Below are 144,179 nucleotides of genomic sequence, written 5' to 3' on the forward strand. Positions count from 1 at the left end.
GCTTTCTATGATAAAGATGGCTTGTTCCTGTTGTCCTGGCATTGAACTGCCTTCAGTGAAAGCTATGAACTGAGTGTATGTTAAAACTCTTACTCAGACTTCTCTAGATAAAAACAAATAAATAAACCCAGGTTAATTTCTAGCCTCTAGCTGCTGTTAGGCCTGACAGGATTAAAGAGGGAACATCGTAATGTTTCAATGATTGTAACGAAACAAAATTTTTATGGAAATGCCTGGACATAATTACTCAAGAGCAAGGGTTTTGGGAATGACATAAATCATCATTCTTTAGGGCTTGTTCTGGCCTTTCAAAATTGAGGATTAGGAATCCTTTCCTTGAAACCAAGCACCGTGTGGTACTTACTTTCTTTTTACTCTGAAGCTTCGGTGTATGGTCCAGCTGAATCTGAGAACTGATGCTGTCCAGCAGATTCCATTGGGTTTTTTTAGTGTTGCAGAAGGGTATAAGCTCTCTTAATGTATTTTATTTTGATGGGTGTTATCAGTTCTGAAATTTAAGGCCTCTGGTGGACCCTGATTTCAGTAGAAATCTTCTCAGAGTGTTCAGAAGACAGTGGCCTGTGAAGAACCTGTTCAGATCTTGCCAGCTGGTTTGCAGTTTGTGATTCCAAGCCTCTTGTGAATCTCTGGATAGCTGGGGTGGCCGGGGAGGTTATACACAGCTTCAGCTGGAATTCCCCTCCCAGGTTTATGGAGGGCACTATTGCAGCTCCTTTACAGTTAAACGAACAGCTGCCAAATGAACTGTGCTGCAGGTTAGATGCTGGAATTTTTTGTTTTCTGTTATTTTCTTAGGTGCAGTTAGGTGCAACTTTGGGAAATTGCTATTTGTGTACTTTCAAAGTGAAGGTGGTGTGAAAAGCTGCGTTAAAATGGCTAAACAGACCCTTACTACAAAGGGTTGCAGTTACCTGCTGCAGGTTGCTGACAAGTGTACTTACGCTCTCCAACTGGCTTTCAGTTTGAAAATGTGTGTCCCTTGGTGTGAGTGCAGGATGTATCCTTGTACTTCGCCTTGTACACAAGGAAGATACAAAGAGGAACTTCATCTCTCTCCTGTCCTAATCATGTGAGCATCTTAATATAGAAGCAGAGCATGGGAACTAATAATTTGTTATTACAGGAAAAAGGCTATCAACTAAAACCTGATGGTTTAGTTCGGTTTTTTTGTGTGTGGTTTTTGGTTTTGTTTTATTTTAACTAGGGTTGTAATGCATGGAAGCATATACATTTGAATGTGATGAATATAATTGCTGATAAATATAATGCTTATTATATTTATAATTGCTCTATTCTTTTATTTATCTGTAGAGCTGCTAGAAACACTTGGATGACTGGAATTCAAGATATTTGGTTTGTGATATTACCCTGAGGTAGAGAAAATAAGCATAAGAAGCTCCTCTAGATCAGGCAAGTAAATATTTATACTTCCATAGCTTATATGAAATGAAGTTCTTGGTAAACAATGAATTGTGGGAACCTTCCTAAAGGAATTAATTTTCTCTGTTACAAAATATAGTTTACAAGGAACATAAGAATTGTACTTTTTTTTTTCTTTTTCTTTCTTTATTAGTTAAAGGATCTGTTGTACTGAACTCTGAAAAACTGGGAGGCCTCTTCTGTGTAGAATTGAAACAGACATTTGACAGTTGTCGTGAATAAAATTAAGGCAAAAATGTCCGTCATAGATCCTTATCAACACATTGTGGTAAGTAGCTTTGAATCTTTTATGTATGCTGGTTTATATACTGTCTTGTATAATGTATCCTATTAGAAGTTACTTTAAATAAGTGCACAGCATTGACTTACCATTAAATCCTTAAAGAAATGGCAACCGTGGCTAGAGCAGTCTTCTTCAGAAATTATTTGAATGAAATCTGAAAAATTCAGGTTAGCTTTTCGAAAGCATGTCATGGCTTCGAGTGTAGTTACTCATGTGTAAGTCAAAATGGAATAAGGGCTCCTAACAACCACGTGGGTACAGTGTGATGGGCTGTGGTTCTAGAGGACTGTTCAAAGTGCCTGTAGTTGACAGTTTCATACAAACTTTTCGACATACTGGTTGTCGAACTGAACTGTAGTCTACAGAAGTAACATCACATCTAACTTTCTCCCTTACAGTACAGTTTTTTTGCCGTACAGTTCCAGTTGGTGAATAACTTTTCCCTTTTCATCACTATAGATAGAGGGATAAGTGGGCGATTTTCAATATTTAGATCTTAAACTAGTGTGTATTAGTGATGTTGATTCAGGAAGAATCTTCAAAATACAGCCTGCAGACTCTAGGTATAAGTGAAAAGATTTGTGCCACTCAACAACACACTGCTGCCAAAGGCTCCTGCTTCCTCCTTCCCACTTTATTCCAGAGTTCCCGCTGCATCCTTCGTACCAGCTATTGAATGCTGGTGATTGGAGTGAGCCAGCTGACCTTGCTGAACTGGCAGGAAAACAATTCAATGCAAAAGATTAGTTTTTTGCTGTCAGAGCTGGGGCAAGGGAAGGGCACAACCATGTGAGCACAACCTGTGTAAGTAGAGAAGTAGGGGCAAGGAAAGGAGGAGAAAGGAAATGGGACAGAAGTGCCCTTTGGGAAGCCAGTGGAGTGGCTCAGCAGCTTGTTGAACGCTGGCTTTCAGCCCTTAATGTTCCCACACATCTTTGCTTGAGTGACTTTCCAAAGTAAACATTGAAATTGCCATTCCTACTCAAACTGAAATCTTGAAACAAGCTGGGTGTGTTCATATCAGGCACTTTTCATAACAGTCCCAGAATCGCATGCAGGAAAAGTGATACGTACTCAAAGATAGTTACCATACACTTGTCATAATGTTGAACTTTTACATTGCTAAAAATATAGTATATGCTTCCTTGAAGTTATCTCTAATCAATTATGTGGTTTCTACCCCACACAGTCACATCCTCTATGTGAATTTGCAGCCAGCAGATGTCAAACTTGGGTTTTACTCACTCTGTAGTCCTGTGAGCAGTGCTGTAAAGACAAGTTTCAGGTTGATGTCTCTATTTAAGGGCATTAAAAAAAAAATACAGACTCCTTTCTGCGTCAGTGCCCTCTCCTGGATGGAATGTTTGACCTGATCTGTACCTTTATGGGAGAGGTCTCCGAAGCACTTGGTTATATTTCATTGAGTCATTCACATAAAAGTTATTTTTTGATACCAATATATATCATAATGAACAAAATGGAGCCTTAGAAGTGTATGTAGTTACAGTACTCTGGCAGTGCTTAACTGCTGCTGTGGGAATGTTGCTAACGCAGGAAGGAGCGCTGTTAATGCAAGAGCTAATCCTGTAATTGCTTCAAAAGCGAATAGAAATCTTTGAGCTTTCTTAATTCAAAAATTGAAATTGCATGGGAAGTTTAATAAAATTTGGAACAGTTATGAGCAGGAGGCTCATATCGGTGAAAAAATCTTGAATTGTTAATGACATTTGACATTAAAAGACTCAAAAGAATTCTGCATTTGCCCAGAGTCCTTCTGTTAACTATTATGTTTTCTGATCTATTTATTTTTTTCTTTTTTCTCACTTTACGAAAGTCTCAGAGGAATGAAATAAGGCATTAACAAAGTTACTGCAGGTACAAACAGAACTGACTGTACCCAAATATCTTTTAGAATCATAGAATAAAGAATTAAGATGTGTAATACATCTTCAGTTACATTGATATGGGGGATAAATATTACAACAATGGGGAAAATCACTTCAAGATAAAATTTGTGGGTGTGTATGCACAAACATTTGTCTTAATTGTAATACCTTGTGACAGAAGAGCATAGACTTTATGAAAATCTGTTACTTAAGAAAACAGGCAAACATTTTCATTTGTCCAGCCCAATCAGCTTCAAGTGTCCTTAATGTTAAGGAAGTAAAAGTAATAAATACCTACAACACGATCTGTCTATACCAGAGCTTCCTGATTGGTATTTTTGTGTGCAAGTATGTCTCCTGATTGAATTACATTTTGTGACTCAGCATTCTGGGATATGAAAAATATTTTATTCAAAGCATGCAAATTGTTTGCTTTCTCCATAAGCGTGGAAAGTTCGTAGGTAAAACTTGGTAGTGTTACAGGAGAGCTTAGCATGCTGTTCTGTTTCCCAGTCCTGTAGTGGGAAGGTAATGGTGTTTAGGTACACACCAAACCAGTGATATGTAAAATAGAGGAAATCAGATAATTAGTGACATTTTACTGGGAGTTGAAAAAGAGTGAAAGGTGGAAGAGGAACAAAGGAGGCAGAAGGAGTTAGAAGAGCTGGAGAGCTGTGGTGTTAGAACAGGAGATACTGAATCATTGCTGTGCAGGATAATTGGAAAACCTTGTGGACTGAACTAGCAGAGAGTGAACACTGTCTACAGGATTTTCTGTAGTTCAGAGTGGGTATATTGAAAATTATTTTTTTCTCCTTTTAAATTTATGGAGAAAAGTGAAATGAAACATATGTAAAGCGAGGTCACTTTGGATGATATGATTTAGATTTTTGAGTTTAATTGTGAGCTTCTGAAATTTTAAACCTGGCTTAGATTTTTAAAGGTATGCAGATGTTGCTCCACTCAGTATTGCAACATTTAAGCCATTTGCATACCATTGTCTTATTTTTCAGAAGTAATTGAGGAGTTGGCAATGTACAGATTTTTATCAAGACTTAAGGTGAATGTAAGTCACTTTAGAAAATGCAGCTTAGTCATCTAAACTAACAAGGGCTGGATTTACAGAGATATTTGGAGTCAATACATTTCTTTTGGTATTTTCAGGGAGCGTATAAATTCTTTATAATTCAGTTTTTCTAAAAGCTGATGAAAAAATGCTTCTAAAGTTGTGCAGGCTGTTACACTGTGGACATTTAGGCCTTCTAATACCCTTAGAAACTGGATCCTAAGTGGAAAATTGCCTTAATTTCCAATTACTCTTAAGTTGCATGAAAAACATTTATTTTGGTGTAAGAAAAGACTTAGACTTTTGAACTTTCTGTGTATCTCAGTATATTATTATTTTTTTTTTACTAAGAGGGAGATCGTTTATTTTAGTAGTTGCAAATTTCTTCCAAACATGTGATTATGGCCAAATATTGAAAACTCTATAATTATAAGCCTCTGTGTTATTTTGGGTGAGGCACAAGGAAAGGAGATAATGTTTTTCTGTTTTGCCAGACCTCTGCATACTTACATTCATTTCAGAGGACACCAGATCTTAAACCGGACTTAACTTAGCAGAACAACTGCTGGAATTATGGGGTTTGCTGCCTAAGTCAATAAAAAGTAGTTCTCATGAGAGTGTAGAACACTTCATAGAATTGTAAAATGGCTTGGGTTGGAAGGGACCTTAAAGATCATCTAGCTCCAACCCCCCACTGTGGGCAAGGACACCTTCCACCAGACCAGGCTCCTCCAAGCCCTGTCCAACCTGGTGTTCAACACTTCCAGGGATGGGGCATCCACAGCTGCTCTGGGCAACCTCTGCCACTGTCTCACCACTCTCACAGTGAAGAATTTCTTCCTAATAGCTAATCTATATCTACCCTCCTTTAGCTCAAAGCCGTTCCCCCCTGTCCTATCACTACCTGCCCTTGTAACAAGTCCCTCTCCAGCTCCCCTGTCAGCCCCATCAGGCACCGGCAGCTGCTATAAGGTCCCCCCGGAGCCTTCTCTTCCCCAGGCTGAGCAACCCCAACTCTCTCAGCCTGTCTCCACAGCAGAGGTGCTCCAGCCCTCTGACCACCTTTGTGGCCTCCCCTGGACTTACTCCAACAGGTCCATGTCCTCCCTGCGGTGGGGGCCCCAGAGCTGGGTGCAGCACTCCAGAGCCGAGGGGCAGAATCACCTCCCTCCACCTGCTGGCCATGCTGCTTTAGATGCAGCCCAGGATTCAGTTTGCTTTCTGGGCTGCGAGTGCACAGTGCTGGGCCATTTTGAACTCTTTGTCCACCAGCTCCCCAAGTCCTTCTCAGGGCTGCTCTCAATCCGTTCTCCACCCAGCCTGTATTTGTGCTTGGGATTGCCCTGACCCACGTGCGGGACCTTGCATTGGGCCTTGCTGAACTTTGTGAGGTTTGCTTGGGCCCCCCTCTGGAGCCTGGCAAGGCCCCTCTGGGTGGCATCGACTGGTAATAGAAAGTGGTGATGATCTGTGTGCTGCGGTATTGAGAACACACTAGTAAGCGGTGTTTTTTTTGATGTAGGCCTTGTTTTGATGGTAGGCATTTTATTTAAGCACATGAGTTTTGTGAGTAGAACTAGGAGATGCAAGAAAACTACATTACAGAAGTGCTTTTTGTCAGTGAGCATCTTGTAGTGTCCCCATTTTACAGACAGGACTCTGGGGCACCAGAATTGCACACGAGTGCCACATAGCAGCTGAGAACTAAATCCAGCATGCCCATGTCCCAAACTTGTAACTTAATTATAACTCCATCCTCCTCTTTGTTCCTAAACGTTTGGTGATCTCTGATTTGTGGTCTCCAGTGAGGAGAGACTCGTTTCTTAATAGCTAAGAATAAGGAGATGGGTGGTGTGTTTGTACTTCAGGCTGTTTCTTTTAATTATAAGGTTGTATATGACAAAGGAACTACATCAGTCTGTGTGAACGTAGTCTGAGGCCAGTGCTGCATTGTGAAACCAACACTTAAGTGATCTGATATGCGTGTGAAGGTGGCACACTGATAAGGGCTTCCAGCACTTTCAAGAAGCAAACTGAAAACAAGGGACAGTGAGAGTCATTGTGTTCTGGAGATGCACAGCTTGTAAATGTTCCTGAAGCAGGGTAAAGGACAGAGCTCGAGTAACTTCATGTAGCTGTGTTCACGGTGGTACCAGCTGTTCCCAGATGCCCACTAAAATCCCCTTTACCTTGCTGTGATGGACAGCTGGACTTTTTTTTGCCATGTGGCAGAGGCAGAAGTTTCTTCAGAGAGGAGTCCCATCCTCCTTCCAATTCCGCTGTTGGAAGCTGTGGTGCAAAAGGTGATGGATGTCACAAAAATCATTGGTATGTCTTCATGTCAGCAGAAGGCAGGCTGGTAAATAGGTGTTGCTTCTTAACAGCTTTGAATTCCCACATCTAAACCCTTTCTGCTGGGTTTGATGCTTTTGAAGGTGAGTTAACAGTCTTGACTGGGAGAATCTGTTAGAATCTGGATTCCATTTTTACTGTGGTTGGGGAGCCACTTGCTGTGCAATGATGATTTCAGAATGCCACTTGTAAGAGAATAGTTCACACTGCCACAGTTTTCCCCCTGCCTGCTTACTTGTCCTTTGAATCAGACAACCCCTGCAGCTTACAGGGGAAAAATTGCACAGTTTAAATTTGCTGTTGGGCAGACTATCATGAAATGAGCCTCCAGCAGTTGTCACAACATGTGGGTGGTTACAGCCTTAATAAAGATGCAACAATTCAGTGTCTGGGTCAGCCAGTGTCTGCAGTGAAGTCATACCCTTGGTATCACTGTGGGCATTTTCTCCTAGATATTTTGCCGTGATGATGTGGCTGTGCCTTTGCAGACCTCTAGATTACAGACTTGTGGAGGAGTGTTTGTTGGTATAATTTGCTTTGTTTTTTAATGTGTCCTGACTCAACTGTTACTTAAGCATTCACAAGCTTCTTTTTCTGTCTTTAGAAGAGATTGGGTTTGGGTTTTTTATTTTTTTCTGAGAAAATGATAATATAACGTATAAGACAGAGTAGTTTGTCTTTTTTTTTTTTTTTTTGTATTAGAGGAATCCAATTTGGTTCTAGTTTCTGGGTGTAAGCATGTTGTAGATGTGAAATAAAGAGGCTTGGCTGAAACAACCAGTTCTGAAATATCTAGAAGAACCACCTGAAGGCCCTTATAAAGTCTAGCAGTTGAAGCAGCAGTAACTTAAATGGAGGCATGTGCCACTGTTGAAAACTAAGCCATGTATGGGTTGAAGGGTTTTGTTGGCTTATTTGTTTGTTCCTTTAAGAAGGGTTTTAAGAAAAAAGGAAGTATCCAGATGAAAACAGCAAGAAAGCACCAGGCATAGCCTGAATAAACATGTCCCGTATCAAGGGTATTGTCTATCATTTTAAATAAACTTCAGTGAATTTCCTGATTCTGGTACTTTCCCCTTTTCTTTCTGATTGGAATGTATCATAAGACCTTTAATATTTGGTTAGTTGTTTTGATCCCAATGACTGATATGCAGTGCTTATTTTAGTGTAATTCACAAAGTTAATGGCTGGTTAGGAAAAGATAGAAAATATCATCATTGTTTCAGTTTTAGGAATGGGCCCGAGGTAGGACTTATCATAGGTGACTACCTGAGGTCCCATAAGAGGTACACTTTTGATACAGTGTCTTGAGCTATAAGAGCCAAGCAGCTTGGATCTGATGCTTTTTGTAGAGGCATAACTCGGGTGTGTGGTCATCCCTTCCCTGTGTCTGAGTTTCTGTTGCAGGAGATCGAGCTGGAGCCCTCTGGGTTGTACCAGTGCATGAGTCCATGTCTAGGCACTGTGGGCAGCCAGACGACTTGAGTGTCCTAAGACTGCCTTTAAGATAGCAGCATAGATGTAAGTGCTGAGAGGCAATTGTGTGAGACCTGATCCTGGCTTTAATACATAAAACTTGCCCATAGGCTCTGCACAGCGTCCCTGCAGAGGCCAATGTCGTCTGCCTTGCGATATGCAGTGGTCATTCTCATAATGGTATTCAGTAGGTTGGTCAAACTTACAGCTGTGTAGATGAAGTAACAATAGATGTGAGTTACTGACCTCTTTTCATTAAGGTTTTTACTTTTTTTTTCTTTTTTTTTTTTTTCTTAATTTCACATCTCTTTCTACTTCCCTAGTTTGTTCAGGGAAGACACAGCTCCTGCTGTGTGCTTGGGCTTTGCAGGAAACCGGAAGCTCCAGAAACTGTGAAATTTGCTTGTGAATGTTTTAACAGCTTGCTTTTTACCTTCCCTCTATTGTCTTAAGGGCACTTGCACTCTGAATATTGATGTGTACTAAAAAGGTGTATTCCATGCATTACTAACTATATCCCTTGCATGTGCAGTGTGAATATATCTGTTCCAGAACATATACTTTGAAATAATTGCACCCATTCTTTTTACTGGGGGAAGGTAATTACAAAGACAAGCACACTGTAAAATAGCCCCCTTCTAATTTTTTTCTTACTGTACCAAGTTGTCTTTGGCTGACTAAATGCCTTAAAGCAAGTTCTGCAGAGAGGAGGAGTGTTACTCATTGAGATTAGTAGGTGTGGCTGCAGCAAAATCAAGCAACCTGAGTTTAAGGTCTGACCTTTCAGTAAAACTACAGGGTGCAGTTCAGCTTTAAGATGCTCTATCCAGTATGAGTTTCACTTACATTTTGACTGGGTGATTTCTCTCTCTGTTTTTGGTCAAAATGAAACCTAATTTGGTAGGTGGTTTTTGGTTCTGAAGCTTAATGACCTCTAACTCTCTGACTTCCAGGTGGAACACCAGTATTCACACATATTCACTGTGACAGTAAGGAAAGCCACAAATGTCACAAAAGGAGCGATTGGTGACATGCGTGAGTATTTCTCTTTCTATTTTGTCTCTTCCTTTTAGGAGACTGTTGCTGTAGGCAAGGGGAGATGACACATCAAGCTTGTCGTGCATTAAATGATTGTTAGTGGGTTGGTGTTGTTCTTTTTTGTTTTGCTTGTTAAATCTAGGGCAATGTACCCATTTCATTGCTCACTCAAACTCCAAAAGCAGATTTGCCACTCCTTCTTTCCATTGATCCAAAAAAGCTGAGTGCATTGTAAACAATTTGCTTACAAGCAACCAACACCTACACTTAGTTCTTTGGCTCAGTTGGTGGAGGTGCTGTTTTGCGTACAGCGAAACTGGCAATTGCTGTATCTTCAAAAGGCTATGGTTTGGTGGTTGGGAACACTTAAAAAAAAAAAAAAAAAAAAAAAAAAAAGGCCCAGAGCTCTGCTGCGTCAGTGCAGTAAGAAGAAAAAAATCTAAATGGGTTAAGCAGATCTCATGGTGGAGAGCTATATGACAGCAGCGCTTCTTCCCCTTTGCGTTGGGCTTCTGAGCCTCTGGCTGAACAGGAAACCACCAGGAAGAATGACCCATGAAAACTCTTGTCTGCTCTTAAGGGTGAAAGAAGGAGAGGATAATATATTGGCTGATCTGTAAGAAGAATGTTCCTGCTTCCTTGATTCTGACTTTTGCTGTCAGGTCATCTCTCCCCCTTTCCCTGGCACTTCATGCAGAGCATTGCATAGCCCAAGAGTTGCAGGCTGGGGCTGGGCGGATGAGCGTGGTGCCTTGCTCCTGCTCTCTCATCAGCCTCATTTGATGTGCAATTCGGTGTCTTCCAGCTCGTTCCTGGTAACTGCTTTCAGCTGAAACTACAGCAGCTGCTCTGACACACAGCTCTGATTCAGTTAACAGGATTTTCAGAATTAGTGTTGACTGTTGTTATTAAACTTGAGGGGTAAGTGGAAGGGACAGTTGGAAGGGGAATGTTCAAGACCCTCAGGTGTGAGGGGAGAGAGGGGAGCCCTGGCAGAAGAGAAGAAGAAAGAACTGGGAATTATTTAACATCTATTGTGGGGTGAAGGAAAGGAGCACGCAGAGAAGATGCAGTGGGGTGTTACCCTGGTGGCCTGTGAGAGGGTCTTTATATAAGATGACCTCAGGAAAAGTGCCATAAAGAGTTGAATGAGGGGCCCACAAGTTTGCGTGTGTAAGAAGATAGGTGAACTGGAAAGACACAGGTTGTCTGACACAGAGGTCTTTGTCAGGAGACAGCGTGGGGAATGTGGGAAGGGAAGAAAGGGGATTGCCGTGGTATATTAAAAGGAGTATGGAAAGGGCGAAGAAAGCCAGAAGACCATGGCATTTCCCGCCAAGCCAGGACAAGTGCGGTCCTGTAATATAAATTCCAAATATTATCCATCAATATAATTGAATTTTTTTTCCAGACAAACCCCTTATCTTACCAAACCATCAAAACCAGAAAGTTACTCAGGAGGAAATTTTTATTTTGATAAAACCTGACAGAACTGTGCTCAAGGGCCACTGAAACCTGCTTGGTTTCCTGTCTGCAGCAGCTAGTAGCTCTGTAGCCTGAGGCACCTGCAGTCTGGGGCATCTCTGAGTGAGCTTACGAGTTCCTGGGGCTTGTTCTTGGAGTGCTGGCAAATCCTCTGAAGTGAGAGAGAGAAAAAGAAAAAAACCCCAACCAACCAAACAAAACCCCCAGAACAAAAACCCAAACAGATTGCTTCTGTTTTCATTTTGGGAAAATAAAAAATGTTTTTATTTCCCATGTGTATATACAAAGCTTGGTGTGTTGGAACTTTGAAGCTATTTGATCAAATCTGTAATCACGTTAATTAAATATGCATGAAGCTGTGAGCGGCGGAGGGTCTTTACAGTTGATCATGCCTTTTTTTTAAAATTTAATTTTTATTTATTATTTTTTTTTGTTTATTTATGTGTTTGATTTGCCAAAACTGTAAGTTGAAAGAATTTCTGAACTTTTACGCTGGGTTTCTGATCTCAAGGCTTCACTGCCAGGGAGGGTGGATGTGCTGAGTAGTATGAGATGCCTTGGTTGAGGTGGGTACCTGAGTGTTGCTCTCCCATGATGGGCACTATCAAGCTGACTCTTCTGGTGGGTTTCTCCTGATTTGTTCTGTTGTTGCTCCAGTTTGTGTAGACAGTGACTGCTCTGTGGGCAAGAGAAGTAATTTTACATTGTGGTAGTGATGGAGGTCCTGGGGAATTTAAGAGATTTTGTACAATGTTTTACTTTTCTTTTTTTCCATATCAGTCTTTCCAAGACTTTCTGGTATAGCTGTTGAACATCTGAGTAAATCTAAGTTTATTAAATATCTGGAAGTGCTTATAATTTTACTGTTTGTGTGGTATTTTTCATCTTAAGGATTGGAGGTCTAGCTCTGCTCAAGGAGTTTTGGATGAAAGGTCTAGCATGCATGGTGCCCCAAGTCTGTGGGTGGGCATGGAGGGCCTGACTTCTCTGGCATAGTTATCCACACCTCTGTCTCCTCAAGTCTGGGCTGGGGAGACCTGCAGTACTGTAAGCAAGTTTTTCAGTATTTCTTTAGCTCTCCATTAATGAAGACCATAAATGGTTGTGTCATCCTTAAGACTAGGTGATAGATGCCCACTACACTGTAACTTCCATAGGAAATGTGTTTCCTTGAGAGAACAGTTCACACACCCACCCCCCCCACTGCTGGTTCAAGACGTATTTTTAGTGTCTTGGCTGATCTGGGTGGCTGGAACAAGAATGAAAGCTGGAACTAGGATAGCTTCCAGCCCTCTCTTTTAAAATTTTATTTTATTTCGTTGAGATTTCCCATTGTCTCTGTAAGATTTAAAATTTTTGTAGTGATCTGACAAAGGCAAGCAATCAAATCTGAATCTGGGTCATACCAGGACCAAGTATCTAAGCTGCGGTAGCTGCTTTTGTTTCTCGCTGATGAAGCCCATCAAAATAAAAATGGCAATAATTGCATCATAGAAACTTTCCATGCAAATGCTTTTCATGTATGAAAGAAGTTAGTTTACTGGCACCACTTTGGCATTCTGTGAATGTATGTGTGTATGATAAACAAGAATTACTGTAGGACACATGATCCAGGGTGTTTGGGAGGGGGTGAAAAAATTTTTGAGCTCAGATTCCCTCTTTCCCAGGAGTTCATTCAAGTCCCTTCTTATTTCGGGTGTGCGCTCATTTACTGTTGCCTTTGTATAGGAGTAACAAAGTGGGATAGTTAGAAATTACACTAAAGACACCTTCTCTATACCTCCTTTTCTGGCTCAACATCACTCCTGACTCTTCTACATCTCCCCAAGTGATGCAGGGGGATGGGGAGTTGGGGTTGGAGCCAGTTCATAACATGTTGTCTCTGCCACTCCTTCCTCACACTTTTCCTCTGCTCTAGTGTGTGATCCTTCCCACAGCATGAAGTCCTTCATGACCTTCTCCAACGTGGGTCCTTCCTATGGGCTGTAGTCCTTCCAGAACTGCTCCAGCATGGGCCCTTTCTGTGGGATACAGTCCTTCAGACACAGACTGCTCTAGTGTGGGTCTCCCATGGGCCACAGTTCCTGTCAGAAAACCTGCTCCTGCCTGGGCTTATCTCCATGGGCCACACGATGGGAGTCTGCTCCTGTGTGGGTTCTACATGGGCTGCAGTTCCCTTCAGGGCACATCTACCTGCTCCAGCATGGGATCTTCCACAGGCTTCAGTGTGGTTCTCTAGTCCACCGTGGTCCTGCATGGGCTGCAGGGGGACAGCCTGTGTCACTAGGGGGGTCTGTGCTCTGGCACCTGGAGCCACCTCCTCCCCCTCCTTCTTCATTGACCTGGGTATCTGCAAAGTTGCTTCTCTCATGTTTTCTACTTCCTCTCTGATAGCTACTGTGCTGTGGTTTTTTATGATTTCTTAAATATGTTATCACAGAGGTACCCCAGTGCTCCTTATGTGCTCAGCCTTGGCTAGGCAGCTGGGCCACCTTGGAGCAGCTAAAACTGGCTCTGTGTGACATGAGAGCAGCTTCTGGTATCTTCTCACAGAAGCCCCCTTACACCCCCCCGTAGCCCCCCGCTGCCCAAAACCTGCTACATAAACCTAATACGAGATGGAGTATCTCAAAATCTGCATCTTTTTGGTGAGGATTTAATTACCTTAATTGCTTAGCTTTCTGATGGTTGCTGGGATCAATAGACCCTGTAAAATCAGTTCTCTGGAGCTTTTAGAAAAGACCTTGCCTCCAATCCAGTATATAATGGATGTTTAGGTTTGAATCTATTCCAGATACCACTTACTGTAGAGCCTTTGCTTCCATACTTACTTTCTACAAGTTCTTGTAGAAAAAGGTCAGAACCCCAAACTGCAGCATTTTGGAAGAGAAATGCTTGAAACTGTGGTTCTTCTTTCCATACCGTCTTTTCCCTTCTGGACTTTTCAGGGGTTTTGGTGGAAAACTGGCCAAAGGAAGCATTGTAAATTTTGTCTTACATATTTAAGGATCTGTTTTTGTTCAAGTGTACTGGCTTTCAAAATAATTGGTAGCATCTACAAAGGAAACTAGTTGTGTGACTCTGCTGTTACTGATTACTAATCTTGCATAATCCTGTTGTGGATTTGCAATTTTTGTTTGCTTCATCTACTTTTGATGCTATGACATTACACGGTGTGATTCCAGGCATTTTAAGGAAAAAGTCTTTTCTTAAAAATTAAAATATTTCAGATTTGGGTAGCTTGTGGCACTGGTACTTAGCTTCTATCCCAGTTTTTGTTCACCCAGTTGGAATTAAGGATGCATTTCCACCTAGTTAGGCTGGTCAGATAAACAGATTAAAGTATTGGGAGCAGTCTAGTCAACAGAGCTCAACCCTTGTTGCAAAACTTGCTAATGTGGAGAGGGAAAGCAACTCCTCTAAGTAGCTCTTGACACAGCCCATGCTGCTGCAACCAGCAACAGACATCCCCCACAAGTCAAGGAGACATTCTTCTGCTGCGGCAGTGTCACCGATACCCTTCCTGGTTGCCTCCTGCTTCTCCAAAGGAAACGAGGAGCTGTGGCATTGTGTGGGACGAGTGAGCGTCTTTCCCTGCCTGCAGTGCCAGCCTGGCCCTAGCTGTAGGATCTGCTTCAGCAATGTGGATCAAAAGAGGAGGGGGTGTCCGGCGCAGTTCCAGTCTCCATTTCTCTCTTCATAGGGCTTTGCTCTGGGCTTCTATTAGCTGTGAGCCATAGCTCCTGATGTTGAAGCTGCCTTATTTAAAGCCATATTCATAGTAGTTCAGTGCAGTTTAGGCATATGTGTACAGCGTTTTAAACTTGAGCTAGCTGAAATGGAAGAATTGGAGATTTGCGTGCTTGTATTGGGGCAGGGACACAACTGTGTCTTACAGCAGCTCAGTCAGGACTAATCCAGCTGTTCTCTGTATTGCAGCTGGCCAGCACTGTACCCTAATTCAGCTACAGTATACTTGATTTAACTGTTGAAGCGTCACTAGATAATGCTCTTCCTGTAAAGCCCTGAAGCAGGACCTGGTTTTTGGAAGGGAGCTTCCAGAGGAAAACAAGCTAAACTACTCCCCCTTTTCAGCCAGACAGCCTGGAAAAAGTAGGTCAGAGTTGGCCAGTCTTCAGCACATGCAGATCTTCACGTGGCCAGCAGCTGTAAGATGTACTGTGTGCCTGACAACAGAACCAAGGAGGAGACCTGGAAGTATCTCACAGGAGGGAGATAGAAATGTTCCCATTCAGATCCATCCTGCTCTAGTCTGTGGTAGGGTGGCCTGGATGGGCAACTGAGTCCCAGGGTGACCAAGGCCTATTTAGGTTGACTCTTCCTGACAGCCCTTGTACCAGCCCTGCTGTGAGTCATGTTGTGTAGTGGTCCATGCTCCTTGTTAACCATAGCAGATGCCTCTGGCTCCAGAGCCATAGGCTGCTAATGAAATATGCATCCTTAAAAGATGTCTATCTTCAAAAATGAACAATACTAGTAACAACCGCTGCTGCAATGTCTACTACAGATCACAGTCTAACACTAAGGTAACTGTAGACTAGATTTCAGTTTCCTTTCCCCTGTTGTAGTTTTAGCCAGAAGCAGTGCTGGGAGGTGGAAGTTGTGTTGGAAACAGGCTCATGCGTTCCCCAGTAAAACTGATCCAGAAGATGTTGCTCTTTCTGGTTGCAAAAAATATATTTTCAATGAGAACCAAATTCTGTCTCTGAGTAGTTGCCATGTAGTTATTGAGACACGGACTGTTGCTGTAAAATGTTTGTGAAAACTTTTCATCCTAGAGGAAGGCTCTCCTGTTACTCCATTACACTGTAACGATAACATTAAAGCAGTCATGCTGGCTTAGCCCAGGGATCCATCTTACCTGATACTCTGGTTGAGGGACCTCCTTGTCTCGCTGCTTGAGGCCCTTGCCATGCTGTGACCAACTGCAGCTGCAGGAGAACGGAGCTTGACAGTGGCTGGGAACTGTTTGTGTCATGTGCTGTCATGTCTCCAGGCAGGACTTTGTGGTGGGGCTCTCCCCCAGGGACTCGTGGACACCACTGTTGCTCCAGTTTGAGCTGTTCACTTCCATTTAGGAGGGGTCTCCCTCCTTTTATTCCATTTGTCCTCTGTAATAATTTGATTTCTTCCTGCTCTTTTCTTTTTCCTCTCATCCCCCTTCCCAGGGAGGGCTTTGAAGTTGTGTTAGGGTTGAGCTAATGCCTGATCCTAAGGGAGAATCGGGAAGAACATCAGTCATAGCCAGATACAAAGGAAAAACATGAACGGGGTAAGCATGTGGTACTTCCCAAGCACTCTGCTGTCGTCAGTAAGGGACTCCCTGAGCTGGACGTGCTTCTTACGTAATTAGTAGCCCTCGCTGAGTTTCTCTTGCATGAACTTCATCTCTCCTCAGTCTTCCTGTGCACAGCTCCTTTGATAAGGAGTTCTGTAGGTTGCTGTCTACTGTGTGAAGACGACTTTTTATTTGTTTTGAAAATGTTTTTTTTAAAAGTGTGATTTGAAGCATCCTCTGGTTACTGTCTTGCATTTTGTGGGATGCTAACTGTTCCACATATCAGTCTGTATCGAAAAGAAGTTCTTACAAATAAATGAATGTGTTCATTTATCTATTTCTGACTGAAAAGGAGGGAAAAAAATCAGCCTTCTCATCTTCATCACTACAGAAAGGAACGCTGTTGTAAAGCCTGTCACTAAAAACTATGCTCTGTCAAAGCATCTGGCCAACAGTGTTACAGGACAGTTGAAATACAGGGAATGTCTGCTTAATGCTAGGTTGTATCATGCTTAGTTGGACAGATTAACTCACCTGCACAATCAGCCCTTTCCCTTTATGGACCTGTTAACATGGATGTGCACACACTGTTCTGACTAAGCATTTTGCAATCCATTCTTCAGTCCTGTAAATGAAACTCCTGTAATAACCCGAGCGAGCAGCGAGGTTGGGGCAGAAACAATTCGCAGGTGTCGCTTTGTTTTTGAGTGTCCTGTAATCGCTTGTATTTGCAATGATGATGCTTTTACTAAGATGTGGTGTTTATGTAGCCATCCTGAGCCTATGTTTAGTTACGATTCTGCCCAGTTAGGACAGCTCCAGGTTTTTAAAATGATCCTGACAATTGTCTTGAGTTAAAAAGTCAAGGGAAGATCCTTTTCTCACTCAAAGGCCTGGAGGCTGCACCTCATCAACATAGTAAATCAAGCTCTAGGGCTGCTGGTAGAGGACCAAAACCTCTAAAGCCTTTTGATACCAGACACAGATCCAGTGTAAACTTGTTCTGCGGATTCAGAAAATGTTGCCAATTTAAATTTTTATTAGCAGACTGTATGCCAGACTAGGAATAATCTATACTCCATCAACTAATATAAATCTGGAATAAAAGTCATAGTGTGGGTTTTGAGTAATTTATCAGGAATGTGATGATATGCCTGAACCTACTCTAGACCAAATTATGACTGCCCAGATCTGGCATTACTGTGGACCCACAGTCATAGCTGAGCTAGGCAGGCACGCCGCCTGTTCTTTCTCTCCTGCTTGTGTGTTTGTTGGTGGAGTGAGAAGTTTCACAAATTTAACACTGAGAAGGCTCTTAAGACCTAGGCATTTAAATTGACTTTAAAAAAACCCAAAGCCCTTAGTTTCTGGCACACTGCTAGAAAAAGATTTTTCTCTGGGTTATTGAAAGCTAACATTTTAGTCACTTTTCACTGCTGTCTGTCTGCAAAGAGAACTGTAAAGATAATCTAGAGAAGTGAATGTTTTTTTTTTTTTGTTCTTGGCACTTCTAATTTGGTTTGAACCTATGAAGGTTCAGCTGACTTGTTTGGTTTGGGTTTTTTTTCCTTCCAAGGCTGGATCAGCGATGTGGCTAGAGGTGTCCCACCCCAGTAAACTGGGTGGTAGTACAGTGGCTGTGCTGGGAGTTCAGTTCTTTCCTTCACTTAAGTAACACCAGAGATGAAAAGCACTGTAATAAAAGACGGTAATAATCTCTAATAAATGTATTACCCAATTACAGGATTTCTCATAGCATAGCATAGCTGCTTCTTTGAGAGCTGCCTTACTTGTAGTCACCTTCCGCTCATGAAATCTTGCACTGCATCATCCCCTTTGCAAAATCCCTCTTGAAGATGAAGGCCAAAAGCCCTGGCATTGCCTGTAGTACCTTAAACAGAGATAGCAAATAACCTGTCACCTCCTTCTTGGGACCCCTTACTAGCAGTGTCTTTGTGTACTCTTGGATATTTTAGGTTCCCTGTGGTCTTCTGGCATGTTTCCAGACTCTTGGTCTAGCATCTGTATTACTGCTAGCCTGCGAATTTGGTCTGTTTGAAGATTCTCAGATGTATCTGCTCCATATGAATGGGAGGCCTGAATTCATAGTGGACTCAACAACAGTCCTCTGAAAATGGCAATTCAGAACAAATCTAAAAAGAGAGATCAAAACTTGAGCCTTATGGTTGTTACCTACTGCAGAGTTTTATGGTATTGAATGGAGGGCTTGTGATTGTGTGGCTGTGGTGGTTTTTAAAGCGAAGATTACCTACGAGGGTAACAAGATGGTTTCTTATGTGGCAGCCTGACACAACCACTTCTGCTCCTGGCATTCCTGGGCTCCACCTCTTCATGCAGGAGAAGAACTTGGTTTCCAAAATCACACCGCCAGCCTCCACAGCAAAGACTACATACTGGTTCGTTGCCTGAGAATTGGCAGGGAGGGTACACCAAGCTGATGTGCACCCTGAGGACCAGCAGCCTGGTTGGACTGCTTACCACCCCTTGGTCCCACCACAGCCTGGTCGGACTGCTTACCACCCCTTGGTCCCACCACACAGCCAGGGGGTGTTGCTGGCTGCTCAGTGGGGGACCTTGTGGCACTGCCTTTTGTCTGTTTCTCCTTGCCTGTCTGATACTGAGTTAATTGATCAGTTACTGGTGCCTGTGTTCTCCAGGAGACATCTTTATTTAGGCCCTTGTGTTAGTCTGTCCTTTCACTAGCATGCAGCAGAGCAAGGGTAAGCCAAGTCCAATAATTCATATATTTGTTAGTATGTTGTTCGTGAGACACTTTTTTTTTTTGCAGTTATTTATGCTTATTGATAGATACTATTTTATTCCCTTTTTAAAAACTGGAGTATCACTTTAAACTGGGAAAAAACATGATTTGAAAATTCATTACATTTTCACTTGGCTCAAGCAGAGAGAGCAAATCATATTTCCATGCCACTGCAAAGCATATTGTCCAATGAGCCCCATAAAATTAACTATTTGAATAAAAAATACTATTTAATAATAAGTAATTGAGTTGTTCTTTTTGAATATACATCAAAACTGTGTTTCTTACTTAGGAAGAGATTCATGTACTTGTGCCATGCTGGTTTATTGCGATTGATACTAGTTAACGTTCAACCTGTTGGAAATGCCTTCATGCCCCCTGCTTCGGGTTTCTTTAGGAAGTTGGTAGGTTTGGTAATTTCTGTAAAATTTAGACAGCAGCGAGTGTGCTGCACAGCCTGCTGCACTCCCTTCTCCAGCGAGATCCGCTTGTGCGCAAGGCAGAGCTGGCATTTTTTAGTTTACCTCCCCTTGGAAGACAGAGAGGTAGTCCAGCAATGCCTGTTCCTAGCTTGGCATCAGTCAAGCCACTCAGCTGCATGTAACTTCGTACTAACAAAGTAGTCTGGTTAGTGTAACTCTTAAGTAACTGTAGTGCAGTAAGCCAAAACCATGGTGGAAAGTATTGGGACCTAGTGGGATTTTCTGAATGGGGTTGGACTTAATGGTAGAGGGTGTTGGTTAACCACAAGGCAAAAAAACTCCAATGGACCAAACTAACATAGTTCTTTAAGGAAGTTCTGCCATGTCCTTGCTGTAATATTCCTGTAATTGCATAAACATGGTATCTGGAGATCATGGATCCAAAAAATCTGGATCCAGATTTACTTTCTATAATGGGGATGCATATATTAATTGAAATTAAAGTTGATAGAGTTGTATTTAACATCCATTATGTTTACAAGTGTTTACAACATGCTCACGTGGAAGAAAAAAGACAAATTCCTATGGTGCAGAGTCTTTTTGCAGCAAACCAGATTTTAGAATACTTCAAGAACTTTGCATTTCTTTCAACTTTTGGTGGACAAATGAGAAAAATTTTAATAGATGATGGTAGTGGCTTCATCCTTGGCATTTTGTATTTGAACAGGCTTTCTATAGTTTATGTCTGTTATGCTATTGAAATTGGAATGACTGAAATATATATTTAAAATATTAATTATATTAATATGAGGGCCTGATGACAGTCATCTCACCAAATAAATAATGTAAGATCCAATGGTTTCCAATCATTATAGAAGAGTTTACGGGTTTCTTTAATAGACAGATTGCTTAAAGCATTGCTCATTTTTAATGTGAAAATGATTGATCCTAATTACTGTCCATTGTATGTTTCACTTCATGATTCATAATGTAATTTAGAGATAGAATTCTATAGCAATTACTTAACCAGGTGATAAATTAAACAAAGAGAAGTCAATGAATCCTTACTTCCTACCTCTCAGCTATTTCTTAAGCCATTGTGTTTAAAAAGAGAAGTTTAGATGCCAACTCTGCTTTTGTTACTGGATATCTGTCTTCAGCCCCTAGAGATTTGCTGGAGGCTTTAAATCTTGCAAGGGATTGTTAAGAACATTTTGTTAATTACCTTTATAATTCATCTAGTTTAAGCTGTTCATTGCAAGACCCTCTGTTATTTCCATTGACATCAATGCTGAAACTCGATTTTATTTTGTAGTGTAAAAGCGGCATTTTAGACGTACTTAGTTGTCACTTCATATTATTTTTTTCCTGAGAAATACTAATGGAGTCTGGTCCCTCTATTCTGGAGTGTTATATCTATACCATTATGTATGAAGTATGATCTTTTAGTTGCATGCACATATTGAGGCACTTACTGTGAATAGTCAGAGTGCCAGAAGAGAGGAATATGGAATCATACCATGCAGTTGCTATCTTATGGTAGTGCCTGTGTCCATTTGCAAACCTTCCAAGTTTTCCATTTGCAAACCTTCCAAAACTTTACCTACAATAAGAAGCTGAGATGCACTGCAGGTAGCTAACCAACAAGGAGGAGTCATGTGAGAATGCTTGTGTAAAGGATAGAACAGAGCCTAGCTGAGCTGAATAGAAACTTCGTTTTTTTTTCAGAAGTGTCCTGAGGAAGAAGTACACCTTGCTTCTTTTGAAAAGTCTGTGGTTCGTAATTCAACTAGTCTGCTAAAATAGAAAAGTAATTATATGACAGTGTTACTTCTACATAGATAATTCTCTTGTATTGACTGCACTTGCAAAACACCACCTTTTGACCCATAAACTGTTTCATAAAGGTGCTGCCTTTTATAATCAAAAAAACTTTTAAAATCAAAATACAGGTAACAGCAGTGGTCAAACTGATTTTCACTTATATTTTCAGATTAGTTTTTTGGAAAAAACACACTTGGCAAATTATCCAGCAAAACCGCAAACAGGCATAAATACATCCATGCAAAAGGATACACACTCTGTCTGTTTTATCTGCTTTTGATAACTTTAATTTTTGAAATACATTAAGTCGATACTTCCGTATTACTTGCCAGATTGCTGGTAGCTAGTTTTTGGTCCCCTGCCAATAATGAGGAGTAAGATTTTGATTAATATAGTATAGCTTATAGCAATACCTTAATCAGAGCACACAGTCTTCCAGTATTTTTCCTCTTCATCTGAAGAAGGAAGTTATAAAAGAATAGATTTTCATTTTCTTAATTGAAAATAGCACAAAATAAACTTTCAAACATGAAAGGGCAGATGATTAACTCTTTGCCTCAGGTCAAAAAAGATAATAAAGTCAGGGAATGAGGGTGTGGCTTGGCAGTACTGAGTTACGAAGACTGATTTTTCTAAGTTTAGTTGTTTTGTGCCTTGGGTTTAGTTTCTTTTTCAACACTTATTTGGAGCCTGTCTGATAGGAAGTTAGTAATAGTATCTGTATGCCAACTGTGCAGCGGGATGTGGTTTCCACATGCTTCAGGATTTTGAATACAGATAGGAAACCATTTGCTGCTTGTGTTTAAAAGCAGAAATTAGACTTCTGTAACTTATAGTTAAGGCTGATCACATAATCACATAAAAAAACTGAACGGAAAGGGAGGCATTGACGTTTTGCCCAGAACACTGTTCAGCACCAGTATTCTGGTTAAACCCCAAGCTTTAGTAGACAAGTTCAGTCTCTTGGCAGAGCAAGTCTGTAGTGTTCATTGCCAAAGTAGCGCTCAATATCCAGACTGACCAGATGAGATCTTGTCACTTTTGATTTTGCTAGATATTTTGCTGTTTTGTTTCAAGGGGCCTTATTTCTGGCACAATTTTGTGTTGTAATTCAGGGGAGCTAATTATTTCAGTAAAACGTAGCAATTAGTTACATCTGTCAGTGAGAAAACAGATATAAAAAACACTTGAGGGTTGATCCCCCTGTTCCCCTGTCTTTAAAGAAGAGACAAGATCAGACAGATTCTTAGGAGCTAATAAAGATTTGCTATTTAAAGGCTTTCCACACTGATCCCCAACTTTAAATAGCTGCTTGTTAATTATACAGGCAGTGTGACCTGCCAAACCGTAGCAATTAGCTAAGCCCCACAGATATGGTGTAAAACTCAAGATGTTCTGGGGAATGCTGTAGCAGTCCAAGGACATTCTGACACAGTGAAATCTTTGAATCGCAAATATTTACATACAAAATTTTAATTGAGTAAGCCGAAGTCTAGAAGGTTTGTTTACTGTCACTAAAGCTTCTCTAGCTAGAGGAATATTTAATTCAAACCACGAGCCTTGTGTATTATTCTGCATCTCCAGAGATATTTGAAGTACTTTGTGTGTAAGTTCAGTCTCCCTTTATTTTTGGTGATGGCATCAGAAGATGCATTAATTCTGGCAGGTAGTCCCCCTTAGAATTGCTGGGAGGCCAAACACTTTTAGTTTGGATTCCATTCTGCCCTGGTACATAGACAGAACTTCCTAAGTGGTTTCAAAAAGCCTTTTTTTTGGTTGTTGGGTTGGTTTTTTTCCAAAAGACGATTGATTCCCCTTTGAAAGTATCAAGCTTTTTTGTTTTGTTCTTTTCCTCCTTCTCCCAGCTGAAATGACCATGTGGTTCTGGGCCTCAGCAGTCTCACTGATAATGTTGTACTGAAATCCAAGAGGCTCTAAAAACATTTGACTTTGTTGAAAAAAGTATCTTTAGACTTGAAGTGTGTACAAGGAGGAATGTTCAGACATGTTTCACCTAGTAATGCGTTTTAATCTCTTTCAAAAAGAGATCTTCAAGGAAAGGATTCTTCTTTGTGGTGGGTGTTGTATTTGCTTGGAAACGTTTCGCTAAAGCAGAGGACAAACTTTGCAGAGGGGACGCTGGAAGGATGTGTGTGTTCTACTACAGCAGAGCAGGTGGCTTGTCATGGTCACCAAAACCACAGAAATAACCTCCCATGCTCTCCTGTGAAGGATTTGAGCAATGCTTTAGAGAAATCTGTAAAGGCCTACATTGGCCTTGGCCTAATTTGACAGGAAAAAAAAAAATCTCATTGTTCAGAAAACCCCTCACTGGACAGGAAAAAAATTACATGCTTTAGCTGTTTGGAAAGGTAGGATTTTTAGGGCTGCCAACAATGCATCCTCTGCTCTCAGGAATGGCTGTTACTAGACACATCAGATGAGTTTTGTCAATGTGTATTTTTCGCCCACTGATAATTCTGATTAGCTATAGTTGCCATAAGTTTCTATATTTTCAGTTAGTATTCTGTGCAGTTGTTACTCAAATATACTGTGTAAATAAGATCTTGTTTCTGTGGTGACCTCCAAAAGCTGTGGTGATTGCAGTGGCCTCAGATTTGAGCAGCTCTCCTTATGCTGTGTGTAGCAGTACATAACCGGCCTGGCTGATTTTCTTGATGAATGGCAAACCAACAAAGGTGAAAAAGGATCCAAAACTCTACCAAGCTGCTTGTTTTCCTTAACTGAAGACTGGTTTTGTGTAATACTTATTTCTGTGACAGAGGCCAAAGTAATTAAAGGCTAGAAAGAGAGGAAGGGGTAAAAGCTTTCTGAAATAATTGCGTCTGCCTGGTGAAGTATACATATTTCCAATAAACATCAGTCCCAGTGCCATTCTGTTTGCTCAAGGCTTTTTTTTCTCTGCTCTTATACGTATAATGGCTGTTTCTTTTTGGGAGATTGTTACTATCATTGTATCATTCATATATTTATGTTATTTATATAGTTAAAGATTTTCCTGTTATAGACTATGAGGTGATATGTGGTTTCACTTTTGTATTGATTATTACAACCCAAACTTGAGTTTTACCTAATTTGAACGTCTCTCTTGATCTGTAGTGGACACTCCAGATCCCTACGTGGAGCTGTTCATCCCATCTGCACCTGACTGCAGGAAGAGAACAAAACATTTCAATAACGATGTGAATCCTGTGTGGAACGAGACCTTTGAGTTCATTTTGGACCCCAACCAAGAGAATGTTCTTGAGGTAAATCACATGGCTGAGCTGCATCTGGGAAAACGGAAGTGTTGCAGTGTCTGCAAGGTTAAAAATACGGTAGTTTGTACGTGTATGGCATCTGTTTTCTCAAGATTACAACTTTTTTTAGAACATTAAAGGCTTGGTTTTACCTTTAGGCATGATGCTAAGCAAGAGGTGTTGTGTAAATTGAATTATTCAAGGAGTAGCCTTGAGAGTCATTATAAGATATGCCTCTGAGTCATCTCTCAGACTGTGCCTGAGGGCTAGCAGCTTACTGTTCTTTACATCAGCCACAAATTATTTTCGCCCTGCTTTCTACGCTGATTCAGCTATTATGGACAGTCAGTAGGTGCAGGTGAAGTCAAGTTTCTGCCCATTCCCTGCTTCTCTTATTTGTAAGATCTGCAGGAGCTACAGCTGAAATAACTGATGTGATCTGTAGTAGCTCTCATGATACTCAAAAGATGAGTGGAATGGTAACTGGGGAATAGCAGGTAATAATTAAAATATAGTCCCTTGGTTTTACTAGAACTGTATAAAGACTGGGTCAGATTGTGCTTGTAGCTACACTTAGGCAACTTCTCTAGTCATGTATGAATTTATTGAGTACAAAACTTGGTTCAAGGGTTTTTAAAGGATAAATTATTAAAGTCACTGAAAGCAGTGGTCAGCGGCTTACCAGCTGTCTTCTTGGGAACAGTACCACCTCTTATACTCTGCATCTTTATGCATTCTTACATGAAGAAGTTTAGATGCTGGCAAGCCATCCATTTTGTACTGTTACATGATCTCAGATATTTTTGACCGCGTGGAGGGCTGGATCGTTCACTTCCTGCTGTGGTAATGTGACTGCTTCATTGCCCACCAGGGTGAGAACCCCCAGTTATTAGAACACCTTTTATAATTTGGCTGACATTTTGTAAGGTGTTTCTCAGGTTTTGGGACCTTTTTTTTCAGTTGTTGTAAAGTACAGGATTTTACGAGCTGGCATGCTGTTGATTTCCAGCACAGTATGGCCACAGCATACTGCCAGGTTCTGCAAGTCTCTTTCTCCTGTAACAGAACATAACGAGACTGATTATAAATAGAACTCAGAAATGTATCTTTACAATAACTAAAGGCTGTTGTTGATTTGAGACACGTGCTGTAAAACTCCATGAAAATTGCCTGCAAAGAGCTGGTGATGGTGATAACATGTAATAATGGTGAATCATGGACCTAGTTGACACATATATTTACATACACATATATGTGTTCATGGTAAACATTCTCTTCACCATGTTTGGTGATGTTTGTGTGCTCCCATTGTTGCACGCACACACAGTGCCTGGCAGAGCCTTTGGATTCTGCGTGGAGTGCAGCGTCCAAATTCAAATCTGTGAAACCACCTTCCCACCCAAAACCTCTGTGAATTCCCAAGCTTACACAGACTCTGCAGTCTTCTCAACTCCTCAGATTATTTTAATCTAAATCTTTAATTCCATCTCAAGTGCACTTTTCACTCTGAAGTGTAAGAAGCTCTCCAAAATGTGATTAAGAAGTTTGTGCTGTTACTGATTTTCAAAGACATCCCTCAGGGATTACAGCGATAAAGTTCTGCAAGGAAACAGAAGGAATGTAGATGCCATTAAAATAATGAATTCTGTCCTAAAATACAGTTCATCATTTCAAAGCATTGCTCGTGGCACAGGATGAAGAAGATTCTTTATAGCTGAGAAGAGGCGGAACCCAAATGCAGCAACTAGTTATTCAAGTGATTGTATCTTGATTCCATTTGGTTTATGCAAAAGAAAATAGTCCAAGCCGCAAACATATGATAATTTTGAAGATACAATTCCACAGAGTGGAAAAAAATCATAAGCCAAATGAGTTCAGAGAACTCATTTAATAGAAACCATGTAAATGGTAATTCGAAATTCTTTCTGAGTTTCTTACTTGAGAATTTGGAAGGCTGCCACTGAGGAAAAAACTGCTAGATGTAGACCCACATGGGTAAGAGCTAAAGCATTGAAAGTGTTCTGTGGTATCCACACTCACCTGTGGATAGCATCACATTTTGAAAAGGTATGTGCTCTGACATGGAGAATATGAGAAGAGACTTGAAGATCTGGCTGACTACAGAGAAAAGCTTTGTGTAATTCGGAATGCTGTACATTTGGCCAAATCATTGGTATAAAAATCTTGGTCTGTAGATACAAGGCTAGGATTTCTGGATTTTATCTTCACTAAAAAGTTGTTGTATGTTTTTTGGTGTATCATATTTAAAACTATAGAAGTTTCTCCATAGAGAAGTGTTCCCAACTGGAAATGTGAAGTAATTGTATATTTGATATGTATAATGTGAAGTTATTATGTCTGCTTAGAAAGGTGGTGAGATTTACTGACAGAAAGTTGCTCAGATAAAAACCCCTTTGTAAATGGTGCTGTCACACTCTTGCCAACTGCATGTCTTAAAGGTGCCACCGACACTATACATAAGCTTACCCTGTTTTAAAAGAAGATGTCTGTTGGCATTGGGTGTTAACTGGGTTGGGTTAGGCCTATTCTTTTTCCATATAGGGTTTTTTAAAAAACTTTAGACACAGACTGTATGGAATGAAAAAAGGGATTTATCAAAGTAGATTTGAATACCCGTTAATTTTTTCTAGGTTACCTTGATGGATGCCAACTACGTTATGGATGAGACTCTTGGCACATCCACATTTCCTATATCTTCTCTGAAACTGGGAGAGAAGAAAGAGGTCCAGTTAACTTTCAACGATGTAAGTTGCAACATTCATGGCTTTGTTGGTGCAGCTTTGAATATGATGGAAAGCTCGTAAAAGAGCACCTGAATTGAGGGACCTAAACTATTGTGTAGACCAGGGTGTACCACGTTTCAGTCCTTTATTAAATGTCTGAATTTTATCTGTGCCGCATTCTGGTGAGATAAAGCTGCTTCACAAATCAATAGAAGATGGTGCTTATAAAGGCCAAGTGGTGTGGCCTGAGGACTCTCACTGAGTCTGTTATACAAGTATTCCCCTCAATCATTTTGTTGAAGGGTAAGGAAAACATTTGCCCTGCTCATGGTACTGGTCACGATTAGATGTTCCTAGATGAAAGGAAATCTGAGACTATTTCTGATCCCATCGGTCTACCTCAGTACTACATATGTGTGTGTTTTCTTAAGATAGAACTAAGTTTTGAATTCAGTAAGGGATTAGAATATATCATGGAGGGGACAAGGGTGGCAGCCTTTCAGTCAGGAAATCGCTAAATATTTTGGGGCACAGGACTGGTTATCTCAGATGAGGATTGTTGTCTGTGTATGCTGCTCTGAGGCTCATTTTCTAAGTATTCACTGTTGACCGTGGTTAAACACAAGAGTGCTGGCCTAAAGGCACTGTATTTATCTTCTTACAGTCCTTCTGAGAGGAGAATTAAGAGGAACACTGCCATTGAATGCCTTAGTTGTCCCTGCTGAGAGAATCCTCCTTCAAAGTCTAGTTTCAAACTTTCACTTGCTAAACCAATTTCTGCACCACTTGATTCAATTTAGTTTAATGGTCTTTGTAAGCGTGAGAGGTTATGCCAGGTTTGCTGGTCAGTATATTACCTTTACTATTGATGCCTGTGGCTTCCAGAAAGCTAACAGAAATTCTTTTATTATTATATGTTTCACTTTCAATAAATGGCTTTTTTGTAACACAGCCCTAGTTAATATGCAATAATGCAGTAATTGGATTATTGTCTTTAAACACGTACACAAAACAGATGGAGTCAGTCTAGCAGGGATTGTCTGCCTGCACGGTAACTCCTGGAACTTGTCAAATCTGTGTGTAATTGAGCTTGTTTTGCATGTATTAAAATATTGTCATTTGTAAGAGTAACATATCACAGGCTGTTCTGAATATAATTCAGTACTTGTATTTATATCCATCACATCTGGTTATCTTTATATGTATGTATATTGTGTGGATACTGTCTGCATTTCTGTTTTGGGCTATGGCTTATTATATGATCAGAGGTCTTGATTTGACTGCTCTGCTGTTCTCCATGTGATACAACTTTAGAAGTGTGGTTACAGCAAATAACTGGTCAAGGCCTATTTACTGGAAACTGGAGAGTCTCATATATAAGATTCAGTGTTTGATTAGGCATAGCCTTAGGGCAGCTGGAATTTTGATACCCTCCTATTTTTTTCTTTTTTCTTTTTTTTAAAGTTCCTGCATATTTATTTCTCTTTAAGTGCTTCTGTAACTCTTGGACTTCTGGAGTGTGGGCTGACTGCAGATGCTTGGTTCTGCTAGGCATGAGGTGAGGTAGTGAGAAAGAGCTGATGAATAAATTTTGAAAACATAGTTTACAAAGCTCATGCCAATAATATAAGGCCTCATCACATTACAGATATGCTTTAACTTCTCATCAGCACTCAGCAAAACTGGTAGAGAACATAGGGGGCAAAAAAGTGAAAAAAGCCAAATACACTTTGAAATTTTCAAGCAAATAGTAAGGGAACATCAAGTCAGGTTGAGCCTTGTATAGACAATTTTATACACAACCTGTATTCCTGAGATTTCTGAGGCAGTCTGTATATGGTATAGAAAGTGGCATGCTATTCCCCCATTGGAACATTTCAATTCAAGGCTTTATTTAATACTGTGTGTGTACTTTTTTTCAACCATTGGATCACTGCATGGTTTCTGAAGTGCTTTCTAAATTAGTAATATCAGGTGCTGGAATAATGTAATTGCAACCCTGTCTTTGAAGTATTTCCGTAAATTGCTCTTCACTCTGTTTCTTCATGTTCTCTCTTTGTTATTTCTTTGCCTTTTCTTTCTGCCACCACCCTGTTAATATGCTGCCTCATTTACAATTCCCATTTCAGAGGGCAGGAGTGGAGTGCCAGGTCTTACCTGGCCCGTCAGCAGGTATGCGAGATGTGGGAGGCCAGAGGCAGCTTTGGGCTTCTGTATCCTTAAGTACTCTGTATGTGTCAAGCAGATATTCAGTCTGAGGTGTCCTAGCTCTGTCTGTAGTGCTCACATACCGCAAACGGGGAAGATAATCCGTCTATAGCTAGAGGCAGAGTGAAACAAGACACTGCTGAGTGTTACGGTCCTACAGGGCTGTACCAGTGTGTCAATGGCCATAGCATGTGAGGGGGCTCGGGGAGGTGAAAATGCTTGTCCATTCTGTCTTAGTTCTAGCAACCTCATACTCTTGGATTTTGCCTAACATGCAATTTGTGCATTAACCACCATTTTTTAACCTCTTGCCTGCAGGCAACCCCTTTTCAGTGCTCTATGAAAGGCAGAGGAGACCAGACTGTAGCTTATGGGTCAGGTAGTTCTATGTGTCTAAGTGAAATCATTATGTAGTGACATTTATTAATTTACTTGCATCTTTCAGAAACTTGTAAACCATCACTCTTCCATGAATTGATAATTTAAGCATATTTAACGGTGGAAAGCGCTTGGTGGCTCTTGTGGGACACAGAGCAGTCATTCCTTTACAAGTCTTTTTTTCAGATACAAGTTGAGCATGAAGTTTACTCAGTGAACTGGGAAGCAAGTGGCAGATAGACTGTGGCTGGCAGTAGAAACAAAAGGTCATAAGTGTATGAAGACAATTTGATCCCTTCAGGCCAAAGATGAATAGCACTGTAAAACAGTGATTGTCAGTGGAAGAAAGCCAAGACCATGGGATCTGATGAATGAAAGTCAGGACCTAGCAGCACCTAGCAGCATTTTCAGTGAAAGTGGTGTATTTTAGAATCACATTGTATGCTTTTAAAAAAATATATTCCGTAGAAACTCATTCATGAATTTCAGAAATATCCTCCTTTTTAAAAAAAAATACTTGAACTATTGCCATCAGATATTTTTTTTGTTTGAGGTGTGCTTGTGGGTTTTTCCCTCTGTAAGTGGTGTAACCATATTTAAATACTTCTTGTTTAGGTCACAGAAATGACTTTAGAATTGTCTCTTGAAGTATGGTAAGTATCCCTTTTTTTTAAAAAAAAAGTTGGAAAATGTATTAGCAGCAAAGGTATTTTTTATTTTACTCTGTTTGTTAGAATTTTCTTAAAAACATCTCAGGTAAAGTACAAATATTCCTTGTTCTAACATAGAAATACCAAGTACTGAAAAGTCAGGGAATTGTAAAATTGAGGGTTATTTTCACATTGTAATTCTATCATGGACTTAAGCACCATTACTTGGACTAAAGGTGTGCCCTTACCAAATGTTTGCTGGGACAAGGCCATCATGTATGAGTTTATCTTCCTGGTTCACGTTAAGTGTTTTCCTTTTCAAGGGCCTTTTCTCTGATAAACTCATAGACATCAGGTCCAGCTGTTATCCTCATTATTTTACCTTCTGCGGTAACTTTGCATCTCATGTTAACTTCCAGCATATATGGATGCTCGTTACAAAGCTGCCCCTGAAATGTATTTGAACGTTAATACAATGCAGTGCTGAAGTCAAAGGTGGAGGATCTCAGGTTTTCACCATGTGTAAAGCTAAGCGGTTTCCTACCTTTGTTTTTTTTCTCTCCTCTCTGTCTTTCTCCCTCTTTCTTAGCCTATCTAGGCGAAAGACCAAAAATTACTTTGAAGTATTATCAGAAAAATGTCTTTTAAGTCTAAAAATGAGTAACTGAGAACAAGGCATTTAATGGGTCTTTTTCTGTCTGTAACTATAAGTAGCATTGCTGAGCACTGTAACTGCAAATGTAGAACTCTTTCATAATGACTCTGGAGGCTGACAAATATCCCCCCGGGATAATTTCTGCTCATCGCTTTGTACTAGTAAAGATGCATATTTGGGTGGTCCTTGAGACCACCCCTAAGTCTTCCAGGGCTCGTACATTACAAGTATTTCATATCTTTGAGATTAAATGAACTGAAGGTGCTTGGCTATGTCTTGTTGCTCTTAGGCAGTAGGCTTTGAAATATGTTAAACAAAAGGATCTGATCAAGTTCTGCTCTGTTATTCTTGAATGGCCACGTGGATTTTGGATTCTGCGTGGACCTCTTGTTCACGGTGTCATATATACCTTCATGGAACATTACTTGTAGGTCATCTTTTCCCCCCTTTTACTTAATCCCATTATTATTTTACATAATAGTTTTTTGAAAACCCGAGGAATTACTATCTGTGCTTAAATAGATCCATTTCACCATTTATTTTTTCATAAAGGACTCTTAAAAATGCTGCCTTGCAACTAACGTGTCAAAGCATTCACAAATAAATATTTTGTGAATCACAATCACAAATAACTCATTTTTGTAAATATGGAAATTTCAATGATGCAGATACTGGGACGAGCTTGTACACTCTTCTTGCTGCTCTCTGCTAGAGGCAGTGCTGCTGGAAACTACTATAGTTCAAACGCTTTGAATGACGTACAGGCTCGGTGAGTTAACTAGTCCAAAAGAGATGACAGTTCAAATTGTTTGTCTCATATCCATGAGATGAGAAGTGGGAGCTGAAATTGTAGCTTTTATTTAAGTACAGTATTGAGGTCTTTATGCAACCTTGTGTACTTTTTGATCAGAGGATGTGGGGGAAGAAGCTAGAGAAAAAGATTTAGATGTTTTCCTGTGGCCAGCCAGTACCGTTTGTGCTGAGATCCGTATGGGTTTTGATCATAAGACTGAATGGATACAGAGTCAAAATTACCCTCTTCTCCCTTAACTTGAACCTGTAACTTAAGAACAGTGTATGTTAGTGAGAATGTAAGAAAATTTTTCATTACAGGTCTTTGTTCAGTGGATAAGCAGAAAATTCAAATTTATAGACTAAATTTATAATTGTATGTGAGTGGTGAACTCACTTGCTATATTTTAATTTAGAGGATTTTAAGACCATGTAATATAACACTAGAAGCTGTGTATTTTGTGATTGGTTTTCACTAGTATGTGAAGAATGAGGGTTCTGTATAAAATGCATGTCTTAAAGATGCAGTGTGCCATTGTTCCTTGCATCTGTCACTCCATGGAATCAGCAGATACAATGTTGCATGAACAATCATTATTTTATGTTATTTTATTTTATTTAATCTTATTTAAGTTAATGAGGAATTTACTCTTACTCCCGCTCATTTCCCTAGGTGGTATTTTTAATTCTCTTTTGAATTAAGCCTTTTGTTAAAGCCTGTCTGTTTTGCTACACAGCTCTTCGACTGATCTCCGGTTCAGCATGGCTCTGTGTGATGAGGAAAAGAAATTTCGGCAGCAGCGAAAAGATAATATCATGCACAGTATGAAAACATTTCTAGGAGAGGAAAACAGCAAGAACTTGACCACTTCCCGTGATGTAAGTTTGGAGAATTGACATCTAGATTAGTATCACCTTTGGAGTCCTGCATTTGTCTCTCAAAAGAATGAATGAGACATATGAGGTAGAAGGGTTCAATGTAAAGACCGGTGAAAGAACCAGTAAGATCTCTTTTTCCTCTATGTGCATACAGTATTTAGGCAGGAGAACAATTTTTCTTTGCTCTAAATTTATAGATTAAAGTTTAAGGAGACAAATTCCTGTGCCAAAATAAAGCTGCACTTAAATAAGATATGCCCAGTATGTGTAAGAGGACTATACTATATGCCATCATAGGATAGAAATCACAGCTTTTCATTTCCACTGGCGCCTGAACAAACTGCTGTGACTTTTATCGGGTTCTTTATTGTTTTAATCCTTAGCAGGCTGTGCCTAGGTTAAAATTGGGCAAAGGAGATAAATCCATGCTTTTCATTTTGCTCTGCTTTTGAATTCCATGCTGCTTTGAGGTGTTGCTTCTGAGTTGAGATCGTCATCTGAAAAATGCCTAAAGGGTGTGTGAAATACCTGCTGCAGAAGAAGCATGCGGTGGCTCTGGGCACGCGCTGAACTGCAGAATCTGCCCTTGCATGCTTGATATCCAGCCTGTGCTCTTTAAGTGGCCTTGGCTGTGTGGCCTTCATGTCTAAAAGATTAGGCAAGGAGTGAGATGTTTTAATGTTAAAGTCATCTTAGAAATTATTTTCTTTCTTTCCTTTCTTCTTTTCCTTTAGCCCATTTTATAGGATTAGGATGATGAAATTTATTGCTTAGAGAATGTGGGAAACTGCAGCTTTCATTGACTCGCTGGTGCTCAGTCAGAAAGTTAAGCCAGCAGATCTAGATGGACTGATTGTGGTTTGGGTCACATCAAAGTGAGGAAGGGTGCCAAACCCTGCTGATCTTTATGGTGATTTCATAAAACACAGCGTTATTTTGAGTTAATTAAGGGTAAACTTGGTACAGATCCACTTGTTTTGTAGTAGCTTTTCCATCCTCCTCTTTCTAACTTGCTTTTCCCCTCCCTTGTTATGCTTCTTTTCTTGTTCTTGTGGCAGGAAGACTGTGCCTGTGGGGTGTGCGTGTCAAGCAATGAACGTTCCTTTTGCGCATTTTTAGTATAAGCAAAATGTGACAGTCTTTTGTGAAACTGGAACCAACAATGAAGAATTACTTTTTAGTTTCTGTGAAGTTTTTTAAGCAGGTGGTAAATGTGTTACTGTTGTATACTTTTAAACCCTGTTGCATAATAAAATGTGCTTGTGTGAGCTTTCTGAAGAAGATGAAAGAATTTGACACGCATCGTACATATTTTATTTGTAGTGATATGAATTGTGCATATTGTGAAGGAACATTTTCAAGGTTTTTTAAATTTCGGTTCAGTTATTTTAATCTTAATGCATGCAAATCTTACCAGAACAGCTATTTGTGAGCGTGACATTGGTCTGACCTTCTGCAGCAGAGTATCTTTGTCAGAAAGGATGCAGATACTCTGCCAAGATCCAGTTAGAACTGGAGTGATAGTCAATGCCTGAAGTATCAGTTCTGTGCAGGTGGGATGTATGCATGAATTATTGTAAATGCTAGGTAGATTTCGTATTCTTTTTGACATCATCTTCCCTTCTTATTCCTCGCTGTCTCAAATACTGAAATTTTATCAGTTAAATTACATCTTCCAAGACCAGACAGTAATTTTTAATTGTAGGCTTATCAGCCCTAGGAAGGACTGAGGTAATGTGATCCTCCCCGGTTTTCATACGCCAAGTGTGTATTTCCAAGCTGACTTATCAGAATTTTTAGCTGCTTCGAGCGATGAGAAAAACCTTTTTGTCAAATTAAAATATAGTTTTGTCCTTTCAGCATGTCATTTTAACTTTTATTGCTACAGATGGAAGAAGCAGGAGGATTTATAGGATGTCTGTAGTCTTAACATAGCATCAGAAGTCAGGAGACATAATGAGCGTTCTTAGCTGCCTCCGAGTCATTGTTTAATCTTAAACAAGTCACTTACTCAAAGTTCACCTAAGTTTCTTCATCTGTGAATAGCAATATATGTGCCTTGCAGGAATGCTGTAAGACTGTAATACCAGTGAAGTAATTATACAACTCTGGATGGGGAAGTGAGTACTTCCAAATTTCCTTTATCTTGAGGCACATTCTGAAAACGCAGAGGATGAGATTTCTTGTACCTGTGGTTTTGCTCCATTTATTTTGTTAATTTTTGTTCCTTTAAACAATTTTCTAGAAACACTGTAATCAATTAAAGAAAGTGTCTTCTCTAAGACTGGATTTGAAGACAAAAAAACTAATAATCATCTCTGTACCTCATAGCAAACCACCACAGGTATTCTTGTCCAGATTTTGTGCACTATGTTTCCAGGGCATTTAGTTCAAAACATCTGCTCCACTCATTGCCAAAACAAGATTTAATAGATTTCAGGTTTTTTTGGGTTTTGGGTTTGGTTTTTTTTTTGCCAGATTACTGGAAAATATGATTGAGTGGCTGTGTCCAAAGCTTGTTTTTCTGAAAAAATATCTTCTTTCCCAAATCCTTTCCATTTTCGTGCCCAGTTTGGTGATTAAGCAGTCAGCACTTGAGATGAGGCGCCTATTGATTGAAGTGGAACTGTGTGGTGCTGAGTTTGTCCACATCGTACAGTGCCCCGTGGATCCTAGAAACAGTACAGATGTATTGACAAAACACTTCATTAGTGTTGTTAAATCCTGTTCAGTGGTGTTTGGTGGTGTCTAAGCTAGTTTGTTCAAAGCTAGCTTCAGTCCCTCAGCACTGTGCCATGCAGACCAGCCATAGGAAAAAGAAATCCATGCTGGCATGGCCTTTTGGTTGTTCAAAGTGGGCTCAACCATATAGAATTGAGCATGGCATTGTGGCCAGGGATGGGAGCAACGGGCTTTTTTCTCCAGGACTTTCAAATCCAATTCACATTTTTGCCATTGACTCACCACATCACTTTCTTCTGAGTCACTCTACCCTTTTGATCTGAGTTTACTCATCTGCCTGAATGGGTTTGGTACCTCTGCCATGGTTTTACTGGTTATGCACAAAGGACTTGGGGTTCAGAGTGCCTGAGTGTGGAGTGTGTCAGCCCCAGCCTGGGTGCGTGGAGAAGTGTGCGTGCCTTGGGATCCTACCTAGTCTCCATTCTTTCCTGATTGTGAGATGGCTTCTTGGTTCTTTTCCCTTTGTACTCTGCAGCTACTCCCCGCTGCCCCTGCCCTGTTTATCCTAGAGGGCAGCTTGTAAGATGGGTTTATGTAACTTCAAATTTTACTGTTTTTTGCCCTTAAATGTGTTGGAAACCAGTTTTCAGCTAAAAAGCTGCTTTGACAAACCTAACTGCTTGGAAACGTACTCTACCTTACTCTGCAAAGCAGGAAAGGACTCAGGCTTCATCACCTGACTTATGCCTACAAGTCAGCTTGTATTCAGCTGGCTGAAATAAATGAATGTAAATGTCTAGTAGGTGCTTCTCTTCAGTTATTTTTTCATCATTTAAAAACTTCATTTGCTGTGGGAAGCTTAACTTAAGCTGCTGCTCTCTGCTCTAGAACTCTTTATTTGAATTTCATTTATAGAAATAAAGTAGTGATTGCAGCTCTTCATACTTTGCTATCAAGTGGAAATTAAGAGGTACTATACATCCCCCTACCTCTCAGTATACCCACCCTCCCCCAGTACAGGAACCTATGATTCCCAGAATGCCTGTGAAGATTAAGTGTACAGGAAGCATTTGCAGTCAGGATACCAGTGACTCTTCTTGACATTCTTTATTGATCCTCCTTCTGGATTTCTCTGGATCCTGAAGAAAACTCAGATTTTCCCTTGTGCTCATGCCACCTAACTGATGAATAGATTTGTTGAATAGTGGTGCTTTGGAAGTGTTCTTGCATACTTTTTCCAGGCTTGCACCTGCAGACCACTGTCTTCATCCTGTTTGGATTTGTCTGTGTAGGTTAATTAGGTAGTGGTTATAAAGAGCTTTCAAAGCCTAACGTACATGATTAAATTTGTGATTAGTAATACGGTTGTTCTGTACAAAGCAACTGCTCCGTTATTGGGGTGTTGGCTTAACAAAACAGGCATGTCCTAAATCATTACCTTTGTTTTGTCATTTTTTTGATAGATAGCTATCTCTGGAGGTGCATCATGAATGCTGATGCCAGTAAATACCTGTGGTTTCTATTACTAAAGCTTAACACTTATGAAGAAGATAATCAGATAATCTTACTGCATCAAGAATAAGCAGGTTTTGAGGAATGGAAGCCTCGAGAAATGTCTCAACTTACTTGGTCATTGTGCATGGTCATTTCCATGTGACTGCATTTTCAGTCTGCATGGAGTTGCGTTGCTTAGAGTGTGGAGTCTGCAGAAGGAAACTGAACTTCAGTAGTCATGTGATTCCTTTTCTTATAACTAATCCCATCTATTGGCACCTTGAATTATGTTTCAGTGAATTTTTTGACGACTTATCCATTTGATCAAACAGGGGCTTTCGGCACAACTGTGTAATTCCTTTTATGCTTGGTAACAACCAAGAGGTTGCTACCCTATCACCATGGAACAGTGGAAAATTCTTCTACATCTCAGAAACTGGGAACCAGATAGGACCTTTCCTTAGCCTAAAATACTTGATGATGGTAGCAAATGAATTTCTATTTTATTTTGTCTTCTTTTTAAATACTTGGGGAAATTATGTCGTGGAGGGGAACCACTTTGAAGGCAGGCTGGGAAGGCTGGGAAGTAAGAAGGAAAGAAGTATAAAACCCCTGTACATATATTTTCAATATGGTGTCATTTGTTATTGGGTCTGCTTTTGCTCCCTTCGCTATCTCTTGATAGGTGAGTAGGTGTATAGGTGCACCTATATTCTTCTTCTCTCTCCTGTAGTTTTTGCAAGGTAGTTGTAAATTTGAGACTGTCTTCATGCTATGTAGTAATATCAGATGTTTTTATTATAAAATGTGTTTTTAAACTCTTGGCCAAAATATTATTTGTCTCTCTTCTCTTTCTCAGTAGTAATTTTTACTGCTTTTGGCTCTGTTACAAAGATACAATTTGGATTAAAGCTGGTGTTTGGATTGTCTTAAAAATTTCTGTGGTCTTGTAACGAAATAGTTTATTTAATAACTGAATTCAATATCTTCTCTGGTTTGAATTATGGATAAATAAATTCTGAGTGTGTTTTCATTTAGAAATTTTGCTAAAAGCGATGATTTCTTCAAACAAGTTCTAATTCTTCAGATACCAGGGAAACAGAGTTCTAAGTAACAGGGCATCATGGGGCAGGTCCTTAGTAATGCTGAGACCTGACGTCGTTTATTCACCTAGTTGTAGACCTTTTGATTAGATTTCAAGGTCTGAAGCAGTGCCACAAATCTGCTTGAGTGAACTGAACCTGGAATTCTATACATTATTTCAGTAGGCAGGAAGCTAAGGAGGATCTTAATTACAGCATTTGACTATCTGTGTGTGTGTGTGTGTTTATATATATGTATTTTACTACTTGACCTGAAGAATCAGAAAAATCAGACATTACCTTTCTGTGCCTGTAAGGAACCTAGAATGGAGGAGTCTGCGCAGATATTGTGCGCTATTAGCAAACAGCAGTGAATAAAAAGTACGATAGAACAGAGTCATAGAGATACTGGTTAGAAGGGACCTCTGGAGGTTGGCTTGTCCTGGTGGTCTCTGGAAGGAAGGCTATTGCCAACACTCAGTTTACTGCCATCAGAGAAAATTAGGGGGATTCTGCCTAGCAAGTCCCAGAACAATCCAGAGTTTAGTGAGTTTCAGAGTCATAACTCTAATGTTCATTTCCCAGCCTTGGTCTGATCTGAACTCAGTTACTTTGGGAGGACTGCAGCCCACGCAGCTCTCAGTGGCCACATTTGCCCCTGGTTCTGTTAGTGTACAGCAGGTGAGGTACAGCATTGATCAGCCCCTCCAGCATTTGCATTAGGAAATTGTCACCAAGGCTGCCTACAAACTTCCTCGATGGCTTACACAATGCTGACCTTTCAGTAGGGGATTAAAATCCCCACCCTGTGAGGACCACAGCCAGATGAGGAGACTTCTGGTTTTTAGAGAAAGCCTTACCCCACTTCATCCCCTTGGTTATCTGTCTGAATCAAACTGCCACAACATCCCTAGTGTTACTTTCTTTCAGATCTTGACCCAGAAGCTCCCAAAAGATGTGTCTCTGTTTGCATCCCGATATTTTCTGCAATCAAGGAGCTGCTTTCTTGTAGAGCACAGCCCCCTTGCACCCTTTTTCCCCCTCCTGTCTTCCCAGCCTCTACCCATCCATGGCATGGCATGGCCAGGCATGCGTGCTGTCCCACCACATCTGTGGTGTTCTGCTTGTATCATAGACTTGGTGACTGCACTTGAACTTCCAATTTTTTTTTTGTTTTATGTCTCTGTGCATTAATATAGAGACATTTGAGGTAAGCCTCTGAACACTCCTCCTTTTGAGCAGAAACATGCAGGTCTCACTACGAACATTGTCCCATGCATTTGCAACATTTGCGCCCTTTGTTCACTTACCCTGTTGGTGAAGTTAGTGTGAAGTCTTCCTCATTAGCAAGTGTGTTCATGAAGGTGTTCCTCACTTTGTTGGTCAGCTGGATTCTTCATATTCGCATGGACCATCTTCATCAGCAAGCAAGGCTTCATGGTCAAGAAGCCAGGAGTCTCACTAGTGACACCACCTGAGCATGACAGCATCTTCTTGAGCCATTCCTCTTCTGGACTAGAAAGATCAAGTTCACAGGCTACAGTCTCAGCTGCCTGTGCCCCTCATTCTTGTTCCAAGAAAGGGCAAAGCACCTCTCATCTACCCAGGGTCTCCCTTGCTCGTATCACTGTTGCCCACAGGGATGAGCAGCAAGGAGTAGCATCTAGAAGACCAGGTGAGACTCAGCCATTTCTCCATGTCTTCATGCACTTGGAGTCTGGGCAAGCAGCAGACCCCCCTTAAACAATCAGTCTGACTGGCCGGTTGGCCTGGGTCCCATAGAAGAGGGAGTCGTCAGCTACTGTCATGTGTCATTTTATATCACTGTTTCTTATCCAGTAAACTGTGATACCTGGTCCAAAATCCTCCCTGACAGCATTTGTTCCTCTTCTGTCACCAGGGCTCTGAACTGAGGTGAAGGGCTGCAGGTGGAAGGGGGGATTTCTCTCACTGCCAGAAGCAGCAAGCTTGCAGCTCCCCCTCTCCTGGGAATTCCTGCTTTCTTCTGCCCTTGTGTTGCATCAGTCACATCTTCCTTCTTGCCTGCATGGGAATTAGGCACATTAGCTTCCCTTTATATCCCTGTATGCCGGGTGCTTTGTTACATGCCATCTGTTTGCACCTCCTGGTTGCTAATGGTCCCTAGGTAGAAGATAAATAGGAAGCTGGAAGGAAGCAAGTTTTCTACCTTGGCAGAACCTCTCATGCTGCCAGCTAGTTCCTGGCTTCCCTTGCTTGTGATCGGCTCTGCCCTCCTCCTGTGCTGCAGTCCAAAAGTAATCCTGCCATCCAGCTCTTTGTGAAGCAGAAGGGACTAAGTAAATGACATACAAATATTGTACATCACTCTTGGCCCAAGAGAACAGGTAAATTCATGGGTGGGATCACCCATGTTGCATTCTAACGTACTGTGTTTAAAAGTCGTATTTCAAAGCGCTTTATTAAAGTATTTTGCCATTCTCTTATACATGTGCCACTAAAAGACTGCAGATTACCTTCTTTTTGGCTTGTTAGAACTTCTATGCACAAGTTCGGGAAAGCACAGCTTTCTTCTCTGCTGTGAGGATCTCTGGATGGTGACCTATTAATTGCACAAGACTGGTATGTTTGGCCAGTGATCAGTGAACAATGTTTATTTACTACTTTTAAGTCTTTACCAGAATTGATGTGGTCATACGCTATTCTTCTCATCTACGCAGGTACCAGTGATAGCGATACTGGGTTCAGGAGGTGGATTTCGTGCCATGGTAGGGTTTGCTGGAGTCATGAAAGCACTTTATGAATCAGGAGTTTTAGACTGTGCGACTTACATTGCTGGTCTCTCAGGATCCACGTGGTAAGGTTTTTTTCTTTTGTTTTTCTTCAGTTTTTCTTCAGGAAGTTCAAGGATGAATTTTCATGAGAGTTAACTTACATCTAAGGTTATAATTCACAGCAAATTCTGTGTGTGCACTGTCAGTATGGAAAAGACATACAGAGACAGCTGTCTTGCAGCGTAGCGGGTCAGTGGAGCACGTCTGCGGGTGGAGGTGTTTCAGAATGCCTCAAAGGGTGAAGACAGCTCAGTCTCCAGGTGATCTTAGGAGCTTTGATAAGTAGGAATGGATGGAAAGAGGTGTTACACACACACACACCCATGTTTCTGTATGAACAGCCAATACTGTTTGTACTAGAACTGTGTAACTGATTCTTTCGTCTTGATACCAAAAAATTAAGAATTCAAGCTGTTGATATAAATCCAAAATATTTTTGTATTGTTTTGTTTTGCTGATGAAATGGAAAAAAAATAAATTATCATGATTTGAAGATAATGACTCATTCAACCCAAAATGGATTGTATGCTTTTGGGGGACTTTGAAGAGATTCTCAAAATCACTGAAAGATCTTTTGTTCCATTATAGACTGAGTAATCCCCTTCTTAGTGGATGGATTTACTGGGGATGTCTAGGACCTGTTCACTGATTCTTTCTTAGGAGATTTGAGCAGGTGTATTTCAGCTTGTAGGAAAGAAAGCTGACTGACTGCTATGCTGCAGGGCATCCTGCTATGGATTACCTTGTTATCACTCCTATTGTCACTGTTTAATTTAGAAATTACATTGTTTTTCAAAATAGTTTGTTAGTCAGATGGGAGTAAAGATCTTCAAAGATGTCTCAATTAGAATGCCCTTATCAGGTAGTTATGATGGCCTTCTGTCTGACTCGATAAATACTTCAGCCCATTAACAGGAACCACATGAGCAGGAGAAAATCAGAGTGATGTCACTGTGTGAAAGGCACTGTCTGCACATTATGAGCTCAAGGGTTTGTAGGCAGCAGAGTGCTCTGAACCCCCAGTATTACGTGTCCCTCAACCACTCTTCTGAATGAAGGTGTTTCTCTTCTCCCTGCCCAGTGCTATGAACCTGCCGTCTTTTGTCTCCTTGGCTTCTATAAAAGTTGTCCCGAGTTACACTTATTACAAATGTTGAGACTATTTGTTTTCACATTTCTTAAAAGAAATGATGAAACACATTTCAAAGCAGTGTAATTTTCATCAGCCAAAGACATCTGACAAATTTAGCCCCAATTTCTTAACTGCTTGGACTCCTTCACACTACGTATTTTTTTCATTAAGTGCAAAGTTGCAGATTTGGTTTTAATGTCAGTGGATTGGGTTGCAGTAGAGGATGTTACATCTTAAGAAAATTTTGAAATTTTCAAGGGGGTATTGCAAATGTCACATAATACAATTTTATCATAACCGGTACTAGTCTGAATAGTGGAGCTGCATCTGGATCCAGTTTAGGGCCACCTAGTACAAGAAAGGCATTGACAAACTGGAGTAATTCCATCAGAGTACGACCAAGGCATTTAGGGGACTAGAGCACATGAGCAAGTAAGGCAGCTCGGTTTCTTTAGCCTTGAGGACTAGGCAAAGGTAGCAGTGAGGGGAGATCTTTCTGTTGTCTTCAGCTACCTAATGAGTAGCTGTAAAGAAAACAGTCGCTTTGGAGATGCACAGAGAAAGGGCAAGGAGTAATGGCCATAAGTTAACAGCAAGAGAAATTAGATTAGCTATTAGGAATTAGCTGTTTTGCAGTGAGAGTGGTCAGGCATTGGAACGTATTGCCCCATCCTTGCTTGGCTAGGCTGGATAAGGTGTCGTCCTCTCTCTGGATGACTCGGTGAGTGCTTACTGTGAAAGCAGCACTTGACTGAACAAAGCTCTGAGCAACCTGATCTGACTTTTAAGTTGGCTCTGCATTGAGCAGGAGTTTGGTATAGAGACCTTGGGGTTCCTACCAGTCTAATGCCAGTTGGGGTTAAACTGCAACAATTATGAGCTTATACGGATGTCTCCCTTCTTCAAGAATAAGGGAGAAAGACTTTTGTTGGAATAGCTAAATATAAATGAGCAGGGAATCTGCCTGGGATTAGTTTTATCCCCTGGTTTAACCTCTAAGGAAACACATGAATTTTGGTTCCACACGTTCTGAGGAAATACTCTAACCCCAATGTTGCTAAACCTTCTGAAATAGGTGATGGTCTGTTCTATTCCTTGTGTGCTGTTTTTTTTTCAATCATTTTTCACTTGTGTGAAGCTTGATTCCCCCCTCCCAAACTAGATAGAAAGCTTTCAGAATGCCAGAAGGTTTTGAAATGCTAGAAGTGTCTAGAAACTACAGTAAATTTCTTATTCATATTGGACTATAAAAGGTTGGCATCCCAGGAACCTGTTTTTTTTTTTATCACTAGTGATTGAGGGGGCAGATTTATCACTGTCTGCTGAGACATCTCAATGTACTTTTGTCAGATTTGTGAAAAGTGGATGGTATAATTTGGCTGGATGAAGAGCAGTTGAACAGTGCAACACAGTGTGAAAAAATTTCACTGTGTTTCTAGGCAATGGTATGTAGTCCGTATTCTGAAAAGATGTCAGTCAGATGTCCATGAGGTCTTTTTTTGGGGAAAACCCAGATGTGAATACTTAGTTGATCTAATGTAAACCTATAAAATCTGTACTAAAATAGCAAGATTATCTGAACTCTCTTGTTTGACGAATAAATTGATTGACACTTTGAAACTTTTTTTCTATGCAGTCTATTACTTGGGAATAATGCTCTTTTCTTTTTCTAAAGGGTGGAGAATTGCTTTTCTGGAGGGAGAGGCAGGTTTTTGCTTGTTCACTCAGATGCATGCCTAACCTTGAAGCAGTGCATTTACCTCCCTGATGGTTTCTGTCATCTTGCTTCAACCTTGTACTGAATTCTTCATCCTGCATTTTCCTTTCTCTGCTCACATGGAAGCTTGCTGCTGAGTTTGTTCCACCCACGAGCTGACGTGCATGCTAAGCTTTAGAGACTGCACAAGGACTATGGAGCAAGTTCTTACATCAGGCATGTGGTGGGGTTCATCGCGCTGTCAAGTGAATTGGTGGGCAGTGGTCTCAGGGCCAGGCTCACACAGTGCATATCTCACTGCTGTGCAGAATTATGCCTGCCAGTGTGGTATGTTTACCTGAGCCAGCTAACTGAATAAATAACAATGAAATGAACATCTAGAAGATGGGAATGGCCTATCTTGAGTCTTCACTCATCGTGTTACTTAAGCCAACCAAGTGCAAGCCACAGTTGTCTGCATGTGTGCCTAAACTTTATTTTGAGTAAAAAAACCTTCAGTTTCCAGAGTTACTCAGTGACAAAATCAAGATTGCCCGATAGGCCTCTTCTCAGTCCTGCGAGTCAATTAAATCTCTGCACAGGTTGTAGTTACTGTGCTTCATCTTACTATGAAAACATCTAGATCCTGGAAAGCCAGCCATATACTAATATATTTTAGGAAATTTCGGATAGTGATAATGAACTGGAGAGTGAGAGAGAGACATCTTAGAGTGAAAGAACTGCACATGTATATATCTATGACCTCCAGTCTGCCAAATTTTTGTATGCTGTGACAACTTGAGAAACTTTTTTCAACTTATGAGGATTCTGTCCATTATCCCTTAAACATATAAATGAGGAACACTTTAATCTTCTACATCATACACATTATGAAAATGTATGTTGAGTTTTTGATTGTATGCTTACATCTAGAACAAATTGTTTGGCTTTCTGTGCCTTGAGAGAAAGGAAATGGCATTTTACTGTATAAATGGTGAATAAATTAACCTGATTTAATCAGTAATCGTATCAAATTATTTATGAGCTTATTGTACATTTCAGGCAGCTGACATTGAACCAGGCTTTGATAACTTACAGAGCCTGTTTTCCATTGCAGGTACATGTCAACTTTGTATTCGCACCCAGATTTTCCAGAAAAAGGACCAAAGGAGATTAATCAAGAGTTGATGAACTCCGTGAGTCACAACCCACTTCTGCTGCTCACTCCTCAGAAAGTCAAACGCTATATTGAAGCACTGTGGAATAAGAAAAGCTCAGGGCAGCCTGTCACCTTCACAGATATCTTTGGAATGCTGATAGGTGAAACACTTATCCATAATGTGAGTTCATCTTTTTATGGTTATTAGAGTTATGAAACTGTTGCGTAATAAACGCTGCTAATATTTTTTTGAAATGACCTTGGTAACATTTAACAAAAGCGTATTTAGTAATTGGGATATTTAAAGTTATAGCTGAAAAGATACTGGGTAAGAAACTTGTAAATGCTTTCCTTGCTCTGGGATGCTTCTGAATGGTACTCATTTCTTTAACAGCTAGGAAAACATCATGCATTCACGTGCAACAGAAATGAACTCAGTTGCTGGGTACCTGCAGCAAGCTCTTAACATTGTGTATTAAAATCACTTGCTCAAGCAATTTCAACAAAAAAATGACAATGTGGTGCAACCTCTTTATGCACATTTTGCTATAAGAAAAAGAGCATTTGTTTAACCAAATAGTAATTCCAAGGTAAAGATCCATATCTCTATTAATTATTGTTTTTCTGAGAAACGGGACAATAGGAGGGCTTCATACTGTTGTATTTAATTATTGAAAAATCCTAATTGACTGAATCAGGCACACAGACTTTAAGCTCAAATGAGTCAGGTGATTGGATCAGTCAGAACTTGGATTTGGTCTTGTGGTAGGATTGAAATGTGTTACTAAATTCAAAGACGTGTTTTTGTGTCTTTCATGAGCATACATTGCCATTAGGTTTTAAACGCTTTAAAGTACTGAGAAGCAGGCGACACAGCTTTTAGGAACTGTGATATATAGCATAGGTTTCTGATGATGAAGGAATGTTAATGATCATGTGAGGTTGGTTAGAAGTCACTGTTTACTAAGAGGTTAAACAAATGCACCAATGTTTAGCTTAAATCTGAACCTGATACAATCAGTGAAAAGTGGAAATAAAGATTTTGGTTACTCACAGATAACACATCTTAGCACTATTATGTCATAATGACTTTCAGTCTGTCTTGATTGCAGACTCCAGAATGGTTTCTGGGGGAGATGCAGATCCTTGGTTAGCAAATGTAAACCTCTTAATAGTCCATTTGCTTTTCTTAGTTATCTTTGCTGACTTTTCAGAAACAGCACAGATTGAAAAGCATTATATGATCATTATTGGCAGTTCTGCCTAAGAGTTTTTTCCTTGTTTTCATCTTTTACAGTAGCAGAGGGAAAGAACTTGCTTTGTCAAGCAATACTGTTTTCATTTTGGCCACGTTACTTTGGATTCTTTAACAGATGCTTCTGTCATTTTCCTATCATGTCTTCTCCCACTCCCTCCTTCCTGAACTGTGCAGATCAAAGACATTCAGGCAGAGTACTTCCTTTTACAAATTCTTCTGTTCTGTTTGTCTTAAGGAGCTGGGTTTGTCCATTTTCCTTCTCTTTGAGAATTTGAGAGAAATGAGTACTCTCCCAAATATCATCAGGCCTTTACAGGATCCATTTTGACATAATGTCTTCCTTTTCATGCAGAGAATGGACACCACTTTGAGCAACATGAAAGAGAAAATCAATAATGCTCAGTGTGCTCTCCCACTCTTTACATGTCTCCATGTCAAACCAGATGTCTCAGAGCTGATGTTTGCAGGTATGTTTCCAATCTGTATTGAGACACTTGTGAAAAGAAGAGAGCAGTGCATGGCTGACAAAAAAGCCTGGGTTTTTAATAATTCTGAGAATAATTGTATCCTGCAGCCTGGTACGCTTAGAAATTATTAGTCTTGCAGCAAGGATTAGGAAGGAATTTGCCATGATATGAAACATTCTTTGGGGCTTAACAAAATTTGCATTGTTACAAAATGAGTACTGGGAGATTTTAACTTACAAAAAGAATAGGAAGTTGTGATGTTGAAGGGTACATCAAACAGGCACATCATAAAGACAGTTCTGGTGGGTTTTAAAAAGTGATTGGGAAATGGACAGGGTTGTGTTCAGCAGCTTCTGGGAATCTGACAGTATAGAGGCTGATAACAAGGAGTTACGTAGGGATAAGTTAACCCATACTTAGGTAGGTGGATACACACTTGATTGGTGCAGTATTTGCACCAAGGTTACAGGGCTGTGGAGAACAGGCATCAAATGGATGTCTTCCTCATGGCATACCACGGAACTGAGCCTTCTCTTGGCTTTTAAGGTGCATCTTTTCCTGTCCATGGAAAGACAAACAGACTATTTTAGATTATTGGCCTTTATTTCTCCATCATTCTTGCAGTTTAGAGACATACTCTTGGACCATTTTGTAACAGTATTTAATTTTTTTTTACCTGAAAGTAAGTCTAACACTATAATAACAGCCTCTTTAGGTTTCTGTGAAATATTAAGTGGTGGCCAAGTTTTGTTCTCTATATGTTACCAAAAAAAAAGATTCCCTACCAATGAAAAGAATACTGCTTATCCATGTAGTAACTAAGTACATTGCAGGAGTCAAGAGAAAAAGAAAGCTGGTGTTTCTCCAACAGCAGAAAGCTGCTTAACATTAGTATATCAAACAGGTAAAGGGAAATTTCTTCAATCACACAGAATTATTCCTCGTTTTTAAGAAGAGTGAAATTAGAATTGAACAAATTACACTACCTCTTTTTTACCTGTGGCACAGTGTAAAGTACTGTTGGTAACACCAAAGTGGCTTTTGCTTTTATTTATTCCATAGGTTTCAATCCCATCTAGTAGCCTCAATTCTGTGGGTCCAATTAATGCTAGATGCTGTACAAAGAAAAGGGTATATATGTATATATAGTCATATATTAAGTCTGAGAAGGGAAACACCAAGTGGCTTGCCCAGGGTTTATAAGTCAGACATTGTATCCACATTTCCTAAAAAGATTATTTGGAGAAGTTCCTGTTGTAACTTTGTTTGTAATTGAAAATGAGGTGGTAAATTAAGTCAAATTTTTCATGGGAGAATGCCTACTTTCTTCCTTAGGGAACTGAAACTTTTTTTTTTTACAATAAAAGTGTTTTGGTTTTTCATGAGCTTCTGTTTTCTGAGAAATTTTGCTGGGTTACTTATTTACCATTTTACAAACAAAATTATGGTTAGTTAATAATGGCCTTCTCTAAGCAAGGCCAGAACACCTGAAGGCTGGTCTTAATTTCTCTAGCCTTACCAATTGGTCTAAAAAATGTATTGTGCCTGCCAGAGGTTCTTGGTTTTGCTTTTTTGAGAGTGTCATCTGTATCGATGTATAGGATGCTAGATCTTGATCATTTGTATTGTAAGCTTTTTTTTCTCCTTTTAGAACTGAACAGCTCTTCTTGAAGTGAATTACATAGTAAACTGAGCAGAAATATTTACACTTTCTTATTTACTAGATTATAGATTTAGGTGAGGTCTTTCATGTTGTTTCAAGTTGACATGCATTAATTATATAAGATAACATTCCTTCCGTGATGGTGCAAGATTTCATGCAGCTGCTGATAGCTTTCATGCCTCGGGCGCTGCATGTTCTCCCTGCTGATGGCATTTCTGACCCAGGTGGTGCTGGCCATACCTGCATATTACTGCAGTAATATTTTAACTGAACATAATTACAGTGATTTAGTTAGATGACTTTTTTTATTATTATTTTTTAATTATGATAGCTTCTTTAATAATGAGAAATTACCTGAGAATACTGATATCCAGTGTTAAAGAGGGGAGTGGAATTTAATGTTTGGCTTTGGTATTGTGTGCTTCCATCCCCTAACAGCCTTGTTCACCACCATCGCTGCTGCTGCAGTGCCAGACCAGTCAAATTTTGGATTTTGGTGTTTTGCTCTTGAAAGTCATTATGGTAAACTGGTGGTTCGACCCTGGCTGAATACCAGGTGCCCACCACAATCACTCTATCACTCCTGTCTTCAACCAGACGGGAGAGAAAATATAACAAAAGCTCATGGGTTGAGATAAGGACAAGGAGATCAAACAGCAGTTACCATCCTGGGCAAAACAGTCTCTCCTTGGGAAATCAGTTTAATTTATTACCATTCAAATCAGAAAAACACCTTCCTCCCAGCCCTCCCTTCCTCCCAGACTTCATTCCCGATTTCTCTGCCTCCTCCCCCTGAGCAGTGCAGGGGGAGGGGGAATGGGGGTGACGGCCAGTTCATCACATGGTGTCTCTGCTGCTCCTTCCCCCTCACACTCTGCCCCTGCTCCAGCGTGGGGTCCCTCCCACAGGAGACTGTTCTCCATGAACTTCTCCAACGTGAGTCCCTCCCATGGGCTGCAGTTCTTCCAGAACTGCTCCAGCATGTGTCCCTTTCATGGGGTGCAGTCCTTCAGGAACGGACTGCTCTAGTGTGGGTCCCCCACAGGGCCACAAGTCCTGCCAGCAAACCTGCTCCAGCCTGGGCTCTCCTCTCCATGGGGCTACGGGTCCTGCCAGGAGCCTGCTCCAGTGTGGGCTTCTCATGGCTCACAGCCCCCTTTGGGCACCCACCTGCTCCAGCGTGGGCTTCCCACAGGTCACAGCCTCCTTTGGGCACCCACTTGCTCCTGCGTGGGGTCCTCCATGAGCTGCAGGTGGGGATCTGCCCCCCCATGGACCCCCATGGGCTGGGGGCACAGCCGGCCTCGCCGGGGGCTTCGCCACGGGCTGCCGGGGAATCTCTGCTCTGGCGCCTGGAGCCCCCCGGCCTCCCCCTGCCCCGACCCGGGTGCCAGCGCTGCTGCTCTCACGTAGTCCCACTCCTCTCTTCCACTGCAGTTGTGTTGCACATATTTTGTTTTTTTCCCCTTCTTAGTCCCCTCCCTCGAGGCGCTGCCACTGGCACAGAGGGGCTCGGCCTGGGCCAGCAGCGGGTCCGTCTGGGAGCCGGCTGGCATGGGCTCCACTGGGCACGGGGGAAGCTTCTGGCATCTTCTCTCAGAAACCGCCCCAGTAGCCCCCTGCTACCAAAACCTTGCCATGCAAATCCACTACATAAACGTATGTCGGTGAGGGGGTGAGAGTGTGTGTTGCTCTGTACCAGCAGGTGCGATGGAATTCCTTCTGGAGGCATGGCTGCCTTGAGGAGGACTCATGGCAGTCAGATCCCAGGCTCCAGGTTTCAGAGGGATCCGTCGGTTGGTGCTTGGTTAGCCACGTCCATCACACATGCTGCCTACGGTATGTGGTTTGATCTGCCCGCATGCAGCAAGGCTGGACTCTAAAGTGAGTCTGGTCTCTGTGTTGTAGTACAGTGGAGGCGTTTATGTGCCCCATCCTGAATCTGCCAAATGTTTAATGTTGGCGAATTACCACCTGTTTTTCCTCCTGAGAACAGGGAAAATCTGTTGCATTGTCAGCTGGTAAGCAGCAGCGTAGAGTTACGATCAAACTTACATCAGGGCCACATCCAAAATGCATTGAACACAGCTGAGAGGTTTGATTTTAGTACATTTCGGATTAAGTCACAGCCAAGAAACTAGCCCGATTTACTGGGATATAAACACTATATATTTCTCTTGGTATAGAGTTATTGTCTCTTGGGACATTCAAGTCCTGCTCATTTAAATGGCCACTGTCTCAAGAAATTTCTGGAATGGCAGAAGCTAATGCTGAAACCCTTTAATTTTAAGGCAGAAATCTTATTTCCCTATGCAGGATATGTGATTTAGAAATTATCTTCTTTAGATATAAGGCCTATCACTGATTAAATGAATTCTAATTATAAATCCAGTCTTCCCGTCAACACGTTTCTGAATACATATCTGCCAATTCCTGTTTATATATCTCAAGGGAAATACCATTAAATTCCTGGACTAGGTCTTCAAAGGAATTTCCTTCTGCTGCAGTAAATGTGAAGATTTGTGGGTGGTTTATTTGGAAAATAGGATGTTGTATTTGACTTAGCATAGATAAGCATTGCCCCATGAAACAAAACTCTCAGCAGTCATGATTAGATCATTCCTATCCAGGACAAGTGGTTAACCTTACACTCAACATTTCAACAGAAACACCGAGTATCTTGAGGAGTGGACACATCCTATGACTTGTGGGGATTTTTCAAAGCAGTTTCTTCTGCCTTCATATTTCAGAATTACCTCCAATTTGTTTACAGAAGCAATCACTACTAAAAATACGGAAGACAAAAGAGTTGAATGGGTGAAATACTAAAAATGTAGGGTATCCTTTGTTTGTCATTGCTCCCTTTGTGAAATTGTCTGATCTAAGCAAATCCACTTGTATCAAAGAAAATATTTCAAAGTCAGCTGAATCCATTTTCAAAAAAGGCATATATCATTACTGTTATACATCTACTAAGATCAGAAAATGCATTTGAACATTTTATTCCATATTTTTATTGAGCTCTGTATTCAATAAAATGGAACGTACTTTTAAAAATGTTTGGCATTGTTTGGTATTAGTAAGTTTCTCAACTGCCTCTCAGCTTTGCCTTTTCATACTGGATTTCACTAGAAATTTTAGGTTTTGGTGGAATTCAAATGCCTGTCCTAGAATGTTTCAAAACTTTTGTGATACTAGATGATTTTTCTGCTGCCTTTGTCACTGCTCTGTTTTTCGTAGGATGACAGTGAAAGAAAAGAAACTTGGAAACTTAGACCCACGTTGCGTTTCATGTGACAGGGAGTCATACTGAAGCATGAGATGAAAACCAGATGCAATTTTGTTTTTCTCATTATGATCTCATTCGTGATTGCTTTATACTTCTGTTTCTGCAACCTCATTTTTTCAAAAGTTTGTTGTGATAACAGAGGAGAATGAGAATTCCTTCTCTGCTGAGACATTAGTTTGTCTCATTTGAAATCAAAATTTTGACTTCATCACAACCTAAGAAGTATTCCTGTTGGTTATTTAACTTCCATTTTAACTCAAATTTCTTTACTCGGACAGAGGTTTCATTCATTTATGTATTTTCATCCTCTGTTTCTATTCAGGCTGAGATTGCTAAATAAAGCACAATTTTGTTTCTTATTTTGCAGACTGGGTGGAATTCAGTCCATATGAGATTGGTATGGCAAAGTATGGCACTTTTATGTCTCCTGATTTGTTTGGAAGCAAATTTTTTATGGGGACAGTGGTGAAGAAGTATAGTGAAAATCCCTTGCATTTCTTGATGGGTGAGTATGTGACAGAAGGAGACTTTAAAATAAGACTAATTTCAGCAGTTCATGGGGAAGGGCTTTTAAATGCAGTCACACAGAGTGTGAGACAAGAAGTAGAGTTCTCAGTTTGTTGGAAGACATCCATTTGAAGGATTTTGCAGACATGGGCTGGCATTCCCTTTTCTATTGTTTCTGGTATGTACATCTGACTTGGCATGTTCCAAAATCAGGGTTGTGTTCAGAGAGCAAGCAACTACTTGTATATGGGTTTTTTTTTCCCTTCTACCAGCCAGCATTCATTGTTTATTTTTTCCCTTTCAGGTGTCTGGGGCAGTGCATTTTCTATATTATTTAACAGAGTACTTGGCGTCTCCAATTCTCAAAATAAAGGTCCCACCATGGAAGAAGAATTAGGTAACATTAGTAAATAATGCTTCTGCTACGCAAAACAATTACTAGCAAGATTTAGTGTGCTCTCACTCTGTGGAAGGATGGCAGTCTGCTGGTAGTTATTTTAAGAATGTGGAATTCAAGTAACTTTAATTGCTGCCATTGCTAGATTCTAATGAGGTCAGTGAAAGAGGGTCAGTAATTTTCTTTCGTTCCCTTTTGTTTCTGATCAGAGGCACTGAAAGTCACATGCATATATCCCAACTATTTTCATGAAATTAACCCAACTCCCTTTTTAATGTTACGCTAGTTTTTGGAGATCAGAAGCTGACAAATACTTGATAGTTATTTGCATATTCTCTTGACACTGCACTGTATTATGCAAGGGATTATTAGTAAAGTAAAACCAAATTTTATCATCTCTGCATTGTTAGATTTTTCCATTCAAGTCACCTGTTCATATCTGATGACTTCAGTTTCATTCCTAATGCACAAATGACATAATGACTCTAAGAAAAGAGTTGTAGCTTAGTTTAGCTATTGTGTTTTATTCCAGAGTGCAGTTGATAATGAAAGGGTTTTTACACTTTTTTCCTCTTCAGAAGGCGGCATTCCAGAGAATTGTATAACCCATAAATATTCTGTACTAGACAGCCAGTTTTTTCTGAAGAGTGTGGAGAGAAAATGCAGATGGAGTTTGTTTTTTTTTTTTTTTTTTAAAAAACCACACACACCCCCACCCCCCCCAAGCCCCTTAGCTGTCTCTGTCTCCTGGTAGATGGTATTCAGCTCTTTGATAATGTACGATTTATGGGTGAAAATGAGACCTGTGCTTCCAGATTGATATTCCTGATACACCTCATGAGTGTTAACGCTTACTAATGGAGGATCTTTGTCAATAAATGTGGTAGTTGAAAAGTCTGTGTTACTGCTTTTTAAGATGTTGAGAGACAGATTGTTATCTCTCACCTGTGGTTCATTTCACATATAATTCAAAAAATATGCTTTGAAGTGAGATTAGATGTGAGAATACTAATGTGACTTGAACCACAATCTGTTACCAGTGCTGAAGATGTCCCAGATGCCAATGGACATCAGAAGAGCCAGTGTTGCACACAGCAGTAAATAATAAATTTTGCATAGAGGTTGCTTTAAAGAGGTGATTGAAGTCCAAAAATGGCGTTTGTTGGTTTTGTTAGCTTCCTTTTTTGGTCACTAATTTTTATTTTGACCTGCCTCCTTCTTTCATTGCTCAGGAGTTTGCACGTGGGTTTTTTTGGTGCATCTTTGTCCATATTTGAGTAGTGATTGAGGACCCACTGAATATTAAACAGAAAAAGTATTGAAGGAACAACACATGATGACTAAGCTCTTCCATTTCTGTGGGGATTTTTACAGTGTTGTATGTAAATCTAAGAGGGCATAATCCTCTTCAGAAAAAAAGCAACAGTGGTGGCCATCTGTCCAGTATTCATTACCAAGGGTAATAAAGCTGTGGCTTTTTACACTTGATGTTACAGTGACTCTCTGTTCAGTCTTTTCTTTCAGCCAGGTGTGCTTGTAGATTTAGAGGTAAGCTAAAAGTGCAAAGTGTAATTGACATTGTTTTGGTACTGCATTTAGTAGAAATTATAGCATTTGTGGGAAATTACAGCCCAAAGCAGAGGTATGCCACCAGAAACAACATACGTTTTCATTCTGTGATGAAAAGTAGATATTATTTTATTTTAATTTTTTAATGGAAAAAAGAATTAGTTGATAGTATGTTCAAGTTCATTAGGAAACAACCCTCATTCAGTTTATTTTAGCTGGCTTCAGGTTTCAACTAGAGATGATTCCTAGCGTATGCTGTACTAGGGAATAAAGGGGTTGTTTTCAAGTCTTCTCTTGGATACATTAGCATCACTGGAATTCGCTGAGTGTCTTCAGCCTCTGTAGGATAGAAGCTTCTGAGATCAGGCTGCTCATAAAATGTTGCAAATGTTTGTATTTCAAGTCTCCCCTCCATAATTAGCAAAAATAATATTGTCAGCCTATAATCCATTCTCACGTGAATTCACCTCCACTACAAACCTTACCTGAGACGTGGAATGTGTTGCTTTTTCAGTATTCGTTTTGACTTTGAAATAATGCCTTGGAATAGTAATGAACAGTTAACAATGACTTTGCGGTTGTTTTGGAAACAAAGCTGTTAACCCTAACAATGCAGGGTTTTGCCAGAGAAGTTCACTCATTTCTAGTTTTATTTCTCACACTTAATGTTATGAAGTGAAAACCAATGTCTTTCCTGCCCGTGTAACTGCATTGGACTTTGTTTTTCACACATACTCCAGTAAAACTTTCATAAACATCTTGGCTTTTGTTCTTCTGTTATTACTAAATATATATATTTAATAATATATATATTTATACATATAAAAAATGGCTATTTTTAAGGTTATCCATTCTTCTATGTATAAATGGGGTTAAGCGTTCCTCTTTTTTTTTTTTTTTTTTTCTTTAAATTAGCAAGTAACTAACAGAACTTAACATTGTCTTTCTAGTTCACTAGGAGTTATTGAGAGAACAGAATGTATACGTCTGAGTTTTATTCGAGGTGAATGAAATGTGTCAGATATGTAGTGCAGAGGTCAAGCAGTAGGTACCAGTTTAGAATTACATTCTGTTTTCTCAGCCGTTTGGCTCATCTGCCTAGTGCAGGAGCTCTGCAGAAATCGCAGGCTAAAGCCAGTATATTCTGATCAGATTCTGAATGTAAAGATGGCCACAGAAGATTGAATTTCTTCAGCTGTGTTTTCTCATATGAAGACTATGATAGTTTTATGACCCAGATTTTTTTGAAATTCTTAGCTGCTCTGACAATTAAACCCTAGCAGTTTAAAGTAATTTTGTATTTCTTTCGACAGAAAATATTAGGCTAAAGCATCTTGTAAGCAACGACAGTTCAGACAGCGAAGATGAATCACAGCATCCAAAAGGTAAGGAAGTCCTCAGATTCTGTTTCAGTTTACTCTTTTCATTGGCTTTCCAGTACCTTGGTCAGGTTTGTGGATGTTGGTCATCAGCCGCAGCTGGTTTTCCATAGTCTTAGCAATAATCTCTTGCGACTGAGAGCTCTGCTCTCATTTATACCAATGGTAAAACTTAATTGCCTAGCCCAAGGATCTTAAAGGAGCCAGTGGCTCAAGCAAAATAGGGAAGTGTTGAACAAGAGACCTCAGGAGATCCTTTGGCTTGACTTCATGGCTCCTGGTCAAGCTGATGATCAAGTGATTCTCTCACAGATCTTCAGTCTTGGTGTCAGCCCAACAGGGCCTTGCAGCCGTCTGCAGTTTTGCATACAACCAAAAATGAGTGTTGCTGAGCCAATGATCTCTAGAAGTCTGTCGCCAGCAACCTGCTGAGCTCAGAGGCATGTTCAGATTGTTACTGGCCCAGCAAACTAACACTGTCCATTGTTTTCAGGGGCTCCTTGATGAACTGTTTACCTGAGAATGGTTTAATTTATGTTTTCAGCATTCATGGTGTCTTCTAGCATGTTTGCAAATGACATCTGATATAGGAAATCCCTGGTGCTTGGCACAGTGCTTTAAACAGCGTCCAAATCCAGTTTCTTAGAAGAGGCACAACTACTAGGGCAACATTGCATGGTGGGAAGAAAAGATCCTATTGATAGTTATCTTTAGGTACCTAAACCACCTGGGGAATTTGGTGATTTTAGTCAGGGTCTCTGTCTTGTCCTAATAAGGCTTCCTGTATTTGATGATACTTTTGGGGACAACAGTGATTTTCACCTGTTTTTAACAACTAAAAGAAAGATGGGAATGCAGCTCTTTGTAATTTTAGGATCTACAGGAAGAAAAGAAAATCTTGTATGATGAGGCAGTGAATTATGTCATTAGCTCAGTTAAATTATTACTTTTTCAATTCCCATTATGTGTAAAATAATAGGGAGAGGGTGGTACCACATTTTGTGTTCATTTGCAGATTTCCTATTTAAGCCTATAGCTAGCACGTAACACTACATTTCTCTCAAAGTTTGTAGCCACAACGGGCAACCTACAACTCTGTGATTTGTAAACACTTGATAATCCCTGTCACTTCTATAGAATATTGTACAGATGTTGGACCTCTACATTTTGTGGTGTTTGATGCTTGGTTTTTCTCTGCTTATATAAAAATCAGCTCCTTTAAAGTCTGGATTAAAGAGGCATGTTTCAATGCTGGATTTAAAGTATCAAGCCTGAGTCTGAATTGTCTTCTCACACAAAACACCCCAAAAAGTCAACTTTGATAGTTTATGAATGCAAGGTGACACCAATCCAAGTCATTTTCACTGCAACATCTAGCTATAGACATTCAAGTCTGGATGTTTCATTGTACTCTTAATTAAAACCAGATATTGATTGTAGTCTACAGTTTACTGTAAGAGTATCTTCAGGTACATGAGAATTCTGATGCTGTAGCATTCTGCTTTATGCAGACTAACCTTGTCTTAAGGAAAGCTGAGTTTCTAGCAGTCAGCAAAGGATGGAGAAAGGTGTCAGTATATATCCAGATGAATTTAGGTCTACACAGAGTATGGATCTTGGCAACTCAAGTCTGTCCCCTGAGTCCAGGAGATTTTGTCTTCCAGGTGCTGGCACCCAGATAAAGCATAAAGCTAGCACAGATAAAGCCATATGTAGTGTCATTGTCCTTTCTATCCAGACTGAGTCTGGCTCAGGTCATCTAACACATTCCCAGCCGTTTTTTCTGATGGACACATCCACACTGCTATACTGCAGATGAAAAGTATCACTGGCCTGTGACGTTAAGAGCGCAGTGTCTCTCCATTCCTCTGAAATTCCTGCAGCAGAACTCCTTCAGTCCACGGCTCCTTGAAAGAAGGCTGTGACCCAGTTCCTTTTATTTTAATAGGTCCTTTATTTTAGTAGACCCAGAAATCTTGGGTTTATACTTTATACGTTAACTGTCTCACCATTGGTTATTTTAATTTTCCTCTCCAGGCACTGAAAATGCTGAGGCAAATCAAGAGTATCAGAACAACAGCCAAGAGAGCTGGGTGCAGCGAATGCTGATGGCTTTGGTGGGTGATAGTGCCCTTTTCAACACCAGGGAAGGGCGTGCTGGGAAAGTGCACAACTTCATGCTGGGATTGAACCTCAACAGCTGTTACCCGCTCTCTCCTCTGGCAGAGCTTCTTACTCAGGAGTCCGTGGAGGAAGATGAACTAGATGCAGCGGTTGCAGGTTAGTTTGCAGAAAGCCTATGTGGCTGCGTATTCATTAGTAAAACCAGAAACTTGAGTTCTCAGGGTGGTAACATCAAACTGTGAGGCTTACGACAGCACATACCTGAAGGCAGGAGAAGGGTTCTGTAGTGGCAGTCGTTAGTACTGATCAGCAGCAGAGGTTTTGAGGTGACTGGGTATTTCACAGGGCACCACGCAGTGACTGCTGCCTTACTCCCCTGTCCCCTGGCAGAGCATACAGAACAGTCAGTGCCTCGTGGAGGGGAGGTGGCTCTTTAGGTCTGAAGGAATTGCTGGCTGAGTTGACCGAGCTGCTTTTGTGCATGGTGCCCTTCATTAAGGCCACTTTCTCACTCTCTTGGACTTCTCCATAGGGTATCCTGTGTTGTTCCTTTTCTCTTCCTGGTTCTAAGCCTTCTGGTGGAAATAAAACCTTTGCTTGTTCTACAGGACTTCCCTGTTGCAAAAATTTTGTTGCCCTTCTGCTGACTTTGTCTCCCTCTGAAAAACCTGTGGGAGCAACACACTTTTTTACTTCTGGATCCTTGCTTTGCTGACACCATGTTCTTCCCGGTGTCACTGATCTGTCAGGTGCATTCACATTTCACATGTGACTGATGTGTAGGTGCATCTGCACCTTTATGTTGGCTTAAGCAGGAATGAGGAGGCAAAATAAGACTTTCAGAAAAATGTTAAATTTACAAAAGAAACTCAGTGTCTTCCCCCACTCCATGAAGTATGTGGTGTCTGAGACGGTAGCTGCAAAGAATTAGGAATCACGTTCAATTAGCAGTTTGAAGATTTGCTATAGACAGTGTTCATTACAATCTTCTCAATGAAAGCCAATTGATTTCTTAGTATTCTTCTGGCACTAGAGCTTTTTTTTTTTCTTCCTCAGTAGGTAACAGAACACTGAGCTAAGGGTATGAGTTGCCTTATAGAAAAGTTGCATCCCGGTGAAAATGCATGCTTGGTGGAGCCTCCACATACAGTTTCTGTGGTACAGACTATAGTGCTTCTAGATTATTATGGATCACTACTGACATCCATCAAGCCAAAGAACTACAAATCTCTGAAAGTGCTGTTCCTTCCATGTTCCTGTGCTGCAGCACAGCACTGCCAACCATCCCTCAGAGTAACAGTACTCACTTCAGCCCTTATTTCTGTGCAGAGGAAAGAGATTGTACTGGCTGGTCGTTATGCAAGAGTAAATACCAGATGTCATTTAAAAGCTTAAGCAGCAGACGCGCTCTAATTTGTATTTGTTAATGTAACAAATCCCTTTGAGTGGTTGTATAGTAATTTCCATCTGTACTCCACTTTCTAAATATTTTTATCATCTCAGAGGTGTTTACAACTGAGTAATCTTAATATTTATAGTAGTCGTAAAAGAGGCAGGAAAGCGGGTAGTAAATTACGATCGGAAAAAAAGACAGTTGATGAGAATTTTGCATAATTAAGACAAGTGAATAACCTTCAGAATCTACTGTCAACTTCCTGGGTTTTAATTCCAATTGAATTAAAATGCTGGTTTGACAGAATGAGCCTGCACCTCTGAGGCAATTACTTTTGAGTGCCTGAAATTTCTTTGGTAAAATGTCTGGCAAAACTTTGACATAACTCCAATCGTTTTAGTGTTACCTGAAGCCCACACTTGTAAACCTGAACTAACAACTTGAGTCTAACAGGTATGAGTGGTTGCAATATTATGGTCAAGAACTGTTAAAAAGCCCATGAAATTTCAGTAGTTAATATAACATGTAGTCATTCAGTAGTGTGATAAGTGTATCCACATTTTAATGCTGTGAATTTTGCTAACGTATGTACGAGCCTAGGAGCCCAGAGGAGTAGACAGGAAACTTTGGTGTAAATCTAAAATAATTGTGTATTGCCAAGGCACTGGATGCATTTAAACTTTGCATATTTATTCCTACCACTAGCAGTTTACCTGTCTGCTTGAGTACAGAGAGAAGTCTGAATTGCTTTAGGACTGACTTTCTCTTTATTACCAGACACTCCAAAGGAGAAATAAATGAATTGGAAAGGATACCAATAATACTTTACATCTCCAGTTGTCTTGAACCTTCTGTAGACCCACTGGGTCGCGCTGCAGAGGATGAACTGTGGCAGACCTAAGCAGATGCTGCAGTCATTACTGCGGATTCAATTTAGGGCCTGCAGTGCATGCAGACGGGATCTCAGCTGCTCGATCAGAAAGTCAAATGCTTGGCTTCACTTTGCTACAGGTTCGATTTATGCTGAGCATTTTATTAATTGATCTCAAATAAGCTTTAAAACTTTACACCCCTTGACTGATGTCATTGTGAACTCAGAGTTCTGTTCTGTGCCTTGATGTTATGACACACCAGAATCACTTGAGAAAATGCAGAGTGAATAACAATAGGGAAAAAATAACTCATAAGCTCTGCTTCCTTATTTCAGTATTTATGGAAACTGTTACAGTGGATGCATGTCAGCAGCAAATGCCCTTTTCATCTCCCATACTTCCATTGAAGCTGCTGTCTGTGACAAAGTCTGGTCTCTAGAACATGCTCTTTCTTATTTCCAAACAATTCTTAATATCCATTTGTGTATCCAGTTACTGCAAATCAGGTAGGCGTACTGCGCTGGCTTCACACAGAGCTGTAGTCATGCTTCTCCCAGTTTGCTGTTTGATGGACTTCTCGTAATACAGATGCATCTTTCATAAAAGCAGTCTGCACGGACTGAAAATTCATGTCCCAGGCTCTCAGAGGATAAATACTTCATCCAGTCTTCATACCGTTTGATGAATAACAATGGACTGACTTAGCAGGGCTGCTAGAGTATATGGAATGATTCTCCTGGATTCATGTGTTGTAAAGTACAAAAATCCCTAAACTTTCTTTTCCAGCCCTTCAGCATAACACCACACAGGTTATAGAGCAGGTGGCACTTCTTTTACCGTCAGGGATACTTACTGTACGTTACATCTCTCCCAGGAGCAATGGCAGGCTCACCTGCAGGTCCTGAGTGGCAGTCGGTCCTGCCTGCTCTCCTTGTCTCGCCCAGTGCCGTGTGCTGCCTCTGGCCCTGGCTCCAGACCCTGTGTGCATCAACTCGGCTCACACGCTCAGTCTGCCTCTAAGGTCACGTCATGAAAATAACCAGATTGTCTTCATTGCTTTTGGATTCTGACCCTGTAACATGGACACAAGTTGCATTTTGGGACTTTTCTTCTCAGTTCAAAGATTAGAAATGTACATCTAAGAGGAATTATAATAAAAAGGAGAAATTCAACTTGCAGTTTTTTCTGTAATTACAGAAGAACCACAACTAATAAAAACAATCTGTGTGGTCATTATATATTTATTGATGGCATTATGATATTTTGTCATTTCAAGTATCATACGATTATTATGATAAATTTGATTATAGAGTCATGAAGGCTGTAAGCAATAGGAACTGTCTTGTTCTTCGATGCCTTTGTCATAGGTATGCTACTGCATACACAAACTTCCTATCACAAACATTATGAGAGGTGGTACTGTTGTTTAAAGGATCACTGTTGACTTTAAAATTCAAATTTTGTAAAATAAGATAATACAAAACTTAAACAGAAATGTTTCTGCTATTTTTAGAAATCCTATTGAGAACATGGGTTAAATTATATTTGAAATGTTGACATTAAAAAAGGGGAGGAAAACAAAACTGGTCTACTTGTGCTAAAAGGATCTGTAGTAAGTGCAGTTTTTTACCAGTGTTTTTAAAATGATTAATTTGATAGACATGTTTTCATTGATTTATGCTAATCCATGGTTATGAATTATATCTGGTTCTAAGATAGGTCTGTAAACACACTTAGCCCTTTAGCAACAGGCAATGATTTGAAAATGTTTTCTCCCTTAGAAATCAAAGCAAATATTAGGAAACTGGTGCCTCATTTCTTATCAAAGTGCCCTCAAGTAATAACAAAAAATAAAAGGTCAAAATATGAGCTCTGAGAATCTTTTTGCTGCTCATAACAGTGTATTTTTCTCATGGATCCTGGAATGATAGGTACTAGAGTTTGAATTATTTTTGATGGGTTTACTTCACGTTAAAATATCTTTTTCAGATTTCTTCCATTGCCAATAAGTAGGTGCTAGAAGGTTTAATTATACAAGAAATAATTATATCATTCTATCCAGCATTCCTTAGATTACACTGCCCTCTACAGATATGAGCATTAGTTTTTAGTTAAAAGGCAAAAACATGCACTGGAAATATTTTTAAGATTTAAAGCAAGAAATTACTGTCACGAGGAAAGTTTTAAGTACTTCAGGGATCATTTAGCAGCACCCAGAGACTTGGGTAAGTGCAAAGACACTTAGGAAAAATTGCTTGTTTTTTCCTGAGCTGCACCCAGGGAGTATTTGGGTTAAAGGGGAAACAACATCTTCTTCAGCCCTCCGTTTGGGCGTTAGAGATAGACTATTTTATACTATACCATGACAGTAATAGTGGTAAGGCACTTCCATGTAATTCTGCCCAGTGCTTAAATTTCAGATACAGATATGAGTTAGTTTATTTTTGTTCCTAGCCTAGTAGTGAGTATGATGTCATGAGGTTTGGTGTAGGCTGAAAAAAGGACTTGAAAGTCCTAATTTTACTGGACAGAAGCAGACACAGACAAGCATCACACAAGAGCAGAGCCATGTTAAGGATTTTTAGGCAAATTTCAGTTATTTGGGGAAGAGGAGCTGGGAAGGAACCTGGGGAAGAGGTTTGGGCATGGGTTGTAGGAATCTGTCTCCTTAACATCCCATAAACGCTTTCCTTTATGTATGGGTTGTTTGGGATGATGGGTAAGGGTGGGAGGGCTAGGGTCAAACCTGGGCATTTGACCCCTTCAGTTTTGCCTCGAGCCACCTCAGCTTCTGCCTGGGGACAGGACGCTTGTGTACTTGACCTGTGACTTCACTGAGGTCCCTTCCAGCTCCGGTTTTTTCATCTCATTTTGCTGCTGTTGAGTGTTAAGGTTACACATGAGTTCGTGGTATGTTTAGCTGGGATACTGTACATTTTAAATTCTGTGGAATCTTCAGTACTTGGGGAAACACTGGAAAGCCCATCAAAACTTCAGTTCTTAACTCCTGTGTTCCTGTTTTGTTTTGTTTTCGTTTGTTCTGCGCAGATCCTGATGAGTTTGAGAGGATATATGAGCCACTAGATGTGAAGAGCAAAAAGATTCATATAGTGGACAGTGGGCTTACATTTAACCTGCCATACCCACTTATCTTAAGACCTCAAAGAGGTGTTGATCTCATCATCTCTTTTGATTTTTCAGCAAGGCCAAGTGATTCCAGTCCTCCTTTCAAAGTAAGTAAGACAGGCCATTCCATTCTTTGTGTTCATAAATATAAGCTGTCTCAGTTTTATTCTTCCAGCCGGTTTGGTTGCACATTTCATGGTTCCAGAAGGCCTTAGTGCTATTGTAGTAACAGCATTGGAGCAATTTGTTTCCACGTCAAGGAGGAATATTACGTTCTGCCTCAGTTCCTGTTTACATGACTCACATGAGACCACTGACACAAAGGAGGCTAATACAATTGGTTTGAAGTAGTAGCTTTTTTGTTTTTATGGAAGTCTTGCCTTCATGCTTAATTGCAGAGTTTTATTTTATGTCAGTATTAAACAATTAAGTAAGTAATATTACCATTGTGCTAGTGCTCTAGGTCTGTACAGCTGTTCTCCTCTGTGATGCTGTGATGTGCATGTATGGTTTTCTGTCATCATCTTGCAGAAGTGTGTCTCAGTCACGGTGGTATTGTTAAATATGTAACATTTTGGAAATGGGGCTAACTGTTCATTTACATCTCACTATGATAATCCCAGAACTGGTGTAAGTAGGATTCCTAAATCCATTCAGGCCAGAACAAAGCAACAGCAGAAAAATACAGATTAAATGACGTGGCTGTTTTCTGTACAGGCGTGGAAAGCACAGCTGTCAGTCAGTACAGCCTGGGCCAGCCCTGTATCCAGACAGCTCCAGCAGGAAGGGTTAAGGTTGGATCACGTTGGTAGCTGATGCAGAAGCAGCAGCACTTAGGAAACTATTGTGAGGTTGTCAAAAAAAGGAGGCAATATTTATCTGAAACCCAAGTGGACTTTCAAAAATAATTATTAAGGAAACCAAGAAAACATGCCTGTTTGAGAAACAACTGGCATCCTTTGTTGCTTTACAGACAGATTGTAATTAGAACAAACAAGACTATTTTTTTTCTTCTTCTTGCTATCAAGGGACAAAACCTCCAAACAATGTTAGAAAATGACAGCAGTAGCAAAATGAACTCTAGATCAGTGTTGTCAAATGCAAAGAAGAACAAGTACAAGATTCAGGAGAATAAAAAGGAGTAACTTCTGTAATCTCTGGGTCTCTCGGGGACTACTTGGAAGAACAGAGCACTGAGAAGACTTACTAGTGCTGAGATCTTTCATTTTTCCTTAATTGACTGAATCCCACCATCTGTTTCTTCCTTTAATTTTCTATTTGTTTAAGAATTTGTCTCTTTTTTTGTCATGACTATTTTCCCCATCAGCTAAATTCACTGACACAGTATTACCATCACCTCTGAAACATCTTTTTCCTCCCTTCATTAAGGCTCTGCACGTGAGTCTGTGCAAAAGGCAGTGTATAGTCAGCTCTGTTGCTCTTAGCCTATGCATTGAGCTTTCTGTCTCCGTCAGCTGCAATTACCTGTGTTATTTTTGGGGACCATACCGTAACATGGAGGGACTGACTGGAAGTCAAGTGGTATCCCAAAGGTTTTTCTGTAAACTGTAATTTAAAAAAGGCAAAATCCTTTTATGCAAGAAAAAATGGTGGGAAAATTAAATGATGCCTTAGGTTTTCATGAAGCCAGCGTTGAAGGGACTGGTTCATTATTTCCGAGGCACAAATATGTGTATAGTAAAAGGAGTGGCATAGCTCCAGCTAATACGCAAGTATAGTCCACAAGCAGAGGCTGTATGCTAATGGCCTAAAGGACAGAAACCAGTTTTGTTTACTGGCTGTGCAATCCCATTGGTTCTGCTTGCGTTACAAAGAGTAATTGCCAGTTCAAGACTTGGCCTGTAGCTATGGTAGCACTCTAATATACTTTTATTACTCCAATACATAGGAAAATCAGCCAGCTGAAGTCAATGACTCTTGTTTCATCATTTTACACCCACGATCTTTTAATCTCTTGCGTATCCAAAACAGTTGCCCAAAGAAGGGTCCTATTTCATTCAAAACCAAGATTAAAGATGTTGACCTTCCCTCTCCTCCCTCTCACACGCCCTTATTACATGCTTTTGAGTCATTATTTACAAATTATTTTGTTTACTGAGTTGTCACGAGGAAAAAAAGCCTATTTTCCAGATTTACTTCTTCCCTTAGCATGCTTTCAAATGTTGTTCTGTCTGTGATGTGACTGAACATAACAACACGTGGATTGGTGTTTATTAACTCTCATTGGTCTCCATAGCACTGATACTCAGTTTGCAAGTGAAAGTAAGGATGGGTTTTTTTCTGGCTGTTGGCTCTGTAAATTCACCCAAAGATTTATGTGACAGGCCAGCTCTTTCCTTCCTGTGAATCAGCGCAGATGGGGAAGATTGGGCAGGCTGAATTAGGTGCTCAGTTTGCCGTACTGGTTCATCTATGCAAAGACTGACTTGATCAGTCCTTCTGCTGTAAAGAAGCACGAGTTATTAAAACCGCTTCTAGTAGCGCGTGTGATGTGTCTCCACGATAAAACCTCACGTTGCAGTGAATGCTTATATGCACCTGAGTCTTGGTTATCTTTTCAGGAAATTTTGCTTGCGGAAAAATGGGCCAAAATGAACAAGCTGCCTTTCCCCAAAATAGACCCAAATGTATTTGATCGAGAGGGCATGAAGGAGTGCTATGTTTTCAAACCAAAGGATACCTCTTCGGAGAAGGACTGTCCAACGATAATCCATTTTGTTTTGGCCAACATCAACTTCCGGAAGTACAAAGCTCCAGGTCAGCGCAGAGTTTCTGATGCTAAATCTAGCTCTTCCTTTGAAGCTTTATAATGGCATGGTGATTATATACTTGAAATGTTTTAGCTCTGAAATAACTGAAGTCTGTCAGTAGCGTTTGGGGATTTCGAAAGAGCCATTAAAAAATAAGACAGCAAGTCCTCAGACCTAACATTTAGATTGTGGTTTTGTATTGATCTGTATGCAGGCATTCCAAGAGAAACACAGGAAGAGAAGGATTTTGCAGACTTTGACATCTTTGATGATCCAAATACACCATTCTCTACCTTCAACTTCCAGTATCCCAACGAGGCTTTCAAGAGGCTTCATGATCTAATGGAGTTCAACACCCTCAATAACATAGATGTATGTATGCCAGTGTGGAAGGGGCTTGAAAGGTCTAGGTTGTTAAGGGAAGGTAGGTGATGTGAGTAAGATAAGTAAGATAAGAGCAAGGCCCTAAACGTGCCATACAGAAGGTACAGGGGGTTACTTCAGTGTTTGCCTGATGATTATGACATACAGAGTACCTCCCGCGCTTAGCTGTGCCCCTTGCTATTCTCAAAGTTGAGGCCGGATCAAAACCCATTATAGCCAGTGGAAGAAATCTGCTTTATTTTAATGAGGGCTGGAGTGAGTATACCCCAGGTAGGTTCTTCATGAGCTTGAGTAGAAGCAGCATGCACAAACTGTGCCATGGTCAACTTGCATCCTTCCAGCCTGGGAAGGAGTGGGGGATCCAGTCGCTGTAGGTAATACGGTGGCTGGAGTTACCTGAAGAGAATTGGGTGACACACAAAGAATTAGGTGAAGAGAATTTAGTCTTTTCACTTGACCTCTGTTTCTGAAGTACTGAAACACCAGTGTTGTAGGGAGTATTGCCGTATGTGATCCTCTGTCAATAATAAACCACTAAGCAAATATGCTGCTGAAAAGGCCAGAGGTGCTTTCTGGTGGAGATTAAAAAAAAAAAAAAAAAAAAAAAAAGTCTAAATGGTATTTCTGGGGCTAAGCTTGATGTAATAATGTCACCACCTTCCAAACAGAGGAACTATTAGAGCGTAGCATGTGTGCTTTTCATAATGTGTGAGCCTGTGCTTGTTAGGATCCATTCCAATACATATTCTTTTCTAATTTGGTCTCTGTTTGGTTTTGCTGTTTTTACCATCAAAAGCCCTGCAGGGTAGCTGAGCAAAGGTGACTGTGTGGGATGGAGACATTATGTTCAGGATTGTATACTCAGTTCTTTATGCATGATGATTTTCTAACTGGAAAAAAAACCAAAAAACAACTTGGCAATTTTCTGTAAAGATCTCTGGAAATTTCTTTATCAACTAACTCGGTAATGGTTATTTTCAACTGGTACTAGCTGTAACACGACACCGTGATCCCAGCATCCATAGAGCGACTTGTCATGTTCACAAGTGTAAATGATCATCCCAGATAAAGAAGTGATTTTTTTTTTTTTTTCTCAGCATAGTAAAGAAATCTTGTTACTTCAGGACAAGCGAGCCAAAAGTGGACATTTAACCTTTCTCAAGATAATAATTATTTCCTATATCCTTTAAGTATGGATTTTCTCAGTGTTGGTTTACCATTCAGAATTTCTTTAGGATTTGGTTTAAATGGTGTATATTCATGTGTGACTTCTTTGACGTTAGTGGTATCCCATCATATCTTTATTAACTACATTTAAATCAGTGGTTTGTACAATCAAGAAGTAGTATTCATAATAATACTCAGCAATCCCGTTGTTCAGTGATGGAGCAGTGCTAAAAGTATGAGCAACAGTAGTTCATATCTAAAGGGCTCTTTTCTGTTAATAAATCATTAAGATGTTAATTATTTCCCTGAATGACACGTTGTTCACCGTTTTCCAGGTGATCAAGCAAGCTATGATGGAAAGCATCGAATACAGGAAAGAGAATCCATCTCGCTGCTCCGTGTCTCTTAGCAGTGTTGAAGCAAGGAGATTCTTTAACAAGAACAATCTTAACAACAACCATACGTAGAGGATGTGTCCTAGGTCCCACTCCTTCAAGAAACTGGTTCTGTCTTTATAACTGGAAGCAAAAGACATTATCAGAGCATCACTGCTCCCGATCAGGGCTGTGCAAAACTCCCAAAACCATTTTCTTGTGAATTTTTAAGTTTCAATATAATTTTGTACTTGTTTGGTTTTGTTTTTTTTAAACTAAAAACACTGAAAACATTTCAGTATGCTGATATCCTTATTTTAAAAACTATGGAATTAGTGGGTTTAGTCTATGGTCATTGGGTTCAGTGTTTGGGTTTTTTTTACAAAATTTTATACACTGGTTTCTCATAGTGGGGCAATTGTCTGATTTGTAATTGATGTATACTGGGCATATCTTGAAACTTAAGATGGAATTAGAAACACAATAGAAAAAACTGTAGTAATAGAGACAATAGGTATACCTGGGCTTGGTCCAGGTGTATGATACTCTACTTTCTATCAATGAGATTTCCTCTGACTTTGGTTTGAAGTCAATAATTGCTAACTACTGCTAGGGAACAGGAGCTCCCTGGTATATTAGCTGCTTGGCTGCTTACTAGCTCTCTTAAGGTTGATTTTACAATACTGGAAGAGGTTTTGCTCGTTAGTAACCATTGGCTATGTTGGCCTTACCAGAGCTCCATCGTCAAGCTGTGTTTCTAATTTAACTTCTCTTGCCTGAGTGGTGTCTCTTTAAAAAAAACACCCAAACTTTGTTACCAAACAGGGATCAAAAAAATGTGGTTTATACATCTTTGATATTACAAGTAGGATCCTCAGCTGGTTATTAATGCTAGTAGAGCTTTTGTGGCTGATGCTAAAAGAATCTGCTCTTGAATCTTTTGATCTCAAATATTTTCACAGAAGCTGAACTCCACTTTTTCTACTACTATTTAAGAACTGTGTATCCACTCAGCAAACAGTCCAACCTCTTATATTTTCCACATTTATTCCACAAAATTACATTGCTTGAATTCCTGAGCTAGTATCACCCATGTGTTAAATTATAGTTAATTCATGTGTTTCTGACCAGAATGTTTATAGAGAAATTAAAAGTGATTTTGCATTTGATCATGATTAAAAGCATCACATTTCTGCAAAGGGACAGTGGCAATGTTTACTGGGGATAGATAAAATGTTCCTAGGTAAGAATGTGAAGTAGTTCATGTCTTCAGGGCTATTTTTAAATAAATGTATTTTTAGTACATTGAATAATTAAAGACCGTGCACAGACATAGATTATTTTAGTACCATCTCAACAAGGATTGAGATAACTCTGTAAATGCATTGAAAAATGCAGTCGTGCCTCCGAAAACTTCCAGCCTCCTTTGAAATGATGTAGTTGGTAAGTGTGCAGGAGTCAGGAGCCACGCATTGTTGGGGCACTTGGCTGGCTTGTTTCATTTTTGTAAAGTTTGTGGGATTAACCCTTAGTGAACACATCTAGCAGTCCTGGCAGTTGTTCCTTTAGCAGCTTGCTCTGAGTTTGAAGAAGATAGTGGGGGCCAAATAGTTTAGTTCAAGGTGAGATTGCTGCCTCTGGGAGTTAATGCAAAAGAGCAGATGGAGGTGTTTGCTGAGGTGAGAGGGGAAAAACACATCCCCAGCTGCCCTACAGGTCCCTTGTCCAACGCTCCACAGCAGGTGGAGAAGAAAAGTGCTCCTTGCACTGGGATTATCATCGTGGTGAAAGCGCAGCATGTTTTAAGGAGGCTCATTTGCAGTGTCGTGGTCGGAAGGTACGTGTGTTTCTCTTCAAGGTCTGTAAGTGGAATGTCAGTCTCAAGGTTTCTGTTGCCATTAATAGGGTTCAGATGTCACCCCCTGTTTCTGGTCGGGCTGCCAGGACCCTAGCAAGCCCAAAGACCATGGTCGCAATGAATGCCATCACTTTGCGCAGAGGCTGAAGTGTAGTTCATCTTTTGTTTGATAGTTTTCTGACAATTTTTACAATAACTGCTCATTTACCAGAGTTTATTGCTAATTCAGTGGCTATTCCTTTTATTGTGAGTTACTGAGCTATTTTAATTGCTAAAATCTGTAAGCCCGTGCAAAGGGAAGTAATTATAATGCATTTCTTTTAACAGCCATTGATTCATCCCTCCTTAAATCTACATGCAAAGTTATGTGATTAGTACCATTTTCTGTATTGATCCACAGATTTTATTTCTGTTTGAGTTAGTGCATGTTTAAAATCGAGAGAAATTAAGTTCTCTTAGTGCTGTATAATTTAATAATTTTCAATAAATTTTGGAATACAGCAGCAAACTGGTACCATTATTTTATTGTAATATTTTCTTTTAATGTTTATTTTTCCTTCTGTTAACATAATATTTTTAAATTTTATTTTATAATATGTACTTACTCTGTTTTATGGAAGTGTTTTATCATGCTTTATACAGTTTATATTATCACAGTATTATCAGACAATAAAAAATAGAACTATATTTGGCACCTACTGTTTTCAGACAGTTTATTTTGATCATTTACATGGTATTTTCACTTCTGTTGTGAAGAGATGGTGGAACAGCTCGATGGTATGTGGAACGTGGTGGGACAGCTCTCAAGCAGGAAAGTCACGGTTTTGCTTGTTACTCTTTTTGGTTTGGATGTCAAAGCTACAACATTTTTGGGCAGCTCAGTGCGTGGGGCCGGCACATCAATCCATTTTTATTCCTGCTGATACATTTTGCTCTGGGCTTTTTGCCAGATTTTTTGTGCTGTCCCATTAAGAGCCACCACGGCTAACTACAGTACGGGGGGGGGTGGTGGGTCTTTGCTGCCTTTCATCTCGTATTTCTTAAAAAGCAGGTGAAGGAGGGAAGTTCGTCCACACCTGTCCAGATCAAGTAGCTGCTGGCCTCTTCCTGCTGCTTGCTGAAAACCAGGAGCGGTCTGTCATGTGCAGGGAATTCGGAATGCAAGGGCATCATTCTGAGAGAAAATGTGCGAATATTTTTCTCCCACTACTGTATGGTGAGTAAGACTAAGAGTCAGCTATGACCAGTAGATCTAAGAGGAAAATGCTGGAGTCACCAAAGGCTTGTGGTCTGAAACATCTGTGGCGGGAGCAACAAGTGGACGTGCACCAAAATTGAGCCGACGCTGCTGGGACCGTGCGGTGGTGCAGGTCCAGGTGCAGGTTTTCTCATTTTGGAGCAGAGTGTCTGTTGGCCAGGGCTGGAGTCGCTCTTCCTCTGCTGAAATCAAATTTGTCGTAAAGAAGCCCCCCTAGCTCTAACTTGTTCAATCATTTGAAGTGTCTTGGGCTCTCCAGAAGTTCATTGGTAATTTCATAACTGTGATTTCACTACAGCCTTGAAAAAAAGCCACTTTTAATTCTGTGTCCATAAACTTCAAATGGAAAAAAATCCATCTTAGTTATGATTAGAAACTTAGAAATTGAAACCTTATTTCAGTTCAGCAGCAGAGCAGAATACTTGGACTTAACAGTCTTATCACACATTATGTTAAAAATTGCATCAAAGGAGAATAACAGTGCAGGAAAAAACCCCTTTCACTTCTGATGTGAAACCAAACATACACATTTTTTCCTTAGCATAAAAAATACGTCTTCTGTTACTCATTTTCCCTTCCTTCAACCCCTGGCTCATCTAATTTATGCCTGCAATATTTTTTTTCCAACCAAATGCGTTATACCTAGGAGGCAGTAAAAGGTGGGTTTAAGGGATGAGTTATTTCAGATGTCAGGAATTACTTTCAGTGATGCCTGCAGGGTATGGAAGTGCCATCGTGCTAACCCGGAGTGACTGCAAGAAGCTCAGCCTTGCAGGTGAGCGCAGCCCCCAGGAAGCAGACCGGATTGTCCCCCATCCTGCACCAGGGACACCTGGCCCCAAAGCTGGTCCTGGGGCTCTGGTCTGCAGGACCTGCCAGCGTCCCCAGCTGCTGGGACCGGCACCTGAGGTCTCTGCTTGCCTTTTCTCATCAGCAGTGGAAGCGAACACTCAGAATAAAATCCGATTGACCTGGGAAGCATGAGAGCGTAAGAGCGGTGACCTCCAGAATGTTTGCATCAGGAAGAAGAAAATTTGGCAGGGAAACAGGGCTGCAATGAACGCACTTTCTGGTTTGAGCCAGCGTGTTTTGTCTGTGGGATGGAACTTGAGAAGTCGCTGCAAACGGGCCGTGGCATTCTCTGTAACACAGCCTGGATCACCCACGGATCTCTGCTTTTAGAGCACTTCCAAGCTGCTTTTGGAGGAGAGCTGTTCATCCGCTGCACACAGAAACGGGAGGCAGAGGAGTGAGTTGCGCAGCCGCGTGCATTTACATAACACATGCTCTGGTGCTCACTCCGAGCAAGAGCATGTAGACATCTCCCTGAAGCTGTAACTTCACCCATCACTCTTACTGCTTTTGCGCTTCACGTATGGGCTGGGTTTGTGTACCGATGTGACTCATCCAGTTGAGTTATATACACTGGCCCTTCTCACGCTAGGTGAAAAGTGAAGACTCTCATAGTTCACGGGCAAGGAATTCCCCATGACAACAAAAACATGAGACTGCTTTGCATGTGAAGAACGAAGAACCGGGGCAGTGTGGTAACCGAGTTGACATAGCGACTTGATGCAGTATTTGTTCCAACAGGAACAGGAATTCCTGGTGTGGCCATGGAGCCCTTGGGAGCCAAGCCATGCAAACTTGGCTCCAGCAGAAATCAGGGACCAAAGGGTGAGCCAAAGGGCTTCTGGTCTGGTGAGGTTTTGCCAGGACATGTGTGGGAGTAGAAGTCCCAAAGCAGGCAGCCATGAGCTAGGGGGGACCCCAGCATGGAAGGAGACACCCGAACCCCCAGTGTGGCACAAATACAGCTGGGTCTGGGAAATAGGCGGGGGGAAAACGGGGTGCTGAAAGGGAAAGCCCAGCTGCAACGGGGCCACCGGGCGCTGGTGCAAGGGCTGGGTGGGAGGGATGTTGGATGTCTGATGTCTGCAGAGGGGAAACATGCTGCTGGCGCTTTGGGCTTCCCCACAGCTCCATCAGCGCCTGGAGTCATCAGTCCCGTTTGTGAGGTCTTTCCGAGACGTGTCCAAAAAACCTCAGGGAATTTAACGTTGACCCAACTTTATACTTAAAAAATACTTTGCCTTTATTCAGAACGATGCTGTTCCAGTGCCTCCTCCTTGAAGCCCATGGCCGAGCTAGAAGTAGAAACCTGAGTGCTTTGGGATGGTTCTGGCCTTTGTGTTTCCCTCTAATTCTCAGCCAGGTAAATTTTTTTAGGCAAGTCAAAAAGGAGCAGGGAAAAATAGGTAGCTCTGTTTTTACTCCAGTGTGAAACCGTAACTTCTGCCACTGCAGAACAAGCTACATAGGTAAAACGTTACACGTTTTTTTGGTAACCATTTTCTAATTTAGCTTCATATATGCTCATTGCCCAATTTTCTGGACAGTGTCACCGGGATGGATGGATGGGGCCAGCACTTGCTCTGCGTGGGACGTGGAAACTCACGTCTTCTGTAAGGCAGGTCAAGTGCTTAAGTTGAGGAGGTTAATGTAGGAGGCACGTTCCACATCCAGCTTGGGCTAAACAAGTTATAGACATTTTGTTGCCAACATGTTGTTTAGGGTGTGTTCTGGAAAATATGAAATGGAATTAACGTGATGACATTAAAAGACATTGAGGCAAGTATTTTGTCAGCGTTTTGGGGAGGTAGAAACACTGATAATTTGCAGCTGTGGATTTTACAAATCCTTCCTTCTGGTCCCATTTTGCTAAACCCTGGGGATTTGCTACAGGACATTTTTGTGTTATGGTTGAACATTGTTTATGACACTAACTAATCCGTGCTAGCTGTCAACAGAAATAGACACGGCCTGAACAGCTGATGGGATCTGCGCGCTGGCAGCTGCGGGTGTGAAAGTCTGTCTGTTTACCTGCAGCCCCAGGGCTCCCGCTTTCATCTGGGACGCCGCGGGTGATGGCTGTGGAGGAGCTGTGACCGTGTTTGCCCACGGATCGCGGCGCAGGTTGAGCCGATGGGAGCAAAGGCTGAAGCGAGGCAGACCTGGAGCAGTGGGCAGAAATCCCACCGGTGCCGCAGGCTGTGTGCCGTGGGCTGGGCTGTGTGCCATGGGCTGGGCTGTGTGCCGTGGGCTGGGCTGTGTGCCATGGGCTGTGTGCCGTGGGCTGCGGGCTGGGCTGCGTGCCGTGGGCTGCGTGCCGTGGGCTGCGTGCTGGGCTGCGGGCCGGGCTGTGTGCCATGGGCGGACTTGGGGGTTGGTTTTGCTGAACTGTTGCAGCTGACGAAGGCTGGGAGGAGCAGCAGGCCGGCAGCCTGCACCATGTTTAGAATTTTCCCCTTTGCCTAATATAGCTGTTGAAAAACACCAATTAAGTAGTTTTGCCTCCCGTAACCTCTCCTTGTTTTGAACTGGTGCTTGTTTGACCTTGCAGAGGTCCAACATTCAGCAGTGCTGATTAACTCCCATTTGCCATTCCTCCCTCAGCTTCAAGTCTCTTTTAATGTCTTGTTTAAAGCCACATTTCCCCCTCCATTTTTAGGTAGACAAATCTGTTTCAAGTCAGTTTAGAGCAGGTTTCAATAACCCACCAGACCGTAGACCTTATCTACTGTTAGCCCATGCCTGTGGGTCTTTCTCTTTCTTCAGGCCGTGGACAAGGGCTTGCCAGCCTGCCATTTTGGTAAGTGAGATATAATCATTTGGCATCGGAAATCCTCACTGTCTTTACCAGTTGCTTCCTTTTCTTCCTTTATTTTTATTTTCTTTTTGGGCCTGGACCGTTCCTTCCTCAGTCTGACACGCTATGCCAGGGACGTGCCGTTTGCCGGCAAGCAGGCAGTGACGCCAGCTGCAATGGTGGCACACGTGTCGTGTCTTCGTGGGAAGACTGTGCCTCTGCGGGCAGAACCTGCTCACCGCTGTTGTATGTTCTTAGTTCCCCAAGAGGAATGTCTTTGCTCTATTTTCCTTATCATTCTTCTGTGGCGCTTCTGAGACAAGATACAAACAACTAGGTTATCAAAGTGCCTATAATTAGTAGGCTTCATTAAGTCACAAATGGGTAATAGTTGTATCCGGCAGTAGAGGAGTTTGTGCAAAACGTGGGTCACATTATCAAATACGATTAATAGCGATAGCAAAAGGTCAGAGCTATTTTTCTTTATTCCACAGGGGAACGGCTTAAAATTCAGCTGTGAGCTGGGCTAGCCAGAAGACCCAGCGGCGGGGGATGGGGTGGGGTGATGGAGCATCGGGCAGCTACATGGTAGCTAAGCAGCTCTGGATGTGGCCATAGCAAAAAAACCTCCAACAACCAACAAAAAAAAGGTTTCTGGTTCACTGGAAATGTTTATGTTTTGCAACTTGCTTTCAGTATGGAAAACACCAAAGAAGCGAAGCGTCTGGCCAGCACGCTGGCCCTGTGGTCACCCTGGGAGCAGCCATACCCAGGAGTTTTGTTGCTGTTTCCAGCTCCCCTGAGGAGCTGCTGGAGCCATGGCATCCCCTGCCCTCATCCATCCCCTTCGGATGCTGCTCTCACACCGCAGCCCTGGCCCAGCCAGGGCTCGAATGTGGCACTTCTCTGGTCCTTCTCTGCACCAGATCATCAAACCCAAGGTGTTTCAGTGGAATACGTGTAAATAGCTGTGTCCCCAACGTCTCCAGGGTGCAAGGAGCTGGAGGCAGGGCTGGGCATGAAAAGGCTCCACTCCTTCTCTTACCCATCGTAGGTAAAAGCTGCCATTTGCAGGGTGCTTCAGATGATTTCTTCGCACTCATACTCCACAAAAACATAGGAGACTGTAATAAATCATTCACTTTAGATTTTGTATTCGCCAAGTGGAAGTATGAGATAATTGTCTTTTTTGCAAATCCTGCCTCTTCTCCACCCACTTCTGACTTTCAAGCTGCTTCACAAAGACAGAAATCTTCCCCTTACATCCAGCTGCCATGAAGCAAGAAGTTGTTCAGGTGCTTGAAGCCGTTTTAAAAGTTCTCCACCAACTGCTTGAAATACAGGGAATTCAGTCTTCTAGGTGAAGAACACAGATATTTATGCAGTTATATACATATATCTAGAATTTGTGTTCAACCTATGAACTGCCATTGCTCAGGAGAAAACCAAACCTACTTTTCTTCTCATCCCTGTAGGCCAGTGTACATTTCCAGCTAGAGGAAACATTAGGAGTAAAAAGGGTTATTGCCCTGATGTTTAGTTTGTGTGTCAGTAAAGGCAGCAGAGTGCCAGGGTCGGGGTTTGTCTTTTTGCTGGTAAGTGATTTGGTACCAGTAGTGAGAAGGGTGAGCTGCGCACGCAGTGAAATGTGATGAAAGGGACCATCTAGGTTTAATAAAATGGCTAAAAACTGGGAGACATGAAAAATAGGTAAGCACTGGTATAGTGTTTACTATAGCATTTATAATATATTTTTATATATTTTTATATAACTATAAAAAATATATTTACTGAACATAGGAGGGACACTGGTCTGGCTGGTACGTACTTTACAGGCCAACACTGGTAGACAGCTGCTCTCTGTCTTCAGGGCTGCAGCCTCCCGTGTTCCACACAGCACACACTAACATAGATGTTCTTATGAGCAATGATAACTAGCTGCCCACGACATCAGCCAAATTTTAATCAATGAAATTTCAAAGGCACAGACTTCGGTCTACAGTTCTGTTGTACACCAAACCCAGCCATTCTTTCTTCTGCCGTGAGTTCCCCTCCTGCCAAACCAAGGCAGTTCTGACCCCTCCCTGACACGGCATAGCCTGGGCAGCAAGGGGTCTTTAATCAACGGTGGGTTTTTTTCTTTTTTCTCCTTTTATTTAACGCTTTGTTTTTAAAGCACGTTTTGGTGCAGTGACTTAAAAGGATTTACCAGGAGAGATTTAGACTGGACTAATGTCATGGCTGATTACAGAGGAGAAAACAGGTCAGCTAATGTTGGTGGAGCTGATGGAAATAAAATAAGCCCAGGAGCACGGTGCTTCGTGCTGCAGCCGGAATTGTGACGTGTGGATGGGGTACGTGAAGGCTGCCGGGAGCTTCAGCCACAGGTGGTGGGTTCCCTTCGTTGGCCAGCCACTGTAATCTGGTCAAGGAACACATGTGTCATCTAAACAACATTCTCCAGACATTGTCTTATTTCTCAAACAGAAGTTAACAGGAAGGAGGGAATGCAAAAAACGGCCAGATGTAAACCCTGTGGCTCCTTCCGGGGGCGGGGGGGGGGGTGCGGGCAGGGGGGGTGAGGCCACAGCACTTCTTGCAGACATGTATCGTGGCGGCTAAGCTGGAAAAACCTGCACAGAGAGCTATGCACGGAAAGGTTGGTAACTTGACCCTGGCATATAGACCCGAAAGGAATTTGCTGTTTTAAATCTGGTTTCCTTTCAAATCGAAATGAGCAGTCAGAGTCCTGTAGCTGCACCACTTCTAAACAGTTCGCTTTGATCAAGTTTTAACATTTCTCTCCAACGTAAAATTTCAACATTTATGTTCTACAGTGTGATGAAAGCCAACCTTTTTGCTACGTTGTGTAATTTAATAAATGTCAGATTGAAAAATTCGAGTTAATTGAAATGTCTTTTTATAATTGCCTGTGATGTTGTAAGATGCACTTAGCAAAAAATGTGTTGACTTAATGGATGCAATTGAATCACGGTTTTCTGATGGCAAGCCATCACAGTGCAAAACAGCCTTTGCTAATATTTTCCTAGTTCCCTGTGTGGCAGGACACTGTGGACAGCTCTTGCAAAACCCAAAGCTTTGTTTTATGTATCTACAGGTAATACCCAAGTGACGGTCTTTTGCCTTCTAAGTAAACACAGGTTGTTTAGGAAAAATTAAAACAAAAATAATGAAAATTCAGCCCTTATCCCTGGTAGAAGGAGGAAACGGTGCTCCAGTGCCTCCCTAGTGCCAGCTTCGGCTACTTCAGCGTTTGCATCACCACCGTTCCCTCTCTCCTCACTGCTGGAGGCTGATGGTTTTAGCAGAGCGGTACAACCCAGCGCAGTAGGGGCAGTGCCGGTGAGTGATGCGCTGCTCCCCAGAAAGCCTGGGCAAGCTGCAGCCTTGCTCAGCCTGCAGAGGGGATAGGGGCCTTCCCCAGGGTAGCACAAGGCGCTAAACGCTGTGATGTGTGAGCTCAGAAAATGGGGGTTTAATGATTCATGAGTTTTCTCTTGGATGCACAAACACCCTTCCTGCAGCAGGACATTAAGGCTAAGTGCCTCTGAGCGATCTGGTCCCCGTCAGGTGAGGACGTATCCTGCTGGAGCTGAATGAGTCCTTCCCGTGACTCAAGGACGGGCCACCACAGAATCAGTCCATCAAGCTGCAAAAAGAGCTAATTAACCTTGGAATAGAAATAATTTTAGTGTAAAACTGAAGGGGTTTCACTCTTTCCTTACGGTAAGCCATGTCTGCCAATTTGTCATAAGTTTTTTTCCAACAATCTTATCCCAAAATGTTTTCTACTTCTCAGTGGTAATTGCAGTAAAAGTAATTGTAAGTCTACTTTTTTTTTTTTCAGTAGAATGTCTACAGATGAGACGTTCATGAAGGGATTGTTGAACAGCTATGCATTTTGTGGATTCTGCAGTTAAGTTTAGGGAAGACATGGAGAAGACGTTGTCAGTGCCTCCATGGGCTGAGTCCCTGAGCTCAGCCTGGTTCGCTCCACCTGGTAGGCGCTGTTCAGGACTCAGCTTTTTTAATTAAAGTATGGTTATTTGCTAAAAGTAACTTGCATATCAGCCCACCTGCTTCATAGCACTCTGTGGTTATTAAAATCCTTTTCAACCTGCAACTCGTGTTATGAACAGGGACAACTGCAAGTAAAAATAAAGAGAAAATAAATCTGTTCTAAAAATAGGAAAAATCAGATTTCCAATGTTTTTGTGGTGGTGACAAATCCCAGAAGAGCTGCTGGCCCTTTCTCTTATCTGGTAGGAACCACACTGAGTCAGTGCCCTTGGCCATGCTGATAACGGCCACGTGGCCCCTGCGCGCCCCTCCGCCGGCAACGCCGGGGCACACGTGCTCGAGGCTCCTGCCGCACCTGCGTGCAGGCGGCTGAAGGACGGCTGTCCCCTCTGCGGTTCTGTGTAAGTTTTACATTTGATAAATAACTCCCATGTCACTGTTGTGTTACGACTGGATTGAGAGTAGTTTTGGGTGAATTTCAGCCACAGGCATAAAAAAATAAAGAAAAATTAGGACATCTGTACACTGAGTGAGTCAACTCCTGCGATCAATCCCTGCTGAGGATTTAGTCTTGGGAATGGAAGGTAAATCCACAGGGAACAGGGTTTCCTTCACAGGCTCGCTAATATTTTGCTCTGTGCCTTATTGTTTTTCTTGCCTTTAGGTATTTTCAGCTGTAAAGACCTAAGAGAGAGATCACTGATATATTATAATGTATCACTCTGGTCTGAGTAGGCAAGAAAGCAAATGAGACTCTGTAGTTGGACTTAATTTTGACACATAAGAAATTTGTATGTAGATAGATAGATAGATAAATAGATAGATACATGTATTTATAGCAGCTGTTCCTTAGAAGTGACAGATCTGACATAACGTTCAAAACGTGTTGGATGTAGTGGTGGAGGAACCCCCAGCTTTTTGTGGACTTCGGGTTGTGTCTTGGGCAATGCCTTCGGGTGTGCTCTGCTCCAGGCTGCCACAACTGCCACTGCCGTCACTGACATACCGTATTTTCATATGTAAAATCTTTTGGTTAGCTGTTTAAAAAAGCAGATGTTGATTCAGATGCAGTGTAGGTAATTTACATGCGCTGATAATATGACAGGAGGTTTGATCTCAAACCCTTTTCTTACCAGTAGTAAAAATTGCTGCCACTATTTCCTTAACTTGCTTGCTCTTTGCTCCCATCTTTTTTTCCCCCTGCTTCTGATCCTAGGAAGGCTATAAGGGTTGAATAGACCACCTCGTGACCTCTGAGAAATTTTGCGTTTTGTAAGCAGTAGGTGAAAATCTCTGATTAAATTTATACTTCCTCAGAATTTCGTGGTGACAGGAGTCACACAGGTGCAGGGATGGGGGAAGAGCAAGAGGAGCAGAGGGTGACTAAGCAAGGGAGAATAAATTTCATAGCCACAGACAAACACAAACACATAGCCGCAGACACGCATCGTGGACACACATCAATAGACTACTGAAAGTCATCTTGCCATTTTTTCCACCTTGCTAGCTAGTAACACTTTCAAACTCCCCAGTTCTTCAGCCAAACAGGAATACCAGTTAGCTGTCATGTTTTTCCCAGGTGTGTACAGCATTGTTTTAAGCCTCTAACCCAGAACTAAACAAACTTTTAGTTCCTTCTTGGTTAATATTTACCTGTGCAAATAAGGCTGTGGGTATTTCACAGGTTGTCTTGTAATAGCTACCTGTTTAGTTTTCTCTTCCTGACAGTGAATTACAAAATCCCGAGGCTGAAAGACAATTAAAATATTGTGTCAAACTGTAGCTCATAGTCATCTGGATTTCTGCTTCAGTGCAGTTGCGCTAGGATCTGTATTTTGATCTAAACCAATCTCTCTCAAATTAATAGCTAGATTTGTTCTGGAACTCATCAAGTAAGTCCATAATGAAAGTTGTTTCAGAGTTTAAGGAATATTTCAGTATTGTGTAAAAACTACCAGCAATGTCTCTAAAGGTCATGGATTTTGTAAGGCTGAGAAATCTTAACAATTGTTAAGAACTTTAACAGTTCTTTGTTTTAGAATTAATACAGGATAATTTTATTTGATGTAAAAAGAAAAGAGAGTCCAGAGAAAGTTTTGTCAGTGGAAACAGGTTAATTTTAAATTCTATTTCTGGACAGTCTTAATTCCGTACAATGTGACTGGGTAACAGTTTGAACCGATTCGGCAGGTGAGGGTAAAGCTGCCGAAATCCCACCTGGTTAAGGCTCTGCAAACACTTCCCACAGGGATGGCCATGGAAGGAATATACACGGATGAAACTTTTCCCTGAGTTACTTTTACCGATCCTTGGCTCCAAGATGAGTCTAGTTCACCCGCACGGACTGCTTCGTTACGGCAGCGAAGGCGTCCATTGAGGTCAGTTTTAGCTCTAAAATGGATGTGAATGTGAATCTGTCAGTTAAGCCTGGTCCTGCCTCCACCCTGTAGAGTGGAGACCGAGCAGCATCTCTGTGGGTGTCGGTTGCCTGCGGGGGCCCGGCTGGGTGTGTGGTGCTCCAGAGAAGACCACTTTCCAGCTGAGAGCCGCTCCTCCCATCACTAAGCCAGCGCTGGCTGTTGACTGTTTGGCATCTGGCTGCAGGATCGGGGTTGTTCCAAGGGGAGCTGGATATGATCCTGGTTGGCAAAGAAGTCACTGCACTGCCTGGGGGGGTGGTGCGCCGTTGGTCATCGCTGTTGAGGATGGAGCATGAGAGCAGTAGGGCCAGGCACACAGCAGGGTTGGGGCTGTGCCTGGTTTCTCATATGCTGAGAGCTGCTGCTTTGGTGCCTAGCCGAGCCCCAAAACAAAAAAACCCAAACAGCTCTTTCAGGCTGCATGGGGTGAGTGGTACTAATACAAATGCCACCCGTGCCATATATAAACCCCTACTTGGGTTAGTCCATCAGTGCAGACATAAAATCTATGTAGTGGCCCAGAAGTCCAATATTTTTTCACTGTTTCGCCTTTATAAGTTCTTGTAGACCCCGCATTTGCAGCAATGCTCAAATTTTATTCCTTGTCCTCTAGCAAAGTGATTCAGCCATACTTCAGTTGCTTGAAGGTCTCTCCAGCTGACCTTCCAAAAGTGTCCAGCTGTCCTCTGTGTGTTGTCATCCAAATCAGAACAGCAGAACAGGTAAGGCAGAGCCAGTAATAAAAGGATGGGGCAGGGGGGGAAATATGTCATTCCAGGCACCCTAAAGACTTTTCTTTCTTGTAGGTGAAGTGTTTAAAGTCAAATGTTGTTTCTGTGAGTAATTTGAAGAAATTTGTTTATCTGTTGCACTGCTCGGCACTCACAATAAATGGTGTAAATAAACACAAAGCACGCACTATGTTGGGTAAGAGGTTAATTTTCCCATGCTTGAAAAATCTCATAGTGAAGACAGAGAGTGCTCTTCTAAAGTAATTTATGCTTAGAAGGAAAACATAGAAAGCACAAAAAGCAGTAGAGTTTTCCACTGATTGCTTGCTAGTAAGCAGATCAAGCAAATTGCAAAGGCAGCTGGAGGTGACTTTAGACATAAGTCAAAAAAAGTATGCTATAAGGAATGGAAGAATATAGTAGGCTTTTGCCGCATTAATATATGCATGAAAGACTCCCTTTTTAAGTGCAATAATTCAACCGTATTGTTAAGCTTCATGAGAAGAATAAATACATTCTCCCATTTGCAGCATTTCCAGTTAAATCAGCACGTTGCTGGCAAACTAGCTACTTCTGTCTGTTGTTGGTTTTTACCGTCGTCACATCAAGATTGGCCGTGGCACTAATGGCTTTTGATTCTGTTGTCATCCCACTGTTAGGTGGAGAGCAATCGAAGGGGAAACAGAAGAAAAAAATTGTACACCATGCAGGCAGATGCAAAGCCAAAGCCACAAGATGAAAATCAACCCATAGACCTTGCAGGAATTACTGCGTGAAGGAAAGAAAACCATGTGGCTGTGTTTGACTTTACTGCTCTGTTGTCTTGCTATTATGCCATGAAAATAGATTAATTAAAACACTTACAGCACTCCAGATGGAACACAGCTTTAAAGCAGGTGTATACAGTGTGAAGCCTGCAGCATAAATCCTCCAGAGCTCTTTTTCCCTCTTCAAGAGACAGAAGAGGGTCCGCTGGGTTCAGTGCAAAATGAAACCTCAAGGTTCTCTCCAAAGCATGTTCAAATACTGGGAGCCCACCTGGGGGGGGTTCTTTTTTTTTTTTTTTTTTGGCAAGCCACAGCTGTGAGGAAGACTGCTATGAACCCAGACAAATCCCATTTAATAAAGTTGTTAAAAGATTGCTTCACCTTCAGCTCCTTTCGCTTGATAAAATCATGGAGTGGATTTACGGGATGTATTCCTTGCTGCTAATTGTGGTTAAGCTTGGTATGTCCTTCCTTCATGTTCAGAAAAGCTTTAATACAAGCAGCTATAGAAAAATCAGCCCATAATAGTTATAACTCTTACTCAGTGACTGGGTAATCTGAAGTACTGGTTTATCAGTTGCACAAAATCCTGCAAACATTTAGTTTATTTGTATAAAAATCTATTTTTTAAATGCTTATAATGTCTTGGCCTCAGTGAAATCTCTTGACAGTGAATCTCATAGGCAAATTCTAAGCAGACCCTCCCCCTACTCTCTTCTTTTTTCTCTTTTGGTGTATTGCTGATCACCCGCTTGGGTTCATAGCATGAAAAATCAAAGCGATAACTTGCACTTCAATTTGTTTGTCTTTATTCATTTCTGCACTAAATGGTTCATTTTTCTCCATCCGGGAATACACTGAAGCTGCAAGCCAGGCCAGTTGCCGTTCCCTTCACCTCTGCTCTTCAAGAAAACCGAGGCACGTGGTGACGGAGCTTTCCCCGTGGCTGGCTGGCGGCAGAGCCCAGGTTGTGCTGTTCTATGTTTAACGTTTTCCACGCTGTTACTAACAAATTCTAAATGCTGAACTCTATTTTCTGACATTATCTTGAAAAGTCTTTCTTTTTGCCAATGTATTTTGTGCACCTGCATTTATTTTATTCTTGAATGCTCCTGTTGGCTGTTTGTCTCCAAACTGGACTGTGTATAAATGTATTTTACCCAACCACATCCATGTTGCAATGCAAGACCTGTGGTACCCAAAACTTCAACACGATATAGTCAAACTCTTTGAACCTCCAATAGCTTGTGCTTAAAATGTGAATATTGGATGTTCACTTCTAGCCTTAATTAAATTGGAAAGGGGACTGAAAAAGCCAACAGGAATTTTTGCTGTGGGTTTCCACGTTTCCTGCGCTCAAACGTTCTTCTAAGGGGTGTGTAAGACTGAAGCTGGGGCCAGTAGAAGCAGCCAAGGGCGTCTTGGCTAAACCCATCGCCGAAGGTGCGGGGAAGGAGTAAGATGCTGCGGGGGCTGCGGGGGGTCGGGGGCTGCCGGGGTCGGGGGAGCTGCCCAGCCGCGGCTGGAAAGGGCTGTGCCTCTCTTCATACACTCCCCCCCAGACCTGCCAGGTCCTGACAGCTGTTTTCCACCTGCCGCGATGACCCTGATGTGAGCAGCGTTCAGGTCCCCCCAGTCCCACAGGCAGCATCTGCTGGTTTCTGGGCGCCACCTCCCGGTGGCCGGGGACGGGTCCCCCCTGCCGGGCTTGTCGCGTTCTCACTCGACATTCTCTGTTCGTGGCACGGCGGGCTGCCCAGCAAACCCCGCTGCGGTAACCGTAAGGCAGGTGGGAACCTCGCGGTGCGGTGCTGCCCGTGCGGTGCGCAGCAGAGGCAGGGCACAGCGGGGCTTCACAGCGCCGCCTCGGTAGCTTGTCCCCTGCCACAGCAGCAGCGGCTGTGCAGGTGGCAGTGACAGCTGGGTCGCGGCTGGGGGATCTCAGTGCGTTTTCCCCATCCTGCTCTTGAGCGTCTCTCTGGGATGCTGAGACCTGGGGCGCGCGGTCTCCTCCAGCCGGTACCCAGCGCGGCGCTGAGGGACGTGTCCTGCGCTGGATGGACGCTGCTCCCTGGACACCGAACACAAACACATCCCTGCAGCACCCGCTGGGAGACTAGTAACACCATCCTGAGGACACGGGGAAAAGCCACATCTATGAAACTAGTTCCCAAACGTCCTCTGCGAACCACGTATTGGTGAGCAGAAACAAAACCTAATGTTTTGGATCAGATCAGGTTTGTCTAGCTTTTTTTGTTTGTTTGTTTTGTTTTATTTTGTTTATTTTTGTTATTTTTGTAGGGGATTTTAGATCCTACGACTAGTTGGTGCCAGATCTTTCTAAGAATTCCACTGTGCCCTCTAGGGAGAAAGCAGTGTGATAGGAAAACATCAAAGGGTGATGTTCAGTCGCGGGCCTTTGACTCGGAGGAGCCCAAGCGCAGCTCTCTGTTGCCTTTTCATTCGCCCAAATTCTTGCATACCCGATTAAAGTTTCACTAACGGATGAAGTCAAGGCACTTCGGCCCCTTCACCCCCACCCCCGGGAAAGCTGGCTTCCCCAGCACTGTGCCTGCTGCAGGGTTTTCCATGCGGGTCCGCCAGCCCCCGTGCGTGCGGAGGGAAGGCTGAGCAGATGCGGCTGGCTTTCCCTTGGGATCCTGCGTTACCATTGGGATGAAAGTCTCAGTCGTTATCTCCTTAGTGCTGAGTGACTCCTGGGTGTTCCCTGAGGGATGGCAAACCGCGGAGGGGGGGCGGGGTGAGGCCCTTGGCTTGGGATGAACCTGCCCGCCCTGCGCCCGCGGTACCCAAACGATCGCAGCACCCAAACGATCGCAGCACCTGAGCCCTCCGACGTCATCAGCCTCAGAACCTTCTCCTCGAAAAGGTTCACTTCCCCGCTCTCAAACTAAATGTACTTCGCTGACTAATTAAGAGACTTGTGCCTCCGGGCCACTTTCTACCTTTAAAGGGCAGGAATTGCAGCGCTATTAGTGGTGCTAATTAGATAAATAGCAGGTTTGCAGCCTGCCTCGAGTCCTTGAAAGAGGAGCAGAAGTGGAAGGAGTTAAGTGCTGCTGCTTTTTACAGCAGGGATTTGTGCAGCAAAGCTCTAGGAATGACTTGCTGGCTTAGGGTCTGCCTCTGTTTGCAAGTTTTATGATGCCACCCAGGATTAACTGATTTTGCCATTAAAGGAAGATAAAATGATAAAACTATAAAGCAGTCTGTAAATTCCAGCAACAAGGGGTGCCAACCTCTGCCTTTTGTAATGGATGGGAATTTGACATTTTTATGTTAGTCTGTATTTGTAGTTTGACTGTAGCTGAGGGAGACAACATTAATTGCCAGGAGGTAGACAGAGAGTAGCATAACTAATAATAACATGAGTTTATAGGGCTGTGGGATGGTTTGGAAAAGCATGAGGATATTCCTTCGTGTTAGTCTATCTTAATCAGGTGTTCAGGAATCACTGAAGGAGGCAAGAGAAAGTTTTAAAGGAATGGAGGAAGGCCTACAGATATTTGAAGAGTAGGCTGGAAAGTGCAGGTAGTAAAGACAAAAGAAAAAGTAACAAGACTAAGCTGCACTAGTGAAAATCTAGTGTAAATGTTGTCCTCACTGGCCCCCACACCCTGCAGTCTTCATTCCTCTCACAGGTATGACTGGAGCATCCATCCTGTCTGAGAGCAGTCCTGGACTTTACAACCACAGGTGGAATCGCCTTCAGCTCCACAAAGCCTGTGGCTGTCTTTCGTCACAGGGCGCCTGCACCCGGGGATGGGGGAGGTCAGGTCCGTGCTCTGAAGAAGACTCAGTAAGCCCATGCTTTCCTCTTGGCGCAGTTTGCAGTGACAGCGTTGCTTTTTTTTGTGGTTTTTTTTTTTTTTCCTTTTTTGGAAGATATTTAGCATCCCTCTGCTCAGTTGTGCCCAGAGTATGCACAATCATTAAGAAGGAAAGGAATTGGAAATCGGTACATCTCTAACTGGTCTGTCAGTTACTCTCATTACAGCTTGAATTAACTAGGACAGCAATACCAGCATGGCAGGAGCAAAGCACTGGGGAATGAAATGCCGGTTTGGATATTTCTGTAATTATTTTTTTTCCTAAAATGATGAAAATGGGATGATCTATGTGTCGTCCCCCCCCCAGCCAAATAAAGGGCTTTATTTCAAGTGCATAATGATGAGTGTCAACTCTACAAAATAGCTTTTACTGTTTTCTGCTGCCCCAGTCATAATTCAAGGGACCAGCTTTGTTCCATAAAAGTAAAATCGTTGTGAATGGGTTATGCTTGGAGTTGATTCTGAGGCATGAATTGCAGCCTAGTTATCGCCAACAGAAAGAAGCGGGTATTATTACTCACCTTGGGTAATGTAATTTCTCTACTTTTGTAATCTCAGCTAGGTACCAAAGGCGGCAGAGAGTCTATTCTGATTTAGTTTCTGTTACTAGAGAGTAAAACATTTGTGATGAACCAACCTGGTCCCATGGGCCACCCCTTATGATGGCCTTAGACATGTAGCACTGCCCATTTTCGCTACGGTATATCCCAGGGAGCTGTATCCTCCTTGGCTGGCTGGTATGTGCAAAAGTTGGAAGGCTGAGAGGTGTTTTTGTGTCTACCCGCCCAGACACTCATAAGGCTTCTACCACTGCAGTATCTTGTTTCTGAGGATTTGATTTTATCCTCCTCTAGCTCCTGTGTGGTAAGCAGTAAAATTGGAATTACTCCATCAAATCTCCTTGTTTTTTTCCTTGCCTAGAATGTGACCGGGTTCTCCTGGGGTGGGGGTGTGGAGAAAAAGACAAGGGAAAAAAGAAAACCAGGTAGAAACTGAGTTTGTTAAAAACAAACAAACAAAAAAGTGTTTTCTATTTTCTTTCCTATTTGGTAGGAGCCTGGGAACAAGCTGAAATAAAATCACTAATTATAACTGTTTAATCTGGAGATTAAAAAGCTACATGAATGCAAAAATTTAATTTGAAATATAAATTTCAGACAAATTTAGCAAATACATAATGGCTGTGGTAAGCAAATGAGAGTCAAGGCACAGGCTGAGGAAATCTGGTGGCTAACACGGGATTTTGAAAGTCAGGGTGTATATTCTAGGCTGAATACAGACTGAGGTTTTATTCCACTGATTTATTCCCATAAGGGGTAAGTCAGGGAAAACTGGAAGTGGCTCAAAGGACAGTTTAACTGGTTAGTGCTTTGATGTGATCTTGCAAAGCTGAATTTTTGATGGAAGTATCCCAAGAAGTCAATATGTATGTGTTGGTATGGACAAAATGCTCTGAATTTCCCTTTCTAATTTTAACCTCAGTTTTGACCATGTGCCATTGTTTTAATACAAACAATAAATGAGGAAAGATAGATTGGCATTGAAAGAAGAAATCTGTAGTCCAAGCAAGCAGTAAGTAACAAACTGAATTACTCTTTAAGAAATTTAGCTTTTATCAATAATGTCAGCTCCTAACATCTTGTATAAAATTACATTTTTATTTCTTTGAGGGGAGGGAGTCAGAGATTGAGATGGGAATGATGCTAATGTGTCACTCTGGGCTCTAGCAAGCCTGCACTGAACACTGGCGTATAGATGCCGTTGGATACATTCTCATTTGCACATTTATGTCGCTAAATTGGTCTTATAGTAAAAGGGAATTTAGCCTCTTGTAGATATCGTATCTATCTTTAAAGCTAGAGGAGTAAAACGTGACATACTGTGGCCCCTCAGGGCTTCAAAGCATTTCAGCTGAAGAACCCTGAATATTAAGTCGGATGGTCCTAAACCAGAGTGTTTGGGAATTTCGCTTCCAAGGCTGTATCGTTAGTCAGGCCCCGGTTTGCATGAAGTACCAGAGGCTGCTTCCAAGGTGATATAAAGCTTTATTGCTTTCCCAGTGGGTGGGTGGTGGAGGAACTGTCTGCAGGAATATAGTCACTTGCAATTTTCTTGGTTAGCATAGTGTAGTGTGCAAACTTTTTTTTTTTCTTTTCTTTTGAAACTAAAAGAGCACGCAGGCTTTTCCCAGTGTCTCTCCCTCCAGGTTGCTTTTCACTTCAGTGCTGTTATTGACCTCTTTCTCTTGGTAGCTTGGTCCTCAGGAGTTCCCCAGGCCCAGGACACTTGTGCAGCAGGTCCCCGGGCACCCCTGCCTGAGCAGGTCCATTACATTGAGGTACGAGCTGCTCTGTCTCAGGGGGCCCCACTGCCTGGCGTAGCTCATTTCTATTTCTGAGTGCCACTTCCAGTTGATTCCTGGTGGTAAAATTTTTTGTGGCAAACTTAATGAGGTTTTTCTTACCTCCGGGAAATTAAAAAAAAAAAAAAAAAAGTAATCGCTTATTCACAGCTAGTCTAATATATTTTCAGGGATGATAGGAGAAGAGTAGAGGGAAGGGGAAGCCACCTAATGTGTTACGAGCTGGTGGGAGAAAGCAGACTGTGGTGGTCTGACTTCTCCAACAACAAGGAACTATCAAGAAGACAGAAATTCCACCATCAATTTGACTCCTGGCCAAATCATCTCACAATTCTTGATGTACTTAAGAGTTAGCATAAGACCACCATAGATGGGATCCAGTTGTCAGGAGAAGCTGTTAATCATCTTAAAACACATATGGAGCAGGTACCAGTCTTTCTGGATGCTTCCTTTATCACAGCTGGAAACTTCACAGGAGGAGCTAGAGTAAAACCTAAAACAAGCAATAACAAACATCTAAGAAGAAGACCAAATGAACCCAAATCTGATGGTCCTGCAAAATTTACCCTAGAGAGGGTGAGCTGAGTTATTTATATTTAGTTCTTTGGATATTTACTTAAAATTTCAAGTAACCATTAATTACGGTTAGTTGGGAGGTTTGGAGAGTGGTCTGGAGCGAGTAGAAAGGATATCTCAAATTGCCAAAAGATCGACAGAAACTATCAAGAGCTGCTGGTAGTAGAGTAATTTAGTGATGGTCAGTTTCATGTGTAAATAAGAGAAATGTAGTATTTCCTCTAGAGCTTGTGGCTTTCCTTCTAGTTCTTCACCAGGACGTACCAACAGAAAGGAAGCTTCCTGCTATAAGCTCCCTAAGTAATGTGGGAGTCCAATATGGTGTAGAGCAGTCTTGATGGTATACCAGTGAAATTGGTGTAGGTATTATGGTGCTGTTAGTAAATGGAGAGCAGAACAGTGTGCCTGTGTATGTCTATGTGTTTGTGTACCTTCTAACAGACTGCTATTTTTAGAGTGCACCATCCAGTGACTCTGGAACAAGGATGAATGTGCCAGTAGCCTGCACTGATAACTTATTAGCACACAAACCCCAGAAGATCATAGCAGAGGGCCCCCAAAATACAAGCACGAGGTGCTACAGAGGCCTGGAGAATGTGGGACACGGGATGATAACTACTTGTAAACACGTACCATGAGTGGTCATTACTGGTCCTGAAAGCATGTAACCACGGACATTAGATAAAGCTGATTTTAGGTATAACAAGGAGAACAAAGAACAACTTAACATACAGTAACTGTACCATATACAGTAAAACGTCATATAACATGGAATTTATGCACCAACGAGGAGAAAGCAAGTAAGCAAACTGTTAGGCAAATTGGAAAAAATAACCCTTGCAGACTCAAGAGTGAAGAGGAAGAAATCCCATTATCAATGTTATAATCCAGCCGGTGAGGAGTGTGGGATGCTGCTGCTGTAACAACACTCAGTGAAGGGTGGGCGTAACACCAGAAAAATGGGTAGCTGTGAGAAAGTTTTGCATATAAGGATTTTAATTATATCATCATTGCAAAAGGGCTGTTATAATTGGATGCGTTGGACTATAAATGTCCGTATCATGTAATTGGACTTACAATAATTCTTGGATTAGACTGTCAAGACTTTAATTAAACTATCAATAAATTCTTGGCCCTGTATATCAAGTGTGTTCCTTTGGCTCAGATAGGTCAGGTAGGGTGTCGGTAAGGTTGCCTGTCCTTGAAGGTGGTTGTAAAATCTGAATGCAACAATACGTGTGATGGATAAAGGGCCTTTTTGTGGTCTTCCAGAACAAACAGATGAAGTGGTACAAGGGGTTTGTTAAAGCTAGGTATTTCACCACTAATGAAATACTTAAAAGACATTATTCTTAACATTTGTGACCCATTCTTCTAAAAGGGCGTAATGACAAGGCTAGCCAGGATGAAACACCTAGTAAAGACTGTCATCCAGGCCAGCCAACAGGCGCTACTTGCCTGTAAAGAACAAAATTGGAAGATAAAAGCGTTGTGAAAGTTTGGGTAGTCAGCTGTAATGGGTGTTTTTCTCTTGGGTATGTGCTGACAGTGCTGAAAGGCTGAGAGGGAACAGATCCCAGGGCCTTCACATCTTGATTGATCTGATCTGCTAAAGCTGTTGGATAGTAGGGGGTTTAAAACTGAGCTACACATGAATATTCATGACAGTGTTGAGGACTATATATATCTTTCAGCAACTGTGGAAAAATGGAATATGGATAGTAGAAAACCTTTTAGCTGGTCTGAATGAAATTGAAATGGACTGAGCATCGTTCCAGCCGATTGCTATTGCAGCACTTTCAACAAAGATACTGCAAGCCCAGCTGTAGGAAATTCCTTTAAAACGTGTAGCCAAGGTGAAGCAAAAGGGCTGGAGGCAACTGGCTTTCAGTGGATATGTGGTCCTGTCTGGGCAGAAGTTGTGGTAACAGCTGCATGTTTAGGCAGGCTTTCAGTAAGGGAAGAGACCAGGACTGGTTGATATCTCCCCAGCATAAGGGTGCTGGCGCGTTTTTTGCTGCTGAAGTCCTTGTGAATCTGAAACATCTGGATGCTTGTTCTCAAAAGGGAGCCACAGGGAAGAGTGGGCTCTGAGTTTTAGTAAATGCATAAGAAACTAAGAAAGGAGGAGTAGATGACCTCCCAACGCTTGCATTGGATGCCACCTTCTAGCAGGGTGACATTCAAACGAGGCTGAAGATCTATAGAGGAATGAAGGCAGTGTGTTGATTAGCATTGATAACATGCAGCAGCTGTGGCCTTTCCTCGAAGGCAGCGGGTTGATTGACGTGGATGATGTGCAGGTGTAGCTCGTTCCTGCTAAGTGGTTAAATAGCCCGGGGGGTGGGCGGGGGGGGGGGGCGGTTGGACTGGGGTGGAGCAGCGTGGTCTGGCGTCTGGAGGAAGGAGAAACAGCACAGACAGCAGAATCTGACGGATGGTAAAAGCCTTGTTACAGCTTACTAGTTTGTTTGTGCTGCAAGAAAGATCCAGTTAAATTTGTTTGTTTTCAGGCAATAGGAAATTGTTCTTCCCATTCAGAAAGACACAGGTTGTACTGTACAGCCGGGCTCATCGTTGAATTTTAGTGAAAACTGACTCTGATCTGAAAGCTATTTCTGAAGTAACAAACTAAAGCATCTTAAAAAAAACCCCCAAAAACAAATGAAACAACCCCCAACTTTCTGATCATTTAAAAAAATGATTAATGAAAATATCCAAACTTAATGATTTCATACTTGCTAAAATATTAAAACCTTCCCAATATCCATTTCTTAATTTCCTGTTTCAAATGTTAATTTTCAGATATTTTGTTATGAATTGATATTTTTTCCATCTCTTCTCATCAGAGGTGAGACTTCAACAGGGAGCTGAGACAGGTGAGCAGTGTCTCTCCCATTGCTAACTGTTGACTCCATGAGAACAGAGGAATAAAATTTACCTTGCTTCCCTTCCCTGGGCCTCCAAGGTTCAGACTGATGTGTAAGCTGGCAATTAATAAAGTTGGCTTCCTCTTAGGAAGACCATGAGTTTGCAGTTCAGCTGCTGCTCCCTTGGGGAAACGCATCTTCCCAAAGATGCACTGACCTCCGTGCCCCCTCCCCAGCTCAGGCACGGCCTTTGGGCCCCGAACTGCCCAACGCTCTGTCAAGCTGGTTGAGTAAGGCAGAAATCTGCATTGCTGCTTTCAGCCCTTCTAGGAAGTCCTGTGCGGTTTGTGGCTGCTCCTCCCTCTCCAATCGGTGTGCTTATTGCCTTTTCCTATGGATTTTGAGGAGGTGGGGTGGGGTGTATTTGTCTGGTGCTATCTAACCACAGCAGCTCGGCATTCTGCTGGTCATTCTGCTTGCATAGCTGTGCATGGTGTCAGTTCTAATCATCATCATAATCAGAATCTTTGTAACAAATAATACGGCAGTAAATCATATGAAAGTATAGTGCTCTCTCTAGGGAAGCGTTAAGATAAAAATGTTGCATTGCTCTGCCTATACAGTGTGCAGGACGGGACGGACCGTGCTGGGACTGCGGACTCAGGGAGCTGCTCCGTCTGGTGCAGCAGCTGGGTGCACCTGGGCTGACTTCAGCATCCCCAGGCTCTCCCTTCCTGCAGCCCACCAGCCTCCCCCAGCTGCTGTGGGCTTTGTGGTTTGGGTTTTTTTGGCGTGGGGGTAGTTAATTTACCTCTCTTGCCAGCAGAAGTGGCAAAGAGGCGGTGGGATTTGGCTAGGGCTGTTTTAGTAGGTGTATGCATGTACTTAAAAAAGTGGGGGGGACAGGACGTAAGGGCATACCCTTATTTTCTCCTTAAGGCTGTTTCCATTCCTCATGGGGAATGCAGAACCACGAGGTCCAGCCATGGAAGTTTCTCCCAGATCCACTAGATGTTAGTGTTGCTCTGTAGAAGCGCATTATAGCAGCTATAGCACATTCCTGACCAAACCTCTGTAGCTGAGCCTGTGGAGCTCTTTCTGTGTCAAACCTTGCCCCACCACCACCAACCTCCTCCCCGGCACCATAATTTACTGTTTCGATTCTTACTGTCACATCTAGAATTTACAAAATTGTCACTTAAGAGTAGAAAGTGACAATTTCCTTCTAAATCTCCTAGTTGCAGAGACCTCTCCTGCCCTTTTTCTAAGCACATTAAATGCATCCAGTATATGGCAACACTTTATAGAGCAAAACAGCAAAAAGTAAGGCTATCCTTTTTAACTCTCTGGTGAGCTTATGGGTTCAGTCCTGCAAAGAATTTCTACAGAGCTTTACATTCTCTACTATTAGTATGGGGAATAAAGGAATATGTCATGAATTTTATCATTAATTCTAATTTTGGTTTCTTATATTTTCAACTTCTTTTTTTTTTTTTTTTGGTCACTGTTTCGTTACAGTACCACTTAGGAATATTTATTTTTAAAGAGAATTGTTGTGTCTTTGCCTCTCTTCTGTCCTGTTGGTCCTCCCTCTTTCCCCTGATTTAAGGATACAGCCAAATGAGGAGGGCTAGCGCAAGCCTACCTGCTTGCTTCAGTCCTGTCACACATGGTTGTGGCTTCTGTGGCACCAGCTTCAGCACTTTCCTCGTGCCATCATTAATCCAACAGAAAACCTACCCAGAAAAAACTTGCAAATACAGAAAAAAACCTGCAAATGTTCCTGCTGAAGAAGTGAGCGTTGTGGTAGACAGCCACTAAGAGGTGGGGGACAGGATCCCATCCTTCATCTCCTTGGGGGTTTTCTTCTCCACTGGGATTTAAGGAGCTCCAGCTGTCGGCTGGGGACAGAAGGAACCAGCTCCTGGTGTGAGGTGGGAAGGAGTGAGTCTATTGATTTTGGTGCTGTTGACCTGCTAGATAGGCTCAGCCCTAATTTGTTGAAAACTCCTGAGTTTTATCTCGCAGACTTGACTTCTACCCTGTTTCCTTCCACCTGATTAGGACGCCTTCAGTAAAACAGGCTGGTGCACAAAGTCGTGAGTAGGCTTCCAATGTACTACCACCCTGGGGAATGTAGGGAGGGTAAACCATCCATATATCCTGCTGAATGGCCCCAAAATTGTTTCAGGCTCTCTGCAGGTTCAAAGAGGTGATGCTGCACTGGTTATCCTTAAATCACAAATCAATGGCTATTTCTGCAACTAAAGCATTAGGGAACACCGGCAGCTTCCCGGGTTGTTCAGGGACTCGGCGCCCAGGGAGATACTGGCCTTAGCAGGATTAAGCTGTTTAAAACCCAGATTGCATTTCTGTATCAGGGACTTGCTGAGCGGCCTCAGCCTTGTCTTGCCTCTGCAGTCTCACGTTTTGATCACTGCACCAGTCTTCCCTTCGTTATCAGTGTGTGCAGTGACCGGGGAAAAGGGCTTGTAGGCTCGGCTAGGTGTGTGACACAAGTGTTAATCAGTAATATACAACTTACTTATGCTGTGGAAGAGCTGGTAGGGTGCAATTTTGAATGTTCTTTTCAGACGCCAGAAAAGGCATGTACACCAAACCCTTCAGCCAGCTCCTCGGAGCACAGTGGTTGTTTTAAAGCTGTTAAGCAACTTCCGAGAAAAGCCACAAACCCTCTCCCTCAGTACCCATGACTACATATGTGCGGTGTAAAGCCTGTGGTCACATGTACATGCTTGCAGAAGAAAAATGCAACTTTCTCAAAGCAAATTGCGGCAGCTTTATCTCCTGGTTATTCTAGTTATTTCTGTAGGCGCTGTTTTAAAATGTTTATACACCATCTCATTAATCTGAAGTTGTCCATAAACTTTGTCTGTAGTAACAGCTCAACAGATTGGCTTGACCAAGCCAATCGTACCTCTTGAAGAGACTATTTAATGTCTGGTAGCACTAGGAGAGAAGTCACGGGCAGATGGGATTTGGCAGATTGGTCCTTGGCTGTGGAGGCTGTGATGGAGGTGGACCAGCAGAGCAGCCTTGGGAGCGCTTGTCTCGCCCCAGCGTGGGCTTTGTTGGCTCTGCCTGAGACCTTTCGTGGCTGGCAGAGAAGGGTCACAGCAGGATCATGATGTTGAACTGCCTTTTGAAATTTGATGCCTGTGGGATCTCTTTCCCATGAAAGCTATCCAGAAGAAAAGAGGTAGGGCTCATGGTCATCCATGGCGCATAAAACCTTGGTACAGCTTTTCTTTTCTATCTAAAAGGGTTTCAACTCATGCCTCCAAGAAAAGAACCTTCACCAACAGGTTGTTTTTCTCTTCTGCTGCCCGGAAGCTTAACTTCTTTGTGGTAACCTTAATATGAGTATTAGCTCATGGTCACCACCACAGTGGTATCAAAGGCATTCAATTTCTTAATTTCTTTTCTAAAGGACAGAAAAAAAGGCACATGCTAAACAGTTCTGATGGGTTACCAGCCCAAAATAAATAATATTTGCTGAGATGAGAGAAGTGCTGAGCGCAACCCTACTGGTCAGAGCTCTTCCTGATTCCACCCTGTAGTCATGAGTTGCACAATGGCTCTGGCATGAGCTCAGGAACATGTTACAACACCTTCCCTTCCTCTCTACCGCAATTCAGCATGAACGAAGAATGTGGACAACTTTCTCTGCTTACATGTGGTGTCTAGGCAACACTTTGTGGTGTGCTCAGTCCCAGCTTCAGTTTCTTCCCTTGTAAGATATTAATCCCTGGTTTTGTTACCTGGGTGAGAATCCAATTCTCTTCTGAATGCTCCTGCGGAAAAACCTATACAAAACTGCTGATCTCTTCCCATCACCAGTCATTTACTTCCTTCAGAGGATCACGAAATAAAATAACATAGAGCAATTCGGAGATGCTCTTTTATAACAGAAATAATTCCCCTCTCTCCTCCTAACTGCTTGTCTCACCTGTGTCTGATGGCACAGCACACATGGTCGTGTGTACGCACTGAGACCAGTGTACCTGCGGTGGCGGAGCTGGCCCGTACGGTCCCAATTGTTCCCAAAAGAGCAAACTGAGTGATTTTGGAGACAGTGCCTTGGGGATGCAGACCTATGAGCCTTTTTCAGATTGCTGTTCTTTTGCTTTTGCTGAGTTTCGCAATAAACTGCTTTTACTGAGCAGTTCTACTGCTTTTACTGGATGTGGCTGTTCCAAATCATGTCAGAGGGCATTTTATACAGAGTGTAAATATGATATGATAAGTAAGGTCTTTGATATTTTGAAGTTGTGTACTTTTGTGTGGCTGTTTTGCAGGTATAATTTTTGTTTGGGTTGGTTCGGTTTTTGTCAGGAATTGGAATTGGATGGGAATTTCATTGCTACAGATGGTGCCTTGACAGAAAACTTTGGTCTACTACAAATGAAACAGAAATTTCAAATTATGCCCACAGGCTTAAAAGAAGAGGATCCAAATCAGTAATGTAGCAGGTGTTGGCCATCTGTAATTCCGGTTCCCTCACTCGGGTGATATCAAGCATCAGTTCTGGGACTTGTGCAGCTTTGGCTCTGATGCATCAATGTCAGCACTACCTTTTATTTTCTCGGAAAGGGAATAGCTCTGCATATAAGTTAACTAGGGTTCAACCTGAATGTCAGTCAAGGCTTTATTAACCTTTCTTTGTCTGTCCTTTTGTAACAGCTCACTTTCCACCTGAAATGAACGTATTTACTGGTACCTCTCCTTAGGATCGTACTAATTTAAAAGCCTTGACTGCAAACTTCAGCAACTCTTGGCTCTGTTATTTAGAAGCCATGAAGTATCTTGACGGCCTTGGCTAGCTTGCTGTTCCCTCCTCATGAATTAAAGGGAAAGTTGGAGAATAATTAAATTCCCTTGAATGTGCACAGGAAGCATATCTGCATGCTGTGAGGGTAAGGGAGAGCAACCCGGAGCTTCCAGGAAATCATCATGTTATTGACTTACGACTAAAAGTGTTCAAGTGATTAAGTAGCCCTTTGAAAAATTTTTAGATAAAGGAGCTGTGATTGGTCTTATGTTTTTCTAGCATTGTACCATGGTAAAATGTGTAGTGCTTTCCAAATCAAGGGGAAATCAGTCTTGGCACCTCACTGGAGTTTATTTTAGGTGGTGATGGTAGTAGATTTTCAAACTTCAGGTTAGCTATGCCACATTTTTGGTATGGAAGAACAGAATTTCTTACAACAAGGTTTATCCCATGGCAGATAATATTCGCTGACAGTTGGCCTCAGTGACAATAATGGAAAGTTTCTGAACCCTGTGTTTTGTTTAAAAGCCTATGCTGCCAATTATTCCTAAATCTGGTATAAAATAACAAGTTTCACTTAATAAATGAAGAGACAAGTCTATGAGGAAATATTCTGACCACTTAGTTTAAGTTTCAGTAAAAAGAGGAGATAGAACATATCTGTTAAAAAAAAAAAAAGCTTTTTAAAAAAATTTAGATATAAAAATCTCTGTGATCATTTGAAAGTGCCACCACCAGAATTATTAAAATATATTAATTCTGTCTTCTGCTTTATTTGATAGCTGTTTCTTTATCTTTGGGACTTGTTATAGATTTATTGACTAAATTGGAAGAGTCCAATGCCACAGATAAATTGCTGATATCAGTTTTTGTAGATCATGATTAAGTTGTCTTCTGACTTCTCTTTTATTCAAATGAAGAAGACTTATGTCTTAGACTCTTTCCATGTGAAGTAACCTCCCAAATCTCTGATTTATCGGTAGGCTTTTTGAACTATATGTAACAAGACAAGATGGGGGTTGCTGTTTGTTAGCTCTGCCATACACCTAGAGATGTACAACTCTTGTTTCTCCACATTTAGAGGAGTGCTGCTTGCTTTACCTGGTCTCCTGAAGATTAATGTAAGTCTTTATCAGTGATGACTCTTCTTTCATGTTTTCCGCTGCCTTGTTCTTTGTCTCCCCTGCAAATTTTAGTGAGGGTATGATGGAAAGTTTTCCTTCCTCATATCACTAATAAAACCATGAAAAACAGTAATTAATCCTTGTGGGATCCCGCGGAAAATATTCCCATTCAGTTCCATGTTCTCTCTGCTTTACAGTGGTATTCCAGGAGGCACCAAGTAGCTATGCAGCAGCTGCCATGGTGGTTCCTTTGTGGTGCCCGTCACACTATGAAACCACCTGTGATACTTAATCAGAACTTTCTGATAAGGGAAATGCATGAATACATCAGTTACAGATACATTTTCCAGCACTGCTGTGGGACACGTGGATATTGCTCCATCAGTCGCAATACAGAGGGAGCTGAGGTTGAGCTGCCGGAAGTCATGGGAATTCTGCCTGGGAGAACACAGAAACCCCCTCCTCTTGTTTCAGTCTAGTTTCCCTCTTAAAACCAAGATCCTCCTGCTTAATAATGGAACCTGTGTCTAGTACAAAAGAGGCATGGACATACTTCAGCAAGTCCAGACAAGGGATACAAAGATGATGAAGGGACTGGAGCATGTCTCCTGTAAGGAAAGGCTGGGAGACCTGGGGCTGTTCCACCTGGAGCAGGGAAGGCTCAGAAGGGAACTCAACAGTGTACGTAAATACCTGAAGGGAGGGTGCAAAGAAGACAGAGCCAGGCTCTTTTCAGTGGCAAAGGGCACAAACTGAAACAGGAGGTTCCATCTGAATGTCAGGAAACACTTTTTTACGGTGAGGTTGGCCAAACACTGGCACAGGTTGGCCAGAGATGTGGAGTCTCCATCCTTTGATGCATGCAAAAGCTGTCTGGGAAGTCCTGGGAAGCTGGCTCTTGGTGGCTCTGCTTGAGCAGGCGGGTTAGGTCAGATGGTCTTCAGAGGCCCCAGACAACCTCAAGCATTCTGTGGTTCTGTGAACACCCCTGAAGTTTAGTGTATTCATTCTTTAATTCTGCACTTTTTCTGTTTTAAGTAAAGTTTTTCTGTTTAAGGCTCTTATTTGTGCTTTCTCGTCCTCTCTGATCAGTAATTAGAGAAATGAAGGCTGATGACCCTGGGTTAGAGGCCACATGTTCCTCTGACCTGGCTGACATACACATGAACTGTCTTTAGAAAATGAACAGCATCTCTGTTGTCGTCTCACCCCCTCCCCCTCACCCCGAAAACCTACAGAGCAGCAACACTTTCTACAGTATTGAGGCACAACGTAGATTTTAGTTTGCAATATTTTTTTTAATGTGAAAATTCAGAGATTCAGAACAACGTCCTGGTTGCTCACATCTATGAAATGTGTGCTGTTGACTTTATGACCAGGTTTCAGCCTTTTTGCAAAGATTTAGTGACGGGTGTGTGTGTATATGTGTAACAGTTGTCTAAGAGGTTTTCATCTGCACCGCTTCATTAGCTGGAAATAGTACAATTAAACTGGACTTGGGCTATGCTATGTGGCTGCAGCTGAGGTCCTTCTTGTTCAGACCCAAATTTGCATCTGGTTGAGGCATCATACTCTAACACTTACCAAAAATACATTCACGAAACCTTGTTCTCCACAGTTAGAAGCTCCATCTTGCAAAACAATGTGTCCTTCAGCCATGTCCTCTGAGGAGCCACCTCCATCGTGCCCATGCAGCAGCCGGGCTACTCGTGTGCAAGGCTAAATGCATGTCTATGGCGCAGGTACGGAGCCTGGGTCCTGGCAGTAACTTCAGGAAAACCAAATGCTTTGGAAACTGCTTTTCTTGTGTGCTTGCTTTGTATCCCCTCATATGTAATTTTTTTGAAAGAGACAGAGAACTATAGCTTCTTAATCAATCTAGAGGTGATTTTTTTACCCTTATCCCCCTCCCCCAATGAAGTTAGGTTGACTGTCTCCACCATGGCCTCATGTTGCATTTTTGGCTTAGAAAAATTCTCTGATAGCAAAATTAAGAGCCAGAGGGAAGCTTTATTTTCTGTGTAGATTTGTTTTTGCATAATTGTAATGAAGAGTTAAATACATTATTTGCATGATACAGTAGCCACCCTGTCACAGACAAAAGGTCCCAAAAGCCAGCTGACAAAGACCACGGTTGGCTAAAATGCTGTTGTGTCCAAATAATGTTGGTTTGCCAACATGCTCCCATTTGTCACCTACAAGTGGGTGCAGTCCTGTAAGATGGATGGCATTTCTTCCAAACGCCTTCCAGTGGTCATTTGCTTCTATGGACAGAATTTCTTCTTTGGACAATTATTGCTACTTGGAATCTAGGATTTTATTGCAGATATGGGAGAGAAGTGTCAAAACCAATGTGAAAACCAAATCATGGAGGGTGGTGAGAGGTTTTCTTAGGCATGGAGAAGCACACGCAGTGGGGATCAGTTCAACAAAAGAGAAATCATAGTGAATATAAACATTAAAATGAAAGAAAAATGTCACTTGAGGTTTCCCAGGGTAGTGAAACAAGAAAATGTCCTGAAACTGGTAAAAGAGTCTGTAAGGTGTGTCTCTGTAGACATGGAATTCACTCTGTGATTCTTATTCAGTAAGTCTCTGCTATTCATTATTCAGAGGAGACTATGCAAATGGTTGGCATTAGCATTTTAACACATAACCGTGTTGAACTACTTGGAAAGAGTACACTGAAACCTATGAATGCAAAAAAGAGTTTTTCTCAGCATTCACCCCTATCCTGTTGTATCTGGTATTTGTAAATTATTTTGCACAAATATGGACAGGAGAGAATGTCTAATATTGGAAATTGCCACGATGGAGCTGTTTTTCCCTAGCTGTGTTACAAAGGTATTTGTTTACCGGGAAGATGTTTCTCTTTAATGCTGGATATGCAGTTGAAAGATGAATCGAAAGTCTCAGTAGATTTCCTAGTGGACAGATTCTCATCTCAGAGAGATGAAAAAAATCCTGCAAAGGATGACATGAATTGACCATCTCACCAACAGTCTTGTCTGAGAATATCAAAGCTACAGACAAAAATATCTTTCTATCGCTATAAATTATTTCTATAAATGTTGGTAGTTCATACAGATTCCAGTCCTACAAAGAAACGAAGACTGATGGTCTAGTACAGCTAGTTTGGCATAATTCCTCACCTCTTACATCAGTTTAATGGAAAGCCTACCTCAGGTATTAAAGTCGCACTTGGTTTCAGAAAACATAAAAATGCCAGCCTTGCTTTAACTGCGCTACATAGATAGTGCAGTGCGCATGTGGAGGTGCTTCAGAAAATTCTCACAATCTACTCCAGTTTTTGGAAGGAGAATAAATAATGTATTGACAGGTATACAGCATAGGTACATATATGTACTTTTAACACGTGTAGAGTTGGAACTTAATTATGTATTGGTCTAGTATCATGCATTTAAATATATTGTAAAACAGATGCAGGGATTGTGCGGAGAGCGGCCCACTAAAGGAATGGAGCTACAGAGCTCTCAGCCGTTGTCTTGCAAATCAGGATGAAATAGCTTTCCACAATCTGATAAAATTGTTTTTATAAATACGTTGCTCTGTGTTGATTAACTCAAAACATAAATTGTTGAGCTGGCCTTTATTTGCACAACCAGCAAGCATTTTTCTTTAAAGGCCAGGGCTTTAGAAATGCTGCCTGGTAGTCGACACATTGCTGTCATGAGAGAAAAATGCACTTTCAAAACACAAAGCAGGGCCACCCTGAAAAGTCCCTAGATGTCTTGGATGCTGAAAGTTATAATTTCTGAGATGAGGGGTGGGATTGGCAAGCAGACACTGGGAAGGCACTGTTCAAAGTGTTTGTCCTGTCACGATTTCAGATATGACTTAAGAAAGGACAGAACAGCTGACCTACATCTCTTTGAGTTTCGGTGTTTTGATGAGTAGTTTAGATAAACGAGGATAAAACTCCTTTAATCTGCCAGAATGCTATTTGATTTCTTCATGTTTTATGAAGAATTCCTTCTCTTTTGCTCCGACTGTTAAAACTAGGTTGCCTAGGTAACACAGAAAAGGGAAGCTGTTACCATGCATCCCTGGTGCTCAGTGCGACTTGGTGATCTGACAAACAAATGTGGTCCAAGGAAAAGCAGCATTTCACGGCACGGTTAGCTTTGTTTTGCTGGGTGCTAACGTCTGCAGAGCTGCAATATAAAAAGGAGATGGAGAAACGAACCTTCTACTCCAGTGTGGCTTTTATCTCACCCGAGGACGAGGGTCTTAACACCCCATTTTCCTTTGTATTACAAGTTCATTTCTATGGTTAATTTCTTAGCAGCTGATTAACATTCTTTTTTCATGACACAGAGGAAAATCAATATAAAAACTTGATAGCTCATATTCAGATTTATTTTTGGAAAAAGCCTTAAAAAAACCACGATAAACGATGCTATAGGTTGAGGCTGAACACCTCTTCGTCCTTGCCGTGCTTTATTTTTAGAAAACCCTGTTCTGGGCTTTGCCATTCGTACCTCCGATCTGATCTAATTCTTGAAGACAAAGAACTGCTCTGGCTGTTTCTCAGAGGGATAATCTTTTATGCTGAGAAAATCTTTAGCCTTAATTAAGACAGTTTTATCATTCCTGTGGACTTCCAGAGTGGCACAGAAAGACCCTATTAATGCTCAGAAACTCTCGCTGTTCTAATCCGGCAATATTCAGCAGAGCTCCGTTTCAATGAAGGTAACAGCACTCTCCAAGCGGGACTTGTTTTGCACAGAGCTGAGGATTATTCCTTGGTTTCCTCTAGAGCTATAACTCAAAAAATTACTGCACAAATAATTATTTTTACACCTCAAAAGTGGTACTAAATTCAAGACCCCAATTGAGCTGTCATTTGGAAAGTATAAATATCCCCTGAGTTTATCTCTTATAAGGCTTTTTTATTTTTATAACTGTTTAACAAGAAATGTAAAGATATGCATCTGATCAAAGAAAGCCCCCTGATGTTTTATGCAATGTGTCTGCCTTTGACTAGAACAAAAAATAGATCTGAGAGTACTTTAATCTGTTGAAAGCAGAACGGTACTTACAGTACATATCAGATCTCAATTGTTTGAAGTGACATAGGATTTTGTCATCTGACTTGACATTGTTTTACTTCATTGCTCGTATATTTAAGATAAAAGAAAATCATTACTATTTTAAAGTTAACACAAAGAAAGTAGTCATGATCAACGCTGAAGGTTTCCAACTCCTTGTCGGTAGGTTTTCTGGATGCTTTTTTTGAGTGGCTTTGTATATACTTTTTATGTACAGTTATATATTTATGTTAAATTACTAGTATACTACGTTATGGTACTAAAAAGCTGGAGAACAATCCTGTATAAGCATCCAAAACTCTTTCAGGCCTTCACTTTGGTTTGTAAATTTGGGCTTAGATTCTTGCAGAAAGATGCTCTGTGAAGATTACTGGTGTTTTCTGCTCTTGCCCGAAACTGACACACCAACTGTGTCAGGACTTTCTGACGTGCCTCAATCAAAGTCTGCTGTAACTTAAGCTGTTTAAGTAGTTTTGTTCCAGGTCTTTGCTAAATTATAGGGGTTGGAGAGAATAGAGAAGTACTGGGGGATGAAAATTTCTTCAGCTGCACAATTATAATGAAACAAAGAACGTATGAAAGGGAAAAAAGTATGAAATTTAGAAGCTTACTTTGCCTTGAGATTGCTCAGCAATTCTTCTCCAGTGATTGGTACCTATTTTGTCTCTTCTCAAGAAAAGGATTTGGAGGCCTTTGCCTTCCAGCTTACCATATGGAACATCCAATCGCTGATGCACAGTTGTGAGATTTTCTTTGTGTTTTGAATGTTTTTACAAATTCCCAGGAGACCTACTTTCTGAAAGATGGATTTAATACATGGGCAGTTCATTTCCAACCGTTGTTCTAATACCTGTCCTGTCTCTATTGCTCCTACCTCTCCCAGGGATCTAAAGCCCAACCTGCCATTTCTGTTTCCTTTCAGTCTGTTCTGACCAGTCCTCCTGGTGTAACGTGCCCCACAAGCAGGAGCTCCTGTGCAGCTTCCCTGGGGGCCCCAGGCGTCTGGCTCCACGCTGCAGTCTCACTAAGCGAAGCACTAGCCTCCACCTTGATACACAGCAGCTCAGGGGCAACTCCCATCCCAAACTGTATCAGCCTGCTAGCAGCAGGGTTTGCTGGGAGGAGAGTGATGGAGGTGGCGGGGAGGTTGCACTGCTGGGGGCTGCAGGAGGACGTGAGGGGAGGCTGAGGCCAGTCTGGCCATGTTTGCCTGGGATTTGGCTACATCCTTATCAATGTCACCCTGCTGCAGACTCTAGAGGAGTTGTTGTGTGTTGCCTGTAAGACAGAGTTGCCGTATATCCTACTTTTCATGGTACATATTAGTTTTGGGTCATGACAGGAATGCTCATAATGTTGGGTAGGTCAGCTGCTGCTTCTTGAGGCGCTCTCCTTCCTTCTCCCTCATTTTCTCCACCAGACCTTTGTTTGAACCAGTCATTTCATCCTGAAGAAATATTTCTTGACAAACCTTTTCTTGGAACTTGTACCCTCCAGTGAAAAGTTCTGATTTCAAAAGATCTACAGTGACGGAAAACATTTTGCCGAAAACCTTCCAACTTGCTTTGCTTTATATTTGCTCCTTGGTCTATATCTTAGCAGCCTTTAATCACAGGCTATCGCTCTACCAAACAGTCTGCAGGGTCTGTGTCTGCCAGACACCAGGACACTGCCTCCTGTTCCATGACAGTGGTTTCCCTTGTGGACAATGACTCATTCACATCCAGCCTTTGAGCCATCCCCCATCTTGTCGTTGCTGAACATGAAAGGGAAAAACCTGTTTCTGGCGCTGTTGTGCCAGCTGGAGCCCACCATCTCAGCAAATCCTAGCTGTTAAATATTATTCCTCCTCCACACCTGCCTGTGTCAGGACTTTCTGACGTGCCTCAATCAAAATCTGCTGTAACTTAAGCTGTTTAAGTAGTTTTGTCCCAGGTCTTTGCTAAATTATAGGGGTTGGAGAGAATAGAGCAGTATTGGGGGATGAAAATTTCTTCAGCTGCACAGCTATAATGAAACACAGAAGGTATGAACAGCAGTTAGGTTTCCTCCCCTGCACCTTGTCTAGGGAAGCAACCCCTGGCTGACCCAGTGAGCTTCACCATTTCTGTTTTGATCTACTTTAGCTATCATTACATAGGGGTTTTAACACTGGAATTCTTCCCAATCAGGAAGTTACTATAATCACAGACTAAAACATTTAATGGAACAACAATCGCATTTTTATTTATTTTTTATTGCAAGCATATGTTTTTTCTCCTGAGTTTTAAAAGTTGTTGCTACTTCCTCTTCAATCACAGAAAGGCATGAACCATGACATTTCTTTTTAATGAAAATGCTGATCTACTGTTTATCTTCATAGAGCTAAATGAAAAGTTTCAAGGGCTGACTTTATGGTTTAGCCTATGAAGTGTAATGCTCATGAGAGGTTTGATACCTTTTTTTCATGTTTATGTTGATTAGGAGAGAGCCTAGCCTGATTAGTATTTCCTCTCTTCCTGGGTCTTCACTGACTTGTGATGGATGGTTTCATATGGTAAAAGAACCTGAGTGCTGCGCAGCGAAGCATGGCTGTTAGCGATGTTTAAAATGATCCTTTCCTGCCAAAAGGGAAGCAGTGTTTACAGTGTTTACAGAAGCGGATGGATCATCCGAGATGACAACTGCTCTTTGATTTGTTTGTTGTTTGTTTAGTTGGTTTTTGTTGTTTTATTTTTTTAACTGTCTTCCAGTATGGCTTGTGTTCTGTGGGTTTTGGTTGTTGGTTTTTTTTTTTTTTTTTTTTTATGGAGGACAATATAGTAGAAAGACAATCTGTTTTTCCCAGCTGTCCCTCAATGCACAAGAAAAATTGGTTATTCTCTCCCTCTTCTTCAGAAAGATCATGTCCCTGACAGCTCCCTCTCCCATTCTTCTCCCTGTTGATGTTTCTTGGAAGGATGGTGGGGATCAGGATGGAAAAATCCATCCTCTGTCCACACGCCCCTCAGCTGAACCAGTGCTGGACCCTTTGGGAACTGGGACGCTCCACGACATGCTGTTTGCTTTCTGTCTCCCTATGCTGTACTTCGCTGCGCACAAGGAGGTGATGGCGATGCCATCTCACCTCCGCTAACAGGGACACCAAATGTCTCAAATGAGCCAGTTTCCTTAAGATGTTCATTCTTGGTTTAAAAAAGAATATTTAAGTGTTTGGCAGTAGCTAATATTCTGCTGCTCACAATAATGCAGTTGAATACATTAGCGCAACAGCATTTTCTCAGGGACCCATGTGCAGGGTGCTATTTAATACCTAATGTTAGTTGGCTTAGTTGTTCACAGAGAGTGGGTTTTCAATAAACAAAACATTTACCATGATAATGATACAACAGACACACACTGTGCCAAATGAGTGTTAAAAATAATTTGTGGTTGGCATGGGAAAATTGCCATTTGTAAGTTGCATAATACTATTTTTAACGATAGGTACCCAAAGTACTTGAGATTGTCTGGATTCTGTTCAAATAAGTGCTTTCATAGCCAATTATCAAACATTAACTGGGAAGGTCAAAAAAAGCCTCGTATGTTTTGTATCCTTCTGGCTTAAAATTCAAAGCTTCCACACGTAAAATTTTTAACAAGGATGAACTACAGATTCAGAAGCCTTACAGATTTTTTAAAAATAATCAGTACAGTCAGTGCAACAGGGAGAAAAATCCCTCCTGCAAGTTTACAATCCCTCCCTTCCACTTATTTCAGCCTATTTTCACTTAGAAATTCTTTTTGGTGTAGTTTAAATTCTTTCTGAATCGATTTAAACTAATTGCAAAATCTTGGGGTATTACCTTTGAAGGAACATGCAGGCTTTAGTGTCCAAAACAGCTCCTTGACCTTAAACTTTCTCATGTAAATAGGTATGCCATGAGACTTTTTAGACTTCCAAAATTCAAGGAAAAACATTTTTTTCTTAATTTTTCAGTTCTAGCAGTTTCAAATTGCTTTAGGTGAGTACAGTTTTTGCCTCTGTGTTGTCTGCATAATGATCAACGTTTTCCTTCCTTTTTGCCTGCATTAAATTTTGCAGTAGTAGATTTTGTTATTTGTGTGTGTTGTCAGGGTAGCTTTTCCACTAGATGTGGTTGGAAGCAACTGGAATGAGATTCAGCCAGGCTGGGTCCCTCGATAGCCATTTTATGAACACTGTACTTTCAGTCAATGATGCAAACTTACAACACGCTGGCTATTTAGACGGCAAGCAGAAACCTGCTAGTTCCTTGAAGGTTTCCCTTTGCTAGTAAAATATGAGCAGTGTAAGCCTGTAAGCAGTGTAGCTCTGTAACCATTTCCCCTCACTTATTTACCGAATAATGGGAACAGAAACCTCCCCCACGTTTTTGAAACTTCAAGCTGTGTGTTTTTTTCAGCCTATAAATCTCCAGTTCTGGTATCATACGGTTCCTGGTTAGGGTAATTGTCGCTAGCTAGAGTAAGACAAACTATTGTACTTTCTTGCTTTTTTGCTTGCTTTGTGTGCTTCTGCTTCACTCCTGGCATCACATCCACCAACACAGTAATTCACACGGCTTTTTGAATATCGGAAGACCAGTCCCAGAGGCAGGCTTGGGAAGACTGGACATTTAACCACCCCCCACCCCCCCCACCCCCCCGAAAAGGGGTAGGTGACCAGAACAATCCAACAGCCTGCACACATGTAGACGAAATACTAAGGTATGCTCCCCTCTGATGGGAACAAGACAGTACGTACCTGTGTAGCGGTACATATGTGGGGCAGCAGTGGGGTCTGTCCTGCCCCTCCAATGCCAAAGAAACAACTACGCGCAGCTTGTTACAGTTTTAAATATCCAGTCCAGAGGTAGCTCCACCTTTGCTGTTTGTACAGTCAACTTTTATGCATGGGTGAATTATGTGATTCCTTACTCAAGGTTAATTGTTTTGCAACAGAAGGTTCCTCTCTTTTTTCGATAGCCTGTCCATTACAGTTGCTATCCATCAGTGTCTCTTCTTAATTAACCTGTTTCTCTTTTGACTGTCCATTTTGGTATAATTTTCTTCAGATACATGTCAATATTCTTTTAAGATGTGATTGTCTTCCTCCTATTTCCAGATCTGGTTCCACATAGACTTAAAACATTTTTGTTCATACATACATTTTTCAGGATTTCCAGATTTCTTAACCCTGAAATTAAAATTACATAAGCAGAGATCAAATTGGATCCTTTGGTATAGGTATGTATATTATATAGATACAGACGACAGATTTATATTATATTACACACATAATACCTTTGTCAGTACTTGTCATTCACACCTTAACAGGCATCTGGTTATAGCAATGTTAACAGTACTTATTAGATGCCTTTATTTAAATACATTTCACTTTCACATGCTTCCTGTCCATCCTGGTGTGCTCCGTTACAGCAGCTGTCTTGCACCTCTGTCTCCAAAAGTACATATATACCTACCAAAGGGGTAAAGGAGGTTTTTTTAACTGCATGGCTTTAGACTTACGTTGTAATTTAGCTAATTATTACCAGTTTTGCTTATTGTCTCTAAATAAATCCAAAGAATTAACTTGAAGAAAGTAAAATTACCTTCCGATTCCACAGTTCTATGCAAGATGGCACTTCTTGCATAGAAGTAAATAGTAAATATAATCCCATTGCAAACCACAGCAGAACTGCTAGGTTACCAGACTACAGTCTAACTTGAAATTAGCAATATACAAGGAACAATTTAATCACAATAATTTGGCATGAAAATTCCAGTCTAAAAAGTCTAGTTTTCTGAGCTAAGGTACTAATCTGAAGCAATACTGCTGCTAGAATCTGACGCTGCTCCAGTAATTGTTACTAGCAAATCTGTATTTCTGATATGCCCATACTACATATACACATAGCATGTATTTCTCTCTCAAGTGTTATTTCTTCTCTTTTATGTTAAGTTTTGCACTGATATTTGCTGCTGTCATGCAGTAAATTATCTTTCTGCTGTAGATTAACAAAGCTGAAATACTCGATGCCATGGGCAAATCATGATGTATCTACACTCATAGATCAGGGTGGCAATGAATGATGACTGCTTTGCAAAGCAGAATGTCAAATTGATTACACATCGTAGTAGTTGGAATATAAAGCATCACACTAAAAAGACATAATGCTTCATGTTTGGCCCTGAGAGAATGTTTTTTTTTTTTACAGGTGAGGTAGAGGGGATGCTGGTGGGATTCATAGCTCTACTGATGACATGAATTCAACAGCACAATATGCCAGGTTCTGTCCTTGTTCGACGAGGTATCACCTGTGTTTGCAGTTTACTGTGTTTGTCTTGCTCTAAAATGGAACTTCCTTGATACAGAGGGTGGTGCACCCCGTTGCCCGTACGTGGTGATGCGCTGACATGGATATGCTTTGATCTACATAGAGACAACAAACACAGCTCTTAAAGGCAAATTAAGTAGTTAAGGATCTTAGTCATCCCAGTGCGCCTTGTAAGTTCAGGTTACCCTATGCGTGTTTTCACTGAGGTGACTGACAACTCCAGAGACCTCAGCAGAAGCAGAATGTGACACCTCACTTGGGTAAAGACTGGACCAAGAGGGCCCTCTGCCTCTGTGGCAGCAAGGCAACTCCACATTTTATGAGGTCATTTGTGCTCCACAAGTCCTAATTTTTGAAGTTAGGGAAATAAATGCTTAGCCAGAATCTGTCCAGATCCAGAAAAGAAAAAAATAATATTAAGATAGTTCTTTTCTCTCTTTTGGAGTATTGTCAAGAATGCAGCAAATTCTAGCAGTCCAGCTTTTACAGTCTCCTGAAGTCCTTGATTTGTGCCTTATTTGGGGTACCTTCCCTCCATCCTGGTGCATGCACAAATAGCCATCTGGGCTCTTACATGATCCAGTTGAGGGTCCATTACTCGGTGGGTAGGTAAGATTTTTTTCCTGATGTGACGTCAGTTGACAAAAGGATGACGTTACAGAAGGGAGTGGAGGTTTCTGCCTAACTAAGAACCAGCATTTTCATCCTCCTTTTTAACTGATGTTAATAAACACTAAGAAACGCAACATAAAAATAGAGAGGGAAAAATACTTTTTACAAATCAGCTTCAGTCTGGATTAAGAGCTTTTTACACAAGGTAACATAAAGTGCAAAGTAAAAGTGAATGGCAAAGTAGCAGCAAGTCCCTCCAGCAAGCCCACATTTTATGTTTTATGAAAACGAAATGGTGCCAACAGGCATCCATAGATTATTAATAATTAGTGGACCTGGTATGCATCTATACACAAAATCACTTTTACACAATTCTAGGACAACAAAGTAATTATAAAAAAATAATTTTAGGGCTACAACTTTGTAAAGGCTCCTCAGTGTAAAAATAAATTGGGACTAATAGGGTTCTCTTAGTTGGGTTATCATCCAGAGCCTGAGCTTCAATACCCATTTGGGCCCTTCTTCATGTTCGGAAGACATCCCCCAGGGAGATGTCAGAGGTGGTTTTTGGATGGCTGTCGTCCACCTTAGTCCCAATCTAAATCTTCCATTTGGAGAGAGAGCAGGTAGCCAACCACACAGATCTTTGCTTCCAAAGCTTTCCACAGCTCTGCCTGAACGCTTATGGCAGCAATATGAGTTTGAATGCATCTTCTACCCTGCCTGCTGCCCCCTTAAAACAACCCTATTTGTAAGAGATTTTCTAAGAAAAAGATATAAATAGAGGTCAGGATACAGTTTAGCCAAAAGATGGTGCTAACGTATCTGGAGTTGGTTAGCCAAAACTAAGCAGGGAAAACGTAAAATTTGCTATGATGTAAATGTGCTGCAAAGAGACGCACATTTTAAATAATGAATGAGCATTTATATTTACTATGCGACATTGTGGATGTAAACAATTTAATTTTTACAGATAACATTCAGCTTCTAAAAATGGATTATTAGATATTAGCAGCTTAGTGGTGTATTTCAGAGCTAAATAGGATAAATGAAAATATACTTCCATAGTAACCTTTAAATTTTGCAGTTATATTACAATTCCTGTGACTGTCTTCCCATTTAAAAAAATTAAAATAATTGAAACAACACAGAAAATGTAAGTAGGGTAAAGAGACAAACGAGACTTTTTGCTTAACCATATTTGCATGTTTACTTCAATTTACATTAGGTTAGATTTAGCCTTTAAAATCTTGACATCTTCTAGAATCATCATCAAATGACTGTGGTTTAACATTGGGAGATGTATTTTGCTGGTGACAGTGCTGAAAGTATGGTTAGGCAGTGGTAACAGAGACAGAAAGCAAGGAATAAAATACGAAGATTCCCCAGTTTCATTAATAAAGAAACTCACAAGAGTTCCGCCAGCCTGCAAGTAAGCAAAAACTTGCCAGGTAATTCAGTGGTGGAATGTTCTTGTCTCCTTCCCCAGTATATTTATGCCATAACCTTTGAATGTGCAAAAATGGTGAGGTGGGTATGCATGTGCTGAGCACCCTGCCTGAGGGAAAGGGGGAGGAAGTACTACAAATCATAATATTTTCCAGCAAAGGAGGATTTTCAGTGAGCATGCTGTAACCCATGAGTATCTCACTTCAGCCATGAGTTTAGATGCAACACATTTTTTGAAATCCTACTAAGTTACAGGTTTCCAAAAAGACAAAAGTTTCCCCATAATACTGAAGAATATAACTGTCGCTTGCTGGCAGAGCCTGCAGGCTCTCTGAATTACTATGGGTTTAAGTTTTCTCTATGTCCTCTAAGAATTCTGCTGTCAAAAACTAGAGAAGAAAGTGTCGGTATAACTTATTCACTCTGCCACTTCATCTCCCTCCCCACATAGTTGCTGTTTCTGTCAAACAGCAGATCCTTCGGGCTCATAAAATGCTTCTCCAAGCATACATTTTACTTTTCAATTTTACCAGAATGCACTAAATTTAAAGCAGTTTACAACATAACCTTGGGGAAGTACTCCTCCCCTCTCACCCACTGCACTGAGGTTCCTGTTTCTCTGCCCAGTTCTTATTTATGATGGCCAGGAACCGGTGTAGAGTCTCGGTGCTGACAGAAAAACCAGGGAAATCATTTATGGAACAAAGAATTCTTCCATATTCTTTCATCCGCTGGCATTTTGGGGGCAGTCCTCCTTCCCGACTGTGTGGGCAGGACCTTCATACCAGCAGACCAATCCCAAATTGTGCCATGCATCCTTTGGTTTTACCCTTGATTTTCGAGTTAGTGGTTTAAACTGTCGGAAGTGACTTTCCAACCTTATTCTCAAGGTGGGAACTTGTCCATTGCCATCCTCTGTAGTGGGAACCCTGCGGGTAAAAGATGTTTGTTGGGCACCTGTGAGGGGCTGAGGGGGGGGGGGAAGCAAAAGGTGGTCACCCCCCCAGCCATGCCAGCCCGGCGGGGGTGTTTAAGGATGCGCTGAGTTAGGCTCATCTTATTTCAGTCTTTTCCTGCCATGTTGAGTTGTGACATGAGAGTGCTCCTCGCAGCTGGGATGGAGTTTTAAGCATCTTTTATTTATGAGCCTGATCTTTAATTTTGATAGTGTGCCTACTTATTCTAACAGGCAAACAAAAATTCCAGCTGGATTTTTCATGTGGTTTTTCATCACATTGCTTTGGTTGTTAAATGGTGTCAGCAGCTTCCTGGATGTGGTTGCTGTACTTCTTTTATTTGAAAAGAGGGAAAATAATAACAGTTTCAGGATCTCCAGATCCCTTACTGTCAGCAGGTATGCAACCCCCAGCTCGGTCACAAGCTAAATGGAACAAAAAATGATGAGCTATTTTTGAAAATTTTGGCAACATGATTGTTTGTGGCTTGGTTATTACTTCAATGCAAGGTTTTACTTTAAGTTGCATTTTTGAACGGGAAGATGAAAAGGCAGACAGTCTGGAAGTTTCTGCGCTTTTAAGGATGCCAAGTGATAAACCGGTACACACTGAGCTGTTCTGTGGTAGTGGCTCACAGCTTTTCCAGATTCCTGACCTACACTAAGAGCAGAAGTCCTATGTATTTAGCAAAACGGCTAATTGCTACATTTGACCTAAATTTGAAAATACACCACATGCCTATATTTTCCTGCAAAGTTGTGTGTCAAGCCAAGCTGACAAGGTTCAGGAGGTGACAGTTTTACACCTCCCTTTTTACTTAATTTCTGCAGGTGTGGCTGTGCTTGTTATTTCTGTTTTGTTTACTTTGCAAACATGTCGATCTTTAAATGTAACATCCAGTGACAAATACAACTAAAAATGCTTCTACAGTTCCATATCAGGTCTGTGTCGAATGCACAGAAACTGCCTTTGACATCTATATCCTTGTCAGGGTTATTAATGGAAGAAAGAATCTGTGCGGAACAAATGTTTGCTTTTCCTCATTATCCCCCACAGGAATTGCTATCACAAATGGGCAACAGAAAAGATATTAAGCATCAGAAAAGAAAATACGAAGGGATATCTCAGGCTTTAGAACTTCTATATTGCAGAACCTAAAAAGACTCAAGAGCATTTTTTTCCCCGCCTGTAAAGTGTTGAAACTTTTCTATCTGACTTTTCATAAACCAAGTCAAATGCTTATAATAGAAAATGAACATAAATTCTTAAACAGTTTGGGAATTGAAAAGATTGATTTTCTTTACATATATGGTAATTCGTTCGGACAAAGAAGCCATAAACCATGAACATTCACTACTATAAATAATGTGTAGTATTTTCTTATGATGGCGTTTTCAGCAACTGGAAAACAAAAGCAGAATGATGTGTAGAATTTAAATCAAGAAGTGTTATTAGACTTTTGGAATGGAATTATGGCTGAATAATAGTCCTGCAGTTCCACCTTAGCACATTTACACATATTTAAATCTTCTTACTTTTAAAAAAAGTATAACTACATATGTTGATTATTATTTTTTAATTACTGTGGGTGTCAGGCAAGTTTCTGGTTGATACTTTTAGGTTTCTTTCACCAGAAATTTCGGAATTTGCCTGAATTTATGTAGTGTTATACCTACTTAGTTTCATTATGATTTATGAGGGAGGCGTGAACTGCTCTTTTTTCCTGTGTGCTGAAGCTTTCCTCACTGCATTCTGCTCCTCTGCAGCCTGATCTGGAACAGAAACACGGGCTTGGTCTGCTTTGCACAAATGAAATGGAGTACCGGAAAATCCATGCGGGAAATGAGCAATGTATATGCACAGAGCGCCATTTGCACAGGCTTATAGGTAGTATTGAGTCCTACATATTCAATTGTATTGAAGCTGATTTAAAAAATAAAAATGGGGACAGTTTGTGCCGAGAGACTTTTGTTGTTGTGGTTCAGAAGTAATTGTAGCTGTAGAGTTGATTTAGACCCACACATGTGAACACACAGACAGAGCACTTTCGTGTCCTTGACATTTTTATTATCTTTTAAGGTCAGGTGCAGATGTGTGTAGTGTGAGAAGGGGAGACGAAATAATAACAACCAAAAGCTGTTAAAATGACATTCTGACATTTTTATTAGATCCAAATATGTCCATTACTCCTGAGAATTAGTGCATTGTATATAATATCATATTATTCACAGATCATTGCCGTTCTTCTTTCTGATGCTTTCTAATAGAGAAAATCAGCTGCTGTCAGTACCAGGCAACCGCTGACACGTGGTCTTCATGAACAGAATCAACAAATTCCAGCTGGTTGCAGCTGTGAAAGAGCAATGTTTACATTTCTGATTGGTTTATGTTTTAGTTAATCCTTACAAGTTAGAAGAGATGCACATCCGACACAGTGCAAGACCTAGAGAACAAGGAAGCAGCAAAGTGTGCCACAGCAGTGTGAATCCCAGAAAGGTCTGGGGAAGAACCACGTGTTAGAGTGAGATGGTGTGTTTGGAGCAGTAGGCATGAGCAGCGGGATGCATTGCCTGCCGCTGGAGCACAACGCACGACGTGTGCTGAAAAGAGCAACGGAACTCTGTGTGGTTTTCAGATTGCCCTTGCTGGTGCTTGGCTTCTCCTACTCTTTTCCTGTCGTGCATCTCCATATTCTCAAGGGGGTTATATGCAGTGTAGAGGTTTTAAAGGAATTACTGGAATTCAAATGTTTGTTCTGCTTAGCAACCTGAGTAGGCTTGTCCTCCCCACCCTACTAATAGAGCTCACTGGAAAGCAGATACAAGAGGGAACGCATTTATTGATGATGCAATATTTATTTACAAGGCTGAAGAAATACCTTCACTTAAAATTTAAGATTAAGCATGTATGTCTCAAACGGATGTGCCCTTATTTGCAGAAAGGGTGATGCAGGCTATCATGACCGGTCTTTGAGTGGAGATAGTCAAAGTGCTGTGTCAGACCTGGCATGAGAACACAATGACAAAGCCCAAAGGTTCGTGAAAACAAGTGTACAGCCAAGGCAGGCGGGCAAAGCCATATGCATGCCACACCAGGAGATTTAGCAGGTATGTACACAGGATGTTATCATATATCTGGTGGGAGACTTGATATCTGGGATGGTAATATGGGTTAATCCAGGACAAAGCTTGAAAAATGGCTTTTTAATTTGTAATGTTAATTTGCACATCTTGGGCTGAAAATCTAAAATTTTAATGTTTGCTCTGCTTTCACCAAATGCCACAAATACATTTTGATGCATGCCTGACCTTCTTGGTAATCAGAGGGCATCAAATGGTTACTTGCATGTAGCTTCATTTGCTAATGGAAACCCTGCGTTTGGTGCACCACTGTTGATAATCCATGACTGAGCGATGCCTCACTGCCCTTCTCAGGCTTTCCTATTTGAGTAAAATACTGACTAAGATGATCTGAGCTCCTCTGTTGCTACATGAGTCCATGTGCAACTGGGCTACTTTCAATTATAGAATACTGAAAGCTTTGAATTCTTGCTCCAGACTAGTTATTAACGTTGGTATCACACTGTGATAAAACCACATTTTTAATCTTACAGTACTTAAGGTACATAAAGCATCACTGCTGTTTGAGATTTACTGGCTTCCCACTGCTCAAGTTCACTTTGTCAGCAGCAGAGGAAAGTCAGCTTCGAGTTTGTAGGGAAAACTGAGAGAACTGGAAGAAGCGGTTGCTGTTCAAAGGTCTTCTGTTGGCGAGGGGAAAATTACATAGCAAGGACAGATTGTCTGCTTTGTTTAATTAAAAACAAAAAAAAGGCAAAACAACCCCTGTCCCTCAAATCTCAGAAACATATGGGAATTATGGAAACACTGGTAATATTCAGGAAATTATTAAATCTTCACCCATTAAAGTTCTCTTAGATTCCCATGGATGGTATTTATATCTTAACTGCAAATTCTTTCGCAGGAAATACAGGAAGAGAAACAGTGCGTAAGATCAAGAATATTATAGTCTGGAGATGGGACAGCAGAGCTGAGGTAGAGCTTCCTCGACTCAGCAGCCTGGGCAATGTGTGTTTTGGGTTATCCAGCTTGTGCTCGAGCTGTCAAAGTTCTTTCTGCTTTTCCCTTGCTCCGAAAGCTTTCTGTCAGTATATTTTTTCTGCAGAAAGCTTTGGCTAACCCTTTTTGGGGGTTTTGCAAAGCAGAATACATGAGCTGAACCTTCACAGCAAATTAACTCATCTGCTGGCAGTGGCTCGCGGTTTTACACGTTGGTAGGAGCTTGGGGAACATGTGACTGTGCCAAATGCACCGCGTCTGTTCAACACTCTGACATCTGTGAGCAAAGAGGTTAATATACCGATGGATAATTAGGTATTTCAGTACCGGCATCTCACTATTTAGCAATATCTTTTTGTGAAATTATGCAATTTCACCACCTCTGTTTTTTGACAGCCAGTGTTAGAGCCAGATTCTCTGCTGGTGTAAATAGGCATTAATGCTGCTTTAATTACTCCGGCTTACCCCAATGGAGGGTGCTGTGACTTTGGCAGCTTCCCTTTAGTCCAACCTAATTACATTTACACAGGCAACAATTTTCTCTTCACAAATCACCTGATCTTGTCAAAAGAGTTCATCTTTGACCAGAATCTATTCCTCAAACTTCCAGATCCTTAAAAAAATGTCATTATAAGCATAACTTTATATACAGGAGTTCATTTGAGCTTTCTCTGCCTTGTACAGGAAGGACGTTCTCCACCAGGCCACACAGAGAGAATTGGAGAGTGGGGCACTGCAGCCAAAATAAATATGCTGTCAAGGCAGGTAGGATTTCAGAATTTTGGTGTGAGAGATCTGATGGCCTTCAGACATGGTATCTCAACCGTTTTCTCTAGGAGGGCTTTTGAAATTTGCATATTGTTTATGGAAATTGGCATCCATTTAATGGATAGACTTCTGGATTATGAATGTTTCTAGATATATATTCCTATAGTACACTGGTGTCACGCTACTATAGATTTTCAGATTATGCTGGCAAATACATCTTTTGTCATTGAAAGAAACAGAAGACGTGGGTCTACATCCCTCAGCTGACTGGATATCTAAATACTATGTTTTATTTAGTCTTGAAATAAAGAATGTTCATTTTACTGTGCTTGTTTTAATCAAACTTTTCCTCAAAAAGCTGTCAACATGGATATTTAGAAACAACCTTTGCTTGTCTTCAGGGAAGATGTCACTGTTTGTGCAGATGGGCTGCCAGCTCCTTTCTCGTTCCCAAATACTGCTGTAGCTGTACTTCCAGTGAGAACGCATTTATGTGTTCATTTATCTGGCAGCACAAATCCAGAAATATTGCTAGGCACGTAGAAATTTCATCCATGGCTCCCTCTGATAAAATTTTGATAAATAGAACTTGGAGAGGAGACTGAAGAAGATATTCATGGAGAAATGACAAGCTGTTAGAAACTTCCTTTTTAAAAAATGCAGAACATCAGAAACTGAAAGAGAGAAAGTTTTTATCATAACCACAGCATGACTCCAACTTTGATCTTTACTAAGTGATAACATATTCACAATATCCCATTGTCTTTCCTTAGAGGGAGTTTCAAAGATGCCTGAAGAAGGTTCCTACCGTCTGTTAGCTCTGATTTCAGTGCTATACTGAAATTATACTGGGCTACTGTTTCAGTTTGGGGCTTTTGAATATCCAGCTTGAGAGTACTGTGGGTGCACAGGAATGTGTTTGGAGATGGGAGCAGGAGCTCTGCAGCTCCATCACATAACACCCTCGGAAAAATATCTGTTACCTTGAATGATGGAGAGAGAGGGGACACCCATCTGTGTTCCTGTGGGATAGCCTTGTTAATTTGCAAGTTTTGGTATATAGAGAATGAACTATATAGCTTGTGAGGGAGCACTTAAATCAAAATGGATGAGATGTACAAGAAGTGGGAAAATGGAGCTTCTTTATTCTCTGTTTGTGTTGCAGTGGAGGTAGGGATGGACTGAGTGACATGACAAATCTCTGGAGAGATCGGCTTCAAAACGGAGGTCAAGTTGCCCAAGTACAATATTTGAATAAAAAGATCAACAGCTTTTGTGTGAACTGAATATATGTGTATATACGTATAAATCAGGGAATTGGAAATTGCTGTGATGGGGTTTCAAAGGCTGAAAAAGCAGGACAGTACTAAACTCATTCATTAACACACTCTTGGCAAGTAGTCAGTTCTCACACAGTATTAATCATCAGTGCTATTTATATAAAGCCATTATTCTTTACCACTAATTTTCTAAATTAGCTGTGAGTACACAGGACAAGGGAGGCGATGCCACCTCGTGCTGGTGGCTGTGGCTCCTGGTGGTCCCAGAGGCTGAGGTTCAGGTGAACAAGGTTGAGAACTCATCAATGAGAAAAGCCCAAACTGAAGTGGGTTGTCTGTCTTCTCCCATTTTCCTTGCTGACGCCTGGTTTTTTATCCCTTTTTCCTTTGGTTTGCCAGCCATCTTTGCTGTGTATTTGGCAGTCTATAAGTGGTCCCCTGTGCTTCTCTTGTCCTTTTTATGACAAGTTTTGTTGGATGCATCCTGCGTGCAGCTACACACAGCTGTCTTTACCCTTTTGGGGGTCACTTTGCTTGCATACTTGTGCATTGTGCCTGACCACAGCGTTACAAAAATACATCTATACCACTAACTAGCTTAGTACGCTTATTTCTGGATTTGAGGCAAGCTAATATTAATTATATCTGCACTATTAGTAATTACATCCTGAGTGGTAAATTTATAATGTACAAGTATCAGAGGCCTCTAATTTGGCTACAGTTTCCTAGTATTGATTTGGGAAGCACTATGATAAACGTTATTTCTTACAGAAAGGAAGCAGCTTGTCAACTATTTGCCCCGTGTGTGAGAAGGATTATGCTTAGTCTATGTACAGGCTGGTGAGTTGAATTTTAATTGCTTTACATGCATTAAATTGGTACTTGCATGTTTGCAACCAATTAGATCAAACTATTTTTGAGTACTTAAACTAGGAAGTAAAATATGCATTTGAGCAGGCGCATATCTGTATGTCTGGGCTTTTCAAATGGGATATATTTGGTAAGTGAATCCAGAGCCCCTTGACAGCCTAGTTTTGTAAGAGTGCCAGAATTTACCTAGACCTGTGTGGGATTTCATGTTGTTTTTCTTTTAAAGCCACTAGTACATTATGTTGCTATGGTTACTCCATCACAAAACCCTGTTACCAATGCATTAGTGTGCTTTAAACTCAGTGTTTCCCCCTCTTATTTGAAATTCTATTGTATTTTTCTCCTGTGCGGGATATTTTTGGAAGAGGTTTGCATTAAGGAGGGCTTCAAGACCTCTTGGTGTAACAGACTTAAGGTTTAGCTGTCCACTGTACCCCTTTAATCGGTTTCATTCGCTCTGTTACTGAGTGGCAGGAGGGAACTGGCATTTGTGCCCTGGCTGTATACACTTTGGTATTACTGATAAATTAAGCTATCATACTGAAATGCTGATTGGCAGAGCTGAGGTGTCAGGTACATATTCTTCCAGCATCAGAACAAGCTACTGGACTTAAAAGTTGCTAAAGGAAAAAGTAATGTGATATGATAGACAAGGTGCTAACTCTAAAGCATTTTTTTGGTTCCAATAATATCCTAGACATCTAACGCTCCTAGAATTTTTTGATGCCCCAGAGTTGCAGCTAGTCTGGCATTAGGCAGAAGCAGCAGGTCATCATCTTGGTGGGCTATGGGCAGCAGTCCATACTCCCTAAAGATGTGCTAGTAGCTAGAAAGGGGGAGTGAAAAGGCATGCTTGTAGGGCGGGCAGTGGGTGAGTCTCGCCTGCACTCTCATCATGTTGAGAGAGCTGCTACCAGAAAACCAGGCATTTCCCTTCCGACTGGTGATAAAATTGAAGTGTCCTTGAGTGCTGCAATTTCCTTATACCCTTTCCTTTCTTTTTACTCCCATAGTGGTGATGACTGGATGTCGTTTCAATCTGATACTAGTAGGTCTTTGAGAAAACTAGTGTTTCATGGGAAATCCCTCTCCTGACTTCCTTCTGAAATAACAGCAGCAATGATGATAAAAATATATTAAAAAAAAATCAGCTTTTTTTTTTTACATTTACTGCTGCTTTGTGTAAACCAACTTTTTTATCAGTGCTCAGGTCAAAAGCAATAATGCCAGTAAATCTGTAACATTTTCTTTGTTCAGAAAGTGTTACAGGAGTGACACCGGCAGCCCTCAGCGGGGCTCACAGCGTACGTCTGACTTGCAAAACATCCCTCCCGTGGGTTCAAAGGATGATCATCCTCAGCCCTCTCTGTGTGAAGGTGGGATCTCCTCTCCCATCTTGCCAGGCATAACAAGACAACTGTACTGAAGATCACCCTCAAAGGTGGCTTGCTTTCCTCCTCTCCTCCTGACAGGGAGAAGGTTAATGAGCTCCTGGGTTAGCTATAGAAATACTCTTAAAAACTGCCAAAGTGCTCCCAAAGCTGTGGGAAAGGGTTAGCTGGCTGGCAGTTCAGAGCCAGCCATCCTCAGTGAAGTAAATGCTCTCAAAACACTTGTGGGAGGAAGGGTTTGGGGCAGAGATGGACAGTTTGGCTTTAAAAGCTTGGACTTTCTTCTTGTCTCCCTAAAGTCCACCTGAGCCCCAGGTAGAGCAAAGCTGCTCTGCCAGGTCTGCAGATCCTGTCGGCACCAAACACTTCTCTAACATTCCTTATGTCACCTCTGACTCCAGGCAGGGGTGTTTGGGGCTCATATATCCCTGTTGGTAGTTGGTGTTAAATCCACGGCTCCTGGTCCTGGCACTGAGTGTGGCGCTCCTGACTCGGCACGGTCTCTTGTTTTCTCCTCACGTACCTACTTCAGAGAAACTGGAAGTGCCTGGAGAGAGTTTTAAACCCAGCTGTTGCAGAGTGCCGAGCTCCTCGGTTTTCTTTTTAAAGGGAGTGAAAGCTGCCGTTGTGTTCAAATCAAGAGGGATATGAATCTCTCAGTTGCAGTAAATTATTCTTGTCACTTAGTGTCTGTCTTCTGCATTTCTCTGAAACTTATTAAAACATGTCTGGAAAAGGAAAGGGAAAGTAGAGTATCTCGGGTCATAGTAAATGCTGCTGTTTGTAATTCGTCACCAGACAAGACAGTAAATGAATTTGAGCTACTCGCATCAGGGAGACTTTGAATGACATTGTGTATCATAGTGTACCTCTGAGGGGATGCATTATGCAGCCTCTTTTTCCAGATTTTATCTGATTTTGGAAAAAAAAGAATGGAAGTCCATGATCTCTATCTACAAATGAAGACATGGGCAGGCAAATAACCTTGATCTGGGAAAGGAAAGAATGGCCTCGTGTTTGTGATGTGGAAGAAATGGATTATGTTCTTGTCTGTCACAAACCTTGTGCAACCTTTTATGAATCACTAAATTATTCTATCTTTTGTCTTCCCCTGTTTTATAGCAGCTCTAAACCACTCATGAAACGTATTTTTGGGTAGTTTAGCTTTAGTTGAAGCATTTGTAGTTTTCCAAAGCAGGTCAGATCTTGTGGTGTTGCCCTTCTTACTGTTCCCGCTCATCCCGCAATGCCATCATACCCCTAGGCCTCAGTGCGCTCCATAGGGGCGGTGCGCTCTCCTCGCTGGGGTGCGTGGGTGGGTGCGCTCATCTCAGCGTGTTCCAGGACCCCAAGTGCAGATCCTGAAAACACCTAACAAATTATGGTTTCTTTTTTTAAAATGTGGTCCATGGAAACCACACGTAGAATAGACACAGAAAAAAGACAAAAAATCTGTAACTTGTCTAAAACTGCTTGGTATTTTGGAGTCCACAATTGATCCCAGAATCCTTTGTGTAATGGAAACTTCTTTTTACATACTGCTTTCCTGAAGTAAGTGATGGACTCCGTATTTTCTTTCTACAGCACGCGGACAGAGCACTCCTGATGCTTGTTCTTCTCCTGGCTTTGGGAACCTTGTGTGATCAACCTGATCTAGCTCATTTAATCTTCAGTCTGGGACTTTGGGAGCTTTCATGAGAAAATGAATTGCAAGACTGTTAGTCTCTTGTAGCCATTTATATTCCTTGGAAGAGAGCCTTAAATTGATTTTTAACTGAGAAAAGAAATATGTGCATACACCCTTGCTTTGGAAAGAAAGGAAAGAATTGTATACTTCAGTCCCTGAAAATTACTGCCTTACTGAGGACAATTCCTAGATTATTTTATTTGTAGATGACAAGTATTTGTGAAGTTTTATTGTATAGTTCAGACTCATTCAAGCATCTTTTGGAGGTGTCACTTTAAAGAAGGGAGCGGGAAGGATGGAGAACAGAAAGGCCTCCTTCCTCAAGGCTCTCTCTGAGTCAAAGTCCTATTAGTCACGTTAAATCCTAACTCTCTAACATTTATCTTACAAAATGTCTCATATTTTTCTAAAATGATTAGATTGACCAAAGAAATAGAGATCTATTTTATATGATGATACCTTGTGAAATTAAGGTTGACAGGTGATAGACTTTCTCTTTAGAAGCGCTTGAGAGAGAAAAGTAATCAATGGAGAAAGTTATAGGAAAATGTTAGCATAAGAATGAGTGGTTTCAAATAGTCTGCTCATAAATTCAGGCTGGACTTCAGAAGTTTTCTCACAGATAGAGGAAATGAGGTTCTGGAATGACTTTCCAATAATAACGGAAAAAGCAATCAAGCAAGTTGTAAAAGACAAAATCACTTTTCTGCGGGTAACTCTGCTATATAACATATAATCTCATTCATTGTGTGGGAAGTTCTTCACGGGCCTGTGTTTCTGTCCTAACAGAAATTCCCAGATGGGCAGGACCACGGCTTTGCTGGCAGTATGGCATCCTCCAAAGACTCTTTTATTAGTAATTTTCAGAAGGGAGGGATATAACACTTTCCCAAGCATTTAGGAATCTTTGTGGGTAAACAGTGGGTTGGGGTGACCCTGGCTGGCTGCCAGATGCCCATCCAGCTGCCCTCTCACTCCCTGTTCCTCAACAGGTCATGGGGAGAAAATTAGATGTAAAAAACCCCATAAAGACACTTGCCAGTTATCCTTAAGGGCAAAACAGACTCAATTTGAAGCAAATCAATTTGATATGTTGCCAATTCAAAACAGACGTCAGATGAAATGATGTGAAAACTCACGATACTTTACCACTTCTGCCTACTTACCATGGCTTACAAATGAAATAAAATAAAAAAGGAGCAGCTCCACACCTCTGAACGGGGTTCGTGCTTGCTGGCCTGTTTCCAATTACCTCCGCCTCACCAGGAGCCTGCCAGGGGAGGAGCCCCGACCCCTCCAGTGGTGGCAGGTGCCAGTGCTGGTCTGCAGGATGCTCTTACAAACCTCCTGGTTTCAGGAACGGCAGCTTGGCCCTGCCAAGTCATTTACTTGCGGGTGGAGAAAACCAGAGGTCATTTGTTGATTCTTCTGCCACTGAGCCTCGAAGTGTGGAAAATCCTTTATCTTTGAGACTTTCTAACTTTCTTCACAGTTGGTATCACAACAAGCCTCTGAGAGATGTAAGCAGCAGCATTCCCATTTTACACATAAAAATAAACCTTGCTAGCTTGGTTGGAACTAATTTTCTAATTAACGGCTCCCTGATTTTCTTTTTTTCTTGGAAGTTGTGTTATTCCTGTGGATAATAGTACTTTTTGTTGTTGTTAAGCTCATTTGGGTTATTTTTCCTTAGTGAGTATCTCTTTTGATTTAACTGTAGGCAGTTAGGGAGAACAATAGCGAGCAGATAAATGAAAGTGTACAGAAAATATCCATTAAAAATATAGGTCTTCGCCTTACTTGCCACAGAAGAGCAAGATGTAAGATTGCTATTCTTTAGATTCTTTTCTCATAGCCTATTAACACCCCCTTATCTTTTTCTAAACTTCATATTTCTTTCCAACAAATCAGCAATGTATTTATCAAGTGAAAACATGCTCCTTTAAAGGTCACACCACCCTTAGATTGACTTGACTGTTGATTGCACTTGAGCTAGTAGCTTTAATTCGTGTTAACTCCATTTGTTTTTAATTAAGCAATGTCTTTTAGGCAGAGATAGCCCATCACTACTGCCAACAGGTATGTTTTGCTCTTTAATATTGCATCTTATATTCTAGTTTAACTGAGATGAAGCTTTGAGGGCGATTTACTCAGACTATAGATTTTTAAACAGGAATGCAAATTGTCTCACAATTTGCAAGAGTCCAATTTAACCTAATAGCTTTCGAAGTGAATTCTAATAGAATCAACTCACCTAGCCATATACCTAGTTGCATATTAACATATACTGGCTCAGTATCAAGGGCAAACCAGGTAGCATTTACGTTTATTAACACTGTCCCTGTCCAATAACGACCCTTTCAGAGACGATGGGCTGCTGCTTCCTTCCTTCCCATCAGAAAGGTCCTTTGCTAACTATATTAACATATGGTTTGGGTAATCAAATACAAATCTCTATACGTGTGTTGTAGCTCTTAAAACCCAGAAAACAAATTTTAAGTGAACAAAAGCCTGTTTGGGTAAGCTCTGGGACAGCATTTTTTTTGTCAGCTTGCTTAATTTTTCTTATTTTCGGAAGACCATGGAAGAAGAGAGCATGGAGAGAGTTGTCTGAGATCAATAGCAGCATCTGTCTGAATTAGCAGTGGAGCAAATTAAGATGATCTTGTGCCAGGACCTCTTAATGACAAAAGCATCGGTATCTTTTCTGTTAAAGACATCATGTTTTCTGACTGACATGTTGTGTATGATGTGTATTGAGGAGTTGGAACCATCTGCTTCACAGTGCCAGGGGTATAGCATTTCTTTCCTATCTCACATACGACTCCAGTGCTGCTTTTGCAGTACTAACATTGTTGTTTCTTTCTTGTCTGTGTTAATAGTATAACGCTGCTTACTTGCACAGAGTACAATTTTTGTAAAAAAAAAAACAAACCAGGAAAATGTAATCCTGTCTATAAAATTTGCAAGTGAAAGGACAATAAGGGTCTTAGAGAGTATTAAAACATTTCAGATGGTATTTGGCAGTACAAGGCATATGAATTCTTAAATCTTTCTGAATTAGTAGTGATTAGTAAATATTATACATGGATTTCTAAGAGTTTTGCTTTTCTTTTTATGCCTTCTCTGTCTTCTGACAGCAGAAGTGGAAATTGTGGCAGTTGTGACTGGAATGTTAATAACTGAACCAGGCATTTTAGTCAGTGGGATTCATTAGCTGTTTTTGCTTGAGTTGTATAATATCATTAGTATTTTATGTATACTTACACAATTGGTTTGGTTTGCTTTTAACAAAACAGAACAGAATCTCTTACCTATTTATTTTTTCTGCTTTTGTTTGTTATTTCTTGGCAATTAAGCAACATTTGCCTGTGCAGCAAAATCCTTTTCTTCTAAGCAGGCGATTCTGCCCAGAACACCTATATTTTTGGTATTTCATGTATTCAGTCCTCCTTCTCCCCTTGCTGTACTTTTTGATAATAGATTCTTAGCTATTCCTACTGCTTCTAAATAGAAGCTGCCTCTTTTGGAAAAGTAATGAAAAGGAAATCAACAGCGGTAATCAAACTGAATTATAGCAAAGCTCTGGCTTTCAGCTAGCAATTGCTACAGAAATTGGGCCCAATTCATTATGTACTGTATGCACATGTAATTGAAATTTCCTTCCTTTTTTTCATAAACATGTTCCCAAAATACTGTGTATCTCTTATCCTTAATTAAGGGAAAAACTCAACCTGAAACTCAGGCAATTACTAGAATTTCTGCTGGGCTGCAGAAGATTGCAGAAGAACGAGGGGAGAACACCACTAAATACAATAGGCACAGGCATCTTGCTGCTCTTCCTTGTATTTCCACTGCCAACAGGATGCAGACAGAGTGAAGAATTACTTCAACTCATTAGAGGTCTTAGGGGAAAAAAAATGACCAAATAACCAGTGCATGTACTTTTTACTATGAGACCAAAATTGTTTTCTCTTTTTGATTTGGTCAGTTGCTTGACACTTACTTTCTTGCAGGCTCTCTTTTGCAGCAGAAATTTATAGCCGAGCTGTGTCTGCTTATACGGGAAGCCCATTGCTCTTAACATTACAAAAACAGATAAGGACTGTTTTCTTCACTCAAAAATGGTCTTTTTTTATTTTTCTTTTTTTCCCAGGTAGCACTTTGCTCAAAAAGGGCTGTGTCTCACAGCCGTGTTTCCAGTGCCGCTTCTGCCGCTTTCTATCTGCTGCTTTGTGCCTGTATTTGCACGTTATGGAAAAAGTGCTGGAAGCTACTTCTAGCATTTTTATTGCATTCCCGGTTTTCTTCTTTGCGTACCTCTGCTTCTGGTTGAGCTTGTTCATGTGTAGTTTTTGCATTATCAGCCCAGCAGGATTTTGTAGCCAGCTACCCTCAATTCCTTTATGCAGATTGTGAGATGAAGAAGATGAGATTTTTGGTTTCAACGAGGCTTTACGCAAATTTTACCCCACTAATCATGCCTGCCCCTATTAATCATGCCTGTGGTGTCTGAAATGGCAGCATGCTTCTCATGTGTGCGATCACACAAAAGGGAAAGCAATAAAATCACCACTCAATCAGGCTTAGCAGGTTACATGCTTCATGCTGGGTTTCCTGTCAAGACATTTTTGCTCCGGTGAACCCAGTTGTGTTTTGCTGCCTTTCAAATCTGCTTTGGGGATATTTTGTGGTTTTCCCTTTCCTTTTGTCTGGCTTCTTTCCTGCTCCTTGCTGAGTCTGCGCTGAAGGCCTTCTGAAGGAAGCCAGTTGCTTTGGGCAAACCTGCTTGCACCTTCCTTAGCCCAACAGAGGCTGTTTGGCCAGCACATTCCCTGCTGGAGCTTCTGCATTGCAGTCTCTGTCCCAAGGGCACATCCCTGAGGGCAGCCATGGTTAAACTCAAATTAGCTTTGGAATACTGTGAATTTTTGGATAATACTGCGAACGCCACTTTACAGGATGAGGGCAGTGCGAGATCTCTGCCAGGGCCTATGCTATTTACACCAGTTCCCATTTACCTTCATGCACATGCAGGTTTCAGTGGTTAAAACTCCTAAAACTTCCCTATTTTGCACCTTCATTCCTGCTCTTCTCCTCTCAGAAGAGAAGCAATCTGTTACAGGTTTGCCTTCTCAGCATTTATCACCTGGAGCCACTAGGGCAAAAAGAGTGAATATACAACCTTATTTAAGGTGTTACTTCTAAGGTATCTGAGGACTTCCTATATGAAATAAGTTTTCTAGCAGGCTATCTGAAATAGCCTCTTCTTGTTTCTCTGGCATGCTATCCCCTCTGAACTGCATGAGAATTTTATTTATGAGGACTTACTCTTAAAATCTGCGTAGCAATAGACTAGGTGGCTATTATTATTATTATTATTATTATTATATTCTAAATCATAGAGTCAGTGCAAGTTCACAGGACATGTTATTCTTTCTCACAAACTGTGGGCCACATTAAAACAGTGACCTTTCACATCCTAGGTGTTTAAAATTAAAAGCAGAGGTGGTGTGCATTTCAGAGCCATCACTAGAATGACCTGGAAGGCACAGGGCTGGGATTTGGGGGAGCAAGCCAGCGCCGAAAACCCCACTGCTTTCACTGGGGTCTGGATTTCACTTTGTGAATTTTAGAATATTTCACTCTGCTAGCACAGTGTGTCCCATCTGTGGGAGAAAAGGATGAAACTCGGTGTCCTGCAGTTTCCTGAGGGTGGTAGTCAACCAAATTTGTGTTTTGGAGGGGAAAAGGAGGCTCCTGCTGATAAGAAAGGCTCTGTTTGATTCTAATCTTTTTCACCTGTTGAACAATTATTGATGACTTTCATTTATAGTGCTTTGTTGTCCTGCTATGTAAAAAGGAATAATCAGTCCTGCATTAAGCTACATGTAAAAAGTCTGTCTTTATTTGCATTGTAATGAAGGGCTACCTAAGGTGTTAGAAGCAGAATCAATAGGCTAATGAGATTTTATGCAAACAATCTCAAGTAGCAACCTGGTCTCACCCTTAGATAAAAGGATTTATTTGAAGTAGGAAAATACTTTAAAGTTTTTTTTACAAAAGATGTATTCTTACATCAGTGCAAATTGAAACATGAAAAAGAACTTTTTTTTTTATTGTAAAGTATTTCAGAAAATAATTCCAATGTTCCTACATGCAGTAGTCAGTAATAAGCTAATCAGGCCAATTCTTACAAGAAGGCATACAGTCTTGTGTATCAGTTTCATTCTTTTCTTTGACACTCGTATTTAACCTCGAGGATGAAGTATCTAGAAGTCCACAGCTGAATACAAACCATCGTCTCTGGAATAAAAAGTAAAATAATAATAAAAAACCCTGCCTACAGCTTCCCAGGTAACGTGTACTTTGCAGCTGGGGAAGAGACAATTTTGCAGGTGAAGAACTGACCATAATGGTACAATGTGAGATAAATATTTTGGAAAAGGGTGTGGATTTACTTTCTTAGCTTTATATCGGTGTCCTTTCTTTATTCTGTTATACTTACGATTGATTCTTCGTATCTTTTAAATGAAACTGCCTTGCAGAATGCACATTTTTCAGCTGGACTCTGGCGGTGAATTTTGATTTGCTGCAGTTGTTGTAGGGAGAGGGAACAGAGCTCTGAATTTTCTTGGAGAGGCAGAGAAGGCTGCAGGGAACTGCTGTGGCCAGACCCCGTTTGTTCTGCTTAGCCCTGCTACGCCTGGGGTGAGGCACGGGAAACCCACCTGATTTAGCTATGCACAGCGCTAAGATGCTGTATAATAAAGTATAGAAACATGTGTTCAGCTGCATAAGGTAGTTTGAAACGTCATGAACTATGGGTTTATCCAACACACACAAAAAACACAGACAACGTAAACTATGCTGGTTTATTAGAAAGACATGCAGAAAACAAGAGACCGAGCAAGGCACGATCAAGAACCTCAGGCAAACCCCAAAAAAATTCAGTAAAGGTAGATCTAAATTATTCTCTTTTTCCATTTTCCCAGCTAGCTCGAGCGTGAGAGAGAAAAACACATTTTTATCCAGGAATCTGCCCTCCCACCAAACCTTTTCATTCTCTTTGTGTAAGAAATAAAACACTTTTATATATTTTCTCAAGCGCTCCAGTGCTTCTGAATGGGTTTGTTTTCATCAGCCAGTACCATGGGTGCAATAGGTGTCTGTCTCACAGCCAGAGACAGACTCAGATGGACTGTAATGAAAAGGACAAGGAGAAGAGGAAGCTTTCCTGCATCCTAGTGCTTAAGAATGCATTTTTCCTTTCAGCTGCTCCTATGGTGGGAGCGATAGCTCCCGCTGTTCGTAATGGGGTTGGGTATGTGCAGCTTTGAAATGGCAGAGGTGTTGTTAAACCTGTCTTGTAGCATCCTGTGAAAGAAGCACTCGCTATCCCCCAGTATTGCCTTGTTTTCATGACTGTTCCAAACTGAATGGAGGTCAAGAGTCCTGTTATCTTCAGTGAGATTTGCAGTTGCACGATAGGAATACATTATGTAGACTGTTAATTGCAAATTTGACTTGTTCTGTGACTTTCTTAGTATAAGAAGTATTTGGGTGCTGCTCCCCCTTATCTTGATATATACAATGCTCTCACTGTTTAAGAGACTCCATTCCTTCCTGAGGGCAACCATTTCTTCTCCAAGGCCCATAGTGCCTGCGGTGAAGGCTACTCTTCTTCCACGTCACGTAACTCTTTTGGTACTGGAGGACGAGAGAGAAATGTCCAAGGCAGTTTAGGGTTAGAAGCCTTTTGAGAGTGCTCGTCTCTCAGAAGATGAGCATCTCCCATCTCATTGGCATTGCTTTACTCAGAGATGCCAGACCTTTCTGGCCAAGTAGCTTCTACGTTTTTCTTCAAGACTGAGTATGTATCTAATCTCTGTGTTTTGCTAATGAATAGATAAACTGAATGAATTTGCACTAAAATAAAATGATTTCTTGTTAAAAGTGCTAATGAATCCTGTTCCTTATAAGAATAAACCAGAACTTCTGCATTTGTCAGTTATTATTAGGTTTTGGGGACTTTTTGGCTTTGTTGTTTTGTTCGTTTGTCTTACTTCTGCTTTCTGATGAAATCAAGCCCCCTGAGAAGTGGGCAAAGCAGCATTCCATGGCAGAGCACTTGTGGGATGTGCCCTGTAGTGAGACATGTCTACTCTGAATTTCTTTGGGATACTGCCAAAATGCTCTTTGAAAGACAGCCCTGCACGTGGAAGGTGCACTCCTTACAGTGAGTAGTGCTCCATTCGACATGAAAATTGCAGACTGTGTTTAGGAAAGGGAATTTTGTCAAATAAATAGTTTTGGAGTTGTTTTGTTTGGGTTTTTTTTTTGGGGGGGGAGGGGGGGGGAGGGTGGAGAAGAGGGTGAAAAAAAAGCTGTGGCTTTCTGACTTTTAGGATTTTAAAGCTGCTGTCGCAGTCTGGGTGTTGGGTGTTGTCTCACTGATTTCTTTTCACCCCCTTCCCTTCACCCACATCCATCAGCTGCAGACCAAGTAAGACCCGTGCACATGTAAACACTGCCCTAATAGCCAGTGTCAAGTTCAAACAGCTTCCCAGCTCTGTGGTCTCTGTTGTCAATTGTGAACCACATTTCTGGAAACAAGGGTGGAATATATAAGCTTTCTGTGCTGCCACTGCTGGGCATTGGTAGGGCTGCATCCCTGTCTTGTGGTGGCAAAGCCAGATTTCCCATGACGTACTGCACTTTCTAGGCTAATGGTGGGTTGGTGATGCTTTCTATTTCCATGTTTAGCTAAAGACCAACTCAAAACCAGGTAAAATTGGACAGTAAAATAGATTGAAGGAAGAAGAGTTTTTTGGTTAGCATGTTGTTTTCCATTAGCTCTTCCCACAATTTTGTTTACTGCAAAGAGTATAAGTTTCCCATTATGTACTTATCAGATTTTTAATTGAAGGGACAAACTAGATAAGGCTTCCTGTTTTGTTTTTAACAGGTCTGCTGAGAACTTATGATATGATCTATAACTATTTATGAGTTAATTTTTTTCTCTGATATAATTTTTTTTTATTCCTTCTGTGGGTCCTTGAGTTTCTCCTACTGTGGAGCCCAAGGGAATCAGTAAATGAAAATCTAAAGCAGTGATCTCAATGAATTATAATTTTACTGTTTCCCATATGAAGAATTAGTTTCTTCCCTTTCTTTTTCTTGTTACAACCTGTATCACGAGCATAAATTATCAAAATTTTTCATTAATATTCCATGTAAATTTTAGTGGAAGGATGACAGTGTTGTGACCTTTGTGCTGCACCGCTTTCTGATTTGGATTTCTTTTCCTGTGTCTTTAAGAAAAGAATAATCAAAATAGCTGACTTCTTGCAGTTCTTAATAGCAAAGCCATTGAGTCAGTTTTTTTGTGGTCCTTAGGTATGGAGATACCCTGTGGAAAGGTAGTGGGGCAAGGGGGTAACCTACACAGGATTTCCACATCTTGTGACTTGCTTGGATTTCTTATATGGCTTCCAAAATTAAATTCAGCTTACACTGCTGCAGGATGGGGACAGATTAGATGTCTGGTGAACATGCCAATAACTACCTACTGTCTACTATTTTATCAGAAGTTTGGCAAAGAATATAAAACAGTTCTTGGGAGTCTCAAACAGGAAACTTTGGTAGTGCAGTCAGGCTCTTCACAGATGAACTATAAACTCCTGAGAACATCTGAATTGAGCTTTGAGTTGACAACAAAATCTCTGAACTCAAGCCAGCTCCTTGTTTTGTTATGGGTCTAGCTGGTCTTGGCATAGGTTTCTGTGAAACATTGGAATGAGAAATAAATTATTTGTAGTTTTAAAAATTAATAAGGTGGGTTTTTTTTTGTTGAGGTTTCAGTAACTTTCAGTGAGGAAGCACTGCTGTGTCATCATCACAGATCATACAGTGAGGATCAATTAAGGCCCCATAAACTCTGTAATAGTTGTGTTTGACAGTTCCGTCTTGTATTTTATTGCTTCAAGTAAATGCAGTATATAAGTTTCCTTAGAATTAAAAAAAAATAAAATCACAAAAATAGTTTTTTGCACATTGTCTTTAGCACCAGCATTATTTTCCTATGTATGTTCTCCTTTCCTGACTACTCTTGATTATAGTCTCCCTCAGTGTTATTTTATATCCCTTCTGGGGAAGCAGTGGAAAACCTGCAAGTGCTGTCCAGTTCGGTGGCTGCTTCTTGACATGAGTACCATCGCAGTTTCACAACCTCCTTCTCACGAGTTATGTGCAGTAGGAGGGTGATATTCAGGAGCAAAGTATTTCAATGACTGTCTTCCTTCAGCTCATGATGCGGGTGAAGAAAATGTACAAACAGCAGAGACAGAAACAAGAAAGCAGTGTGAACAGTGGGGAGATTTCAGATGCCTAAATGAAGGTAACCGGATAAAGGGTCAAAGTATTTGGCTAAGTTAAACCGTCCTTGCGCAGTTCCCTGGTTAAATGATATATGAGGACTAAGGGTAAACCCAGCACATTAGAGGCCACTGTTTAGCAAAAGCCACTCTCTCCTTTGGGGTGCTGGTTCTGTCCTTGCAGCAGCCTTGAACTTGTATGACACAAAGCAACAAACCGCTGTCATTACTATTCTTTCTCTGAAATCAGACTCTTTCTGTGGTCTCCCTGCATGCCACATCTCTTCTCACTCATCTTCTCCACGTGAGCAGAAAGAGAGCAAAAAGTGAAATATGTTCTGAAATGAAGGGCAGCTCCTGACTTTCTCATCGTGGGCAAGGGACAAGTAAATAATCCCTGCTACAGACCTACCAGTACTGACCTGTTAAAATCTGACGCATCATTTACAGTTGGGTGTCAAAAATGCTATTTAACACTGCATTCAAAGCCAGTCTGCCTACTTCAGGTGCAAATGCTTGGAGTAAAACCTCTCATTGCTTACTTCTTTTACTGTATTTCCTATTAAGGTGATTATGCGAGGTGCTGACGAGAGAATAACCTTCCCAAGCTATCTGAGCAATGACTTCAGCACAGCAGATCATTTTAGACATTTTAGAAAGTCTGAAGTGCTATTTCCAGAGCACTTCTGATAGCGTGGAAATACAGTTTGTTTTATAGGAAGCATGGTTGTTAGTCAATACAGCAGGAACTGAAGGATAATGAAGAACAATTGTGGAGTGAAGGGAACTAGTTCATAAAGCACTATAAACCTTCAGATTTCTAAATCACTAGTTCTAATATGATCCATTTACTGAAAATAATACATTTTAGACATGGAGTTTTTTATTGTGTAAAAATCTTGAAGAATGTAAGAATTCCTCTGGGTTTTACTGAGTTTACCGAGATGCTTAGCACTAAGTGCCTATGTGTTTTTTCCAGTCTGGTAACATGGGATGGACAAGTTTTTATTTAACTGGGCACTCCTATAACAATGCCATAGCTGGTTTTTTGTGTGCTTTTCTTTACCATGCATGCTTAAGGAGTTTCCCTGAAAAGCCTTGTTTTCTGCAATCCCAGTGAGCAGGTTTTGCTTATGGGTATAAAGTGATCAGCATTTAATTCAAAGTAGTTGCATGTAAATGTGAAATTCCTACACAAAATAAATCTTTCCACTTTGCAGAAAAGGTGGCTGTTGGTATAAGCTCATTAATCTGCTTAAGAATGATAATAACATTTGTCTCTCTAATTCCAGGGTTTTATTTTTTGAGTAAATACCAAAAGGAAATTGATGTAAAAGTTTATGTTGTACCTCAAAACCAATAAGTATTCTAAATTCTTATTAATTATATGAAGAAGAAAAATATAATTTCAGAAGGACATTTAACATAAATGCCTCTAAGGAAGTATAGGAAGATGATGTCAAGTGGAAAAAATAATGGACAAGACTTACCCACAGTCTGGTTCCACATTTGTGCTCTGTGGCCGTTTCAAATGGCCTGTCTCTTAGTATAACTTCACGTCTTGTTCTTATCTATGGAATGTAGAGCAAAGCAATGATGTTGGTTTTGTATTTGTGAACCTGGTTAGTGGTGTCATTGAATCTTTTAAGACTTGGCCTACCTGATAAAGTGGTTTAACTGGAAACCAGTCCGTTCCTCTTTAGACTCTGAGGAATTAGGTTCATAGCTCTACTGCTGTGCCCCTGTGGAAATAAAAAAAAGTCATGGCTGCAATTTAGAGAAGCATCTAAGCATGTGCTTAATCCTGAGCAATCCATGGGAGTCAATAGAAGTTAAATATGCATAAACGGTTTGCTGACTTGAGCCTGTGAGCAGTGGAACTCATCAATAACAAAACTAAGTGGATTAAATAGAGGCTGTGGTTGAAAAGAACCTGTAGAAAAAAACCCCAAACAACCCAAAACAACACCCTTGTGGTAAAATTGAAGATGTTCCAGGGCTTTTCTGAATAAGAAAGTTCTCCTAATGTGGTGTTGCAAAATATGGGTTGAGATGGGAAGAGGATCATGGATTCCAGAAAAGGACTCCAAAAGTTAAGGGGTGTGCAGAAGTGAGAAATACACGGAGGCAGGTTTGAAGTGAAAGCTGCAGTGTGGATTGACAGAGGGACAGCTGAACCAAATGGAGTGAGAATTAGCCCCTGACATTGCAATCATCCAACATCAGCATATTATCAAGAAACAAAGAAGCGAATAATCAGTAGCACAGGATGCAGAGTCAAACGTAACCCTTTGCTAGCCAAGTGTGTAAAATTTTCCCAGAATGTATTTGTAACAAGCTTTTGAAAAAATAGAGAACCTGCCTTTCCACTGTGGGTGGAAAGGTAGGGGAAGATGTATTTTTTTGTGATGCAGGATGCTATGAAGAAGGAATAAAATGCAAAAGCAGAGACAAGGTCAAGCCTAGCAGACACTTTTTCAGCTACGTATGAAAGCAACACACTTGGAGAGCCATCACTCCTGGCAGGGAGCTTGGCTTCCTGGTGGTGATGCTCTTATTAGTTGCTAATCTGACACAGCCGACTGACATGAAGGAGAGCCCATCTAACAAGTGTGGAGAAGACACAGACCACTGAAGGGCATCAGCTGCTGTAGCTTCTCTAATCACTATGTGATACGCTAAGGAAAAGAAATGAAAGACTTGCAGGGAAAGGGCAGGAAAATGTTTGAATTGCTGCTCTTTTGGCATAAGGGAGGCTTTTAGGGCTTGGAGTAGATAGTTAGAGAGGTTCCCCCTGACCCCCATTACTACTTGTAGCTATAGATATAGATAGTTATAGATATTGTGGAATGTTAGTCAAAAAGTTTAGAATTCATACAAAAGGTTTTGCTTCAAATGTATGACCTGAATTTTCAGCTATGCTCCATTTATCGTGGAGAGCATATAAGGGGAGGTGTTTGGAAGGGTAAGAAAGAGAAGAACCAATTCCAAGGAAATACAGAGCAAGAGATTTCTTGGGAAATAGGAAGAGTTATAAAGAACTGCAGGATCTGGGATCTGCAGAAACCCTTTTTCAAATGGAAAAGGAAATATAGCACAATTTATCTTGCCTTTGTCTTAGATAAAATCTCCAATTTGGGCAAAAATATATGCTAAAGAGTATACCTGTCCTTTTGGAAATTGTTTGTTGACTATTTTTTTTAGCTTGTGAAGCACTCTGAGAGTGGACAGTGATAAAAAGAAAGGAAAAATTAAAGCAAAAAAACCCCCAAAATCATGTGTTTAACAAAACCAAAAAATCCTCTCTTTGTTTTATTGCATGTAAGTAACATCAGAGAACTGGACTCTTTGAACATAATAAGACTGCAAAACTTTCAGGAAGACAGAAATGTAGCAAATTCATTACTTCTAAATTAGCAACTCCTAGTTAATGATGCATGATTTTTTATTGTCTGTCTGTCTGTCTTTCTTTTTTCTTTATGTGTTCTTTTTCTTTATTATTTTTATTTCTTCCCTAGACATCTTCAGTTCTGCTATGGGAGATAAGGTATGGAATGTTCAAGTAAATTCCTGAAGGAGCCTTTAGATGTTTGGCCCTTGGCTGGTGTGAAGAACAGGTAAGGGCTCTTCCCAGGCTCAGCAGCCATCCTGCTCTGAGGTTCTGAATTGCCAAAATTTGGACTCAACAGTTTCAAACTCCTGGATGGGATGTGATCTTCCTTGAAAACATATCTGGAAGCCTGTTTCCAGCATTATAAACTACCTGTAAATTGCACAGGCACAGACACAAATTAAATCACAGGCTTTCTACTGACAGCATCCTGCTAAAGAATAAACCTGAGTAAACCTGAGTTTTTGAATCAACCCTCCTCAAGTGTAAGGTAATTTTCACATACAATGCAAAGGTGTATAAGCTGCATTTATTGTTCTTGTTGTCTTTTGATGTAATTTCACGGTTATCCCAAATCTCTCTATACAGATCTCTCTCTTACTCTCTCAGTGCTCACCTCTGAGCCTCACCAAATTTTTATCAAAGGGCATTGAATAATGTAGTTTTCATAGAGCCGGTTATAACCTATGATTTCTTTTTTGCACATTCTCTTTGTAAGGGGTAAAACTGAACCTTAAGTTGGGACCTGCCTCGGGTCTGGAGCTCGGAGAAATCTACAGCATGACTGTGGTCAACTGCTTCAGATAGTCTTACCTAGATTGGACAAAAGAAAAAAAAAATTATTTATTCTTTATTGCAGCCACAATTCCCAGAGTTACTTGAAAGCTAAAACCTTATTTTGTGTTCTTTCTTCCAGCCTCTACCTCATATACAATTTCAGCATATTACAGAAGAGTTTTCTAAGGTACTCAGTCTTCCCAGTCTGCCCTGCTCCCATATATGCACATACATTTCTGAAGATTAGCCCTGTGGTAATATTAAGATTAGCTCATTTTTCCTACCAGACTTGTTTCCTACCAAATTTATCTCAAAAACTATGTATTTTTACATTAAAACTATGCATAGATGAATATTTCACTCCTACAGTAACACTTCCTTTTCATCCATCAAAGTAAATGTGGCATTTGCTGTAATTCATTCATTCAAAATACCCCCTTGCTCTGCTTGGTAATGACCGTTTTCAGTTTCCATAAAAGCAGAGAAGAACTCCAGATCCCAGGGAAGTCGATGGCAAATTTGTAATTGAGTGGAAATAAGACTTTCAGCAAGATCGGTGAGTTTTCTGACAAAAAGAAGAGATTACTCTTTTTGCGAGTAAATTAAATTCCTAACTGTTGGTTTAATATGTGTCAGCTGTGAAAATAATGCAAAGGGCAATAACACTTTCTAATTACCTTTTTTTATCTTCATGAAGTTCTTGCCCAGTTTCTGATCAGGATAGAACAGCAAGGTCCCGTTGTGCTCTCAGGTGAGATGGGAAGAGGTAGAGCTACAGAAGGATGCCTCATCCCAGCTCCACAACTGTGAAAAATTGATCATTTCCATTTTGAAGGCTTGAAGATGTACTAAAAAAGGAGCTGAAATGCTGATTTTCTTGCCTAGAGGAGGAATACTTTCCCATATGCTAGTTCCTTCCTGGAATAGATGTTTATTTATTTATGTGAAGTTAAGCAGTGTTAGCAGTAGCCTCCTTGCACAAAAATGCATTTGAGACTATGCCAAAGGGTTCAAGCATTTAGAGGAGACAAGGTTCACACCTGGGCAGAGGAAGACATTCAGACTAACTTTTTTACCTCTATGGGACAGATAAAAGTTTGGCCAGTTCTCTCTTCCTTCCCCTGCAGGTCTGGGAATCTGCCCCTAACTCTTCATTTCCATTTTTTTCCCTTACAGGAAACCCCAAAAGTGTACGAACTGAAAGGAAATGCTTTATTTGTCATTTTCTGGCCTCAGGGTATTTTATTTCAGAGGCAAAGACAACAGAAATTAGATTTGTTATTATTCTCACTCTAAGTTTTTAAATGGTATTTTTGTACTTAGCTCCTGAATGGAAGATTGTAGAGCTGCGCAGCACTTTGTGTAAGCCCAGTAAGTTATTTCTGTGGGAACGCTGGAGACAGATGGGTTAATTCCTATACCACCGACGTGCTGTCACTTTCTCAGCTGAGTCGAGAAGTGAAATCTTGGCTCATGGAAGCAGCAGAATAGGTCAGGCTGCAGTTTCACATTTTGTTTTGTGACATTTTTGAGCCTATCGATTAAGACTCACTCTGAATTTGTAGGTCAGTGCTTTTGGATTGTCCCTGTTGGGTAACAAAATGATGAAAGAGCTGCACCACCAGTGCGGAGATAGCGTTAAACTGATCAGGCAGGGTTTTGGAGCTCTTGGGGAAGGAGCATAGGTAAGGGTGAGAGTCTGGAAGCGAAATGGGCACAGATGTTTTAGTAGGGCCTGTGTAATAGGACACAGGGTAATGATTTTAAACTAAGAGCGGGTAGGTTTAAACATGATATTAGGAAGACATTTTTAATGATGAGGGTGATGAAATGCTGGTACAGGTTGCCCAGAGAGGTGGCAGATGCCCCGTCCCTAGAAACATTCAAGGTCAGGTTGGACTGGGGGCTCTGAGGAACCTGATGTGGTTGGAGATGCTCCTGCTCATTGCAGGAGGGTTGGACTAGATGGCCTCTAAAGTTGCCTTCCAACCCAAAATATTCCATGATTCTATGAAATGAGCAGCCTTCCATCGACACTGGGCAACAGTGAAAAGGAAAAGGGAGTAGGTAATGTTAATTAATAAGTAAAAAAATAATTAACATTTCTTGTGTGTGATGCCCTTCTGGTTAGCGTATGGCATAATTACTTCAAGTGACATGATTCACTCATACCAAGTTTGATCAGTGCTGGTGTTGTTCGTCATCGTTCCCATATAGTGCACCTTGGGTTTCTTTGGGTAACTTAATTAAGCAGTGCTACACATACACACACACGCACGCACGCACACACACACCCCTGCCCCCTACACACCCCCCCCCCCACCTCCCCCCCCCCCCCCCCCTTAGAGTTGAAGGATTTTTTCCTTATCTCTGTATGTCTGATATGGTTCTCTGTTTTTTAAATGAAAATGCACATGGACTAATGAGTGACTGAGATCAAGTTTAACAAGTAACCAAACTCTCAGTGTCATTCCCATGAAATTGCATTGCAAAGGCTTAAATATTTTCCTCAAACAGCTAGAGGAACTGTGGCAAGTGTGGTGGTTGTCCCAGCGTGAAAGTTAAGGAAATTCAGGGCTTAATGGAGAGCTCATTGTATTCCCGTGGGCAGTAAAGTTACATGCAAGGAGTGGCAGTATTCAGACATGTTTATAAGGCTAATAAATGGAAGAATTAACTTGGTGTGTCTGTGGGCTAACTCAGCTGGGCATCTGATGCCTTTCCACTGGAGGGAAGAGGCTTGACACTTCTTGACTGGGCAACCATGGCAAGTCTCCCTGCTGGTGACATCTGGGGAGGCACTTGCTCTCTATCCATTTCAGGTGAAGCAAGAGGAGATTTAAAAAGAGGTTTGTGTATATAAGGAGGGAAGCTCAAGCTGACCCAGTGGACAGGTGTGCAGAGTTTCATCATGGCATCTGACCTTTCTTCTCTCCTCCTGTTGAAGTGCACTTCTCTGCAGTGCCGTAAGTGGACGTGTTGTCCAAACTCATTTCAGCACTCAGCCTGCATAGCAAAAAAGCAAGATGATGGAATAAATTCATTTATCAGGCTTGGTAGAACTTCTCACCCCAGGATGGTGATATATCAGAGCATCAGAGCGGGTAAAAATTTTGTTTTAGGCTTTCAATTAGAGAGCTTAGCTAACGGGAAGAAAAATTAAAGGCGAATAAATAGGAACTTCTGCCCATAAAATGACCTTGTTTCCTGCTCCAAGGAGACTGAAAATGATGATTAATAATTTACAAACCAGCTGTCTATTCAGTAGGTTGTGGGTTTATGCAGCAATACTGGATTTATAATAGCTTTAATCCCAAATTAATTTGTAGCCTTCTGAAAGTGGAAAGTGGTGGAGGGAGTATGGTAGGAAAGAGTGATTCACAGTAGATTATGACCAAGACTGAATGGAAATCTTGTGTTCAGCTTCCACTGTAGAGATGTGGAGAGGGAGAGTACGTATATCTGAGATAAAATTTACATTAGGGTACTGAAGCTAATACCATGAAACCTCATTAGGGTTTTGAAATCCACATTGTATTCCACAGGCTTAGAGCTAATATCCCAACAATACAGAATTTAAAAGTTTTCAAGCTTTTAAGCGGAGTAATGTTGACTTTGCGTGCCCCAAGGTTTCCATACAGTTTCCCTATGGTGGATCTAGAGGAAACTCTCCTCTGACTTTTACTTACAGATCTGAACTTGGAATAGCTGGTCTCTCCCAGGTGGTCCAAACCCATATCTCTGTAAACGTCTGTGGAACCACAGGATCTGTTTATGGCTCTGAAAACACAGTAACTCTTGGTTTGATGCCAAAAGCCTTATTTGAAGTTAAAGCATCCTCAGCTGAGAAGCTATAGGAATAATTTCTGGTCAGTCTCAATTTAGCTTGGAGTCATGGGTCTATGAAAAGACTGAAATACAGCAGGAATCACGGCTGTTCCAAACACACGTAACAGGCAGGTTGGGAAGAGCTGGCAGGACCAGGACAGTGTCAGTTGTGATGCAGCACATGCTTGAATATGCATGAGGCCTTTTCATATGCAGTGGGTCAGGTATTTTTTTTTTCTCCTTTGAGACTATATCTTTGATTTATCCTGATGAAAAGAGAATGTCCCCTCCAAATCCATTGACTTTTATGTTAGCCATAATTTGAGATTGCGTCCCTCGGGATCAGTTACCTTGGGGAGCAGAGAATTTCAAAAAGAGACAGTTTAATGTGGAGTAGGGTTGCCACAGCTGCAGTTCTTTCTTTTCCAAGAAGTGTTTTAAAGTTGATTTCAACATAGGGTGAATATAAAAGCTTTTCACTGCTTGTTAACCTTTGTTTGGGGGTGATTCTTTTAATAATTTGGTTTACCTGCTTTTGTTTTGCATCATTTGTACTCTCTTCTTTTGTATTGCTTGTTGGCAAATACCTGCATTTTCTTGTCCCCTCTACCATTTGTCATTGGTTTTGGTTTACATTCATTTCTGTTATATTTTTAGATATATTTTTCATATATATATAAAAATAGTATATTTTATTCAAGTCTAAGCAAGAGCAAATTGTGGCAACTTGTTTAGAAAGATGAAGTTATTTAAGGAACATGAAAGTAAGTGTGTCTGAAAGCTCCTTTCTACCACTGAGGATGCTCCCCTTGATTTAAATTGCCTTTCAGGGAAGTCCATGGCTAATCATCTTATAGCATATATATTTGGCATTTATATACCTAGTCCTGATATTAAGCTCTATATCTAGCTATCTGTAGATTATTTTTAATTCTTTTATAATTACAGACCTTGATGCAAAAATGTAATCTACTTGCCTGTATTAACAGCGGAAGAAGAGATATCAATTGTAGTCACTTCCACATGCAGAGCCATTTTAAGTCAATTGGTTTTATTATTACTGTGCTCTTCACACTCTTATGCCTCAAATTGGACTGAAACCATTTGAATTTATCTGCTGTATCGAGGCAATCAAATGACAAGGAGTGGTAGTCATTGAGGATGGATTACTTTGGATCTCAGTATCATTATTTGCCTTTAGAAATATAGTGAGATATTCAATCCAGGGAGGGATACTTCAGTTTTTAATTAGTAGTTTCAGAATGCTATTATGAACTTTTCTTTTCACTTCTTTCATTAATGAAAAATTATAGCTATATGGTCAAACAGGTAGAGGGAAGAATGCAAAGAGTATATGATGAAGTCTGACAAAGAAAAGGATACTCTCTTTCAGCAAAATAAAAACGTGTCACTCTCCATTAGATTTCTAGGTTTTGATGTTAAGATTGTAACACAATCCAAAGTGGACAGTTAATTTCTTTTAATTGGTAAAGCATTATCACTCTAGGACAGAGAATAAAGTTGTTAAATGACAGTAAGGTACTAGACCATATAAACTGTTTTGTACTTATGAGTGTATAATTTTAATAAAATAATTAGTTTGGGCTATATATTTTTGAACATGTGAATGATTTATTGTGTGAATACTAGAAGTGTACCCTTCAAAAAGAGAATGGATTTAGAAATGTGAATATTTGATTTTACATGATATCTGACTTGACTATACAGATGTAATTCAAACCTCCTCTACATTTGCTCATAAAGTTAGATTATGGCAGAACATACCTTACTGACAGATTGTATAACATTTCATAGGAACGGTAAGGTGAAGGATAATAAGCATTTCTCCTAGGTGTAAATCTCTTGCATCCAGATACTTTGACTCTCAAAGTCATGTTGTAGGAGTCAAAACTTGACCAAATTTAAAATTAAATGTTTCAGTTCCTTAAATGGCAGAAAATGGACTTGTGAAAAATTATTTATTTCTGCTGAGAATATGGAGACTGTGCTGTAATATATGTTCTGTCCAGTTATCATCCCTAAAATACTAGCTTTAGGTGGGACAGGGCAAACTACTCTTTGCTTGACTGTGCGCGCGTGTAGCTAGTCTTCTCCCTAAGTCTAAATGGCAGTACTTCAACTAAATCCTACCACAGGCAAGCAGCATTCTGCAGATGAATCCATATTCTTTTATAGATTATTTTTGTAACCCTAAATTGCAATTGAGTTTAATACTAGTATCACTGGTAATTTCTTCATCTTGTGATTATTAATTGTTAGACACATTACTGTCTAAGACTGCACTGTGTGGGCTGGTGATCTGACTCCTGATTGATAAGATGCAAATGGAATTCTCTCCCCGAGGCTGAGAAAGAAGATTATTAATTGTATTTTGAACATTATTCAAATAGTTTTCCTATATCACTAGAATAATAAAGGGTGATTTAAGGAGACAGATCCTGGGCTGGTAGAATTCAGTGGTGGTTTTCAGCTGGGGAGTCTGGGTGTGAGTGATCCTGTGGTCGTGGCTCTCTTTTGGGATGGGTTTTTAAGCTACGGACAAAGTTCGACAGGAGGTGCCCAGGTGGGAAGGTTGATGTTGACCTGGGTATGTCTTCAGGATGTTTCCCTTCTCCTGCTTCACTGCATACGCACATTTGCAGTAAGCCTTGCAAAAGCAAATTAGGTATGTACTGCGCACTCAGCCTGTGCCTGGCTCCTTGCAAATCACTCAGGGACAGACGATGTGCTGGAAAAACTTCCATTGACTTGATAGGGATGGACTTTTGTTTCAGGCCTTTAATACACCTTTTGCAGCTATATCTTCTCTGAACAATTTGCTTCTTGGACATGTAAGTCTTCTACACTCTTCTGCATTGATTTTCTCAATTTCAGTTTTATTTTATGCTGCTACTTTCCTCTGATCTAAGTTGAAAGTTCACCTGATAACCAATTTTTCTGTGACGCTGGTTATATTATGTCAGTAAGTAGGAATAGCATAGCATCTCTGTTTTCACTCAATGGGAAGTGACATACTGTTGATTAACATTTATTGCTAATATGCTCTGATGAATGTTTCAGAGTGTGTTATTGTTTTACTTTTTCATTTCTGGACACTTTCTATTTCTGTTTTATCAATTCTATTTCCTTCGATTGTTTTAGACATAATGTATGATGCTAATAACATCAGCTGCAAAAATCAGGAGCATAAAATGATACTTTTGCTGAAAACTACAGTTAGAGAGAAGAATGATTTATAATGGTCTTTAAAATATGTAATCACATTTGT

The 144,179-nt window shown here is 41.1% G+C and overlaps 1 protein-coding gene across 2 annotated transcripts; it reads left to right on the forward strand.

Annotated features, from left to right (window-relative positions):
* Positions 1-1,595: 1,595 nt before the first annotated feature.
* On the forward strand, positions 1,596-68,031 carry PLA2G4A (phospholipase A2 group IVA). 2 transcript variants are annotated; one of them, XM_037404049.1, is made up of 17 exons: positions 1,596-1,729; positions 9,478-9,559; positions 24,495-24,643; positions 27,286-27,399; positions 30,580-30,617; positions 32,799-32,940; positions 40,898-41,034; positions 44,957-45,179; positions 46,609-46,723; positions 52,043-52,180; positions 52,487-52,579; positions 55,462-55,533; positions 57,565-57,807; positions 62,965-63,149; positions 65,625-65,820; positions 66,028-66,185; positions 67,700-68,031. In XM_037404049.1, exons 1-17 carry the CDS (start codon positions 1,697-1,699, stop codon positions 67,829-67,831), a joined length of 2,250 nt encoding a protein of 749 aa, XP_037259946.1. In that variant the 5' UTR covers positions 1,596-1,696; the 3' UTR covers positions 67,832-68,031. The 2 variants fall into 2 exon arrangements, with proteins under 2 accessions (XP_037259946.1, XP_037259947.1); XM_037404050.1 differs by lacking the exon at positions 1,596-1,729 and adding an exon at positions 7,760-8,569 and having other exon boundaries at positions 67,700-67,831.
* Positions 68,032-144,179: the final 76,148 nt, after the last annotated feature.

The sequence above is a fragment of the Falco rusticolus genome, chromosome 11 (genome assembly GCF_015220075.1).
Source record: "Falco rusticolus isolate bFalRus1 chromosome 11, bFalRus1.pri, whole genome shotgun sequence".
NCBI lineage: Eukaryota > Metazoa > Chordata > Aves > Falconiformes > Falconidae > Falco > Falco rusticolus.

Bases quoted from the DNA above. Each gene is read 5' to 3' on its own strand.
- PLA2G4A (XM_037404049.1), top strand. From the start codon at position 1,697: ATGTCCGTCATAGATCCTTATCAACACATTGTG. The intron at 1,730-9,477 runs GTAAGTAGCTTT...TCTGACTTCCAG, and splicing joins ATCCTTATCAACACATTGTG to GTGGAACACCAGTATTCACA. The intron at 9,560-24,494 runs GTGAGTATTTCT...CTTGATCTGTAG, and splicing joins AGGAGCGATTGGTGACATGC to TGGACACTCCAGATCCCTAC.